The sequence below is a fragment of the Phlebotomus papatasi genome, chromosome 3, assembly GCF_024763615.1.
Source record: "Phlebotomus papatasi isolate M1 chromosome 3, Ppap_2.1, whole genome shotgun sequence".
NCBI classification, from domain to species: domain Eukaryota; kingdom Metazoa; phylum Arthropoda; class Insecta; order Diptera; family Psychodidae; genus Phlebotomus; species Phlebotomus papatasi.
In genome coordinates this window covers 45,140,087-45,253,189 of record NC_077224.1, presented here as the reverse complement: position 1 = coordinate 45,253,189, position 113,103 = coordinate 45,140,087, and the positions used below count along the sequence as shown (strand labels likewise).

At 33.8% G+C, this 113,103-nt stretch overlaps 5 protein-coding genes across 8 annotated transcripts in view; 3 read left to right on the top strand and 2 right to left on the bottom strand.

Moving 5' to 3' along the window:
• Nucleotides 1-1,673: 1,673 nt before the first annotated feature.
• LOC129807944 (exosome RNA helicase MTR4) lies at nucleotides 1,674-22,244 on the bottom strand. Its single transcript, XM_055857560.1, has 5 exons — nucleotides 22,038-22,244; nucleotides 21,398-21,959; nucleotides 17,188-17,784; nucleotides 5,634-7,089; nucleotides 1,674-2,133 (listed from the first exon to the last, which is right to left on the bottom strand). The coding sequence occupies exons 1-5, from the start codon at nucleotides 22,145-22,147 to the stop codon at nucleotides 1,793-1,795; spliced, it is 3,066 nt and encodes a 1,021-aa protein (XP_055713535.1). The 5' UTR covers nucleotides 22,148-22,244; the 3' UTR covers nucleotides 1,674-1,792.
• Nucleotides 22,245-22,258: 14 nt separating this feature from the next.
• On the top strand, nucleotides 22,259-27,465 carry LOC129807951 (uncharacterized). The gene is made up of 3 exons (XM_055857571.1): nucleotides 22,259-22,624; nucleotides 22,692-22,793; nucleotides 27,253-27,465. The coding sequence occupies exons 1-3, from the start codon at nucleotides 22,364-22,366 to the stop codon at nucleotides 27,391-27,393; spliced, it is 504 nt and encodes a 167-aa protein (XP_055713546.1). The 5' UTR covers nucleotides 22,259-22,363; the 3' UTR covers nucleotides 27,394-27,465.
• A 154-nt stretch (nucleotides 27,466-27,619) lies between these two features.
• Nucleotides 27,620-51,742, top strand: LOC129807948 (G1/S-specific cyclin-E). 3 transcript variants are annotated; one of them, XM_055857568.1, is made up of 7 exons: nucleotides 27,620-28,261; nucleotides 29,590-29,786; nucleotides 34,418-34,487; nucleotides 38,679-39,344; nucleotides 41,561-42,027; nucleotides 45,583-45,808; nucleotides 50,697-51,742. In XM_055857568.1, exons 2-7 carry the CDS (start codon nucleotides 29,773-29,775, stop codon nucleotides 50,904-50,906), a joined length of 1,653 nt encoding a protein of 550 aa, XP_055713543.1. In that variant the 5' UTR covers nucleotides 27,620-28,261; nucleotides 29,590-29,772; the 3' UTR covers nucleotides 50,907-51,742. The 3 variants fall into 3 exon arrangements, with proteins under 3 accessions (XP_055713543.1, XP_055713542.1, XP_055713544.1); XM_055857569.1 differs by having other exon boundaries at nucleotides 28,080-28,261; nucleotides 34,421-34,487; XM_055857567.1 differs by having other exon boundaries at nucleotides 27,620-29,786.
• A 5,135-nt stretch (nucleotides 51,743-56,877) lies between these two features.
• On the bottom strand, nucleotides 56,878-75,711 carry LOC129807945 (cholinesterase). Of its 2 annotated transcripts, none has more exons than XM_055857563.1 (7): nucleotides 75,567-75,711; nucleotides 74,281-74,764; nucleotides 67,002-67,143; nucleotides 65,573-66,743; nucleotides 61,591-61,778; nucleotides 60,919-61,523; nucleotides 56,878-60,411 (listed from the first exon to the last, which is right to left on the bottom strand). In XM_055857563.1, exons 2-7 carry the CDS (start codon nucleotides 74,508-74,510, stop codon nucleotides 59,916-59,918), a joined length of 2,832 nt encoding a protein of 943 aa, XP_055713538.1. In that variant the 5' UTR covers nucleotides 74,511-74,764; nucleotides 75,567-75,711; the 3' UTR covers nucleotides 56,878-59,915. The 2 variants fall into 2 exon arrangements, with proteins under 2 accessions (XP_055713538.1, XP_055713537.1); XM_055857562.1 differs by having other exon boundaries at nucleotides 75,245-75,696.
• A 26,028-nt stretch (nucleotides 75,712-101,739) lies between these two features.
• Nucleotides 101,740-113,103, top strand: part of LOC129807947 (neurogenic protein big brain) — a 54,111-nt gene continuing 42,747 nt past the window's right edge. Inside the window, exons 1-2 of the mRNA XM_055857566.1 lie at nucleotides 101,740-102,780; nucleotides 105,215-105,381. Of these exons, the coding sequence (XP_055713541.1) occupies nucleotides 102,602-102,780; nucleotides 105,215-105,381 (346 nt within the window). The 5' untranslated portion in view covers nucleotides 101,740-102,601. The remainder of the gene's footprint in view (nucleotides 102,781-105,214; nucleotides 105,382-113,103) is intronic.

Here is a 113,103-nt window from a genome sequence, read left to right as displayed (position 1 = left end):
GTCCGTCCGGATGTCGTCATCTCTAGACATCAAACGGTTAGAGATAGCGACTTGGGACCTAAGGGGTACCCCCCATAAGTCGACGCAAGGTTCGTTAACATGTCCCTTATTTTCCCTCCACCTTTCCCCTTCCCATCTAAAACCATATTTTTTTGGATAGCTTCAAAACGCGTCATGAGATTTTCTTCATCTTTGGATAGGTTTTAGAGATTACCCAGGCAGACATTTTTCTTAATACAAAAATACAGTTGAATCATTCCTAATGCACAATCGGATCTTTTTCAATCGGGCGCAAAATTTTGTTGACAATTTTCACGTTTGAAATTTGTTCAAATTCGCTGTAGTTCCCCTTGTTTTATCGTGATTCTCTATAAATCGTGATTCTCTCTCTTTTTGTGGAATTTACAATGACTTTGATGCCCGAATCTCGATAATTTGGATGAAATTTTGCTCCATATGCCCGACTTAAATGAGAGTCTGCTGTAATGGTTTTCAAGATTAAAAATTAAAAAGGCTCTAGAAGAGAGCAAGTAGTAATGGGGTCATGTTTGGGCTCGTTGGAAAGGTCTTCGAATTTCCCACAAAACTGAACCGATTCATAACCGATAACTAATTTTTATCTGAAATTCAATTGTATTACTCCTGCCCTGGGGTGTATTTTGTGAAAATGGTTTGAGGCTCAATTAGTTCAAATCGGTTATGAACCGGTAATAAACCGGTTATGAACCGATAAATAAATTTTGTGGGCAAATCAATTCTATTACTTTTTAAACTATTTATGGAGTCTTTTGAGTGATTTATGAATCGGATGAAAAACGGTATAGGGTAAGTGTGCCAAATTTCAGCATAGTTGTATGCAAGCGTCAAAGTCTCAAGTTTGAAATGTAATATTTTTAATACAAATTGATTTTTTTTTATTCTTTCTTTTGTAAGAGTGTTGCTTGGAACCTTGTAAAGAGTTTACCGTCTTTATTTACTCTAAAATCATTTTTAATACATTTTAAAATGAATAAATATATAGACATAGCTTTGGTGCCCTATTTCGGCCACTTTCATTCTCATAGTTCCTTGCCCATCGGGAATTCTTCCAATATCTTTTTTACGTCATCTCGTTTGTCGAAGCCACATTTTTTGTTATTCTTTTGCATTGTATAATCTCTAGAGTACGTAAAATGTAAAAGTTCATGGAAATTCGAGGAATAAAAAAGGTGGCCGAAATTGCAAGCTGGCCGGAATTTGGCACACTTACCCTATGATGACTTTCGCGAAAGTACTTTTGAAGTATAGCATCTAAGTCACGAGTTCGAGCACTTCGCAAAACCTGGGAAGCTTTGTCACTCCTTTTCTTGGTACTAAATGATTAAAGTTGTAAATTATATTGTTTAATATTTTCTATTAAATCATATTATCTTCTTACCTGTCAGTAGAAACAAAGAAATTGTGATCACACCTGCGACTTTTCCCAGGATGATCATTATGATCTTAGCACGTCGCTACGTGCCTATATTCAAAACTAAGAATGTTCTCATGGGAACTTATAGAATAAGCCAACTCAACTCTTGTATATTATAATGTCACTTTTATTTGGAAGCTCAGTAATAAATCGATCATCAAAGAAGAAGTATCTTCTTATTATTGCTCCACCACCTTAATTAAAGGAATAAAAAACTAAATTTGGGAAAAACCACAAAATCATTTATTTAATTCCTAAAACTTATATAATTTCATTAAAAATCAATTAAAAATCTTCAAGGATGTTTTCATCGAAGATTTTTTTCTATGCCAAAATAAATTAGAGATAGAGTGATGCGGCAAATACAATATCTCTCTTAAGAAGTCTGATTCCTTCGGAAAATTTGTTCTCTAATCCAGTGTCTCCAATTGTTTTCGATGCTTGGCACATTTGCCTAAGCAATTCCTCCAGACGCCTCATGCACCGAATAATTGAGCCTTCGAAGAGATCAGTTGTCCTGCAAATATCCAAAAATGACGATCCTTTGCACCAAGCCAGAATGACATCCATCATCGATGTCTTAAAACGCTCCAGATATTGATCTTCGTCCAGATCTAATTTGCACTCTACTGAAACTTTAGCTATCCTCTTAGCTAAATCCTGCATTTGCCGTAAAGGACCTGAAAATTAAAGGATTAAAGGGCTTTAAAAAATCTTACGTTATTATTCTGATTTTCCAATTCCAGTTACTGACGTTGTAATAACGTAAGATTAGCGTTAGTAGTTACCTGCGTTGACAGTTATTTTAACAACGCAAGAATTACGTCTTTCCAACGTTAAGTTTCCAATTCAGTAGAAAGAATTTAGTAATTGTTCCAGGGATGTAAAGGAATATTTGTTTTAACATTTCCAACTTGCTAAATTTGCACAAAGCAATTTGAAATTTTGGAAACCTTCGCCAAATAGAATTAAATTTCAAAGCATCTCTTATTTTTTGGTTTTAAAAATTACCTTGCAATCTTTTTCACTCTTCATACAGGTGCAAATGTCTTGAAATTTTGGAAGAGTTCCAAGAGTTTTATAATATCTTTCACGAAATGTTGCTAATGCACTAACAAACATCGTCTATCTAAACTAGTTTCTTCGGAAAATTTCTCAAAAATAGTTGAGGAAATTTTGAATATTGTTGGAAAAATTTGAACAATTCAATGAAATTTTATAATACTTCTGAAAAATATCTTCTTAACATCCTTTTTATTTGTTATACCGATGCTCAATAAGTCTTAAAATTTTAATAAGAGAATGTGTCCACTTCGTACGATCCCAAATGAAATGTGACTCATCGCACCCATATTATAAAAACTAGGGCAAAGTGCCTAGTTTTTAAAATATATTGCAGAATTACATTTATTAAGAAACAGGAAAAAATAGTCATTATGAAGCCTGGGATCATACTAAGCATGGGCACTTTTCCCCTAACTTTCTAAGGATTCTTTTAAACATCAGTTACGTAATTTTGCAAATACACTTCAATTAAATTTCTTTCTTCTCCGAAATACTTAAGAATTTTGCCTATTGAAATTTTGAATGAAATTGTAAAAATTTTCAAATATTTCGTGAAATATTGAAAAATTCTTGGATTTTATTTTGAAATTTCGAAAAATTTTAGAATATTTCGAGAAATTTTGGAATTTTTGCCAATATTTTATAATAAAAAATGTATATTTTTCTCAGTTATTTTATAAAATTTTTGATATTTTTCCTTTATTTCACGAAACATTGAATATATTTCTTAGTAACTGTATGTTGAGAAATATAACTTTTTCGATAGGTTTTTAAAAATTTGGATACTTTTGATATTTTGAAAATTTTTTACGGATAATTATCACCATACATATTCCATGAAATTTTGGAAAAGTTTTCGATAATTTCATGAATTATTGGAAACATTTCCTTTATTTCACGAAATGCGGAAAAAAATTCTGAATATGGTTAGAAATATGAAACTTTTTCGATTATTTCTTAAAATTTTGTATAATTTTTTAGTTATTTCCTAAAATATTGGTAATTTTCACCATATTTCACGAAATTGTGGAAAAATACGATTAATTCATAAAACACTGGATATTACTCCCTTATTCCACGAAATACTGAAAAAATTTTCTTAGGATATTCAAAAATATAAAACTCCTTCGATTATTTCTTAAAATTTAGCATATTTTTCGATTATTTTATGAAACAGGTAATTCTCACCATTATTTCATGAAATTTTTGAAGAGAAATCCGATATTTCATGAAATTTTGGAAATATTTCCTTTATTTCATAAAATATTGAAAAGTTTTTCTAGGGTAATGCCCAACACACAATAACTTTTATTTTGTAAGCATGTTTTTGATATTTCAATGAGAGAGAATGAAATGTAGATCTAGTTAACTCTTATGAGAAGTTTCGAAATCATGTTTACCAAACAAAAATCATTGTGTTCTGGGCATAAGAAATCGACGTAACAATTTACCAAAAGCAATAATACGGTGATCGTCGGATGGGAAAGTTCCGTCCGGAATAAAAAAAAGAACTTTTCTTCCCAGAGCTTTCAGTGCCATATGTGTCTGTAAAATTATTCGCGAAGCATGTGATTTAGAATTCGTGTGTTCAATGAAGACATCCCTTTGCCCCCAAGAAAAGTCATAGATCCAGACATTTGACATTTTCGAGTGAGTGAAAAAGACAAGATGAAGATGATTACAAGTAAATTGTAAATTAATTTTTGGAAATAAAATTATTCCTGTAGCCACTGAAGAAAGTGTGTAGGGCACCGAAAGTTCTTAGAAAAAAGGTTTTTTATTCTGTGCTGAACTTTTCCATCCGACGATCACCGGATTAATGTTTTTAGAAAGTTTTCCGATTATTACTTAAAATTTATGAAATTTTTCCATTATTTCGTGAAATACTGATAATTTTTACAATATTTCATGAAATTTTGAAAATATTTTGTTATTTTAATGAAATTTTGGAAATTTTCCCATTGCTTCATGAAATTTCTTCCTCATTTCACGAAATATTGAAAAATTGTCTTAGCATATCTTGAAATCTTGGAAACTTCTTCTATTATTTCTTAAAATTTAGAATATTTCTCAATTATTTCATGAAACACTGAAAATCTTCAACGCATTTCATGAAACTTAGGAAATTAATCCACTTTTACGAAGAAATATTGGATAATTTTTCTATTATTTCCTGAAATTTTATGGAGTTTTCTTTTATTTCACCTTTAAAAAATAGTGTCTGAGTATGTCCTGAGATATTAGAATTTTTTCGCGATTTTCAAGAAATTTATTATACAGTAAACTCTCTCTCAATCGGAAATATTGGGCAAAATGTCATCCAAATTATCGAAAGATTTGGGTATCAAAATTATTGTAAAATAAAATTTAAAAAAAATAAATAAATTTCACAAAAAGGCGCTCAATAAAACAATAATAAAACAAGAGGAATTACTGCGAATTTGAACAAATTTGCTTCAAAATCAAGCGTGAAAATCGACAACAAAATTTTGTGCCCGATTGAAAAAGAGCCGACTGAGCGAGAGTCCACTGTAATATTTTTCCATTATTTCATGAAATACAGGAAATTTTCATTATATATCATGAAATTTTGGAAATTTTTCCGATATTTCATGAAATTTTGGATTTTTTTCATTAAATTCTGGAAAATTTTCCGATGTTTCATGAAATTTTGGAAATTTTTCCGATATTTCATGAAATTTTGAATTTTTTTCAAGAAATTTTGAAAAATTTTTCGGTTTGTCATGAAATTTTGGATTTTTGTCAAAAATTTTGGAAAATTTTCCGGTACGTCATGAAATTTTGGATTTCTTTCAAGAAATTTTGGAAAATTTCCCGGTATTTCATGAAATTTTGGATTTTTGTCAAGAAATTTTGGAAAATTTTCGCTATGTCATGAAATTTTGGAATTTTTTCCGATATTTCATGAAATTTTAGATTTTTTCAAGAAATTCTGGAAAATTTCCCGATGTTTCATGAAATTCTGGAAAACTTTCCAATGTTTCATGAAATTTTGGAAATTTTTCCCAATTTTTCATGAAATTTTGGAAATTTTCCCATTATTTCATTAAATTAGATAATTTTCTTATGGAAAATGTCAAATGAGCAGTCTTACCTGACAATTCTTCTGCGGCTTTAGGTTGCTCTGAAGTCTTTTCGTCGCATACGAAGCAGCTCAGCAACGCTACGCACTGTGGCGTAGTCAAGGAGTTGAAAATACCATTGAAAATTAACTCAGTGATTAGCAGTTCATCTGCCGAACTGAGTTCACATGCCACTCTGCCCTTGAACTCAATCACATCGGCCGGAGTGCAGTAGCCAAAACGTCTGAGTACTCTTTTTCTGTTCTTCAACTCGTCCATCTGCAAGAGACTCTTGGCCTCCTTGAAAGCGCTCTTGGCCGCCTTGAGATCCGCCTCAATTTGAACCTTCTGCGTAAATTGCGTATAGAGATTATCGAGTTCCGGAGACTCGTGCAGAGGATGGGAAAATAGTCTCTTCTCATACTGATCAATTTGTTCGACAATCCCAATGAATTCCTTCTCTTTGATGTTCATATCATTGACGGGATTGAGTAGGGGAGGTCCTTGGGGGAATCTCTTTTTTACCTCTTGAATTGTCTTAAGGACACTCCGTCGATTGTCCGCTGGTCGCAGATCCGTTGGATAGTAGACTCTGAGGGAGCTAATTTTGGCAATAAGCGTATGAAGAACCGGAACAACTTCCACGGAACCCTTTTTGTTAGCCGGACACGGTTTCGGGAGGGAATCTTTTGAGTAATCATCATCAACATAGAGCAAAACATCCACAATGACAATGGTTTTACTCGTAAGAGGATTCACTTTTGATTCCTGCTTCTTGAAATTCACAATAATTCCCCAATCAAATTCATGATCTTCCGTTTGTACCTTCACCATTCGTCCAGGTTGCAAAAATGGCACCAGATACTCAGGTTTTGTTATGAAATTCCTAAATTTCTCCCCAAGCGTATTCAAGTGCATCCGAATATTGTGATATGAAGATACAACATGTTCATCCTTAACCTTAATCCCCTCCAATTCTTTCTGCTTCAACTGAACCTTCCGATACAATTCCGGAATGGACGATTGATTCTGAAACTGGAAGAAAGATCTCTCCAGCATATATTCCGGATTTATTTCTTCCACTCTCAGCAAATTCAGCACCATATTGTACGTCAAGTGAAAGGCTGAATTAATCGGATCTGGTTTTCCCTGAACTATTTGCCTCCCAACAGCCGGTGACACCTTTTCGTCTATCATCAAAATGACAATTCCCTTGTCATCGAGCCCCCGTCTTCCTGCTCTCCCTGACATCTGAATGTACTCCCCAGAAGTTAACCATCGGAATTCCTTTCCATCGAACTTTGTTGGAGCACTAAATAAAACCGTTCTGGCGGGCATATTGAGACCCATGGCAAAAGTTTCGGTAGCAAATAGAGCCTTCAGGAGGCCTTCTCCAAACAGAATCTCAATTGTCTCCTTCAGAATTGGCAAGAGTCCACCATGATGAATGCCAATTCCTCGTCTCAACAGCGGAAGAACATTTTCCACCTACAAACGTTTAATTTTAGCTGAATTTTGCTCAGGAAGAATTTAAGGCCACACCCCCTAGGGAGCTGCTTGTACTTCCATTTCTTTTTCTTTTTAATCAGGATTTTTTTTTATTATAAATTTGTAATTTTATTAATTTTATCTTATAGAAAGTACCTCTTCTATTTAAATTTAGAGATTATACCATTACTGCGCACATGAAAAATAGGCCACGCCCCTTACGAAACATTTTCTTAAAATAAATCAAAATTAGGTAATTTCACATGCAATTTTAAGTGAAATTCTTAATAATTTCATTAAAAATAATAATGCACACAAAATTTTATTTTGTATCCTCTGATCGGGCTGAAACTATGCCAAAGTCTTTAAGACATTATGCCCTAGACACACTTACTATTTAAACCGAGATATGGATAAAAGTAATTATAGTCAAATAAATGATCACGTTACATTACCATCAGTTTTTGGCTACTCCATTCCTCGGCTTGAGCCGAGAAACCGCTTAGTTAGTGGGAAACCGATGGGAATCTAGTCAAATCCGTATTTTGATTATACAGTGGGACCTCGATAGAGTCAATCTTCAATAGAGTCAACAGCTATTTTTTTTACACTACGGACTCCGATAGAGTCAACTTTTCAACAACAAGTGAGGGTTAGGTTATACCATTTCTCAACAGTTCAATTTTGAAAATTTTCCAAAAACTTTCCGGTGATATTATCTGCCAAGGCGTACTCTATCAGATAGACGAAAATCTGAATTTACAAAATTTTATAGTTCAAAAATAAAAAAATGCACAAACATATTTTTTTTTTATGTCAAACTCACTTATACCCTTAAGCCATCTCTCGGCTTAAGTCGTAACTGTGTCTAGGACATTAGGCCGGTCTTCCGGTCAGAATTTTGAGCCTTATAATTTTGACACTTAACTCTTTCGCGTCATTAGGGTCATATATGACCCGGGGAAAAAAACAATTTTTTTGACTATTTACGTTAATTGAAATCTATCGGTTTGTACACGACATCATAATATTAGGATGTAAGATTCTTGGCTAATTTTCTCAAGACTTCAGATATTCAGGTAAAGAAAATATTTGAGATCAAAAATCACTAATTTTGAACTTTGTGAAATGACTTTTCTTTTTCAAAATTTTTTATATTCATTTATTTTTTTCAGCAAAAAGTTCTTTAGAAATACAAAAGGGACAGATAATCCTAACCGGCTTATGTAGGTGAGATTCTTAACGTGAGCTAACTCGGAGTGCATGCAAATTCGATTTGATGCTGAAGTAGGGAGACGCCATTCAGTTATCTTGAACCAAATTCGTGAAATTATACAAGTTTTGTATTTGAACCAAAATGTCAAGGATTTGGATGAACTGACAGAAAAGTGTTATATGGGTGAAATGTAGACCATAATGTTCTCTATAATTTTGCCGTAGAACTTGAACTCATCGATTACTCAGAAGCCAAGATAAGCGAGGTTTTTTGTTTCTTAACTTGTTTTTTCATCCAGAGTGACCCAAGTAGTCATTTGTTGAACTTCAACTATATCAAAGAATTGTTGTATTTTGCGGGACTTTCCATTTAAAACTCTATTTTAAGTGTCTTGGTGGAGTAGAGGCAGTCAAATTGGCATCTGAGTGATTTCAAAGCGTTATTATGGGAAAAATCAATTTTTTCACACTTAAACGGCAAAATCGGAGTGATAGCGTAGTCTGAGTGGAAAATGATGTATGGACGAAATGTAGAGACAAATGTGCTCTACAATTATGTTGAAGTAATCATCAAAATCGGTTCAGCGACAGTCGAGATAATTGAGGTTATGTGATATTAAAATTGGTTTTTCGACTGTGGCGCCCCTGGTGTTGGTCCCACGAAGTTCAAACATTCTAGAAAGTTGTAGCATTTGGTGAGATCTTTCGTTTAAGCCCTCATTCATCAAAATCGGTCACATAGAACCGGAGATATGATTTTTTGAATTTCGTGAACTTTGACCCCTCATATCTCCGGTTCTATTGAAACCACAGCGCGCATACGCACCATTTTGGAAACGTCCTAGACTGGACTACAACATACTAAAATTTCATTAACTTGCACAATGCCGTTTTTGAGAAAAGTGACTTTGAATTTCGATGAATTTTGACGCTATCACAGCGCCACCTGTGGTGACTTTTTGAACTTCCATCTGAAAGTGCTCATCGAGACGAAACCAAAAAGGTAAAATTTAGGTCGCTATGTTAATTAGAACCGGAGATAGAGGCCGGTCAATGTTCGAACTTTGACCCCTTATAGCTCGGGTCAGGGGTTATGGATCGACTTAAGGTTTTTTTTGTTTGATAGGTATAATCAACGGCTACAACATACTAAATTTTCAGCCCGATGCACAATGGAATTTTTGAGTTATTTAACTTTTCAGATTTCAAAATTTTCTTTTTAAAAAAAGCGCCCCTAGCGGTGGTTTTATGAACTTGCGATGTTAGAAGGGGAAGTGGCATTTCACGAGAGCTTTCCAAAAAGCCCTCACTTTTTAAATTCTGACAATTAGAACCGGAGTTATGGCCATTTTAAGAAATTTTTTTTGGACCCTTATAGCTCGGGTCAGGGGGGTCGGGGGACCTTAAGTTTGGTATTGATGGAAAGCTCTAAGGCCCAGCTATAACATACTAAAATTTGAGTCCGCTGAATGCCATAGGGGCGGAGCTATTGAGAAAACAAAAAAAGGGGGGTCTTCAAAATGGCGGAAGGAGGGGTGGGGGGTGGGGGGTCTATGCACCAAGTTGCAATTTTCACCCGATATATAACCTTTGCCGAAAACCGCAAGTCGATATCTTTTTTAGTTTAGGAGCTATTAAGCTCCAAAGAGCGGCCGGCCGGCCGGCCGGGAACGTAAATTAGCCACATATATATTCGTGATCAGGAAGTGCTGAAACACATTTTGGCCAAATTTGAGGTCGATCGGACGACATGAAATTTTGTTAGGATTATAGTAGGTGAGATTGTTAAGAATCTCACCTAATAGAATATCCAAAGATTGTATATTGCATATTTTGATATAATAAATTACTCTCAATTTTCCAGAAAAGCGTGTAGAATTTTCCGGGTCATATATGACCCTATAGTCCCCAAGGGTAACAGTGTTTTCGTCCCAAACCTGCAGCGAAATGTAGTTGGGACATTGTTTTTCTTTGTGAAATGCAGGTGTGACATCTTGCTCCTGGACATTTCATCTTATATCTGATGAATTATAACATATTTTGCAATATTTTAGAGTATTCTGCAAGCGTCTCATGTTGTGCAATTGTATTGTGTGTGAATAAATATGTGGATAAGTTTATTTTTGCCAAATACCACTCAAAATATTGTGACAGTGACTGTTCAAGGGATTACCAGGAAGATTCCTTGAACACCAGGAGTACAGTGTTCATCAAGACAATCCAGTTGCCATGGTTTTGGCCAAATTAATAACTTAAAGCAAAAAAACTCTTAAAAAGCCCGTGATATAGATTTTGAAAATAGTATGTACACTTCCCTTGAGGGCAATAGGGTCATATATGACCCGGGGTTTTTCCGAGTTTTCACGCAATGGAAATTTTTTTTCCTCTGAACTATTATATTTGATCATAAAGCATTAGGGAAAACTCAATCTTACATGAATTCATCGGCTGAATAAAAGTGTGACGCGAAAGAGTTAAGAGAGATATCGACTTGAGCTTTTTGTCCAAAAAAATCTTTTTGCACCCCATGGCAAAAAAGGAGCTTAAATTTAATTATTTTACAGTTGATCCTTAGACCTTTTTATAAAAAAAAGAGATCGCAAAGCGTCGCAGATTTGCGAATTACTCGAACTCACGATATAGAGCTCTCCGTGAATTATTTTTGGAGTGGATTTTTTTATTCATAAAAGTTTATTTCCGTTTTCCTTGTCAATTATTTTCCAAATTGAAGCAAATCGGTTGTAAAGTAGTTTAACTCTGAACTTCGAAAATTCGATGTCAATTTTTTTTCGAAATCGAATATTTCGACAAAATATTCATTCACATGGACGACCTCCAAAGCATATCCGAAAATACAGTAGACTCTCTCAAATTCGGGCATTTAGGACTGAAATGTCACCCGTATTTGACAGAAATTCATACCGCTAGAGACGCTAAAATCAAATAAAATATTCTCAAAATTTCGATATTGAATATTTCTCATGGCTTCGGCACGCCTTTTAGGTCAGGAAAATTTTATGAAGTCAAAATTCAGATCCCTGTCTTTCTTAGAAGTTATGCATATGTCCATCCGATCACGCCAAATTAAATTTAGTTCAATCCAATTTTGTGTCCGAAAAAGTCGGATAGACTTATGCAAATCTTTTGGGAAGGAAAGTGAAAAAAGGTGTGCCGGGTGTGCCGGAAACATAAACTTCTAATTTTAATTTCGTTTAAACTCAGAGAACGCAATGAAATTATTTAAATATTGAAAGGAGTGCGACTTGACCAGAAAAATAGGCCACGCCTCTTACGAAACATTATTTAAAAATGAAAATTACGTTTAAGATTTCCTAGCTAGAGTTGGTAAATTTCAAGAAATTTCATGAATTTCCGCCTAAAGTGGTGGCTACTGCTGTGAAATTTCTAAAAATTTAACCATCTCTATTCCTAGTATTTTTATTTTCTTGGTTAGCTAGAAAAAGTTCATAGATGACGTTTAAAAATTGAGGCTGAAAAAGCTGAAAATAAAACATTTTTAAGGGGGCGTGGCTTCGAAATAAGCGTGATTGTGTCAAAAATTTATTTTTTCTTTTTTTTTCGCCAATGTTAATTCCTTTGCCAATCATTTTCAACAATCGTAATCTGCTTCCATATTTTACATAAAATTTATTTAAAGGGTGTGACCTACTTTTCATAAGTGGGCGTGGTCTGCCCGAACAATAACTCCACCTCTTGACTTGACCACTGATTTTTTTCACTTTAAATCCGATATAATATTTTTTACTTTTCACTTTGAAATTTTTAGCAATCAAGAAATAATGAGAATTGTAGTATAAATATTAACGATTCATTTTTAAATTGAATTAGTGATTTGTAAGTTTGGCGCCAGAGGCGCTAGTTGATTTATTCTTGTCAGAGTGCCCCGAGTGTGAACACGTTTTTGTAAAAGTTGAGAAATAAAATTATACTAAAACTCAGGTGTGGGGTGCCAAAATGACTCCAACTGTGGAAGATATTAAGAAGGAGTTGACCAGGATGGGGGTGTACTTCCCGGATGACGCAGACGAAGCGAAAATCCGTGAAATATTTGCTCATGCCATCGGACTCCCAGTTGAGGTTAGGAGCTGTGAGAGAAGTTTCCGGGGTTTTCCCGAGGCAGACGGCGCGAGGGGGCACTCATGGAACTCCACAGACGGTGGAGAGAACGCATACGGCGGAAAGGATGCAGATGGCGTCAATGTACTTGCGGAAAATGTGAATCTTGGCCTTTCAACGATGAAAATTGCTGAAACACGTGGAGCTATTCCAAAAGATTCCAATGCAGACGGCGCAGCTTTTGGAGAAAGAAGCGACCCAGCACGTAATGAGACAAATGCGGATATTCAGTGTCCACCTCTTTTGGCCACAATTGATATTCGAAGACTTTTGGAGCTGTCGGGCTCACGTGCACGAGCAACTGATGACTTGCCACCGATGAATTCCATGTCCTTGAGATTTTCTGACGTCGAGGGTGCTCTTGAATCCTTCAGTGGTGATGATGATTATCCGGTGCGCAAATGGATAGAATCGTTTGAAGATGTTTGCACTGCTTTTGGAATCAGAGGGCCGGCTGAGATGGTGTTCGCAAGACGTATGCTGAAAGGGACAGCTAGAATGGTACTGAGGGCACACAATTCAACCACTTGGGGACAATTGAAAGATGCGCTTTTGTCAGAATTTGGTAGAAAGCTGTCAATTCGAGAGGTTCTCCAGAAGATGGACAAACGTATGCGCCTCAAAGATGAATCTCTTCATCGTTATGTTGTGGCAATGGAAGAGATTGCTGCTATGGCTGAAGGAATCACCGAAGAGGACATTATCAGTGCTGTTCTCAAAGGCTTGAGAGATGGAACATCAAATGTTGCTGTGCTTGCTGGAGCCAAAACGATGAAAGAATTGAAGGATTTAATACCAAGATATGAACGACAACCACTGAAGCCCATGAGCGACGGACGGGAAGTTAAGAATTCATCATCCAGTCGACCGATAAGCCAGAGGAAGTGTTTTAACTGTTTCCAAATGGGGCATTTGTCTGCAAATTGCCCTAAACCAAAGAGAACACCAGGAAGTTGCTTCGCTTGTGGACAACTAGGACATTCGGTGAAGGATTGCACTAATGGAGCTACCGTAGCTGCTGCTGTAGAGTCAGTTGAGTCAGAGATTCCAATTACTGTACAGGTGAGTGTTGCTATTCATTGTAAGGAAGGTGTCGCGGTTAAAACAATTGTTGCCCTTCTGGATACAGGAAGCCCAGTGAGTCTGGTAAGAGCATCAGTAATTCCAAAAGATCTTTTGAATACCCAACATGAAATAAATTCACGATTCAGAGGTTTTGGCGGAACACCAATCACTTTCCTTGATGAATTGAACTGTACTTTAATACTGTTAGGAAAAGAAATTGAAATAAAGATTTTGGTGGTTCCAGATTCTTGTATGCCTATGAATTTGTTGTTGGGAAGAGATGCTCTCAAGAAATTAGGTATACATTTACATTTTACCAATAAAGTAAAAGAACATCAAGAAATGGGCTTGGTAGAGAATCGCGAGGCTTTCCTTTACACAATCACAGAGTCTGGCTCAAACGCGGTAGATGTACAGGGATTGAGAGTGGATCGTAACTATGATGAGGCAAAAAGTCCAGTCAATGTTGAGCGCGAAATAAAAAGTCAGCCGGATATAGATATGAGTGAACTTCCGGTTATTTGTTGCGGGTTCGAGGATTGTGTTGAAAATGATCAAGATGTTGAGTCTGATTTTGAAGATTTGGATAAAGTTGCTTTCAATGATCGTTCCATCCAATTGATGATTGGAAATATCGAAATATTGGAGGAAAGTGGTTTCTGCCCTTTGGAGAATGCCATTTTGGCAGTTAGCAATGATGAGCTTGATATCTGTACTTCGTTGTCAGAAGAACAGTCAACTGAATTGCGTTATTTAATTGAGAAGGAATATTTTGAGAAGTTCTCTTCGAATGGTGCACATGGCTCTAAATGTGAGATGGAGATTCGTTTGACTAATGATACGCCTTTCTATAGTCCACCAAGGCGGCTTTCTTATGCAGAAAGGGGACAAGTACGTGAGATTGTCAATGATCTTTGTAGTAAGGGTGTGATTCGTCCTAGTAATTCTCCATACGCTTCACCAATTGTATTGGTGCAAAAGAAAAATGGTAGCACAAGAATGTGCATCGATTATCGCGCTTTAAATCACTTGACGGTCCGCGATAATTATCCTTTGCCACTGATTGACGATTGCTTAGAACAGTTGCGAAATAAGAAGATATTTTCTTTGCTGGACCTTAAGAGTGGATTTCATCAGGTTAAAGTATCAGAGCAGTCGATCAAGTATACAGCGTTTGTCACGCCTGATGGGCAATACGAGTATACAATGATGCCTTTCGGTCTCAAAAATGCACCTTCTGTATTTCAAAGGTTCATTTCACAAATATTGAGAGAATTTATTGAAGAAGGCTCAATCATTGTCTATATGGACGATATAATGGTTGCGAGTGAAAGTTTCGAAGAGCATAAGGTTTTGCTTAAACGCGTTTTGAATTGCTTGGCAAAGAACGGACTTGATATCCAAGTGTCTAAGTGTAAGTTCGGATACTCCTCATTGGAATACTTGGGCTATGTCGTGTCAGAGAAGGGAGTAAAGCCAAGTGATATACATCTTCGTGCGATTAAGAATTATCCAATTCCCACCTCAGTAAGAGCAGTTCGGGCATTTTTGGGGCTGTGTGCCTACCTGCGTAGATTTGTAGAGGGATTTTCAAAAATTGCGAGACCTCTTTTTGATCTGCTTAAGAAAGACGCCACGTTTGATTTCAATCAAGCATGCCAAGATGCTTTCATTAAGTTGAAAAGTCGATTGATTAGCTCCCCAGTCTTGGCATATTATGATCCTAAGCGGGAAACAGAACTCCATACGGACGCCAGTTCTATGGGATTTGGAGCAATGCTCTTACAGAGGCAGGATGACAAGAAGCTTCATCCAGTTGCATACTACTCGAAATGTACGACTGAATCCGAGGCTAAATATTCAAGTTTCATGCTAGAAACTCTTGCGGTTATTTATGCTCTCAGAAGATTTCGTGTGTACTTGGAAGGGATTAACTTTTTCATAGTAACGGATTGTATTGCTTTTGAACAAACAACCAAGAAAGCGCCCATGAATAGGCAGGTTGCTCGTTGGGTTATAGAATTGCAGGGATATTCATATACGATTGTTCACCGACGTGGTGAACTCATGCAGCATGTTGATGCATTGAGTCGTTGCTATTATGCAGGAGAAGTTGATTTGGACTTCCAATTGCGAGCTACACAAAGCAGAGACCCATTGATTTTGGAGATCAAAAAGAAGTTAGAGACTAAGGAAGATAAGCTTTACGTTTTGCGGGATGGATTGGTGTACAGGCGCGATCGTAGAAACCATGCATATTTTTATGTCCCTTGCGAAATGGAACAAGCTTTAATTCAAAAGATTCACGAGAAGGTTGGGCACCTCGGTATGAATAAGACCTATGATAAACTAAAGACACTTTATTGGTTCCCAAGTATGAACAAGAAGGTGGAAACATTTATACAAAACTGCGTAAAGTGTATGCTTTATTCTGCTCCGCCTAAAGATAATCGTCAAGATTTGCATAGTATTCCGAAGAAAGCTGTACCATTCCATACGCTTCACGTTGATCATGTGGGTCCTTTGCCTTCACTACAATCAAAAAGGAAACATGTACTAGTAGTCGTAGATGCATTCACAAAGTACACTCGCTTGTACCCGGTTGCTTCCACGAGCACTAAGGAGGTCTGTTGTGCGCTGGCAAAGTATTTTGATTATTACAGTAGACCGGTGAGGATTGTTTCAGACAGAGGTAGTTGCTTTACCTCGCATGAGTTCAAGAGTTTTTTGGATGAGAAAAACGTAGAGCATGTAAAAGTCGCAGTTGCATCTCCTCAGGCCAATGGTCAAGTGGAAAGGGTTAATCGTGTCTTGTTGCCAATATTAGCGAAATTAAGCGAACCTGCACAGCACGCTGACTGGGTGAAGCAGATCTCACGTGCTGAATTTGCGCTGAATAACACTATTCATCGGTCAATTGGTTGTACTCCCAGTCAATTGTTGTTTGGGGTAGATCAGAAGGGGCCTGACGTGGATGAACTCGCAGAATACTTAGAAGATAAGGCGGATCCGGTTGAACGAAATCTCAAAGACCTAAGAGACAGGGCTTCTCAGAATATTGAAAAAGTTCAAGCGTACAATGAAAAGCAATTTTCTCGTTTTCACCACAGTCCACGAACCTATGAAGTAGGCGATTTCATTCTCATTAAGAATGTTGACACGACGCCCGGCATTAATAAGAAATTAATGCCAAAATACAAGGGGCCTTATGTTGTTGAACGTGTGTTGCCTCATGATCGGTACGTTATCCGTGATATTGATGAATGCCAGGTAACTCAAATCCCCTATGAAGGTATTGTTGAAGCGAAAAACATGCGATTGTGGCGTGTCAATGATTGTGAGCCAGATTCCGACACAGAGCAACATTCATCTCCTGAATTAGGGATAGATTTGCTTTTTGAAGAAAAATAAGTTTACACTCTGGGGTAGGTTAAATTTAATTTGTTTTTGTTTTTTTTTAATTTTTAATTTAAATAAGATTTAAATTATGGGTCAGAATTGGCCGAGCTGTAGTATAAATATTAACGATTCATTTTTAAATTGAATTAGTGATTTGTAAGTTTGGCGCCAGAGGCGCTAGTTGATTTATTCTTGTCAGAGTGCCCCGAGTGTGAACACGTTTTTGTAAAAGTTGAGAAATAAAATTATACTAAAGAATAGAATTAAAAAAAAAAGACTAACCTGAGGCAATTTCCGATCCTCATCCGACAGCACATCCATGGCATTGTTGAACACCTCATCCACAAGCCTCTTCTCCTCTGCTGTATTCAGATCCAACTTGGCCATTTGCAGAGCATAAACTTCGCAATCCTTTTTGCTGAAGGAAAAAATAATAACTGGAGCAAAATTTCTCTCCATGATCATCTTTACAATTTTGAAGATATTGGTCCCTCCTGCACTATTGGCCTTAACTCCACCCTTTCTGCCCTTTTGATCCCCTTTGGCGGCATCTCCTGCATTCTGCAGCACTGTCATGGCCACATTGAAATTCTCCTCCTTGAACTGTCCCTTCTCATCGACCACCAAATGTATCCCATCTCCTCCTGCCGGGAACAGATAATGCTGCAGGGGCGTCGGTCTGAATTCTGTGTAGACCACATGACAAGGCTGTTTGTGAATGTGACAGACCCACTCGGCGAATTGTCGAGCATTGGGAATTGTGGCTGAGAGGAAGACGTAGTGAACATTGTCCGGAAGGAGAATCAGAGTCTCTTCCCACACAACACCACGCTCCTTGTCTCTCATGTAGTGGATCTCGTCAAAGATCACCCATCCCACCTGGAAAGTTCATTGTTTCAGCTTAACTATTTCATTTGAAAATTTAATGAAATTTTGGAAATATTCGTGAAATTTTACGAAATTTTGATTTTTTTTAATTTAAGAAAATCGACAGGATATCGAAATTCGAATCAGATATTTTATAATAATTGCAGTTTAACAATTTATTAACAATGACCGAAAATAAAATTATCAATCGTTGCGTGAAATCAGAACAGGGGAATGAACACTTTGAGGGAGAAACTGACAGTTTAATCGGACAGGTTCATTTTTAATCCAAATTTCTATTGCGAACTTAAAAAAATAAAGTAAGTGAAGAGTAAGGAGTGTGAGTGAAAAGAAGAATAACTTAAAAAAAGGTTGAAACGGTTGGAACAATTTATAAGATTCCTTTTTTATAAAATTTTACCCAATTGAATTGAATTTTATTGGAATTTTTTTTTATTTTTCAATTTTTTTTGGTGAAAATATTTCGGACAAAATTTAAAAAAAAAAATTAAGTCTTCGGATAGTCGCAATAAAATTAAAAGTTTTGGAAAGCTTATATGTATTATAAAATTTAGATCTTAAAATATGTCATGAAATATTTAATGTGAAATGAAAATTATTTGAAATTTTAAATAACAAATATTCTTTTTTGAGAAAATTTCAAGTTCATAACATAAAATTTTGAATTATTTTTTTTTTTATATAATTGAAGTTGCTACACGCAAAATTCGAAAAATAATAAACGAAAACTTGGTAAAATTACAAGATATCATAAGTCATTTTATTATATTTCGATTTTCTTTACAAAATTCTAACAACTTTCGCATTTCAAGCTTCTAAGTTACAGAAAAAATTGCGGAGAAACGAAATTTTCAATGCATGTTGAACATATTTTTCACTTTTCAAATGACATAGACGATTTTAGAAAATTTCATGAAACATTTCTAAAATTTTCATGAGAGCTCTTTTGAAAGTCAAAGTCTATTTTAGGATTTATTTAGGTTTTAGATTAGATTAGTAAAAGCATAGAATTCGAAATTTCTTGAAAATTCCTTGAAATTCATCTCTGTGACACAGACATCTCATGGCGGAAGCAGGATCTGTTCAGTCCCGAAGGAATGTGAAGGAAAAATCCGTAAAATCCAGGAGAGAAAAATCTGTGGGATAGTCATCTTTTCGGGCTTTTCAGGATTTTGGCTTTTCGAGATTTCGGCTTTCGGGATTTTGGCTTTTTCGGTTTTGGTTTTCATGATTCTGGCTTTCGAGATTTTGGCTTTTGGGACTTTGGCTTTTCGGGATTTTAGGTTTTTGGCTTTTTCGATTTTGTCTTTTGAGATTTTGGCGTTCGGGATTTTAGCTTTCGAGATTTGGGCTGGGATTTTGGTTTTTCGATTTTGGCTTTCGAGGCATTGGCTTTTCGAAATTTTGGCTTTTCGGGATTTTAGCCTTCGAGATTTTAGCTAGGATTCTGGTTTTTCGATTTTGGCTTTCGGGACTTTGGCTTTTCGGGATTTTGGCTTTCGAGATTTTGGCCTTTCGGGATTTTGGCTTTCGATACTTTGGTGTTGGGGACTTTGGGCAGCACCGATATATAAATAGTTTAAACAAAATGACGATGGTAAAGCTTGTTGAAGTTTTGCATAACTTTTTTGGCCGTATACCTACTGTTCGTAATTTTCAACTTAGAATTATAAACTTGAAAGAACTACTCAAAATCTAGTGAAGGCCTTGGCGGATTTAGGATAAATCCATTTTTTAAGAAACAGAAACAGTTTTATTGAAAAAGTCTGTTTTTTGTTTGAAAAATTAGTGTATATGTAATCATAATAATGGTAAATTTTATTTGATGAAAAATCCGGCGTGACGTTCACCAGAAAATGTGTCTAAGGAGCTCCAGTGAAAATTTAGTGCAAATCGGTTACAAATTGTACACGTTAGGAATACGATCAGATCCAGTAAAATGATTTCGAGGAAAACGCGTTTACAAAGATTTAGAAAAATGAAATTCGCGTAGTGATATTATCACTCTATATTGTAGAAAACATCTTTTTTCTAGCATTTAAAAGATTTTATGTTTTTATAATCATTTGAAAAACAATTTAACAATTAATTTCGAAGACTGAACCAAAAAAAAATTCTGTATAATAATATTTTTCTATTTCCCTTAAAGTTAAAACTGCGTAGAAAAAAAGTATTTTCCTGATCAATGAACTTAAAGAAAAATCTAACAAATTTTATTTATAAAAATTTGAATATATTTCAAACAAAGAATAAACGAATATTTAATTTTGGAAATTTTTTATAAAACTTACATCTAAAAACAAAAAAAAACTTTTATTTCAAGAATTTTGAAAATTGTTTTTTATGGTAAGATATCTTAAATATATTTTCATTTAATATATATTTTAAAATTTGAAATTTTGAATATTTTCATAAATCTTTTCAGAATTTTGAAGAAAACTTGAAACCTAAAAATAATAACAAAATAATTTTTCATCAAATGAAATAGTTTTATCTTCAAATTTTGACAAATACTCTTTAATATAAGTGCAAAATCATAGACAGTATAAAAAAAATGAAATTTTTAAATGATTTACTTTTTAGGTGATAAAAATTAACACGCGTAATAAAAGAAAAATGTTCTTAAAAGAAAAACAAAAATATATCAAAAGTATAAAAAAAAATATGCCACGATGACATTATGTATTTTCAAAAAATCAATTTCTCAATTTCTGTTTTTGACTTTCTTTTACTAATTCTGAAAAATATACGAACATAAAATTTCTTTATCTGCTTCTTGTTTTAAAAAAATCTAAAACTTATAATTTAACACAAAAAATTACGAACTGAAATTTTCATAAAATTTCAGAATAGGGTGTGTTATTTTAATTAAGTTAAATTATTTTAAATTAAGTGTGCCAAATCCCGTCCAGCTTGCAATTTCGGCCACCTTTTTTGTTCCTCGAATTTTCATGAACTTTTAGATTTTACGTACTCTAGAGATTATACAATGCAAAAGAATAACAAAAAATGTAGCTTCTGAAAACGAGATGACGTGAAAAAGATATTAGAAGAATTCCCGAAGGGCAAGGAACTACGAGAATGAAGGTGGCCGAAATAGGGCACCAAAGCTATGTCTACAATTTTATTCATTTTAACATGTAAAGAATGATTTTAGAGTAAATAAAGCCGATTTATCTACAAGGTTCCACGCAACACGCTTTAAAAAAAGGAATAAAAAATCAATTTGTATTAAAAATATTACATGTCAAACTTGAGACTTTGCCACTTGCATGCAACTATGCCGAAATTTGGCACACTTATCCTATTTCAGATAGCCGCAACGAAACTTAAAGCCTCTTTAAGAGAAACCTTTTCCTTGATTTCACATTTTAAATTAAACTTTTAAAATAATTATAATCAATTGTATTTTCTACTTAAAAAAAGTTCATAAATATTTTCTATGACGATGTTTTAAATATTTATTTGTTTTATTTAATCTTCTGCCCAAAAAAATGGAAATTACTTATCAAAATTTCTAAAATTCCATGAAATTTTTGTTTTCTAAATCTTTTTTTCGTTTTTAATCGTTAAAAAAAAATGTGAAAAGTTAAAATAAACTTACCTCTCGCATGATTTCTGAGCCTCTGTAGAGCATATTCCTCAAAATCTCTGTAGTCATGATCAAGCAGGAAGCGGAGGGATTTATCGTAACGTCTCCAGTTACGATTCCCACATCTTTAAACTCTTCCTGAAACTCCCTGTACTTCTGATTGGAGAGAGCTTTGATGGGAGTGGTGTAGATAACTCTCTGCTTGGCAGATAGAGATTTAGCAATGGCATACTCAGCCACAACGGTCTTTCCGGCTGAAGTATGAGCAGACACGAGAACGCTCTGATTGTTTTCTATGCACAAGATCGCTTCCTTCTGAAAGGCATCTAGCACAAAAGAGTATTCCTTGGCTGGAGGACCCGTAAGAGGCTCCAGAGGGATGTATTCCTGGCCAGGGTACACAGCTACCTCGTGTGTACAGGCTTCCGGAGAGTCTATCACGTGAATTGTTATCCGGGATTCCAATACGTCCAAACTGACGTCGTCCAGAACAGATTCTGTATGTGCCTTCTTTTTCGTTCGTTCACTATTATTTTCCTCATAATCAGCCGGACGTTTTGTGCCAGAAGACTCCCTGGAAAAGTGATAAAATCACAGAAATCCAGCATGTCCTTCAGAAGTGAGGTTATGTGCCTGTGCGGGAATGACTTACTCGGTAGATTCCTTAGTTTCAGCCTCATCGCTGATCACCATAGGTACCTGGGGTTCACTCTGCACTTGGCTGTCTTCAAAACACTCAAATAACTCATCAATTTCTGCCATTTTTCCCACAAAATGCAAAAATAAACACAATGCACTGGAAAAACTCGGCCAACTGAAAACTTCACCAAAGCGATCACACTGCCCTCTCGGTGGGTCAACACTGAAACTATTCCAGAGCTTTTTCGCTTCATGCATATTTGACATAACTTCCCCTCTCGGATCTGTTTTTCTCTGTGAATTTGTGTGAAAAAAGTGATTTCCGGGACTTTTTGCAGCATGGCCAGCTCAGGGATGTCCTCGGAGACGGGGGGCGTTAAGCCCATGGCCATCGGAGGGCGTTTGGTGCGCGAGAGGGAACGTCTTTTTGGGATGTCCGATGCTGAGAGAGCCTGGAGAAAACAGTTCCTCAAGGATCAAATTCTCGCTCCTCATGAACCTGTCCATGTGCCCCAATACTATCGGGAGATTACCAATCCCATCAGACGCTTCTACCAGTGGCCACTGAACAAATTATGGGAGATATTGACCCCATCTCTGGTACTTGCATTACATAATTCTCATAACCTCTTCCGGAGACGGATTTTGACCTTTTTGGGATTTTCAGGGCGGTCAGAGAGCTTATGCTGTTCGATTCTGGATCGGGAAGGGATTAATGATCACGGGTGGCATATATGCTGCTTTCTATTACTTCAAATACAACACCAATGTGAGTTTTTGAAAAATTCTATGTTGTTGCTCGTTCTCTTACATTTGTTTTGGCGAGGGTTCTATAATTGAGTTAATTATATTTGGTAGTATTCCGTCGTTTGAATAAGCAATTGTGGTAACTGACTATTTTACACGAATCCTGACTACAAATTTTTCAATTTTATAATTCTGAATAAAAATAAAAAAAAAATGATTAAATTACAACATTCAGTTTGTCGTTTTCTCAGTTCCAAACTCTAAAATCGATTTTCGAAATATTTTATTTAGAAAAATTTGCATACTTTATAGAACAGGAAGAAGAAAAAAATAAGTAGTTGAGGAAAACTCAGGCTTCGCATATATTCTGGTCTCGAAAAAACTTCATATTTTTGTCATATTTCTTTTATGAATCTGACACATCATTTTCTAAAAAATGGTCAGATTAATTAAAGAAATATGGGAAAAATATGAAGTGTTCGAAGCCAGAGTGTATGCAAAGCCTGAAAGTGGCTTGGTAGTGAAGTCAGTCGGCAGTCGCAACTAAGCATAAATGAGGAGAAATATACAGTAGAGAGTAGACTGTCACTAAATCGGGTATATGGGGCAAAATCTCATCCAAATTATCGAGAGAATTTGGGTATCAAAATCATTGTAAATTCTACAAAAAGCGCTTAAATATAAAGAATCACGATAAAACAAGAATAACTACAGCGAATTTGATCAAATTTGCTTTAAAATCGAACGTAAAAATTGTCAACAAAATTTTGCGCCGGATTTAAAAAGAGCCGATTGAGCGAGAGTCTACTATAATGAAATTGAATTGAATTGAATTGAATTGAAATTGAAAGCACTCCCCTACTACAAAAAATTTCTACTACAAAAATATCCGGAATTTTCCGTGGTAAAACTGATTTTTTAAGTATTTAGAAATTTAGATTTTAATTTGAATAGCATTAAAATTTTATTAAACTTCTGAGCTTTTCAAAAGTATACGGCACATATCCAGAAATAATATTGAACAATTATTGGATAAACTCATGAATTTTTTCTGAACAAGCTTAAACAATTTGCTTCAATTTTCATATTATTGACGAAGAACCTCTTAGTGTTGACGTAGTAGATATAAGAAACGCGGAAACGGTTCTAACGCATCCAAGAAATACGACAACGTTTCTGTTATTAAATAGATTTAGAATGGATGGATTTTAGCCGCGTAGAATGCAGCCTGATGGGTTCACTTTTCATCACTAATTGTTTCAAAGCCATAAAAAATGTGTAACCTGCGAAAGAATCGCGTCGAGCCAATTTTATCCATTTCGACCGACAAAAACAGTTTACTTGACGCGATTCTTTACCCCCAAAATTCAACTCACAATCGAACTTTCAGACATTCCGAGTTGCAAGCACTCCGAGTTGTACGCATTTCGAGGTCACCTGTAAAGAATCTATGCTACCATAAGCTTATCTGGGCTTTTTAAGTTATATTATTAAATATATTGGATAAATAAATCAAAAGATTCAAGTTATCATCAATTATAGGCTTTAGATTTGCCTTTAGTTTTCGTTTTGTTGAAGAATTTTTGAGTTTTACAGAAGAAATTAAATTTTGCAAGAGATTTGAATTTATTTTATTTTCAGACCAATCATTAATTTTCGTTAAATTATTTCGTATCATTTGTGGGAAATTATTTTGAAAATTCATTAGATTTTATAATGAGCCTAATGTGCTGGACAGACTCAAGTCCAGAGACAACGAAGGACTGACCTCGTTTATAGCCAAGTCAGTACCTGGCTCACTACAAATGGGGCTTTGCATTCACTGTGACACAAAACATAAACCAGTGATAAGCCCAGATAAGCTTATGGTACCTGAAATTCTCCGAGAACAGTATGCTCGACGAGAATATTAAAATATTTCGAGTTGCAAGGACCCCGAGTTGCACGTATTTCGAGGTCGCATGTAAAGAATCCCAGCTACCATAAGCTTATCTTGGCTTATCACTGGTTTTAGATTATGACCTAATAGTGGAAGGAAGGGCTTATGTAGGGAACATGAATTATCCAAGTTCAGTGCAACAAGTCATTTCCTCCTTAAAAAACTTCTATAAAACATGTACGATTCGTATTTCAGAATTTAAGAAATACTCCGAAAACACTTTAAGACTATAATTTCTTACTTTATATTTGTGGGATTATAATTTAGTACATTTAAAATTTAAGGAACTTCGGATTTCTTGTCGTGGCTAAATTGTTTAAATGTTTCTTGGATCAGCAAATCGTTATATACTCATCAGCTAAATCAATAATTCTTGTAAAAAAGATATATTTCCTCACTTTACGAGTTACGATAATTATCGATTGAAGAGTGACGTTACGATAATTGCTGATCTAAACTACAAAATATTTCTACATACGACTATTCAACTGTAGAAGTTAAGCTGAGCGTAAACCTGAAACTTTTAAAAGTATATTATAAAAATATTCACCTAACTAAATTATGAGACCCTTAAAGATAAAATAAATTGCTATTAAAATATATTTTAAAAAAATCTAACCTTTCTTTTAGTCCTTCGTAAAGGAATTTAGCTCTTTTTTTTGAAAACTATAACTGAATCTCTTTGGCTTGGATCAGTCTCAAATATTAGTATGTTGTATATAGGCCTAAGAGTTTTCGATTAAAAAATAACTCCATCCGATCTCCCTAATGTAAGGTGGAATAGTCAAAAATTTAATGTTCAAACGGCTATATCTCTGATCTCTCCGATTTTAATTGTTAGAATTTAAATAAAAAAAAACGATGATTTGAAAAGTTCTCGTTAAATGTTACAACCTTTTAAACACCCCAATTTCATCCGCTTTATCAAAGGCGATAATTCGAGAAATTCAATTCAAAAAATCAATTTTCGAATATTTCGAAAGCTAGACTGCTTTTTCTTTAAATTTTCGTATATGTGTCTGAGATAGAGACTTTTCTGTACCTTAGCTATTTAGAATAGAAAATGACCAGTGTTGTTAAGCTCAGATAAGCATATATTAGCTGAGATTTTTCACCTCGGAGTGCTTACAAACGCAACTCGAAATGCGTGGAAATAAGATTTGAATTGAATTTTAGAGGTAATGGCTCCGGCACACCTTTTAGATCAGGAAAATTTCATGAAGTCGAAATTGGAATCCCTTTTTTCTCATACGTTTTGCATATGTTTATCTCACTTTCTCGTACTCTTCTTACGAATTTAGATTGTAAAAGAATGAGATAAGACATATACGCAAAGCATGTGAGAAAGAAAGGAATGTGAATTTTGATTTCATGAAATTTTTCTGATCTAAATGGTGCGCCGGAGCCATAAAGAATTGCGACGATGAAACTGTTTTCGGCGGTCGATACGGATAAAATTGTCTCGACACGATTCTTTATGGCTCCGGCACATCTTTTAGATCAGAAAAATTTCATGAAGTCGAAATTCGAACGTCTTTCTTTCTCAAAAGATTTGTCTGTTCCACTCTTTAGGTCTAAAAATTGGACTAAACTAAATTAAATTTGGTGTGATGTCCAAAAGAAGAAGAAGAATGCGAAAGAATAAGATGGACTTATGTAAACAATTAAACATTTAATTTTCCTACCGTCTTTTCTAATTCTATCCTTTTAAAACAGCCGTAGATAATACGTACTCCTCTTAGGAGTCCTTGCTGCGACTCACCTTTTCTCATCTGCAAAGCATTTCACTGATTCTTTTTGTACTGTATGATATATTATTGTTTTTTTTCTTAAATTAATGATTCGGGATTTTTTCTTAATGATTCGGGATTTTCTGCCGTCTTGCCCGATGAAGTCGGTTATGAAGTCGGCGGCAGCCGTAGATGATAAAAGAGAAATAAATTTATTATTATTAATTTGAGATGGAAAAGGATGTGAATTTCGATTTCATGAAATATTCCTAATCTAAAAGGTGTGGCGGAGCCATTACCAATAAAATTCAACTCAAAATCGAATTTTCAAGCATTCCGAGTAGTACTGTATAATAGAAATTTTCGGATTTTTTTATTACTTGACATAAAACTTCTAGCAGGAAGTGGGGCGCCTTGAAAATTGGGCTTTCATCTCCCATTTTTACAGAGTTGTTTTACAGAGCTAAATTAATCAAGATTCGTCAAGATTACTGTGCAGTTTTATTTAAAAATAGGAGAAAAAAGCCCAATTTCAAAGCTGCCCCAATTCAAAAGTGCCCCATTCCCTCTAACTGACCGGATTTTATTTAAAAATTTCATTTTTTTTTAAGTTAGAAAACTCTTTAGAACTTTGCTTCCTACATTTATTTATTGCTAATGAAGATCAGAAAGCGAAAGCAAAGGAATAAAGAAAGAAAAGAAGAAACTCAACAAAATTCCGCGCGAAAGGTCGTTGAATTTATGCGAATGACGAGCATACTCAGAAATGCGCAACTTCTGAATGTGTTTTCCTTTAATTTTTTTTCTTGCAGGATTGGACCAGAAAGGGCGGTTGGAGAGTCATTAAATCCCGAAGGGCTGTTGTTCCTGGAGAAGTCAACTATCCTGCTGTTTCTGATCGATCCAAGCCTTCGGACTATGCTGCTCGTGGCTTCAACGAGTCACCAATATAGATAAATAAATTGCCAGGAAGTTTGTCCTGGGTGCCTCTGGATGAATCAGTTAATAGACTACTTGTACATTGACCAACATGGCTTTTCACTCTCTCTGGGGGGAAAACATTGACCAGGAAATTTGGGGTCGGCGACCGTAACAATTAAAAATGCGACAAGAGTGCAAGGTCAGCGGAATTGACCAGTCAAATGAGTTATTCCTTCAATTCTGGGCATTTTTTAGTTTTCTTCTGGCCAGCAGAGCAATCGGAAGCTTTTTTTTTGGGTTTTATTTGCGTGTGAAAAATTTTCCTGGGAAAATCTCCAGGGGATTCTGTGTTAAATGGGAAGAGGGATGCAAACAAAGGAGATTTATTGAACTCTCCCTTGAGAATTAAAGATCCCTCAACGGACTTTTAAATAGCATCTGTTGTTGCATCTTTGGGATTGTGTTAGAAGAGGAGGAAAAAAAGGAGCAGAGAGAAGCAAGAAATTCCTCAGCTCCTATTGTTTTCTCTGGCGGGATTTTACCTCCCTTGAGGAGGGATGGAAATAGAGATGGAAGATTGGGGTAGGTGTGAGTATGAGTGAGATGGGGAGTGAAATTGAAAAAAAAACGATCAAAATCAGCTGACACCAACGACAGCTGCAAAGTTTACAAATGGCCGCCAAAGAAAGCCGAAGTTGCACGAAGATGTGGCGCTTCGGGGGGAGCTTTTCCAGTTGTCAATGGCGTTTGTTTGGAAGTCTCACGGGAACTTTCGCTCCGTTTTTAATGAAATGCACATCGGAATTAGCCCAAAAAGTGACCCCAAATAGGTGGTGATAGTGTTTTTAGTGAGTGCAAATGGTGGTTTGGGGTGTGGTGATACTGAATTTGTGGTGAAAGGTAAAAAAATTTCTCAGTAAAGCCCCTAAATGTCAATGGCAAAATGCTAACCTTCAAATGCTTCTCCTCGTGCAGCTATTTTATGTTTATCGTGGCAATTAACACATTTTCTTCGATATATCTCTCTTATGGTGCTCTTGTGGATCGTGGGCATTGGTATCCGGGTCAATTGGAGCGGGGTGTTTAGGGAAAAGTGCTCTAAATGGGAAGGAAATGGCTAGACGCTGTATGCTGATATGGCTGCAATAGTGACAGCTTGGGGTTTAAATGGGAGAAAATGCTGGGAAAATGCACCCTATTGCTGGGAAATTGGATAGATTTTGAGGCGGGAAAAGTGTCATTGAGTAGCCCCATGGCGCTCCATTGGAGCTTTTTTGGCGGAAAATCGCATGAGGAAATGACTTGGCTGTCAAATGGGAATTTTTTTTGATGCTTTCGACGTGTCAAGCTTTTGGGGGTGACTTTTGGCGCAAAAAGCCTCATTTTACAGTCAATTTTCTCCTGTATTTGATGTTTTTCCGCCAGAAAATCTGTGTGGGGGTGTTGTAGGATTCCCTGTGGTGATTTTTAGTTAATTTTCAGGGCTATTTAGGTGGTAAATGGTGTTATATTTTACCCGCCAAAAGCCCAATCTTCGCCTCATTCTCAGTCGGCTTTTAGATTTCCTCTTCCAATGGCGACATAGGAACGTGCAAGATCAAGTGACATTTCGCCGGTTTTCAAAGTGATTTTCACAGTGAAATACTTTTGGGATTTTCCTCAAAATACCTCCAAAGTGTGCAGGAAGATTCAGGGCATCTGGGGAAAGTGAAATTTTGTGGGTAGTGTTTCTAGTATACCCGTGAGAGGTGCTTGAAAATTCAGTGATTTTCTCTCTGAAAGTTTTTTAATGTGGCAGCCATTTCCGGAGCTCTCCCATTTCTCGAAAGTTATATTGAACTAAAAGGGCAAAATTGAATTCTGAGAAAAATATCCTCTTGCCATCGGGGTGTTCTGCACGGCAATTTAGTGGTGGAATTTTTACCCTCCTAGTAGGACACGCATACATCCAACGGAATCCCATATAAGGGAGAGAGGGCAATTTGGTTTTGTTCAGGCAGGCAGAAAAAAAGGGACGCCCGAATTCCCTCGCTTGCAATCCCTCTTTGTGTTGCCGGCAATTTTAGTGCTGTGAGAAAATCCGGGGACACCACAAGGGATAGAGAGAAACAATTTCCTTTTAATTTTTGCACCAAAAAAGGAGAATTATTTGTTGTCCCATCTGCATGAGCCCTTTGAGAGGTTTTTCCGCGAGTTTGCAATTTTCTGTGCTTGGTGTTTTTTTCCAGTTGCAATCTCTATTCTGTGTCAAGTGTTCTTAGTTCTAAAAAAAAATAAATACAACAAGCCTTAAAATAATTAGACTATCCCACACTGAAACCCTCTCATCTGTGGAATAAGTCAGAGAGTGAGTGTGCGGAGCCCTAAAGCGCCCCTTATTTGCGCGGTAGCAGCTGGCATCCACCCCAGAAATGGAGAGTCAAAGGTAAGTGACTGAGAAAATTATTGCTCCAGCCAATTTAAACAGGGGGAAAGACACGAATATTACTTACAGGCATAGTCAAATTTTGAGATATTATTTTTGGAAAATTTCTTAAATTCTTATTTCAAGAAAATTACAAGATTTTCCCTTGATCAAAGATCTTGTAATATTCTTCAGAACAAAGCTAAGGACCTTGACAGACCTGAGGATTAGTCGAGAGACGGCTTAGTGTAATTATATTCGAAATAATGGTTAGATTGCATTTCCATCATTTTCCGCTAAGTCGTCTCTCGGCTTAAGTTGTAAGTGTGTCTAGGGCATAAAAGCAAGACTGAAAAATTTTCAAAATTTAGGACTAAGTTAATTGCAGTGATTTTCAAAATCTCAGATCAATAGCCCTTTTAAATCCTGAGGAAAGACTTTCTTTCTTCAGACTAATACTCTAGACACACTTACGACTTAAGCCGAGAGACGACTTAGTGGAAAATGATGGAAATGAGTTTGACCATTATTTCAAGTATAATCACGGTAAGCCGTCTCGGCTAATCCTCATGTCTTTCAAGGCCCTAAGGGTTGTTTAGGATTAGATAGATAGATTAATTTATTCATCAAGCATGCTTTCGAAGTATAGTTTCGTTTTCATGAGGTGCCGTTTAGGTTTTAACGTCCACCGCCGTCTTAGCGTTGGTGACCAACCGCCAGAGTAAAACGGTGGAAAAGTTCTTTCTCAGGTTGAAAACAGAAGATTCTGTACTGTTATGGAACTATTGGAACCAATAGTCCTTAATTTCAAAACTGGAATCAGATCCTTTGATTCCGAACTTATTACTGAGCCTAAGAACCTGTAAATGTAATTGCCCTTATATTGGATCTCAAGATACATCTTCTGACCTCATCTCTCGATGTATCTAGTCTCTACAGAAAGAGCGAATACAGGCAATTTTAAGGGCTAGAGGAAACTGAGGCGCCACCGAACACGCTGTAGCGTCGATTACTGCAATTTTATTAGAAAATAGACTTCAGAGGTCGAAATGCTATAGTAATACTTGTCCACTGAAGAAATGGTCGTCATAGTCCAAGTAGTTTGGAAATAAAAATCGGTGTTCGGTGCTACCCCATGTTCATGTTCTCACATTATGGAGCACAAGATTTCATAGACGAACTAGGTCTTCTCAGAACGCATAGTTTTATCAGTCTCAAGCCCTGGGAAATTAGAAGCAGTACAGTTAAAGTGAAAAGTTCATTGAAATTGATTTGAACACCTTTATGGATATTCAGAAAAAACAATTTTTTTTTTTGAAAATTTAGAATCGATAATGTAGAATCGATGCCAAAGCCTAAGATATTTCTTGCAGGAGCACAAAATAATTCCTGAGCTAAAATATTTGTACAACTCGAATTCAAAGAGATATTCTGAAGAGGATATTCTAAAAAAAAACAAATTTTTTTCGGAAAAATTCAGAATCGATAAGATCGATAAATTTAGAATCGATGCCCAAATCTAGAATATTGTTTGCAGGAGCACGAATAATTCCTGAGCTAAAATATTTTACTATACTATACTCGAATTCAAAGAGATATGCTGGAGAGGATATTCTGAAAAAAAAAAGTTTTTCGGAAAATTCAGATTCGATAATTTAGAATCGATGCCAAAATCTACGATATTTTTTGCAGGAGTGCGAATATTAAAAAAGCATTATCTTCAAACTTTATTTCTTTTTTTCCGCAACACCTTTCCATCGTTCTCAAACCTATGTTTTTTTGTTGTTGTTGGTTTTTCAAAATTGATCCAAGCTGTTTCAATGATTTTGGGATAAAATGCTCCATTTTAAATTATTTAAGGTCCAAGTTCAACCACTCTGGAAGGCTCACTTTTTAACCGATTTGCTTAATTTTGGATTTCTTGGAAAGATCTTGAAATTTAAGACCCAGATGTATCGATTTAATCCAGTTAAGTACCGATAAAATTGATTCTGTTTTTCGTAAATATTTTTTTACTCGATCTTAAGTTTGTTGTTTTGTATCGTGAAATTAGTTCATGATACGGAAATTTTACGGTCCGGAAAGTGTTAATACCAGAGAAATCCCTAGTGGTCTAAATGGGGAGTGATCTCGTGATACTTCCATCACAGACCAGGGGCTCTACCATTGAGTACCCTATAACTATACTTGTTCTGTTATCTAATTCTTCAAAAAATTCCATTGCCTTAATTTGAATAGGACATTGACGGATGCAGAAGCTAAAAAAGTAAAACAGGGGATTTAAATTCTAATAAAGAAATTACCTCAATAGCGCGATTTCTAATCGGGCAATACAAGAAAATCTGACATCTTAATGGCCTCTACACACTAGAGAAATTTATGTCCATATTGAAGAGTTTTTCTTACAAAAGCGTAGGGAATTTGCTGCAACCCTACGCTTTTGTAAGAAAAACTTCAATATGGACATAAATTTCTCTAGTGTGTAGAGGCCATAATGGGGGTTTGAATTTCATACACTTGATTTGTAGATTGAGAACCCTAATGACGACTCAATACTGTCTCTCAAAATTGTTATTGGGGATCTCGTGGTGCAGTAGGTAAAAACAATGACCAGTTAAGTCTTTGGTGGTCAGATCCTTGACTCGACTCTTGTAGTATTAGGTTTGACTCTCGTCCAAATAAAGTACTGAACATCTGAAAGGCGACGTTTACACATTTAATCCTTCGTAAAATGTACTGTCTTGCCTTTACCAAAAAAAAAATCGAAAGCATCTAAGGCGTATCCCTACAGGGGGGGGGGGCGTTCCTGATTGATCTACGATGGACTTACTATACATTCTTCCAACATGAAGAATGTTTGTTCACTTTTTCTCATTACTCTCCTTTTGAAAAAATAAGTTAATCCATATTGAATTACTCAGAATGGTTCCTCCTAATAGAGGAATGATCTTTCCGTGCTTCAAACTTTTGGGATCACTGGCCATCCTTATTCCATCTACTGAAGTATAACTTATCGTAAAAAATCGTTCTTGTATATTGTAGGAGCTACCTAGGTTTCACTCATTCTTATCCCATTCTGCATCCTTGAAATTCAGGGGTAACCGATATAAAAGGGGTGAGACTTTACTGTTCCTAAGTGTCACCAATGGCTTCCACTATAGGTTATTAAGTCCCTTCTATAAGTTCTTGAACATTATCCATGGGTTTCTTGAGTTCCCTGATCAAATTAGTTAGTCTTTCTCACAATAAGATTTTCCTGTTACTAAAAAGCGACTTTAAGCTTATTTTTTTTTGAGAACTATGTTTTAACTTATACTGGGCTTGATTTCGGACCCAACATTTTTCTCAATTTCCTCAATTGCTGTAATTTTATAAACGAACAAAAGAAATGGGAAAATTGTCATCTAGGATTGTATATTAAAAATAAATTATCTATATTTTCTAAAAATTAATTTATTTGCTTGTTATTTAATTTTATTTTATTATTAGTGTTATTTTATTTTTAATAATTTATTTGAAACCTTCGGGAATTGGGCTAAGTCTCTAATTCGACGATTTTTTCCATTGTATCACATCGGTGGTTGTCAATTATTTTTTCGACAGAAGTATATCACTTATGGCGTCTATACACACTAGAAAAATTTATGTCCATATTGAAGCAAATTCTCTACGTTTGTGTAGGAAAAACTTCAATCTGGACATAAATTTCTCTAGGGGGTATAGACCATTAATCGTAAACTTTAAGTTGTTCACTGTACGGATTTGAGTTCAAGATAGAAAAATCTGGGAGTTTATTAGTCTTAAAGTCAAGGCCTCTAAATTGAATTATAGAGCTGCACACATAAGTCCCATTAAGAAACTTACTCAACTTTTTAATTTTATAAAAATAATAAATGAAATAAAAAATAAAAAGCGAGGTAAATAAATATTTAAAATGAAACTATTGTGCAGTTTTTAGTTAATCAAAATTCTTATAAATACGGCTCTGGGCGACTTTTTTGCCAATTATCGATTTTACAACATAAAGTTTTTGTTATTAAATACTTTAAAATATATCCATAAGAAAAGGAATTTCAAATACGGAAAATATTAAAAACCAAGAAACTCTGGCAGATTGATATGAAATTTCCTGAAACTTTAAGTTTTTAGTTTTGTTCCCAGGATTTCATTTTAGAAATTTACTTAAAAAAGTAAATATTGAATTCTGCAATAACCAAAACAAAAAGGTTTTATTATGGTTTCATGTTAAATTTCATAAGATACCAGGAAAATGCATATCAATTTCTGCTTTATAAAAATAATATCTCAAAAGCTGAATATGCCTGTTTATAGTGCCTTAACTATAAGAATGTTAAATATCTTATCGCCCTGGTTATATTTTATTGTGTTTGCATGAAAGTGTACAATTTTTCATTCATTCTCGTCTTCGCACACATTCTCTGTGACCCCTCAAAGAGAGATCTTCGTATTCTGCTGCTTCGAAAAAAAACCCAAAAAGTGTCTTGTGTGTATGTAGGGCTTCTGCAACCCCAAAAACCAAAAAGACCCTTCGTTTCACATCAATAACTCAGGCTGACAGTGAAAAAAAAACTATTTGTGTTTTAACTGTGACATTTCTCTTTTTCTCCCCCTTTTCTCATTCGCATTTTTAGCAGTCCTGAAGATGTGGCTCGAAAGGTGGTGGCTGCAAAGAGAAAACGAAGAAGTACAACAGAAGGCAAAGTAAGTAACGTAAGCATTATTATACCGTTTCCCCTCCTTGTAATATGGAAATGCCTTGAAGAGACCCTCGAGAAAAACGCAAAGAATGTGTTAAAAATTAATGCAAGGAAATTGGGGTTTAGTTTATCTTACGATCATTTACAAAGTGTGCTCCATAAGATCATTACCCCCTGCTGTAATAATTATATTCAGGAAGTTAGACATTGAACCTATATATAATTGACGCCGGATTCTGATTGGTCAGCCACCTACCCTAGCGACCAATCAAATCGCGGAAAATTGTACACAATGTCGCGAAAAGTCGCGATGTTTGTCGAATACATGTTCGGCGGGGTTTGGCGCCAAAACTGTCAGCGTGAAGCTTAAGCTTTATCGACCTTATCCCATGATATCGGTATTAACAAGCTGTGAAAATTTCAAAATAATTTTTTTTTAATTTAATCCAGGTTTTTGTGATATGAGAAAGAGAAGAGTATGGCCTTTAAATCAAGTTTAGGTATTTAAACGGCTGCAAGGGTTGTTTTTTTTTACCTGCTTTTCAAGGTGATCGGTTTCTCTTTTCTCTATTGTCTTTTGAGTTCAACAATAATGTTTTGCAAGATCCGTTTGCTTCTCAGGTATTTCTTCTTTAAATTAGGGGCAATTTAAATAGGGGCTCTTAGTATTCTTCGGCAGAGAGTTATTTAATTTTTCACAAGACGAACTACTTTAAAAACATTTTTACGTGTATTTGAGGTTTGTAACACAAGTTTTATTATGCTAAAACTTCCCGTAGGGGCAGAGGGTTATACATTTTTACTGTCACTTGTTTTTAATTTCAAAGCTGATGTCTAGGATAAAAAAGTAAAGCTTTTAAAAGCTAAAAATTATAAAAATTTAAATTGATAAAAATTTAGGACGTAATTTAAACTATTTTGAGTTGTTTTGATGAATAACAATAAAAGCATTTTAATTGGAAAGTTTATTGTCTTCTAGAACTATTCTAAGTACATTTATTAAGTCATAGTATTACTTTAAAAAAATGTGAAGAACTATTACTGCGAGTTGAATTGAAGCTGATTTATTAAGCCAAGTTATTCATCTTTTAAGGAAGATTTTACTTTCAGTCAATAGAGTTCATTACCGTACTAACGACATAAAAACCGATTAGATATTTTAATGGGACACTATACATATAATTTTTTTATTAGTGCGCAATTGTGAATAATTCAAAGAAACAGAAATAATTTCAAGGCGGGTTTCAGACTGGATGTTTAGCAAAATTCCTTAATGGATTATCTACCCTTAATAGTAAATCTTTATTAAAAAAAATCCAGAAAATCTTACCTGATAACAAATTAGAGAAGTTAAATCGTAAAGCTAAGCCTTAAACCTGAAGTTGGTAATAGGAATATCACTTACATGGTATCATGATTTTTCTTGAAAATAATATCTTTCTATTTCAAAATATATTCTTTAACATTTAAATCTTGAAATCAAGCATTTACAGCTGATCTGTATTTTCTCATAAAGATCTTTAATTTAAAAGCATCGATTTGCTTTTAGTTTTGATCATAAAATTTAAAACAAAAACTGATCAACGGTGTTTTTTTTTAATAGTAAATACTTAAGTTTTTTAACATAATATTAAGCATCATTATCAATTAATATTGAATAGGAAATCATCAATTTTAAAAATAAATATTTAAGTATTCCCTAAATATTTTTCGGGGGAAACCTCCCAGTTGCTACACAGGAGAAAAAATAATTTCGTTTTGTTCATGAATGTTTGAGTATTCCCATTATTGGGGATTTATGAAATTCTTGTAAATCTTATAACCCACAAACAAGTTCGTAAATGTTTGTAATTTTGTTACAAACATTGTCCATAACATGATCACTTAACGAGAATTTTTTCTTCATTTGTTCGTAAATGTTCATAAATACACAAAAAATATTCGTAACATTTTGTCATTTGTTCGTAAAGTTTAATTAGACAAATAAAAATGTACGAACAGATGCTTGTAAAAGATCAAAAAAATGCAAACTTTTATGAGCTTTTTAGTGGTTTATACGATTTATGGGCACTTTGTAAGTCCCCAGGAGAATTCACAAACATCTACGAAACTTTTACAAAATGTTTTTCTCTGTAGGGTAAGTGTGCCAAATTTCGGCATAGTTGCATGCAAGCGTCAAAGTCTCAAGTTTGAAATGTAATATTTTAAATACAAATTGATTTTTTTTATTCTTTCTTCTGAAAGAGTGTTGCTTGGAACCTTGTAAAAAGTTTATCGTCTTTATTTACTCTAAAATCATTCTTAATACATTTTAAAATGAATAAAAATGTAGACATAGCTTGGTGCCCTATTTCGACCACCTTCATTCTCATAGTTCCTTGCCCTTCGGGAATTCTTCCAATCAATGTCTTTTTCACGTCATCTCTTTTGTCGAAGTTACATTTTTTGTTATTCTTTTGCATTGTATAATCTCTAAAGTACGTAAAATCTTAAAAGTTCATGGAAATTCGAGGAACAAAAAAGGTGGCCGAAATTGCAAGCTGGCCGGAATTTGGCACACTTACCCTATGTGTATGCAGATGAATAAAAATTCGTTGCATTTCAAAAATTTTGTCGCCCGAATTTCTCTCTAATTCGGGTGACATTTCGGTTCCAAATGACCGAATTTGAGAGAGTCTACTGTAATTAAAGTTTGATTTCTGAAATCAATCAATTTTTGCATTCAAATGCAAATTTTTGCAAATTATTTTTCTCAGAGTACACAAGCGTTGGCAATTTGCTTCAATATGGACATAAATTTCTCTAGTGGATAGAGGCCTTACTTTAAGTAAACTTTAAGTAAATTTAAGAAAAATAATCCATTGATATACTTTCCCCAACTGATTTTTAAATGACGTATTTCGATTATGTATTTAAGATAATTCTTGAAAATAAATATATATACATATTTTTTTATAAAAAGCGAAAATAATTATTTTTCAATTTCTCTTAAGTTAAGAGATAATGGTACGATAATGGCGATTTTTCAATTTTTTGAGTTCTATTCTCAATTTCTTGACACTAAAGTTTTTTTTTTTATAAAATCGTGTAGTTGTTTTGGGGCAAAAGCGTATTTAGCAAAAACTCAAGAAAATTTAAGAATCGTTGTTCAAATAACTTTTTAAGGATTCATTGTCGAGGATAATTTTGCTGTCTATGTGTTCGCTAAGCGCTAAAAATTTTTTGTCATTAAAATTGCAGTTTAAATAACAATAAGAGGTAATTAATTTAATCACAATATAAATAAATAAATAACGAAACGGGCAATAAATAACGAAAAAATGATTAAATATCGTTTTAAACAATATTTAATTTACCCAAACGAATTAATTATTTTCTCATGGATAAAGATGATAAAGATATTTCTTCGTTATTAGAAAATGTGAATTTAATTTTCTATTTACAAATCGTCGGCTCCGAAGAAGACTATTGTAAGTCTAAAATGTAAATTTTATAGTAGAGAGCTTTAAAGTTTGACAGCTAAAATTTTTTTTTTCACTGTATAATATAGTTTCAGCTTTTGAAACTTTTGTAGCATACTTACGCATTGAATATCTTCTGGTTAACGCTCTTTTAAGTTATTTACAGTAAAATTGTGGGCAAAAAACTTGATAATTGGGCACGCTGATTTTCAGTTTTTTTTCTTGTAACTTTTTAAGGAATATCTTAATTAACATAAAATTTTGTGGGGATGTAGATCTAAGGTTTCTGCAACCAATGATACCATCTTTTTATACTACTGTAAGTAGACTTACAATAGTCTTTTTTGGAGCCGACGAAATTTTGACTTTTACTGATTAAATTTACTAAAATATGTTCTGCTCGAAATAAAGCAGTTTTTGGGGGAAATACTTCTGAATTTATTAATTATGATTAATTGAAAGACTTATTCTATTCATCTCAAAGCATTATTAAATGTTAATGAAAACTTTCAGACGTCTGTGTAGATCTTCTTCTTGTGTTAGTTTACATATGGTTTAACTTATGAAACTGCCATTTAAAATCTCTTTAAAACATTTGCCCTCATTAAACAAAAAAAAATGAGGGATTCAAGGCACTTTTCCATCTACCTCCAGGAAAAAAGAATTTGTGATGAAAACCATTAGTAGACCTTTGGGATTTTTGCCTTTTTGCCCAAAAATGTAAAACCTTCTAGAATGTCGAATACTATCGACCAGCAAAGCAGAGGAGGGGACCATTGTCACCCTTTGAGTCAGTCGATGGTTGGAATTGCTCGGATACAACATCAACCACATCCCCAGCAATGTCTGACTGTGGAGTTCCGAGTGTGGAGTGTAGTCTCTCTAGTCCGGCCTCGGTGGCCAACACCCTCAGTCCCGTGGGCAGTGAGGATGTGGAGAATGCCGGGGAAGTGTCAGTGGATAGTGCAAGTGGTAGTGGGGGGTGGCCAACACGTGGGGAACAGACTCCGCATTCGCGGAAGAAGTTGAAGACACAGAGAATTGAGGAGAATGTCTCACAGGGTAACAGTTATACGTTGCCCAGTGAGATGCGTAAGTGTCCCCTGCCAGAATTCTCATGGGCCAGTTCGACAGCTCTCTGGAGAAATATGATCAATAAGGATGAGCACGATTGGCTCGAGAGGGAGCCAAATATGCTATCGAAGCATCCGGGACTGATGCCTCGAATGCGTGCCATTCTCCTCGATTGGCTGATTGAGGTGTGCGATGTGCACAAACTCAAGAGGGAAACCTATTCCCTGGCCATGGATTACATCGATAGGTATCTGTCTCGCAATACAGCTGTTTCCAAGACGAGACTTCAGCTGGTTGGGGTCACATGCCTTTTCGTGGCTGCAAAGGTTAGTTTACTATTTTTTTTTTAACTTTGCACTTTGCATTTGATAAAAGTGATTTTCAAATGCAAAGTATAATGACTCTAAATTTTAGTGATAAAATGTTTAAGTCGTCAGTTAAATCAGCATTTGTCGTAACTTCCTTTTGACAACTTTTCAGGAGACGAAATTTTCAGTTCAGCATTATTTTTCTTAAAAATGAGCCCCGAATGCGATACTTTTGAGTCAAAATAATAAAAGTGGCACTAATAAACTGTAAGTTAACTTGAGAAAGTCTATAAAATAATATAAAAGCTGAGATATTGAGATATATGTTAGAAAAAACACAGTAATATTTTATCGTAACTTCCATCGTTTATAAAGCCGTAACTTCTAATGTATGGAAATCTTGGAAGTTATGACAATTTTCAAATACACATTATATCAATTTTAATTACTCTAGTGATAATGAGTGCCTTTATTTCACTAAATTAGTCAATTAAACTGTGGTCCTTGTCACTAAAAGCTTTTATTTCATAAATTTTATTTAATAAATTTTGTGCGCCGCATCGCTTGTTTTGTTTTGAAATAATGACAGACGGGCAGGGATTTTTCCTCACTTTTTTCTCACAAATATCGAATTAAAATGATTTAATGTTGCAATATTCGCACTGTCTTTGGATATTTGGAAGAATTTGTGAACGTTCTATTGAGAAATATTTCATTTTTGCTGCAAATTGCAAGCCACGCAAGCGAGCTAAAAAAAGTTACGGCAAATGCTGATTAGAGCAAATTTTGTATGAAAATTTGTCGTAACTTCCCCAAAAATGGAAGTTACGACAAATTCTGATAAATTTTTATTAATTAAGGGCACTTACGATAATTTTTGTTTAAAATAATTTTTAATGGGCCTATAAATGTTTCTTTTTCTCAAGTGAGTTTAATAAACAAAATTACGCCGATTCTAAATATGTATATATCCAAAAATCGCAAAAATGAAGTTACGACAAATGCTGATTTAAATGACGAAGTGTTTTTTACTCTTCCAATGTGAATTGCAATGGAATTCACTGATTCTGTTAGCCCCTTTTCTTCAGAGACACTAGCGCCAACAGCGCAGCGGGGAAAAAATCCCGGTAGTGGCGTTGCGATCTGTTCTCAATTTTCAGTTATCAAGCTTTTAGCCGAAAAGTTCGGATAGATCGAACTGTTTTACTTTTTTTTAAAAAATATTTTTAAATATTCAAAAAAGAAATCATTCTTTTCAATTATTTTCTAAAATTTTAAAGTTAGGAAAATTTATTAGGGTTATATTTTACTGCGCGAACTCTACTGAGAGAGCAGTTATAATTCCTCGATTTTTGAACAGATCTTGGAACTTTTGACAAGCCTGAACCGATTCCAATCAGTTATATGAACCGGTTCATAACCGATGACTGATTTTTATCCGAAATTGAATTATATTACTCCTAAGGCATTTTGGACAATGTTTTGAGTGATTTATAAATCGGTTTAAATCTGTTGTGAACCGGTAATGAACCGGTTATGAGTCTACATATAATTAATTTTTGTTCGAAAATCAATTCTATTACTCTTTAAACTTTTTTGTAGAATCTTTTGAGTGACTTATAAATCGGTTTAAATCTGTTGTTAACAGGTAATGAACAGGTTATGAGTCTATAAGTAATTTTTGTCCGAAAATCAATTCTATTACTCTTCAAACATTTTTTAATAGAATCTTTTGAGTGATTTATAAATCGGTTGTGAACCGGTAATGAACCGGTTATGAGTCTATAAGTAATTTTTGTCCGAAAATCAATTCTATTACTCTTCAAACTTTTTTGTAGAATCTTTTGAGTGATTTATAAATCGGTTTAAATCGATTGTGTACCGGTAAACGGTAAAGGATGCGAAAATACTTTTGATGTATAGAATCAAAGTCACAAGTTTGAGTACTTTGCAAAACCTTGGCCGCTTTGCCAACCTTATTTTATTTAGCTTTGTATCCTATTGCAAATTTTATAATAATTACAATGTACCTAGAAATTTTTATGTTTACTTTACATAGTAAGGGTTTATACTTTACATTTTGCACTTTGCACTTTTCACTTTGCACTTTAAAGTTTGCAAATCTTAATTTAAACTTGCGAAACTTTTTTTACATTCAAATTTTTAAGTAAAAAAATTTAAAAAAGAAGAAAAAGGTTGAAAAGACTGCAAAAACAATAAATTGAAATTTTCAGGTTGAGGAAATCTACCCGCCCAAAATCGGAGAATTCGCCTATGTGACAGACGGAGCGTGCACAGAGAGTGACATTCTCCAGCAGGAATTGCTCCTGCTACAGTCTCTGGACTGGAATATGAGCACAGTAACTGTGATGGGATGGCTTACAATTTATATGCAAATTCACGTGACAGATCCCACAAAATTGTGGAAAAAACCAGTCATTCGACCTTGCACTGCTCCATCTTCCATGCCACAGGTGAATCCGGATGCTGTGGCATTTCTCCTTACCCCAGATAAGAATACACCCACCAAAGAGGTGGCTGAAGTGCAGAAAATCGACGATTCCTTCGTGTATCCGCAATTTTCTGGACTTGAGTACGCACACACATGTCAGCTACTGGATCTCTGTTCTCTGGACATGGGTATCCTCAATTTTCCCTACTCTGTTGTTGCTGCAGCTGCTATTAGTCATGTTTACAACAAGTAAGTGACTTTATTTATTTCTTTTTTTAAAATATATTACAGCTTTTTAATATTTTTCTTGATGCTTTCACAAACGGAATGATCATGGGAAGTTTTGGGATACTTAAAGGAGATATAATGGTAAAAATAGTTTACAAAATTAAAGGTTTTTAAAACCTAAAAATTAAAATTCACAATCTTTTACAAAATTCATTATTTATTTATTTTATTTTTTTTGTAAAATGCTTAATAAAAAAGATATAAATTTTTTTTAATAATACTCCAAATATTTATTTAACCACTTCACGTTTTATTTTTTAATCTTTATTTTGCACTATTGGATTTATATTATTTATATTTTGAAAAACAATTTAAACAAATCATTTATATAAATACTTTGCAAAATATTTGTAAAAATTCTATATAATACATTTCAAGTTTTTCAAAAGTTCGAAAAGTTATCTCACATCGATGATTGTTTTTTTTAACAAGAATTACTTAAAACAAAACACAGGAAAAAATTGAGTGATTTTTACAAAATTGGAGAAAATTCCAAAAATTCTATTTATCATTTAAAAAAAAAGCTTTCATAAAGTTCAATTTTGAACCAAAATATAATATCCCGTTGATACTTAATAAATTTTTATTTTTCCCTGCGTTATCATGCCCTATATTAATTTTTTTTTATTTTTGATTTTTTTAGTATTCCCACTCAAAAAAAAAAATATTTGTCCAACTTCGTTTTCTCATAAAAAAATATTTTGGTACTATACAAATGAGCAGTAAATATTAATTTGGTCAGCAAAAACCAAAATTTGATCAGTGCTCATTTTAGACCTTTAAAGGCTGTGAAATTTTATCATGCAAATTTTCGCAAAAGGAAAAAGTTAAGCCTTTTCTTTTACTAGAAATCATCTTAGATGTAAATTATATGAATTAGACCAATTTTTATAAATATCCAGAATTATTACTGACCAAAATTTATTTTTGGTGACCAAATTTGATTTTGCGTTAGCATGTTTACTAATGATTTACCAATACTGTCAACCTTTCTTTTTCAAAGACTCTAGCGCCAAATATTAATTTTGTAAAGTCAAATTTGCCAAGTGTAAAGTTTAATGTTTTTAAGTTTTTCTTTTATTATGTAGGGGAACCTTTGCAGCTTCGTACAGAAAATTATGTCCAAGTTTCAATTTTTTTTACCAAATGCCGCACAAGTCCAATGAATTATACCAGCATGTTAAAAAATATCTTCTGATTTTTAGGTTCGTAATCCCACCTCACAAAATTGTGGAAATTCAATTCAATTTATTTAGTTTGCTCAGCTTCGTACAAAATTTGTCCACATATGTACGCATCATTTTCTCCAAGAATATTACACCGGACACAAAAATTTTCACATTACAGTGTTTAGATGGAATTGCCATCTACTTTCTTTAACCGTTTCTTAGAGTTCTCATGCGTTTTAGAAAAAAATTCATGCAATTTTTGTAAAAGACGTTTTGTGACACTTGGAAACATTGACATTGACACTTTTTTCATTGCATTCTGACAGTCAATTAGGTGTAATTGTCTAATAATCACACCTATTGTAATCCTTGCATTTTCTCTAGCATCTGCATTCTGTCTTACAGAACATGTTTTGAACATCACTGATTCTGAAAATTACCAGTGACTAAATTAAAGTGACACGTGGAAAATTCCGCTGGAAAACAAGGCAAATTGGATGACAAATGCTTAAAATGCACCGTATGGGCAATGAAAAATCACATCTGCTATAAACAGTTTCAGACTTAACGTTAGATTTGACAGAAGCAAAACAAAAACATCTGCTAAAGTCTCACTTCACTGTGGAAGTTCAGGTTTTCCTTCGAGTTTTTCGTGAAAAATGTTTAATATTTTACTAAATATCGTGAAGTATTCTAATGCCCAAAGCACAATAACTCTTGTTTAGTAAACATGTTTTTAATTAACATTTCAATGAGAGTGAGTGAGATCTAGATCTAGTCATCTCGCTCTATCTCAGGAAATTTTGAAAACATGTTTACAATCAAAAGTTATTTTGCGCTGGGCATAAGGAATCCATCCATGACCCAAAACAGTGTAATATCCTCATAGCTGGTGGTCAATAGCTTTGACTGTTTTTTTCCAAAGCTGCAAATGTTCGATTTTATATTTGTATTGTTATATTTGTGAATTTTCCACAAAAGCACGAGAATAGTCCCCTTTCGACCAAAAGATTTTTACATAAATATCAAGCATGAAAAAACCCTCTATAACTTGTAAAAGTTGTTTTTTCCGAAGATATACTTAAAATATGAAAAAGTACATAAAATATTAGGGGAAATTGCAAATGCTTCGTACCATCCCAAGCTTCGTAATGACTAAATTTTTTCTATGTTTCTGAATAAATGTGACTGCAATATTTTTTAAACTAGGCACTTTCCCTTGGTTTTTAAAATATAAGTGTGACGAGCACATTTATTGAGAAACAGAGAAAAAAATAGTTATTACAAACTTGGAATCGTACAAAACATGGGCACTTTCTCCTTCATATCAAAATTATAGTTTTCGGCCCATTTTTTTTTTACTTTCACTTCTTGAATCTAGGGAAAAAGGCCTAGACTCCCATTTCTTTCAAGAAATGTGAAATGTTGGACTGACTATTAGAATATATGACCATGAGTTATATTCACTTGGTAAAATAGAAAAAAATCGACTATTATGAAGCTGCAACTGTGCGAAGTACGAAGCTGCAAAAATTTCCCCAAAAATCCTGCTCTTTCGCTTTTTTTTTTGAATTTTTTGTGCAAATAAATATTGTAAAATCTATCTATATCTGTTTGCAAGGCATTTTCTTTTTCAAAGTAAAAATAACATTTTTATATTACTTTAAAAAAAAGATAAAGAATGATGTTAAGGTAACATTAAAGTTCAATTTGCTTTTGTAAAAGAATTTTTTGGTTCAAATTTGAAATTTTTTAATTGAAATATACCTTTCAAATTTATTTAAATTTTTATTGAAAAAGCTTTGAAAAAGGCAAAGTTCACAATCTTTGCAAAGTGCGAAACTTTACAAAATTAAGATATTCCTTTGAGTTAGGCTTTATTAAAAAAAAATCTTTGGACTTTAAATATTTTTGGTTCACAAATGTAGAATTTTTGCATTGCATTTTCCATTAATGCAAAGAAGATCAAAAAATATCTGACTTCTTGGCAGAGCATAAAGAGACATACAGAAGAAAAGCTCATTTACACGCTTTTCAGCGTTTGCTCTGCGTGATTATCTCTTGGAGGCGAGGTTGAGACAGTTTTTTAACTGCTAATCGTGATCATGATTATCTTTTTTTTATCACTCACAGAGAAAATTTCTGTGACTGTAAGAAATTATGAGAATTTTTTTTGTGATCTTTACACATTTTCTCAAATTCCTCTGTCATACATTTTTTTTTTAATTTACCATTCATAGGGGCGTTTTTTTCTTGATCTCTCTGTCATCTTAAAAGCATTATAAGAAATTCTAATGGCAATTTTAATTCAATTCTTCAATGATGACAAAAAAAATAATCGAAACAGGAAAGTCGCCACGCGAGTGTCTGGCTTGGAGTGGGTTAATATTGAGCCATGTGCCATGTGGATGGAACCTTTCTTCAAAGTGATCAGCGAAGATCCCAGCACGATTTTCCATCTGGAGCAGAGTGAGACACTTCCAGTTTCATTTGGCGTTGGACATTTTTGCCCAAATGCCAACACAGATGAATCCTACAAAATTCAGACTCATACAATTTCGTTGGAGATGTTTGTAAGTATCTTGATCTTTTATTATTTTTTTTCGCTGCTGCCTCTATCAAAGTTCATTCACACTTTTTTGATAAATTACTCAATCGATAAGAAAAAAAAAACATGTTTCTTTTTTTTTTTGTCAGCGATATGGGTTAGAAAATATTGGTTTTTACATTGTTCTTGCATAAATTTATTTTAAACTTGTTTTTTTTTGAAGTTGCGAAACTCTCAAGGACAAAATTAAATGTTGGCAGGCTTTTAAGAGAATAATTTGAAAATAATAATAATTCAGTTTATTATCAATGAAAGCATATTTTGGCTTGAGTTTATTTTTTACAAAGTGAAGTTTTATGATTTTACTGAATTTTTGCAAATATTACAGGAAGATCATGATTCTCTTAATTTAAGAGATTGGTGTATTGACTAACATTGAATTCGAATTTAATGACATCATACAGTTCCTAAAATTCTTTTCAATACAATTTAACAAATTAAAAAGAAATTTAATTTAAAGAAAGCATAAAGATGAATTAAAATTGAATAATGGCAAAATTTAATCAATTAAAAATATACATTTTAAAATATCTTTATAATGCACAAGAATACCGCTTAATTTTCCAAGATTGCTCAAAAATTCGGCATGAATGAGCGCGTCATCATAAATAGCTACGAGAACATTCCAAATTCCATACCTGACCAGTTTCTACAGAGGTTCATTAACCTCTTTTTTCGCGTCCAAATTGGAGTGTAACATTTTTTTTTGTTTGTGCTTCACACATTCCCGTGAATTGGTTCAGAAATCAAGAGATCGCTACAATTTTTGCTCAATCTCAAATTTAAGCGTTTAGCTCCATTTAGATAAAATTTGATGTGTTTTTTATATGGAAATAATGTTTATCTGTGCTAATTTAAAATTTGTGATCTCTCTGATTATTTTTTATTGGTGAAATGATCTTTGAAAAGAACAGTTTTATACCGTTTGAAACAAAACTAAAAAAAAAACATTAAGACACTTCAAATTTATTTTATTTTTTCTCTTGATTGGAATAATATTTTATTTAAATTACTTATCAGAATTTTCTGAATACAATTTTTTAGTCTATATTTTGTTTTTTTTTCGTATAGCACTCCCTGGAAATAAATATTATATACCTGTATTTTTTTTAAATATCCGTAAGGAAAGAAATTTCGAAAAAAATATAGGGGAAAACTTTTAGGTTTCGCACACACTCTGGCTTCGAACACTTCATACGAAGGCAGTCCCAGCAGAAGTCCCTGGCCTCAGACGGAAAACAAAAAACATATTTTGAGCTTTATTTTTTTATTTCTCAACATAGTCTCCTTGATACACTTTTCCCAGCGATGCTAAATAGCCTCTACACCTACCTTATAGTAGGTTCCGTCCAGGGTATGAATTCTGAGATGCTGTGAGAATTTTATTTGACAGTTTCTGTGAAAGCTTCACGAAAGTTTAACAGAAAGCGATTCTAAGGGTCTGTGAATTTCTCACGTGAAGAACTCACTAGTCAATATTTTTCACCGAGAAAAGTTTGAGTGAAAAGGTTTTCACCGATAGATTTTGGCTATTTTATGCCAAAAATTTAATGGGAATGCTTCTTAGAGGTCCTCTTAGGTCAATTCACGTTAATACATTTTAAGAAATAAGCCGGAAAATGGGTAAAAACCTGTTTTGACAAATCTTCAAAATTTTCGGTGTCACTTCTGTGACAAATTTTCATGCTAAATTCTTGAGTGGAATAACACTAAAGGCCAGTGAGGATGTCGAGGATGTCATAGCATTGTAAAGGAGCTCTGTGAAAGTCTCAGAAACTGATATGAGTCAGATTTTTGATTAGTTCTCTCGAATTTAACACATAAAAAAAATTAAATTTGTCATATGATATTGTTATACTTTTACAGAATTCCCTACGAGTGGCCTTATCTTCCACTTTGTGAGCGAAGATTTTACGCGAGCTTCTCTCCGTGACATTTTAGCCTATTTTCCCACCTGCTTTCTCTCCGTATCAACGAATATAGGAGAGAATCAGGTGAGATTTTCGTGTGGAACTCCTTGTGAGAATCGTTTTTTGACATTCCGCGCGCTGTTTTTGGTCGCAAAAAACTGAATACTGAAGTAATTATAAATTCAATGAATGAATAAACAATTAAATAACATTGTTATAAGCTTTGATTTATTCATCGCGACTCTTAACACTTAAATGACTGTAGGCTTCACTTTTTAATGTTCAGTAATAAACATAAAAAAACCCTTTGCATTTGTACCAATTCAATTATAAATACGTATAAGTATAAAGATTTTCTCATTTTCTTGTGGTTTTGTATAAATTATCTGAAAATTGTGAAATAATGCTAAAATTAATTTTCAGTGATTTTTGTAACAAAAAAACAATTTCCATTGAATTTTCCTTTTTTTTTTAGCAATTTGTCAAGGTTTGTTTATTGGATTCATATCAATATTATATTTTCCTGTAAAATTTAAAAAAATCTCATTTATAATTTTCGCTTTATTTTAAATAATAAATAAAATTTCAACAGGAATTCGGAAGAGAAAAAAGGCGGAAAGTTAATTTTTACCTTATTTTTCTTTGCAATATTATTCGGCAATAATTCTTATTATTTATTTTTTTCCATATTTTCACATTTTCTTGTATTTTTTGTGATTTTTCAAACCAATTTTCAAGAGATGAGGCATATTAAATGATAAGAGGTTACGAATTTTCGCCAAGTTTTCTTAGTCGCTAATTTGGTCTTGTTTTCGGATTTACGAGTATTTTTGTAACATTTTTGCAATACTTGAGAACCTCGACAAATATTCATGATATTTTCGCAATGTTTGTTAAACAATTCGGACTTCCGCTATTTTAATGGCAGTTTGAGGATTTTTTGATTTTTCGATTATTACAGAATTAGATATAAGAATTTTATAACCCTTTCAGAATTCGGTTTTATCTCTAAAGAGCATATAAGAATTTAAGAAAATTTAAGAAGAACTTAAGAAAATTTAAGAATTTAAGGCAATTTAAGAAAAATACAAAGATCGTTGAAAATTTTAAATTTAGAAGATACTGATATATGTACATACAAAAATTCTAGACACTATCCGTTTTCTTTTCTATTTTACGAAGAGTATTTGAAGAAATTTTCTCAAATAAAGACTTTATTAACCTAAAGAAACGCGTTTCAAGCATTGTAAATAGTTTTTCAATAGAGAAGTTACAATTTTTTTAGATTGTATGTCGAATAAAAAATGTTAATATAGATGCGAATATCAAGAATCTCACTCAATATATTTTTTCTAATTTAAGGAAGAACACGTAAATAAACTACACGATTTTTAGTAATATTTGTTCAATTATTATCCATTTATTAATTTTATAGTAACTGGTATTATTTTGCTGCTTAAAATAAATTGTTTTGTTACTTCTTGAGATTTAACAATTTCAACTTACTAAAAAAGAACCTTTTTCCAATAAATTCCCTATAAATTATGCGATCTTTTTTCCCGGTTTTAGTTAAAACAAAAATTAAGATTTTTAAAGAATTCACGGTCAAGTAAACTGCTAAAAATCTGTTCAATTTCATATTTATTAAGAATATAAATAGGTTAATCAAGGATCAAATCATTAAATGGCCACAACCGTTTTCTTATTTACGAGAGCTGAAACAAAATAATATTAAAATAATGAATGGAAAGTGAATGGTATCAAAATCAAATAAGAAAAAAGTTGGAAATTCCTATTTTCGGAAATTGTATTTATTAAGTGAAATAATCATTTAAAAACAAGTTTAAAAATCATTTAAAACTTATAAAAACACGATATTTTAATTTATTTTCTTATTTTCTATGTAAATTAATCAAACTCTCACCGGGAATACCAATCGAGAATTCTCCCGGGTTTTTGATGAGAAAATTTCCAATCGAAAATTTCGTGGATACCAAATAGGCGAGTTCCACACGGAGAGTTGGCTTTTCCCACAAAATAAAACTCTAACATCTATATATAATATTGGGTGTCTTAAGACCTTTCAAAAAAAGGTATACTGCATCACGTAACGATGGTCCATTTCTTCCATGTTCAAAATTTTTTTTCTGAGCATCCACTTTCAACAGTTGTCAATAAAAAACTAAACAGGGCATTGTCGCCAAACATAAAACTAATCTTTTTAACCTATGATTTTATTTGTTAAAAGAAAGAATTTTTAATTCAAATAAAACTTAAAAATGAAGGGAAAACAAGTATTTAAATGATTTTAAGCGATATATTTATGATGCATTCCAAAACACTCCAGATTAGGTCCCAAAATGCACCATTTTCCAAAATGTACCACATTACCCTATTGGTTTAGGTAGAGTAACTATCCAAGAAAACAAATTGGCAATCAGATTTCAAATCAGGGAAGAAGATGATGGCCAATTTTCACAAATTCGACGGGATGTCGAATTTTCCGTCCGCCATTTTGAGCAAAAATTTTGCATATGACTTCACGTAAAGCGAGAAAAGAACAAAAAAATGTACTCCTATCTCTGTCGGACTATTTTTTCTAAGTAAGTGAAGGACTAAAATATTAAAAAAAATCCATTCCCGACAGCAATTCGAATAATCGATTGCCCAGAAATAAATCATCTAAAATCACTAAATTTGCGTATGATGTATAATACCATGGTAAGGAATGGGTTAATGTTGATACTTTGGAAAAGTCACTGATCCCCTAAACTACAAGCGCCATCTATACCCGAGGCCAGGAACTTCTGGAACTGCCCTCGAAAGCTTATCACTACAATGTTTTTTTTTCTTTAGCATTTCAAAATCGATTTCAAGATCAATTTCAACTTTGATCTTATGGGATTTTTTTTTAGTTTGCTAAGAAGTAATTAAATTTTGCAGGACAAGGTGATTCAGAGGCGAGAAGAGGAAGCTCAACTGCTGGAGCAGCAACAATTGGTGAGTGAAAGACACATCACAGTCATTCAGGAAGCCTCACCGGCCTTTCAATCTGATCCCTGTCCTGTTGGACTCTTGACTCCCCCAGCGTCCAATAGGAAGTCTCTGGATGTCCAACCAGAGTCAGATAGCAAAGACACAATTAAGACTTAACACTTTCTCTTGGAGATAGAGCACGTTCTTTCATGTCCTGGGACAGAATTATACTCAAAAAGAAAAAAAAAGATAATGAATAATTTTGTACAAAGATGAGTCTGAAAGGAATAAGACAATAGGTCTTATTCATCCTAATTCTACCAATTCTAACTACCAACAAAAAAAAAGCATCTTTAAGTTTTAGTTAGTTATACCTGTGCCATTTTCTGACTCTCTCATAAATAATTTTCCTAATGAAACAAAAAGTGGGAAAAAATCAGGATAAATTGTTGTTCAGTTATCGTTATATTGTTCCCCTATTCTTATTCACATTTAAGATATATTTTTATAATAATATATTTTTCTAATATGTTTTTTTCTCTTTTCCTTTTTCTCTGTGAAAGTGGCAAAATTAGCTTTTTGAAATATTTTGAAAAAAACAATAAATGAAAAAACGGCATGAAAAGTGTGTGAAATGAGAAAGTTCTGTTTAAAATAAAATAAGCATTTTTTAATATGTTCTTTGAAAAAATATATTTAAAAATTGGTTTGAGTGTATATAGGATATATTAAAAAAAAATATGAAAAAATGAAAACGCTTGTAATTTTTAAGTTATTTAGTAATATTAGTTGATATTCTTTTAAAGTAATAATTGATAATACTTTATATATATATTTTGTTTAGTATAAATTTGGTAAAAAAAAGATAAACTAGAGTGAAATATATTCGGTTTATGTTTAATTTCAGAAAACCTCTAATTTTAGGATGATTTAATTTTTTAGGTTAGCAAAAGGAAAGAGATGTAATAAAAATGTTAATGATTCCTGTTCATATGAAAAGAGAATTAAAATAGCGTTTTTCTTATATTATTCAGAAAAACCAATAAACCTCTGACAAAATTCCCAATAAATTGGATCTTAGAGAAAAAGAATTCAAATTAATACGTATTTGGCGAATGCAATGTGATATTGTATTGTTAATAAATTAAATAAATAAAAATCGCGAAAAAAAATCATATTTTTACATTTTTTTTTTGAAATATGGCTTTACTAATGATACATTTCAAATAGTCAAGTCAATTGAAAGTGTTCCACAGTGCATACAAAAGAATGAAGACGACATTTTCGGCGAAGCAGAACTTTGACAGTTTATTCATCATTAAAAAAAATATTCATATAATTGGTCGTTTTTTTATTATTCGATTCTGTTTCATAAATTATTGTTTTTCGTCATTATTATTATTTCAGTTATAATAAAAATATAAATTTCAGTAAAGTCAAAAAAAGTTTATTTTTTTAATTTAAAATTTTTTTTTATTAATAAAAAATCCGGAGGTTTTTCATTCAATATTTTTTTTTATTCAATTGGCTAAAGAAGTGCAAGAAGAAAATTTGTCGAATTATTAAAAATTCTTCGAACAAAAAATCAAAATTCGGGTTTATCCCAAATTCACGACCTTTATACATACACTGAGAAAAAAAGAGGCTGCGATTAACTTTTTTTCGTCATAACTTTAACACTTTGGGTGTAAAAATATATCAACATTTTTTAATGTTAATTTTACACCATTTAAGGGTAAAATCAACATGAAAGAAGGGTAACTTTAACCCATAATACACCTAAAAAGGGTTATATTTACACCGTTTTCGGATCAATACTGCAGGGTAAAATTAACATTTCCGGAAAGTTATTTTAACTTTTTCGGATTTCTCTCAGTGTAGGAACGATTGGAACCTACAAATAAATATCCAATCATTCTCGAATCTGGATCATCACTTAACTGAAATGTTAATTAAAATAAAATGGGTAATTTGCATAAATGATTTGAAATAAAAAAAATTATCGTATATTCCAAAACTTCAACTATAAGTCGAGACACAAACCATAATATTGCATTTGGTGTGCTGTACTGATTATTTTATTTATACTTAAATTTACCAGGCTTTTCTTCACAGAATGTGGAAAATTCTAGAAATTATTTCAAAGAAAATTGGTTTTAAATCGAGAAATGTGGTATGTGTCTCGGCTGACTGGTAACAAATTTTATCAGTCAAGCTGTTTGATTTCCCAACAAATAAAACAGGTTATGTGAAATTCTCCAAGGGCCTCAATTCTGAAACCAAGATCAAAATCAAGGTCAAGAAAATTTTAAGTTTGGTTCTGAAATGAAATGTCAAATTTGTGAAATACCTTGGAATTTTGGAATCCAAGACACAAACCGTGTGGATTTCAAAATTTCCAATTCTGGAACCAAGATTTCAAGACGTCAAATTACTTGTTTTCTTCAATGATTTTAAAAGCTCCCGGAGGTGCTTTGAAAATTATCAAGAAGCACCTATTCTTTCCGTACAGAAGTAGATCTTGAAAAATTCGAAAATCTATTTGAACATCCAAAAAAGAGACTTTCTTACTTCTTAATGCTTTCGCAAGGTGGCGGAAGTTACATCCTGTTCGAATTTCGAAGTGCTCAAGTATCAAAATGTGACGGTCTTCACATTGTTGTGAGGAAAAAAAACTGAACAACGACGTTTACTGTTCTTGCCCCGGTATTTAATCATATCACTGAGTAACTCTTTTGCCAGCTTTTTAGTGTGATATTTGATAAATTTTCCCCAACTTGTTCGAAAATTTAGTATGAAAATTCGAAATTGAATTTGAATTCTTCGAACATCAACGACTTTTTGTGCAAATAGAGTTCCATTTACCTTTCATCCAAGACACTATTGGAGAATCAAAATCTACTTGTGATCGGGCTCATTGGGGACCAAGTACCCTGGATTTTTAGAGCCTTGACAACTAGTTTATCATCTTTGTTTTCTTTAAATCACTTGCTAAAATATTGAGAAATTAATAAAAATATGGACATTGCTTTGGGTAGTATTCCGGCCACTTTGAGTGAAATACCGGCCACCTTTTTTCTGACCACCTTTTGTGACGCAATGGATGGAAAATTTCAAAACGTCAAACGGAACGAGTTTAATATTTAGTTTAATACGTTTATATGACCCACAGAAGCCCTGAGATCTTCCGTGTAATTTGTCCTGAAGACCTGAAGAGTAGCATCTCAAATTTACACGCAGATTTCCGTAGCAATTTGCTCTTCTTGAACTCTTCCAAGACCTTTTCCACATCATCTTTTTCATAGGAGCGATGTTTTTTTTTTCTCTGGGCATTGTAGAACTCAGAAATTGAAAAAAAAAACATAAAATGAATAGAAAATTGAGGAAAGCAAAAGATGTTGCCGGAATAGGCAACACTACCTCACCGGAAAGACGCTCACAAAGTATATACTTTTTTACGCGAAATACAGGATCCAGCTGGGAAATTTTACGCGAAATTTAAAGATTGACTCACTATTAACATAAACAGAAACAATTTTAATAAAAACTAAACAATTTTCACGAAAAACACCGAAAGAAAACTTTCTGCACTTCACCACAAATCACAAGACTGCTAGAAACACAATCGATCTGTCACATTTTTTGTAAGACTCCACACTGAGTTTTTACAACGTAATTTAAATTCAAATTATACTTAAAATTTAACGGTCTTCGTGTTAATACATCCTAAAATGAATAAATATCCAAGAGCAAAATGAATTCATTGATTATTCGAAGATTACATACATAATTTTAATTAATTTATTTGAATGGCCGAAATTACATTCAAAGTGGCCGAAATTAGAAGCTGGTCGAAATTTGGCACACTTCCCCTAATTCTGGAACCAACGTTTCGAGAGAAAATCATTATCTAGTATAATAATCATTTCAAGGTTTATCACTGGTCATCAGTCTTTATTTGCAGTCTATTGGTGATTTCATCTCATACGTATTTAATACGATCTATATAATTAATTTTCCTAATTAATCCTAATATTTTCCTAATTAATTAATTAATCCTAATTAATTTTCCTAATGTTTTGATGTTAAGTCAAAAGTTCGTTAAGTGTGAAAAATTTTGAAATCTATTCTTAGCTAGAACATTGTAAGTTCCACAAATGCATCGCATCCGAATGTAAAATCTTGATCTTGGAAATATTTTACAGTTTGAAATTTTGATCTTGATTTTAGATTTGTGGCTAGGATCCCCTAATATTTTGACTGAAGGCTTGAGAACGATATATTGAGAACAGTTGATAGCGCAACCAGTGGGAATTTTCTTCCGATAGTGGTACTCTTTCAAGACGGAGCATATCAATGATTGATAGTTACATTAAGGTTATTCATTCTTCTATTGGACCAAGTCAGCGAAATATTCAAAATTAGCACAAAAAGTGATATTTTTCGAAGGTTTTAGAAATACAGATATTTTTATTAAATCCCTTTTTCACTGTTTCCATTTTAAGATGTTTTTCATTTAGAAAATCACTGAGAATTCTAATATTTTTTTTCTCCGCGCGGGAACACAGTTTTCTCTCGCTAGCAGCGCTGGCAACTGTTCCCAATTTTAAGTTTTCTCAGGCTCTTATTCCAAATATTCAGTCAATTAAATAAAATTGCAGTTAAAAAAGATTAAAGACAGCTTAAAGAAAAAAAACATAGAAAACAGAGATTGTAACACAAATTTGAAATATAAAAATTATTTAAAAAAAAAGCTCCAAAATTCTTATAAAATTATTAAAATTGTCTGAAATGGATTGTAGTCAAATTTCTGCTTCAAAAACGTGATTTATTCAAGATTCTCCTAACTGATTTCATACATAATCGAAGATGCAATAATTTTTTAAAGTAGTTCTTAGGAGGAATGTTTAATTGGATGTAAAGAATTCATGTAGTAAGGTAAGGTACTCTCTAGTCGGCCGTTTAACAAGTCGGCCACTATGTGTTCTTCAAGTCGGCCGGTGGAATTATTTATTCATATTATATAATTTTGCAATAATATTCCAGGAGTTTTATAACATCATAAGGTCAATAATTGTATAAATAACACAAATGACCGAGAATACAAATGAAATTAGACACAAAACATTAAAAAAATTATTAAAAGTCAGAGGATTCAAATTTACCTTAAGCAATATTGGTCATTTTTCAGCATATTTTGATGTTCTTTATAATATTCACGACATTTTTTCACAAAGAGTTATTCGATTTATTACCTGTACAGATTACTTTAGCAGTCGAATTTTGAGTCAAACCGCAAGTTGAGAAGTTTAACTAACTCACTGTGCAATAAATTTATTTTCATTATTGATAAAAATATTAATTTTCTGTCTTAAATGTGAAGATGTGAAATTTTAAAGCCATGTTCCTCAATTCGGCCGGCTAAATAAAAGAATAAAAAGAATTTTTCTCTTACAATTTTTTGTTTTTTTTAAATTACTATTCTTTAAAGGTTTTCTTTCTTTCTTTCTCAATATCCTTTTCTAGTCCGTAAAAACGTTACGGGCTTTTAAAATTTGAAAAATGGGTGGCCGACTAGAGGAACCCCAGGTGGCCGAGTAGAGAAACGCTTATATTGAAGTGGCCGAATTGAGGAACACTCTACATTTTTAAAACATTTTAATTTTTTAATAAAATAAAATTATTTTATCTCCAAATAAAGTGTACAATCAGATGGACAAAGATCTATACTACAACTTAGGGTGAAAATTTGATCAAAACAGGCAAATTAAATGTCCTTTTACATAAGTTTTTCATAAAACCCATCCTTAAGTGGCCGACATACAGCCCCTTACCTTAATTTAAAAAAAATGAAATACTTTCATTTAATTTATTTTATAAAAAAAAGATAAAAGAAAAGTATAATTATTGAGAAGAATATAATAAACATAATAAAACTTACCTTGAAAAATTGCAATTAACGGAAGAAGACAACGTATGTCGGTGGAAGAAGAAAAAATGCATTTAACGTTGATCTATCAGTAAAAGTGATGTAAATATAGGGAGATGAGGAATGTAGCAGTGAATTATGTAGAGTGTTTGTAGAGGAATATTTAGCAAAATAAAAGAAAATACATTAAACGGTGTATCGTAATTGAATGAACATGAGTAGTGTACATACGTTTATTGCGACACAGTGTAATTTTTTTTACAACATTTAATAGAGATATGAAGAAGCAAAATTAGCACATGGACGCTCACAAATACAAACTACAAACGTAAAACATTCATACACAAAACATTAATACATTGAGTTTGAAATGTAGATAAAAATAATACATTTAAGCTCATTAACAGTCATACATTGCAACAACATTTAAAAAAAAACTTATATGCATAAGTGAAGAGAAAAATAAAGATCTTATTAAATACGCTTAATAATTAAAGTTCCTTCCTCAATCACGAGATCATCGACGTTGATCAATCCAATGTGTTGGGCTGTGTCAGCTCGATGATGGATTGAGCGAAGAGAATTGGACGGATTTCTGATATCGAAAATGTCGGGAATAAAAAATTTACAAAAAAAAAAATTCCCTCAACTATATTTACTCATAATTAGTCTTAAATCCTATAATTTATTATAAAATCTTGTTTTTGTACTAAAAAAAATAATACAAAATCTACGCTAGAAATGCAGCACTTTGTGCAACTATTTTAAGTGTGGTCAGCAAAATAAATTTGTATAAAAATACAAGAAGTTAAAAATTATTAAGGTGTTTTTATTTATAGTTATAGAAAAGTTAGAAAATTCCTATGATGCCCTCAACCCTCAATTGGATTTTGGTTAGTTTTTTGCTTCGAAACACATGGTTTCGGAGAGATCTTATAAAAGGTTATGTCTTTTTTTATCAGTTAATCAGATACTTAGGAATCTGCGTTTTATGACTTTTCAAAATTATCCAAAATTTGATGGAAGAAAAAATATTTTTATCGTTTTTAAAATTGATTTTTAATGATTATTTTTGCACAAAGATCGTGAGATCTCAGAGTTTCTCGAACAAAGATAGGCAGATCGAGCTATTTCTGCACAGAGAACTTCAGATCGCTCAATTTTCTGCACAAAGATCGTCAGATTGCTTGATTTTCGTACAAGAATCGTCAGATCGTGCGATTTATTACAGAAAGGGAGTTATATTGCTCAGTTCCTTGTACAAAGATCGTTCGATCGCTCGGTTTTTGCACAAAAATCGTCAGATCTCTCAATTTTTGAACAAGGAATATTTGATAACTCGGCTCCTTGTATAAAGTTTATCAGAATGCTCGATTTTGCAATAGGGACGTCAGATCGCTTAGTATCTTGGATAAAGATCGTTAGATATTTCGGTTTTTGCATAAAGAACGTTGGATCGTTTAGTTCCTTGCACAAAGTTTATCAGCAAGCACGATTTTTTTTAACGTCAGATCGCTTAGTTTCTTGCACAAAAATCGCCAGAGCGCCTGGAATTTACCATGCGAACGTTAGATCGTGCAATTTATTGCACAAAGATCGTCTGATCTCTCGATTTTTGCACAAAGAACGTTGGATCCTTCTGTTCTTTGCTTAAAGTTTATCAGAACACTCGATTCTTACACGAGGAACGTCGAATCGCTTAGTTCTTTGAACAAAGATCGTCAGATTTCTCGATTTTTGCACAGTGAACGTTAAATCGTTCGGTTCCCTGTGTAAAGTTTATCATAACACTCGATTTTTGCACGGGGGACGTCAGCTCGTGCAATTTACTGCACAAAGATCGTCTGATCTCTCGATTTTTGCACAAAGAACGTTAGATCCTTATCTGTTCATTGTATAAAGTTTATCAGAACACTCGATTCTTACACGAGGAACGTCAGATCGCTTGGTTCTTTGAACAAAGATCGTCAGATCTTTCGATTTTTGTACAATGAACGTTGGATCGTTAGGTTCCTTGCATAAAGTTAATCAAAAAACTCGATTTTTGCATGGGGAGCGTTAGATCCTGCAATTTGTTGCACAATGATCGTCTGATCTCTCGATTTTTGCACAAAGAACGTTAGATCGGTAGATTCCTTGTATAAAGTTTGTCAGGACGCTCGATTTTTACACGAGGAACGTCAGATCGCTTGGTTCTTTGAACAAAGATGATCAGATCTTTTGATTTTTGCACAACGAACGTTGGATGGTTAGGTTCCTTGCATAAATTTGATCGAAAAGTTCGATTTTTGTACGGAGAACGTTAGATCCTGCAATTGGTTGCACAATGATCGTCTGATCTCTCGATTTTTGCACAAAGAACGTTGGATCGTTAGGTTCCTTGCATAAAGTTAATCAAAAAGCTCGATTTTTGCACGGGGAACGTCAGATCGTGCAATTTATTGCACAAAGATCGTCTGATCTCTCGATTTTTGCACAAAGAAAGTTGGATCCTTCAGTTCTTTGCATAAAGTTTATCTGAACACTCGATTATTACACGAGGAACGTCAGATCGCTTAGTTCTTTGAACGAAGATCGTCAGATCTTTCGATTTTTGCACAATGAACTTTGGATCGCTAGGTTCCTTGCATAAAGTTAATCAACAAGCTCGATTTTTGCACGGGGAACGTCAGATCGTGCAATTTATTGCACAAAGATCGTCTGATCTCTCGATTTTTGCACAAAGAACGTTAAATCAGAACAAGGATTGTCACATCTTGATAATTTTGCACAAAAAAACTCAGTGAATCGTGAGTGGCACCCTTAATTACTCCTTTAGTAGTTGTTTAATACTGTGCGACTATTTAGATCAGGTGAAGTTCGACTAATAACCGCTAATGGCCTTTTCGTGGCTTTATTTGGAAACTCTAAATAATCACAAATTTGATCGCCTTTTTCAAAGTTAATAAAACATCTTCTCATAACAGACGATATTTGAGTAGATAACGGATATTTTGTAAATCGTCGCTTCGAGCTCCCCTAGCGGTTTTCGAATGAATCTCCCATGTTTAAAAACCTCGAGAACACTTTTCTCTACGTCTAAGTTATCATGAAATCATTTTAAAAACACTAAAGATAAAATTAGTTCAATTTTAGATTAATTTCTGTCCAATAAAACGCAGATTCTTAATTTTTTTCTAATGCCAATTGAGGGTTGCGGAATAAATAATGCACGATTTTGTGTCTGACTTGGTGATCTCTCTGATGGATAGAAAGAATTAGACTTCAGTCTGTGGCACTCCCTCAACAAGTTGCGTCTTGCTGGTCTTCACTACTTTTCTGGTGGCAGGAATTGGGGTACCTGCTGTCTTGACCCCATCCACTGGACTACTCGTCATGGCTTCGCGGGATTTCTCAAAATCTGCCAGTAAATTTCTGCTATCGCTCCCCTTGCCCTTGTTGTTTAGATTCCTGTCGTAGGTGGAATCTTTGCCATTCTGGGCACCCTCTTTGAGGGACATGGCACTCTTCAAGGAGCTCTGACTACCCGTTTTGGCCGAGATTTGCGTTGTGGCCAGAGAGCTGGGTGATCGTATTGAAGAGATGTCCGTTGGAGGACCAGATTTCTTAGTTGGAGAGTCACGGTACTCGTAAATATTTTCCCGCGATCTCAGAGGATGAGTCTGGGAAATGTTCTCGATTCCTCCTCCATCCCCGTCTGCTCCTGTGTTGTCCACCATGAAGACATCACCATCGTAGAATCGATCGGATTGTCTGAGATAAAGGAAGGTTTTCGTATGAACTACAAATTCTCAATCAAGAGATTAAAATTTAAAATTCCAATTTACTATCTTCAGTTTCTTCCGGTGTTCGTCAGAGGATTCTCAATACCAAAAAGACTCAATTTTCTCCAAAGCTTTCGACCCCCGGTATGGGTCTCTGGGAATTTTTCCTTATCTGCTGCTTTCTCTTCAGTGGTTTTGTTCCACACCGAAGGTCGAAAGCTTTGGAGAAAATTGAGTCTTTTTGGTTTTGAGAAGAAGACAATCCTCTGACGAACACAGGAAGAAGCCGAAGATAATATACAACTACGTCAGATACAGTATTCGAAGATTCAAATTTAGTTTCCAAGACCTTTCTAAAAAAAACCCAAATTCACTCCAATCGAATGAAAAATATGCTTTTTAGAGTTTTTAGCGTTTGACCTTGAAAATCCGTTGTTAAGAATGATTCAAGGGCATTCTATTTTATTACCTAAGGAAATTATTATTTGTAACTTACCTCTTAGCATTTCGCCAGAGAATACAGCAAATAACCACAAGGATCACTAAGAATAGACAAACAGCCGAAATGCTCCAGAAAGCAATCTGTAGGGGCTGCTGTGGCTCCCACCAAAACTCCGTTGATGGAGGATACGTTGGCAGCAAAACACCAACAACTGTTGGTATATATTGCGTCCAGAAGGCGCACTGTTTCTGCCTGTAGTTCATCCTGATGGTTGAATTGAAAGTAGTGTTGAGGTTTAAGTACCTCAACTCCCCGTTGATAGCTTTATCAAAGTGCAATCCGAGCACTTGCTGAGGCGTAGGGTTCCCAAAACGGGCGAAGTCTGAGAAAGTCTTCATGAAGAAATGACTCATGTTACGATCATTGTCCGTCCACATATTTCTATCCAAACGGTCGCGTTTCGGGAAGAACTCTACGTCCATAAACGGTGCTCCCGTTAGGAAGTAGTGTTCAGCGTTATGAGGCACTGCTCGCCAGTCTTGAAGTCTCAGTCCCTCAACAGTTGTATTTAGGACGTACATATACACCGGAACATTTTGTTCAACCAGAAGTTTGGTCATTTGATCGCTTGGTGCTCGGTAAATGAAGTCAGAAAGCATCTGGAATTAAATACATGGCTTAACAACTTGTTTTCGAAGTTTTGTCGAAAAATAAGCCTCAACTTACGTTGATATATTCCTCTCGAATAAAGGTTTTGTTCTTAGGATCCGGCCAGTGAGTGTACATGTACCTAATGGCTTCATAGGTTCCATTGAGGTTGAGGGTATAATTGTATCTGAGGGTAAGTTCTCGAACCTTCTGATCAAAGAATTCCTCATCAATCTCAAAATACGGCGCTAAACTTTCATTTTGATCTGAAAATTAGGAAAATAATAATTGATGGGATTACATTCCACATAGGAACAAGTTCTTCTCGTAAGTGGGATTTCTAGACATGCATTTTTATTTTTATTATGCAGGGATAAGGATGTCAGTCCCGTAACCCATGGAATTAACTTAAATGAAGCTGGGTGCAATTCTAATACATTTAATGCTAGAAAATTTCCGGGTAAACTAAAGGAAGTTCGAAGCTCGAACACGGGATACTTGTTTCTTATGCCCTAGACACACTTACGACTTAAGCCGAGAGACGACTTAGTGGAAAATGATGGAAATGAAGTTTTACCATTATGCCGAGTATAATTACACTAAGCCGTCTCACGGCTAACCCTCAGGTCTGTCAAGGCCCTGAGGGCCTCGACAGACCTGAGGATTAGCCGAGAGACGGCTTAGCGTAATTTGATTAGAAAAAATCGTCAAACTATATTTCTATCATTTTCCACTAAGTCGTCTCTCGGCTTAAGTCGTAAGTGTGTCTAGGGCATTAGAGTGCGTGCTTTAGGTCTTGACTCACTCAGTGCCTTCTTTTGGAAAACGATTACTAATTAATGGTTATAGGTCGGCAATATTTGGCAACAAAATTAACAGTAAAAAGTTAAATTAAGTGTCCTAGGAATATTGTAAAACTAAATTTTAGAAGCAGACGGAATAGAGTACAGGATAAATCCATTAAAAACAACAAGAAAAATCCATTAACAAAAGAAATTCTTCGTAATTGAATTTCTTGTTTCCTTTTCAGGAGTGTTCTCTGAAACCTTTGAAAAGTAGTTCATCATTTGTTTTCTCTAAAGTCATTCATAACACATTCAAAGTTGAATAAAAATATACGTATTGTTTTGTGTGCTATATTGGACATGAAATTTCTGGACATCCCTTGCCCTTTCGAAAGTCTTTCAGTGGTCTTTCTACAGCATTTCGTTTGTAGGGGTGAAACTTTTTTGTTTGTACATTGGATTCTGCATTGTATAAACTTGAAAAAAAAATTGTAAAGGACAATGGGCAGAAATGTATGGGAGCTGGTCCAACCCTTCGCCGGAGATGGGACTAGGCCCATTTTGTAGGTATTGGTGTATGACTTAAAAATTATCGAGACCCAAGTCAAAAAGGACTGCCAATCCTTGGGAAATTAACGATATCCTTCTGAAAAATCGCAACTTTGACAATTTATTACTCGAAAACGGCTTAACCGATCTTAAGGAAATTCGAAAATTTAATGATTTAAATGATTCTTAATGATTTAATTTAATTCTTAATGAAATTTGATTGCTCCATCTGGTAGCTCCCATACAAACTAGCCATGTTTTAAAACCGTCGCACATTACAGGGCAACAAAACGAAAACTTATTTTGTTTAATGGCAAATCACAGGTATTTTCGGAATCCTTGGTGTATCTTGAACATATCACCCGAAGAAACTTATAGTCCATCATATCAACTTTTTCTGATATCTTAAAGTAAGGGTTCTTAAGAAATGGGTAGTACTATTTTTTATGAAACTTGCTTTTTTTAAATAATGGCGTATCGTAAGTTGTTAGCGCCAAAGAATGTTTTCTAAAAGAAAACTGAACTCAAGGAACATTTTCCTAAAAGAAACCGTATCCCTATCCCTCCATTTTTCTTGTATCCAGATTTTCCTCAACTATCCTCGAATATTCTTTAATTCCGTTAAAGGTATTGCCTCGATTGCATCCTTTTGTCGTTTTTAGAGAAATATTCTCCTTCAAAAAGGAGCTAGGATTGCTGAAGTTCATAGGGTTGTAAAGGCACCGCGTTACTACAGAATTTTAACAAAAGGTTCTGAATATAATTAATTAAAACATTTTTTATCTGAATTTATTACTCAAAGTAATTAAATAACGGTATCTTTTAGGACCCAGCGATCTTTACAGATTTCAACTCTTTTTTCAAGCAGAAAATCACTGCATAAGAGACATTTCTCTAGATACAATCTTTTTTTTGTGAATTTGAAACATGGTAAAGGATTTATATTTATAAGCAAGATCTGGAAAATTGCAGGAAAAAGGAAGAGATAAAGTTTGTACCAGGAAAATTTTCTTTGAGTCCTTATTTACAGATTATTCTTAAATAGGACTAATATACGATTAACCGTTATTGTATAAAAGGAGTTTTGCAGAAAAAATCATTACAATTCTTATGTTTTATGCTTTAGTGCTTTTTCTACACACTTTTGGGGTTGGTTCCGGAACAAAAGTTGTTACCTTTGCCAATACCTATTCGATGGTATAGGTCTCATTCGTGGCGTGGCAAAAGGTTCTACCGTTTTACCCATTGTCTTTTATGGAATAGAAAACAAATGTCCGATATTGCAAGCTGTCCAAAATTTGACACAATGCCTCTATATCGCTAGAGCTTTAGCTTCAGAAGTTTTTTGCCGTAAAGGTTTTTCCTTCTTCTATGTTTATTTTGATTTTTATTGGCTAAGCTTCTATTTCTTTGAATTAGTTATTTTCTAGCACCCTATGTCTTTATCTTTATCTATTTATGATATTTGCTGTTTTTTGAATCTATAGCTGTAAGGCATTAAGTATTCTATCTCTAGCTATATTTCTCCTTAAGACATGTATCAAACTGAATTTTGGAAATAAACATAAAATCTATGTCTTCATCTCGAAGCTGTACAATAAATCGAATATATTGAAAGAAGTTAAATAGATAGATTTTTTAGGAAGAATAGTACGATCTTTAGGCTGCGGACACCTAGGCTCTATTTAAGCCCCTTACGTCTAACCAACAAACCTTACTCCAATTTTTTTAAAACCTGGCTGAACTGCAGAATGTCCTGAGCTGCCGCTCTTTTGACATTTTATAATGTCAGCACTTCTTTCTTAAAGATCTTAATTCTGTGGCTTGAGAATTTAGAACAGTATAACATAAAATATGATTCTACAGCTTCCAAGCTGAGTTAACTTCCAAACCCAATTATTGCAAGATGTGAATTTAGCCAGTGTGCTGTGCACATTCCTATAACTACCCTCAAGTTGTTAAGATTTAAGAGGATTGAGATCAATTTAAATGATTTAAATAAAATTATCTATTATGGATTTAGCGAAACTACAATCTTTCACTATATTTTCACCCTATTTTGTGCCATTTTTGGGATATGAAATTTGAACATCTATCCTTAGGAAGAAGTAGATTAATGAAAACACGTCTTATTACTTGCATTTTATTAAATACAATAATTAAATCTTAATATTTTCATGAAATCGTCAATATATGTTCCCTGCCGAACAGTTGTTCTATTAATATCTGATTCTTTTCGCTCCAGATAAATCGGAAATCCGGCCATATTAATAAGTTTTAAATGAAAAGTTCCTATTCTTAAAATTGTAAAATAACAAAATAATATAGTATAAAATAGTAAAAAAGAAAAATTAAAAAAAAAATCTTTTTTGACTAATATAGTGTTTTGACTACAAAGGAAATTTTCTAAAATATTGTTCGTCATGCAAAGTTTTCTAGAACCTTGTATGACTCAGCATCAATTAGTTCTTAACTCCAAATGCATGCGACAACATCATTGGAATCACATGAATAACATTAAAAACTCTCTGATTCCTAGAAAATGATATCAATGATTCTGAATCACAGAGATATACCTCAACAAGAAGATATAAGCACGCTTTAAATTCCAAATTATCTTTTTGCGAAACTACCCAGTGCCTAATCAAACTTCTAGAGCTTATCGGTAAACAAGAAAAAAAAGAAGGGCTTGATAAGATAACTGAAAAACATGCTGAGGAACTTACATATTGCGTATGCTGCTTCTTGAGTCGTTACACCTGTCATGTAGTGGAGACCTTTATTGAACATGCCCTTCTTGATCAATTGCTCAGGAGTTTCCTTCAGGAACTGCCAATCCTTCTCACGCCATCCTTCGTACCAATTGTCTCCTGGGTAGGTGAAGTTCATGTCTAGAACTGGTCCCCAGGGGAAGAATCCCACATCCGGGGCAAATTCAGCATTTGCAATTTCGTAGAAACTCCTGCCGAGCCGTAGACACTCGACCAATCGATAGGATGACTCGATGTAGCACCCTAAGAGCTTTCCGTAAACTATACTTGTGTTCTGAGCTCGGTACTTATCAACGATGAGAGCCCAATCGGCTGTAGCTGAGCCAGATTGAGCGATAACCCTCGTTACGATATTGCGGGTTTGAGGAGCTACCATTAGAAGTCCGGCAGAAGCGGCTCCTGCTCCTGGGCCGAACAACGTGATCGAATGTCGATCACCGTTGAAGGCTTCGATGTTGTCGTAGACCCAACGAATGGCCATGGCTTGATCGAGAATACCGTAATTTCCGGGGGAATTCTCATCACCTGTTGATAGGAAGCCTAAGGCACCTAGACGATAGTTTATAGACACAACTACGACGTCGTAGAATGACGCTAGGACGTGGGCTGGGAACAGATTGGAAGCTCCCTTCATGAACTCTCCGCCATGGATGTAAACCATAACGGGGTATTTTTGTGGGACTCCTGAACCAGTTTTCGGGGAGAAGACATTGAGATAGAGACAGTCTTCATCCATATCCCGGATTCCTTTGGTTGCCCCTGTGTACCGAACGGGTTGTGGACAGGCCGGTCCATAATCTACGGCCTGCATCAGTTGCCATCCTCTATGGGGACGCGGTGGTTTGAATCTACCCTCGAGAGTAGGGGGTAGCGCATATGGAATGCCTAGAAAGACTGAACACTGCCCCATTATCCTGTCCACTGTACTATGCCAGGGTCTGTAGAATGACAGTGGATCGGGATTGTCATAGAGATATACTTTAAAACCCTGCACTTGTCCGTAGTTTGTCGTTACGAACACATCACGATCCAGCTGCAGGGAATCCCTCCTTAATTTCCCCTGAAGATCTTCTCGCCAACCGCCAAGAACACCTGGGAAAGGTGTCTGGAATGTGTTGGGATCACTCTGAAAGTAGAGACAAACATACAAGAATCATGAGAAAAATGCAATCCCACTGACCCATCTCCATGGGAAAAACATTCACTCCATTCATTGAGCAATTCTCATTCCAAAGTGGAACATGTTACACTCGCTTACATCGCAAATATTTTTCATCTTTCCTTTAATGATTCCATACCATCTTCAACTCAATGCTCCCCATTGTTCTCATTAAGATCAAATGCATTTCCCAGGGAAGATGATCACACGACATCACCCACTTACCGGATCAAATTTGAAGCGATCATCTCCAAGAGGGGTGTCATGTGGATTTGGATACTGTCCAGGTAACTTTTGGCCAGGATATAAGTGCCCATAGCCTGCGGGCTGGTAGTAACCATATCGTCTATCGTTGTATGTGTACGTCCTGGGGAAAAATCAACAAGATATATTTCAGTGACTAATGTTGCTTGACAAAGGTGACAATAATTAAGGAAATGGCTAATGGATAATTGCTCCATCATCGTGGAATTTTGAGATTATGATTTTTTATTTATTAACCTGTATGGATTTACTCCGTGGCGCTTTCTTTGCAAGCATGAAAGAGAAATTTTTCACGTTTGAGAGGAATTTAATATGCTCCAAATTAATTTTATTTGGTTTGTGAAAAGTTTCACCTAATCTGTTCGTTTTTGTTGAGGAATACGATTTGATGGATAACTGCACTATTTCAATGAGCTACAAATGGTGTTATGGCCTCTTTAAATTAAAGATTTAACCGCATTTGCGGATGAATATCAAAGAGGTGGTACAATAATCCTAAAAAATAATTTTTCACAGCGAAGATATACCAGAGCTCTGAGGAAATTGTTATGTGCGTAAATGTTTAAATGCAGCATTATGGGAATGTATCGGTGAATTTGGTCAACAGACAAGATTTAACTGAAATTTTCAATTTAGAATTCCAAAAAATAAGTATTCAGAAAATTGGTAATTATGGGATTTTGAATCATATAGCAGTCTTAATAAGTTTAACTTAGTTCCAGAAAGGATAGGTCTATAATTTCCAAAAAGGACTTAAAATGATTCTAAATAGCATATTAAGAGCCCTTAAAATGCTGTTCTGAACATTATAAAATAGAATTTTCCAAAAATATTTTTTTTTAATAAATTGTGTTAATTATGGTGATATTTCAGGGGAAAAATGAAAATGGAAAGTTTTTCTCCTGAACATTTTTTACTCTTTTCAAGTGCTCTGCATTATAGACTGTTTTTTGTCTTGGTTCCTGTCTCGACTGTGTTCCCCAGTCATAGCTGTATTCTAAAACCGCCAAATAGTTATGACAGGAACCAATACAAAGAAACGTCGATCATGCAGAACCACTTGAGAACAGGAGAGTGCTAATAAAATGTTCATTTTCCATTGGAAAAGTACCATTACCCCATAAAAATAAAATCGAACCAGAGGTTTAGCCCAGTTTCCGACACTTGGTAAGAGAAATCCGAAAAAGTTAAAATAGCATTCCGGAAATGTTAATTTTACACTTCAGTTTTTATCCAAAATCAGTGTAAATATTACCCTTTTTAGGTGTATTAGGGATTAAAGGCACCCTTTTTCATGTTAATTTTACCCTTAAAAAGGTGTAAAATTAACATTAAAAAATGTTGATATAATTTTTACACCTAAAAAGGGTTAAAGTTATAAGGAAAAAAAGTTAATCGCATCCTCTTTTTTTCTCAGTGGAAGCTTTCAAATGCTTTCAAATTTATGTACATCAAAGCTATTACAGAGTTTCTTTTTCAAAAATTTGATAGATTATTACATTTAACAAAAACAATAATCCGGTAATCTTGTGATCGTGACTTGAGAGCGCTTTACCTTACCCAATGAAGATATCCATTTGGACCCCAAGAAAGACAATGCCCCAGAAATCTGATGTTTTCGAGAAGGTAGGGGAAAGTACTCTCCTTTCGAACGTTCATGCCTTCGAATAATGTGAATTTTCTTTCAGTTTTCCTTAGAGACTTATACATTTCTATTAAATATTAGTTGGCTTATTATCAATTGTTGATAATTCCATAATAATTTAGTGTAAATCTCTTACGAAAAACAAAAGAAATTAACATTATTCGAAGGTATGAACTTTCGAAGGGAGAGCACTTTCCCCTACATAGGGCACCGAAAGCTCTTAGAAGAAATTTTTTTAATTCTACGCTGAACTTTCCCATCCAAGGATCATCGAATAATTGGTTTTGGTAAATTGTCAAGTCGATCCCTTACGCTATTAATATTTTTATTAATATTTAATATTTTAAAATAAAAAAGAGAATCCTAAAAATTTTGTCCATTATTCAGATTTCAGATCTGAAGTTTCGTTTTATAGCTTAACTTCTTTAATATCCTATAATGCGAAGTTTTGGGAAAACTTTGTCTTAGATTTAGATATTAATGGTAAATGGTCCATTATGTTTTGAAAAAAAATACTGATATTGCGTGCTAGTTAGGATTTATAGACCTTCGGGAAATGGGCTATCCTTGTATGAAATTAAAATTCGTGTTAGGAATTTATAAAAGTTGAGCCATATATAAACTTTAGGTCTGAAAGCAGTCTTAATATTTAAGGGAATTAATTCACAATTTTGAATTTTGGAATTTTCGGAATTTTTGACCAATTCGAGATTTTGGCTTTCAGGATTTTGGCTGGAACCGATTTAAAGAAATTTTGGACTGATTTTGAATTTTATATTTGAAAATTATATTAGTTTTCTTCTGGAAAGTATGATTTTCTACTGACCGAAAAATCGTTATCTTACTGACTGAATCGATTTACTGAGGAAAACTGTTTATACTCAAAAATTTAATGTAATCTTAAACTACGGCATAGTGACAGAAATATAAATTTAATGCTCAAGTATTTAGTGAAATTATAAATTTATTTCTTTGAAATACACAATGTGATGTGAAACCATAAAATATTATGGCATAAACGATCTTACAGAGGTTTTAGACTATAGATTTATTCTCACTCTAAAACGTCTTTAATTTTTAAAAAGAAGCAATGCTATTAAATTTTGAGAATCTAAAAACATCTCATAGCTCTTATTTTGTCATTCTATATGCAAATTTCTTCAAAATACTCGCTTATTATGAAATCGTACGAAATGCCAAACCTTACTTCTGAGGATTTTACTTTATTCAAGTTTAACTTCTCGCAATTTTTTCAAGAAAAGTATTTATTATCACATTATATTAGTTGTCTCAATTAAAACCTAAAATTAACAACTTTGCTTTGTTATAGGTTTAGCCCAGTTCCCGAAGACCCGAAGATCTCAAAATCTTCAATAGCGAGCAATTTTATTACTTTTTGAAAACTTAATAGATCATTTATCTTTATCACTCCAATCCTAAATTAATTTTTCTTAATTTATAATTATTCTTTTATGTGTTTTTGTTTAATATATGAAGTTATGATAACATAGAATTCTCTAATTATGTCTTTTTAATCTTTTTTAAAAGTTTTATTTTATTTCTACAAAAAAATCGTGTATTATATTTTCGAGACGTTGAACAAATTCAAAAAATCCATCCGGATTACGAAGCGGACATCTGTCATATTGTCTCCCAATCATCCGGATTACAAAGCGGGCACTGTGTCATCAATTTAGAATTTTTTTTCAAAATCAATTTATTTAAACAAAAATTAATAGAACTGTAAGTCTAAATGGAAACCTAGTTATTTGAGTTTTTTTTTTAATTTAAATTTTCGGTTTGAAGAATATTTTTTGTATTTTATTATTTATTTATTATTATTGAATTAGGTTTGTCTAATGACCTCTCTACACATTGGAAGCAATTTTCGTCAAAAATTCCTTTTTGAAGTAAATAGTCTGCAATGCTGTATAAGTAAAAACATCAAAATTCTGCCAAAAATTGAATTTTTGACAAAAATTATTCCCAAAATGTGTAGAGGCCTGTGAGCTGAATAGGCAAAATAAAAAAAATCATAATTATTTCAGTTGTATTATAATAAAGTTTCATTTATATGCTCATACATTTTTATAATTTCTCTAACAATTTTCTTCACAAAAAGAATTTTATAGTAAAAAAAAATTATGTAATATTTGCACTATGAAAATTATGGTTCATTTTTGATGAATTTTTGGTCTGATGAGATGTAGCAGATAGTGGACGGAAAATTAGACCTTTCTTGATTTTTCCTCTTTAATTCTTCACAAAGAATTAAAGAGTAAAAATCATGAAAGGTCTAATTTTCCGTCCACTATCTGTTCATTTTTAATTTACAAAATTTGTTGTACAATTCATTTGCAAACTCGTACTAAGAACTTAATGATAATGCCTTGACTTATGACAATTTATTATGTTTATCTTATTTTAAAAAATATTTGCGAAAAGATAAGTAGATATTTATCTCTCTGAATTCTTAGTACTTTCTTTTGCAAACAACTTTATTAATCTAAATTTTCAGAATTTCCCAAATGTGTAAAAATAATGACTATAGACAGTCTCTTTCAAAATTATACAGATAAAAGAGAATTAATAACAATATATTAGAATTAATAACAATGATACCACACATGCAACGAATTTACCACAAAGTCATGTTTCTTAAACTAATATTGTTTACTTAAGTATCACGTTTTTCTAAATTTATCACGCTTTCAAGATTAAATGATCCAAAGAGCCAAATTAATTTTGTAGTGTATTCTTATTCGTATTTTGACCTCAAAAAATTAATTAACAGTTACAATAAGAATTCTTACACATTATAAACGATAATTCACTAAAGCAATTAAGTTTTGATCTTTATTACGTGCGTGAGCTTTAAAGGTCTGGGGATGAATCACATGGTTTAAGCTCTCTCACTAATTACGTATGGGAAAATTTACGGTAAAATTTGGTGAAGAACTCTAGAATAATTCACTTTTTCGAATACAACAATGAGAGATGGATAAAACTGGAATCATCATCTTTATGTTTCCTGAGTTCAATATAATTTTAAGATTCAATTTTAGAAAATCATGAGACTGCTTTTATTACATTGTATGATATATTCTTTTAGACGTTCTGGACTGATATGGTTCTATATACAGATACACGTATAATTGAATTCAGTGATAACTTGGAATCACATTTTATAAGCTTTTAAAATTGACTCTATTTCATTTTATTTCATTTTAGTATTAATTCTATCCTACTGTAGAATGGATTTTATTCTATTTTGAAGTTGATTCTATCCCTACATAGGAGTTACTTTATCGTTTTTATTATTTAATTCTCTTGTAAATTTTAGGATAGATTGGATTCCTTTGTAAGGTAATCTTATTCTATTTTGAAATTGAATTATGGTGCTATTCCAAGAAAAATGAACATGTTTTTTTATCATTTCACTGTTCTTAAGCACTTCTACGTAATCGACATTTCTTTGCGTTGGTTGCTGTCACAATTATTTTCTATACGTGGAACACGAAAAGGAAACCACATCAGAGCGACAAAGAAGAAATAAAGAATAGTGTTTAACCAAAGAAATTGTTTATTGTAGAAATTGTAGAAAGTTTTTGTTAATTGCTTTAAGGTTATCTAAAAGTGTGTAAACTCAGTTATCTATGTACTCAGGAAAGATATCATCCTTGTCCCCAATCGAGGCGAAGTCCCAGAAAAAGCCTTACATTTTTTTTTTGTAAAGGAAAATTATTTAATGTTGAATAAATACACGTCTTCAACCACTGAAGAAGGTGTGTAAAGCACCGAAAGCTCTGGGAAGAAAAGAATTTTTACTCTGGGCTGAACCTCCTCCCATACGACGGTCATCGGGTTTGTTCTTTGAGTTAATATCAACGTCGGTTCCCTACATTCTACTCTGCTTAGAACACGGCAAAAACCGGGAGAAAATAATAGAGACAGGAACCAACACAAAGAAATGTCGATAATGCAGAAGCACTTGAGAACAGTATGATGCAAAAAACATGTTCAATTTGCATTGAAGTAGCACCATAATGTTCTTTTTTTGATTCATAATTTGTTGGGAATAAAATTTGTAATTAATTTTACTCTATGTTTTATAAATTCTCCTCATTTTTGGAAAACCTTGCTCGATTATTTTATTCAAATTTTATTTTGATTTTGATTATATTAACGATTTTGGAGATTTATTCTAATTAATTTTATCCTATTTTAGAATTTATTCTATTGTTATTTGCAATTAAATTTAACCCATTTATACCAATTTATTTTAGGATTGATTCTGTAGTTGATCTGTAGTTGCTTTTATCTCACATCGGGATTGATTTTAGTGCATAGTGTTTAAATGCATTATTTTATTGCAATTTCAGATTGATTCTGTTGCAATTGACGATTAAACTAATCTATTTCTTTGGTTGATTTTAACCTTTATTAGGTTTGATTCTGGCTTCATTTGCGATTAATTTTATCTCATTTTAGGTTTGATTCTAATTAATATAATCTAATTTTGAGAATTTATTTTAGTTATTTTTATTCTAATTTAAGAATAGATTCTACTGTTAATTGCGATTAAGTTTCTTTCTGCGATTGAATTTTAGGATTTGTTCTGTCCGCTGCAATTTTTGATTTAATTTGTCCAATTCTATGAATGATTTAATTCCATTTTGGGATTGATTCTAACGTAATTTGTGCTATTTTTATTTCATTTTAGGATTATTTCTGCCGCAATTTGCAATTAACTCTATTTCTACGATTAATTTTATTGCATTTTACGATTGATTCTGCTGCAATTGGCGGTTTAATTAATCCATTTCTTTGGTTCATTTTAACCCTTATTAGGTTTGAATCTACTTTATTTGTTATTAAATTTATCCAATTTTTGGTTTGGTTGGCCTCTACACACTAGTAGAAATTTCTTTAAAAATGCATTTTTAAAGAAAATTTCCCCTATCTTTGTAGGTAGATACGTTAGAATTTTTTTTTAAAAAATGCATTTTTTTACGAAAATTGCTTCTAGTGTGTAGATATCATAATTGACATAATTTTATTTTGAGGATTGTCTAGTTATTTTATTCCATTTTAGAATTGATTCTATTATTATTTGTAATTAAATTAGCTCTCTTTTTACGATTGAACTTTGGGATTAATTCTACTGAAATTTTTGTTTAAGTTATCCAATTCTGTGGTTGATTTTATCCTTTGTTTGGATTGATTGTACTGTTATTTGGCATAAAATTTAACCCATTTCGGCGACTGACATTATAGCATTTTGGGATTGATTCCGCTGTATTCGAGGATAAATTATTTCAAGTTTGTAGGTGATTTTATCTCTTATAGGGATAAAATCAACCCTACCCGGGTTAATTGGTCTCTAATTTGTTATTAAATTGAACCATTTTTCGTAATTGTTTCCTATTTATAATCAATTTTTTCTCTCAATTACCTATTATTGCATTTTCATTAAAGATTTTGGGATTAGTTTATCCTGCTTTTGGGTTGATTCTTTCTTATTTTAAGTTGCAATTTCAGTACATTTTTCTATTTGTTTTGTCGCACTTTTAGTACATCTTTGTTTCTTATTACCTGTATTCAGGATCCCCTGGATTCGGTGGATTGTAGTTGTAGACGCCATCGCGAGAGTAAAATCTCGGATCCCTCGTCGTATACTGATCCCATTGAGCCCTAATCCCCATGGGCAGAACACAAATCACTCCCACTAGCACTAATAAGCCTCGCCATCGTTCACTCTTCAGCACTTGGGGCTTTGGCAAAGAATTTTGGACACTTTGTCTGAGATCTCTCACAATCGCCATCTTCTGTGGCAGCTCCGGTCAAACTTTTTTTTTGGGGAGCTTCACTCTTCAAACCAGTTCAATCGCGACAAACTCGTTTCCATAGCACCTCTTCTGCGTCTCTTCGCGAAATGTTTTGGGCGTTTTTTTTTTGTTTGGTTGGCTCCACTAAAAATGGCGTCAAAACACTTTTAGAGCATAACTTCTTGGACACTTTTCACTGGTTTTTTCTTGAGGAGATTTAAATGCAGTTGGATGCTGCTGATCTGCATTTGCTGCAAAATGAGAGGAAAATCGGTTTCACTTTTAGAAGTGGAACTTGGGGCAATTTTCTTCACCAAATGATACAGTCGGGTGGTCAGTGATCTTGAGGCACTTAATGTACCGAGGTGTTTGTTGAAAATACGTATCGAATTGCATAGCAATAATCACACTAAAAGATGGAAAGAGCTGTGCACAAAGGAATTGACGCGCTTAGAATGAATGGGATTGTGCAACGGAGGCAAGAAGGCATGTATAGAAAATGTGAATTGAGGGAAAATTGAGACTAGAAGATTGAGCGAACAGGTTCTTGACGTCACCGACGTTACCAACTTATGGCTCAGGTATAAAAGATGAGAAAAAAAACTATCAGTCCAGGTATGAAGTGATTCACGATTGTTGAGACATTGGTATCCAAGATGGAGGCGAACAATGTAACCGAAATTATGCACTTTTGGGGCTGTTTTCAGGTGTTTTCAGCACTAAAAAATTACCTGTGACTTATTAAAAGGTAATTAGAATTGAGATTGATTACTAATGCAAACTTTTAGTTACACAATTGACTGAAAAATGCACAATTTACTTGATTTTTTTGTATATCAAAAGAGGCACTGTTACTTCGAGGTTTAGACACTTTTCACCTGCCTGGGAATATGTTTTTTTTTCTGAGTGGTGAATAGAACACAAAAGGCAAAGAAGCGAAGGAGAAGAGATAGAAAAAAAAACAGGTGAAGATAAGATAAGGAATCCGAATCATCATCAGTGTGGAAATTGTGTGACACAAGGTAATCAATGTTGTAGCAGAAAGCGCGTTACCTGGGAGAGACTCTGTACAATGTTTTGGCCACGTTACCAGCACAAAATCCGCCAACGCCCAACCGACTCTGGCATGGTCGGCAACGCGAGACACTTTCGTGGGGTCCGCAACACGTCCGCAGGTTGAAAATTCATCTGACCAACTGGCGCTTGACTCACGGTGTGGAAACGTTCACTTTTGTGCTGCCTCGAAGAACAACAAATGCATCCATCTCACTCTCCATGACGACTACAGTGACGTCTTGTCCCCACCCAAAGCGCCCAAGAACAACCCAAAGAGCCCCAAGAATACTGCCTCTTTGATCTTACAGAGAACTTGGGGTTTTTTTTTGCCAAGCATCATCTCTTCGGGTGTCCACTAATTGAAGCCAATTAGTGCAGTTGAGCATTTCGGAAGCACTTCTTTGACCTTTTTGTGTTGCTCTGACTTGAAATTCAGCCAGAGTTCAATTAATTGATCCCATGTGAATCACTTGGGCCAGAATGCCACTCTGGCAAACACACCCTGCAAACAGAAAGACAAGCATTGACCAAAAGAGGAGGGAAAAAATTGATCCACGTGAGAGGTTCTTGGCCTTTCCCGCGCACACTATCCATTGAAAATTGAACTGTGAGAGCACAGATGGCGCTAGTACCAATAAGATATAAGAATTCCCGCTAAAAATATACAGAAGCTTGCAAAAGAATAAAGACATCTTTTATTTTATTTACTTTTATTTTATTTTCACCATTTCCACATAGAAAACGAAAGTGAAAAGGACAGATAATCCTAACCGGCTTATGTAGGTGAGATTCTTAATGTGAGCTAACTCGAAATGCATGCAAATTCGATTTAGAGCTGAAGTTGAGGTACGCCATTCAGTTATCTTGAATCAAATTCGTGAAATTATACAAATTTTGTATTAAAACCAAAATATCAAGGATTTGGATGGACTGACAGAAAAGTGATATATGGGTGAAATGTAGATCATAATGTTCTCTATAATTTTACTGTAGAACATGATCTCATCGATTGATCAGAAGCCGAGATAAGCGCGGTTTTTTTGTTTTTGAACTCGTTTTTTCGACCAGATCGCCCCAAGTGTTCATTTGATGAACTTCAACTATATCAAAGAATTGTTGTATTTTGTGAGACTTTCCATTTAAAACCCTATTTTAAGTGTCTTGGTCGAGAAGAAGTAGTCGAATAGGCATATTGAGTGATTTCAAAGCGTTATTATGGGAAAAATCAATTTTTTCACACTTAAACAACAAAATCGGACAGATCGCATTATCTGATCGAAAAATGATGTATGGACGAAATATAGAGACAAATGTTCTCTACAATTATGTCGAAGTAATCATCAAAATCGATTCAGCGACAGTCGATATAATTGAGGTTATGTGATATTGAAATTGGTTTTTCGACTGTGGCGCCCCTGGTGTTGGTCCCACGAAGTTCAAGTGTTCTAGAAAGTTGTAGCATTTGGTGAGATCTTTCGTTTAAGCCCTCACTCATCAACATCGGTCAAACAGAATCGGAGATATGATTTTTTGAATTTCGTGAACTTTGACCCCTCATATCTCCGGTTCTATTATAACCACAGCGCACATTTGCATCATTTTGGAAACGTCCTAGACTGGACTATAACATACTAAAATTTGATTAACTTGCACAATGCCGTTTTTGAGAAAAATGAGTTTGAATTTCGATGAATTTTGACGCTATCGCAGCGCCACCTGTGGTGAATTTTTGAACTTCCATCTGAAAGTGCTTATCGAGACGAAACCAAAAAGGTAAAATTTATGTCGCTATGTTAATTAGAACCGGAGATAGAGGCCAGTCAATGTTCGAACTTTGACCCCTTATAGCTGGGGTCAGGAGTTATGGATCGACTCAAGTATTTTTTTGTTTGATAGTTATAATCAAGGGCTACAACATACTAAAATTTCAGCCCGATGCACAATGGAATTTTTGAGTTATGTAATTTATAAAATTGAAAAATCTTCTTTTTAAAAATAGCGCCCCTACCGGTGGTTTTATGAACTTGTAATGTTAGAAGGAGAAGTGGCATTTCATGAGAGCTTTCCAAAAAGCCCTCACTTTTTAAAATCTGACAATTAGAACCGGAGTTATGGCCATTTTAAGAAATTTTTTTGGACCCTTATAGCTAGGGTCAGGGGGGTTGGGGGACCTTAAGTTTGGTATTGATGGAAAGCCCTAAGGCCCAGCTATAACATACTAAAATTTGAGCCCGATTGATGCCATAGGGGTTGAGCTATTGAGAAAACAAAAAAAGGGGGGTATTCAAAATGGCGGAAGGAGGGGTGGGGGGTGGGGGGTCAATGCACCAAGTTGCAATTTTCACCCGATATATAACCTTTGCCGAAAACCGCAAGTCGATATCTTTTTTAGTTTAGGAGCTATTAAGCTCCAAAGAGCGGCCGGCTGGGAACGTAAAATAGCCACATATATATTCGTGATCAGGAAGTGGCGAAACACATTTTGGCCAAGTTTGAGGTCGATCGGACGACATGAAATTTTGTTAGGATTATAGTAGGTGAGATTATTAAGAATCTCACCTAATATTTGGGAAATTGGGCTGTGTTATGGACAGCTTAAAATAGGGGAGGATAGGGCTGTTTTGGCCGTGAATTTCAAATTGTATTAGGTGCAAGCGCCTGGCAAGTGGGCCTTTTTATATGGAGCTATTTGTAGCCAATTCCTAAATTGATCTCGGACTCAGCTCACAGTGCTCCAAGGAAAAAATTTATTTAAACATAAATTTAGTATAGTTATCCCTCCATACGGAAAGGTATCTTATAATACGGAAAAACTTCTCCCTTTTTAAATATTAGGTGAGATTCTTAACAATCTCACCTACTATTTAGCATAACGATCACGAGTGCAGAAAAATTCCCATACGCATTTGTATGTGAAAGTAAGAAATTGGCTTCAACTTTGAAGACCACTCGCCGGGGACTAGATTAGGTGAGATTCTTAACAATCTCACCTACTATAATCCTAACAAAATCTCATGTCCTCCGATTGGCCCCAAACTTTGCCAGAATGTGTTTTGACACTTCCTGATCACGAATATATGGATGGCTAAAAACCGTTCCAGTCCGTCCGTCCGTCCGTCCGGCCGCTCTTTGGAGCTTAATAGCTCCTAAACTAAAAGAGATATCGACTTGCGGTTTTCGGCAAAGGTTATATATCGGGTGAAAATTGCAACTTGGTGCATTGACCCCCCACCCCCCACCCCTCCTTCCGCCATTTTGAAGACCCCCCTTTTTTTTTGTTTTCTCAATAGCTCCGCCCCTATGGCATCGATCGGGCTCAAATTTTAGAATGTTATAGCTGGGCCTTAGGGCTTTCCATCAATACCAAACTTAAGGTCCCCCGACCCCCCTGACCCGAGCTATAAGGGTCCAAAAAAAAATTCTTAAAATGGCCATAACTCCGGTTCTAATTGTCAGAATTTAAAAAGTGAGGGCTTTTTGGAAAGCTCTCGTGAAATGCCACTTCCACTTCTAACATCGCAAGTTCGTAAAACTACCGCTAGGGGCGCTATTATTAAAAAGAAGATTTTTCAATTTTATAAATTACATAACTCAAAAATTCCATTGTGCATCGGGCTGAAATTTTAGTATGTTGTAGCCGTTGATTATACCTATCAAACAAAAAAATACTTGAGTCGATCCATAACCCCTGACCCGAGCTATAAGGGGTCAAAGTTCGAATATTGACCGGTCTCTATCTCCGGTTCTAATTAACATAGCGACCTAAATTTTACCTTTTTGGTTTCGTCTCGATGAGCACTTTCAGATGGAAGTTCAAAAAGTCCCCATAGGTGGCGCTACGATAGCGTCAAAATTCATCGAAATTCAAAATCATTTTTCTCAAAAATTCCTTTGTGCAAGTTAATGAAATTTTAGTATGTTGTAGTCCAGTCTAGGACGTTTCCAAAATGGTGCGTATGGGCGCTGTGGTTTCAATAGAACCGGAGATATGAGGGGTCAAAGTTCACGAAATTCAAAAAATCATATCTCCGATTCTGTTTGACCGATTTTGATGAATGAGGGCTTAAACGAAAGATCTCACCAAATTCTACAACTTTCTAGAATATTTGAACTTCGTGGGACCAACACCAGCGGCGCCACAGTCGAAAAACCAATTTCAATATCGCATAACCTCAATTATCTCGACTGTCGCTGAACCGATTTTGATGATTACTTCGACATAATTGTAGAGGACATTTGTCTCTACATTTCGTCCATACATCATTTTCCGCTCAGGCTACGCTATCACTCCGATTTTGCCGTTTAAGTGTGAAAAAATTGATTTTTCCCATAATAACGCTTTGAAATCACTCAGATGCCAATTTGACTGCCTCTACTCCACAAAGACACTTAAAATATCGACCACTCAGAATATAATGCGACTAACTCGATTTTTTGCAAAATTCGTTTTTTTTCGCTTTTCGGGTACTCCGTGACACCCTCTACCTTCCCTGTGAATATTATACCGAAAAGTTAATTATTCCCAAAGTTATATCAGTTCCGATACTTAAAAATCCTATGATCAGCATGTAAAATCTCAGCTTTAAATCACTCTCCTGTAAAGTTGGCCATTCGCGAGTTAGTCGTATTATATTCTGAGTGGTCGATATGGTTTTAAATGGAAAGTCCCACAAAATACAACAATTCTTTGATATAGTTGAAGTTCAACAAATCAATACTTGGGGCACTCTGGATGAAAAAACAAGTTAAGAAACAAAAAACCTCGCTTATCTTGACTTCTGAGTAATCGATGAGATCATGTTCTATAGGAAAATTATAGAGAACATTCTGGTCTACATTTCACCCATATATCACTTTTGTGCCAGTTCATCCAAATCCTTGATATTTTGATTTAAATACAAAATTTGTATAATTTCACGAATTTTATTCAAGATAACTGAATGGCGTCTCCCAACTTCAGCTCCAAATCGAATTTGAATGCACTCCGAGTTAGCTAACGTTGAGAATCTTACCTACATAAGCCGGTTAGGATTATCTGTCCCTTTTGTAATTGTTTTATAAATAAAACTGCTCTTTCTTGGAGTTCGAGCAGTTAAAAAGATTATATGAAGAGAAAAAAAGCCTAGTAGGAGAAAGTGATCTGCCTTTGAATACGGCAGCCTTTGAACACTAATTTTTTTCTCTTATTTCCCAAAGTAAAAATTCTGTTTTTTTAATCAAAGTTAATAGAAAATAGTTAGTGGTTTTAGAGAATAGGGTTTTTGCTTTGGAAAATAAGAGAAAAATTGAAATATTCGAAGGCTTCCGCAATGAAAGGCAGGCCACTTTCCCCTATATATTCCGTATATCCTACTAATTACAGATAGGATTAGCTTTAATAAAAATAGGAATAATTATCCTTTAATATTATTTGTTAATTGCACGTAAAAATCACCTGATTGGAAGGGTTAGTGAAAGTCCCTCAAAACTTGGGTATTTCATGAAAAAAATGGGCCACTTTATTAAAAAAATAAAAATTCACATTTATTTAAAACTTGGGATATCAGAAGGGATTGAAAAACTACCTATTTTAAGATTTTCTAGACTTGTAAACATAAAAATATAACCAAGCAGGGATTATACATTACAGAATGTGAATGCAAGGTCTTTTGCAGTGCTAAACTACTTTTTAATATTAAAAGATCATTAAAACACTTTAAAACTTTTTTAGTATATTATTTTTTAGTATAATAGCCATCTTATTAATATTTTAAAATTTATACATATTCAAATGTAATATCAAAAGCGTAGGCTATTTTGCAAAATCTTTTTCTAAAAACAGATGGCAAAGCATCCTCAGGTTTTGCAAAGTTCTCGAACTGCTGGATTTATTGCTTATTGGTTTTCAATCGATTTGAACCGATTCATAAATCACTCAAAACATCCTGAAAAATAGTTTTAAGAGTAATAGATTTGATATTCGGATAGAAATTACTTATTGGTTCATAACCGATTTAGATCCGATTTGAACAGATTCGTAAATCACTTAAAATTTTGCCCAATTTTGGGAGTGTTCTAAATGAATTTCGGATAAAAATTAGTTATCCAATTGAAATCGGTTCAGGCTTGTCCACAATTCCAAGACCTTTCCAACGAGTCCAATCATGATACCATTCGGTTAAAAATTGCGCTCTCTAGAGCCTTTTAAACCTTTGATCTTGAAAAACCGTGATTAGGAATGATTCAACGGTATTTTCGTATAAGGATGAATATCCGCATCTCTAAAGCATATCTTAAAATGAAAAACGTTTTCGAGTAATCCCAAAAAACATGGTTTTGGATTTGGGGTGCATGTTAATCATTACATGGACGACTTATGGGGGATTACCCGAAGGTTCTAAGTCTCTATATCCAACCGTTTGGGGTCTAGGTGTGGTAGTAGCCGGACAGACGGATGAATAGCGTGACATAATTTCTCAGAAATCATCTGAAATGCGAAGATAAGTTGAGAAAAATGGTCCCCGGTGAAATGAAAAAGCGTTCCAGCTTTGCGAAATGCTCGATCACACGAGAAAGAAAGGTTCTTCGTGAATTATCCTTTCGCGGTTTTTAGGTACATTCCGGTTTCCTAACCATTAAATTGATTCATAAAAAGAAAACAATTCCTAAATAAAAAATTCTTATAAGAGCAAATTTTAAAATATTTTGGTATGAGTAACAAGTCTAAGTAAATTCGTATAAGGAAAATCATTTGCCGGTATTTTACTGATTCATTATCGATGAAACCCATTGAAATTTCAAGTCGGGTTAGAGTTGGAAATTTTCAGACCTTACAAAAAACTCCAAATTTAAGCAATTCCGATGAAAATTAAGCCCTCAAAAGTTGTTGACCTTATACCTTCGAATATTCAAAAAGTAGAATAAATATGTAGTACGAAAGCTTAATCTGGAATAGCTGCACAACATTATGAATGAAATCGCTAGGGCCTATTTTGAGATAAACTTAAAAACCTGGTTTTTTTGGTGGAGGACTGTGAGAATACAAGAATTTCTGGATATTGTCAATTGAAGGGAGGTCATGGAAGAATATGAATTCAATATTTCTCACCGTTTGGCCTTTATGTAAAGAAAACCAATTCATTACCGTTTGAGACCGATGTAGTCGATTTTCGAATATCCATGCCTTTTAAAAAAAATCCAAATTTAAGCAATTCCATTGAAAATTGAGCCTCTAGAAGTGGTTGACCTTTGACCTGAAAAATCAAAATGGCGAATTTTCAGGTCATAGATGTCCATTTATATATACCATATCCGAAAATTAATTAAACTGGAGAGGATGGGAGATGGTTTCAGAAAAATTACGCGTTAGAGGATATTTTTTTTTAAGTAACTAGGAGTCATTAAAGACTGGAAATCAATATCTTCTACCGTTTAACCTCTAGAAGGGTGACAAGTTGAAAAAAATTATCCTATAGGGGAAGCTGGGACTACTCTGAGAGTCGTGTGGCTATATTGATATACGTTTTTCACATATTTTTAAAGGAGCTGGACTTTATTGTAATGTAATTTAGATATATAAAACAATTGTGGATCTAAATAAAATAATGAAAATAATTGTAAGGACCGAATTCATTTAGAAATATACGAAAAGATCTTCTAATAATGTAGCCCCTCAACTCAAAGTAGCCCCGCCTCCCTCTAATATTTAGAAAGTTAAACCTTGGATATAAAAGTTTTACCATCTTAATTTTGACTTCAAAGAATAGCCTGATTGGAAAAAAGATTTAACCTTGTATCTTTAACTTCCTTAAAAGAAATGGTGATATGATAAAAATTTCGTAATGAAAATATTTTTAATGTTAGCAAAAATATTTCTTATTTTTTTTAGTATACATGACACTGTTCTCATGTGCTTCTGCGTTATCGACTTTACTCTGGGTTCCGAGTCCCGAGGGCTCAATGGATCAGTTGATAGAATAGTACTAGATTAAGCGAATCAACGCAATTCATTCTTGCAATAGCGAATTTTTAAAAACTCATTTTATTTTGGGGTAACAATGCGGGGGTGACATGGCAGTCCAAGAAAAACCGGTGATTTCTGATAACTTTTTGTATATCCTTGCGACCTTGGACTCCTTTAATCCATTCAGTCAATGTACCAGAAATACTTGATGCAATGAAGAAATACTTGAGATAGAATGTTCATATTTTGGGATAAGTTTCTTACATATTAATAGATGAATTTTTTGAAAAGAAAATTTTTTTATCTATTATGGGGGCGCGGGGAGCCGCTGTCAAACACACGCCTTAACGGTCACTGAATTTAAATTCTTTACAGTAATTCATTACAAACTCTATTGATTTAGATAGAGTAACTATCCAAGAACATAAATTTGCAATCAGAATTCAAATCAGAAAAGAGCATGAAGGAAAATTTTAACAAATTCGACGGGATGTAGAATTTTCCGTCCGCCATTTTGAGCAAAAATTTTGCATGACCTTCCGCGAAGCAAGAAAACAATAACAAAATGTATTTTCATCTCTGTCGGACTATTTTTCCCAAGTAATTGAAGAACTATAGTTATTAAAAATCCATTCCCGATAGCAATTCGGATAAAAATTGCCCTGGAATAAATCATCTAAAATCACTCAATTTGCGTATGATGTATAATACCATGGTAAGGAATGGGTTAAGCTGATGCAATAATCTGTGATGTGCATCTGTACGTAACGTTACTTGGACGCTATTTATAAATTCTTTATAACATTTTTTTATAAAGTTGTACTATGCAATTGTACACAATATTTTTTGAAAAAATACATTCTTTGATGTTACCTTCATATTGCAATGTATCAAATGAAGACACATGTTTCTTGTTATGCATTTTGCACGGACCGATAATTAAAGGGTAAAAGCCGTAAAAGCATTTTGTGTTGACGCCTACAGAGAAACAACGAACGAATATTTCATCAATTGGACTTCGTCCTTCAGTCTTTCGGAGATCCTTCACAAAGTTTCAGTGTATCAAAAATGCCTGTGCCACGAAAACTGGAAATATTTAACAAACTCAAGTCTAAGCTAGAGTTTGGAATCTCGATTGCGACTTTTGACGTTACAACTGAACAAATTAGGCAACGCATATTCATTAAAATTATCTTCTTCTCAAGCTTGTTATGTTTTCTGTCTTCAGCATTGCATATTATTAATACATTTCATGGACAATTTACTGGGAACCTAGCAGTGTCAGTTCTGTTTTGCATTGCATGTATCCAAATCCTTTGTAAAATTGTTTTATTGCGGTACCATCGAAAGAATGTGCTAGAACTACTGGAAAAAGCACAATCACTTCACAACAATTTCGAGAATAAGGACATAAATTGTATTGCAGAGAAAACTCTAATAAAATTCAGTAATATTTGGGAAACTTGCTTTAAGTGAGTAGGATTCAGGTTTATTTGTGATTTTTCTCTTGAATTTTCAAAATTGAGCATATTTTTGTTTTCAGGTTAGGAAGAGCATTAGTATATGTAACCGGATATAGCTTTTCAATTGCTAACACTATCAACGGAAAATCTGGAATGATAGTTGAAATTCCGTTAATTCCGAGTGACTTTCCTTATTATACTCAAATTATGCTATTCGTACAAGTTCTTTATGCTCCATTTGCTTGTGCATATGTATTCTATTCAGAAATAAGTGTAGCTTTCTTCGGGTTTGAAATTATGGCAGCTGCAGACATTCTCTACGATTACATTTCGGCAAACAGAGATCGGATTCAGGAAGATCCAGATTTACTCAAAATCATCACGATAAGATATTGTGAGGTTATGGATAATATCAAACGATTTAACAACATCATCTCCCTTCCATGCCTTATTCAATTTACAACAAGTGCTTTTCTGAGCTTTTCCATCTTCTCTTTTGTTCGTTTATACCCAAGAAATCCAGTTGGACACATCGTGGCATTAACTATCCTTTTTCAATTGTTTATACCTTGCGTATTTGGAGAATTCATCAAAATCAAAATGGATAGACTAACGACAACTTTGTATTTAACCAATTGGTATGATTTGAGTTTGAAGGATCAGAAGTCCTTCCTATTTGTATTGAGAATGACTCAAAGACAATATGGATTGAAAGCTGCAGGAATGTACGATGTTAATATCTACACATTCATAAAGGTATTACCTCTTAAATTGTATCGCGATTAATAAAATGAATAGAAAACTAAAAGTTTCTTGTATCGTTGTAGATCATTAAGATGGGTGCATCATGGTGTGCATTTATCTTTACGCTAGAAACCGCTCTTGAAAAGGCAGCTTAAACTGTTTGACATTTACTGTACAGCCTGTCCCGGGATTGAAGACATCGGGATTAGTGACTATGATGAAGTAGAAAAAAAATGTTTCTTTACTGCTAATTCAGACCACGCAAAAGTTTCCTACGTCCCAAATGTCATGGCACAACACTAGTTTAGTGTGATTCTAACATCGATCACTCAGAATATAAGTGGAGCAACTCGATTTTTTACAAAAATCATTTTATTCGCTTTTTGGATACTTCTTTATACCCTCTACCTTCCCTGTCAGTATTATACTTTGAAGTTAATTATTTTCTAAGTTATAGAGATTTTAAATATCAAAAATTCTGTACTCTGCATGTAAAATCTCAGCATCAAATCGATTGTTCGTTTCTTATTCTGAGCGGTCGACATAATCACAATAATGTAATCGCCACTTTTGTCGACTTCTCCAATCGATCTAATATTAACAAGGCCAATATTTGTAGCATCCCTGATACCAAAAATGAGCGGCTTAGAAAAATGTTTGAAAACATAGTTTCTCAAAGATAATCTCGAAATCCTACTTTGCTTTTTCGATCATTTTTAGATATTTCTGTAGAGCTTTTTGAAAAGATGAATAAAAACACGTTTCTATCAATTGAAACTTGAAATTTGTTTATGCAATTTCGATCATTTAGGGAGCATCTAAACGGGGGGATTTTATTTCGAAACCGCCATTTTGAAACAAAATTCCCCCACTCAGCTTTAGACCGATGCATTTTTGCCTATCTTTTGGCGCTTAAAATCTCCCTCTTCGAAAGCTCCATTCGTTTATGTTCGAATATTTTGACATTTTCAATCGATTTTAAATAATTTTTTTTTTGTTTTTCAAGAGATGTTTTTCTCGTGAACTATTTTCAAAGATATCAAGAGTCGAAAAGCTGGTGAAATAGGAACACGGTATTGATCACTCTTCTGAATGTAACGTTTAATCTACATTAGAATATTGTCGAATTGTTAAATAGACATTCTTAAAAAGAAATAAAGAAACAGTTAAATAGAATAAAGAAATAGTTAAATGGAACAAAGTTGATTTATAGAAAAATAAAAACTTAAGATATTTTCTTACTTTAGGAACAACAGGACGGTTTTGATATGGAGGATGGGGATGGATGCCCCATCTCCTCTTCCTTAATGTGTTCGTTACCAGGCATAAATATTAACTTTACCACTCTTTAACAAATTCTTTGATTGTAAAATTATGTGTGATTGACGTTTGAAACGTTTCGAAATAGAACAGAAAGTCTTCCAGACTATCTATTTTAGTCAGAGGTCAGAGCACACTTGGAGAATTTATAACAGAGGATGGAGAAAATTTATCTCAGGCATGAACCACTAGGGTAGATTTCCCGAGACTCACCGGTGCATAGGACAGTGGGGTGCATTTCGAAATCTCCCCGTATAGAAGACGCCTTAAAGTTCATATATTAGAGATAATTTAGTATTTCAATAAAAAAAAACTTGAAAAATATGCTATAGGAGAGACCGGGGTACATTTAGCCAGTAAATAAAGCTTTTTCTTCGCGCATTATTTGTGAAAAAAATATAAGGTTTCTCTAATGTTTTTATGGCCTCAATTCTGAGACCAACATCAATATTTAAAAAAATATTAAAATTTAAAAAATATTTAAAATTTAAAATAAAAATTTTAAATTTTAAATTTTTTTTTAAATTTTAAATTTAAAATATTTAAAATTTAATACTTCGCATGAGAATACGAAATTTTGATCTTGAAAATATTTGACAGCTTGAAATTTCGATCTTGATTTTTGGTCTCAGAATTGAGGCCAATGTTTCATAGGTAGCATTAGGATATTGGTTGTATGAAACAGTGTAGTTCAAAGCTCTAAAATTCCTGATTTTTTTCTAGAGATGATAGTGAAAAAAGGGTGACGCATTTTGTGGTCCAAGCGTGATGAGTCGGCCTAAATGATCACCAAGCCCAGATTAACGGTGATAAAGTCATGTAAAATTGTCATCAAAATTGACGAAAGTTATCAAACAAAATTTCGCATATTTTATTTAATTCAGATTGTTCATGTTAACTTCTAATGCCCAACGCACAATAACTTTTGTTTAGTAAACATATTTTTGACATTTCAATGAGAGTGAGTGAGATCTAGATCTAGTTATCTCGCTCATTCTCATGCGAAATTTTGAAAACATGTTTACAAACAAAAGTTATTGTGCGCTGGTCATAAAGCTTAAAAAAGCTTAGAGCTTTTTACAGTAGACTCTCGCTCAATCGGCTCGAAAAACCGGTGATTTCTGGTATCCTTTTCCCTCCTTTACCCCCTTTACCCCTCCCTATACATTCCTTAATTGGATGTCCTTGCGACCTTGGACTCCTTCAAGCTGATGCAATAATCTGTGATGTGCATCTGTACGTAACGTTACTTGGACGCTATTTATGAATTCTTTATTACATTCTTGTATAAAGTTGTACTATGCAATTGTACACAATATTTTTTGAAAAAATACATTCTTTGATGTTACCTTCATATTGCAATGTATCAAATGAAGACACATGTTTCTTGTTATGCATTTTGCACGGACCGATAATTAAAGGGTAAAAGCCGTAAAAGCATTTTGTGTTGACGCCTACAGAGAAACAACGAACGAATATTTCATCAATTGGACTTCGTTCTTCAGTCTTTCGGAGATCCTTCACAAAGTTTCAGTGTATCAAAAATGCCTGCGCCACGAAAATTGGATATATTTAACAAACTCAAGCCTAAGCTTGAGTTAGGAATCTCGATTGCGACTTTTTACGTTACAACTGAACCAATTTGGCAACGCATATTGATAAGGATTACCATCTTCGCAAATATGTTATGTTTTCTTTCTTCAGCATTGCATATTGCTAATACATTTCATGGACAATTTACGGGAAATCTAGCAATGTCACTTATGATTTGCACGGCAAGTATACAAATCCTTTGTAAGACTGTTATGTTGCGGTACCATCGAAATAATTTACTGGAACTACTGGATAAGGTTCAGTCACTCCACAACGATTTCGAGAATCAAGAAATAAATGCTATTGCGGAGAAAAATCTAACAAAGTTCAGTAACATTTGGATAACTTGCTTCAAGTGAGTAGCATTAAATAACGTATTTGTGAAATTTTCCTTCAGATTTTATACCTTTAAGGACGATTGGGTTACCATTTAATCGAAAAATTCCCACAGTCATCTCCCAAAAAGTCCCAATAAAAATTACTTTTTCTTACCCCAGATTTTGTAACCTTAGCCCCCTAGCACTCAATGGATCAAGTGGTTGAGTAAAGGTAAATCGTGTCCAAGATAAGATTGTTCCAAATGATTTGATATTTTTATGGCTCACTAGCTTTTTTTGGTTATGTAAACATTATAACATGTGTTTTTGCCTTTCTTTTGGTGAAACTCTCATCAAATTCTGTTCATTTTCCACTGAGATACGAAATAATAATAGAAAAGGGAAGGAAACTGATCCTGTACTTATCTAAAAAATCCTAGAATCAATTACGCGGACCTTGGAAAACTCACAAATACCTCACGCCAGATCGTCCGGAGGGTGATTCTTCGATTCCTCGACAGTAAAAGCACTGCCCAGAAACCTGGATGGAAAAAAATTTCCATTGCGTGAAAACTCGGAAAAACCCCGGGTCATATGACCCTGTTGTCCTCAAGGGAAGTGTACATACCATTTTCAAAATCTATATCACGGGCTTTTTAAGCATTTATTTTTGCTTGAAGTTACTAATTTGGCCAAAACCATGGCAAACTGGATTGTCTTGATGAACACTGTACTCCTGGTGTTCAAGGAATCTTCCTGGTAATCCCTTGAACAGTCACTGTCACAATATTTTGAGTGGTATTTGGCAAAAATAAACTTATCCACATATTTATTCACATACAATACAATTGCACAATATGAGACGCTTGCAGAATACTCTAAAATATTGCAAAACATGTTATAATTCATCAGATATAAGATGAAATGTTCAGGAGCAAGATGTCCCACCTGCATATCAGAAAGAAAAACAATGTCCCAACTACATTTCACTATAGATTTGGACCGAAAACACTGTTACCCTTGCCGACAATAGGGTCATATATGACCCGGAAAATTCTACACGCTTTTCTAGAAAATTGAGAGTAGTTTATTGCATCAAAATATGCAATATACAATCTTTGGATATTCTATTTTGTGTTTCTAAAGAACTTTTTGCTGAAAAAAAATAAATTAATATAAAAAATTTTGAAGAAGAAAAGTCATTTCACAAAGTTCAAAATTCGTGATTTTTTATCTCAAATATTTTCTTTTCCTGAATATCTGGAGTCTTGAGAAAATTAGCCAAGAATCTTACATACTTCTATTATGATTTCGTGCACAAACCGATAGGTTTCAATTAATGTAAATAGTCAAAAAAAAATTGTTTTTTCCCCGGGTCATATATGACCTTAATGACGCGAAAGAGTTAAGGCCCAAACAGACCATCATCGCACGGATGCACAAAGTCAGTCAGCTAAAACACGAGCTCGAAGGCTGCACGATAAGATCATCTCTGGCTTTAGTGGGTGCATCTTGATGGATGATAAAACATACAGTAGACTCTCGCAAATTCGGCTCTTTTAAGATCGGGCTACCTTTAAATTCGGGCAGCGGTTACATTTGAAAAAAGTTTGTTGTCATTTTTCAAGTTTGATTATGATAATCAAATGAATCAAATATGCTCAAATTTGGCATGGTTTGCCTTAGTTTTGATGTGATTTTGCATTATTGAGGAATTTTCAAGCAATTTACGTTATATATAATAATAATAATAATAATAATAATAATAATAATAATAATAATAAGTTTATTGGTTCATGCCCAGGATACAGAAAGTAACATGTAGGACTATACAATATAAAATATGTAGATAGAGATAGTTCGAAATAATTACAAAGGTGTGTAGCACAAAAAAAAATGACTCATCATATGAGTATGTAAACTCAATATCTATATGCACATGAATAAAAAATCGTTGCATTTCAAAAACTTTGTCGCCCGAATTTCCGTCTAATTCGGCTGACGTTTCGGTCCCATATGCCCGAATTTGAGAGAGTCTACTGTACGTAAAAGGAGACTTCAAACAGTACCAGTAGGGGAATTCTGTAATTTTCGTGGCATTATCACGCGTGAGTTCGAAACCTGACAATGCCATTCGAGCTTTTTTGTCATATTATATGAGTTTAAAAATGCAATTCATTGAATTATTAATGGAATCCCTTTACTTGATGATTTTATGAAAATACAGTACGTCTTGGCTGATTTGTTTAACAAAATTCATTGTCATTTGAATTGCCAGAAATCTCAAATACGTGACTTCTGACAATGCCACGTGAGCTCAAATGGCAATGTCACGACTACAGAATCGCATTTTCGAAAAAAAAACTCCTAAGATTTCTCGCATATGATATAAGAAAAGGTAATACATGGTACATACAAAAATACATGGTTTGGATGGCGATTTGCTCATGTGGACGTCAGAGTAAGGCGTTTTTCATGCAGGGCAACATGAACTTGTCAATTTATATCACGGTTGCCTCAGAAAAAGGCCTGTTGCCTCTGTACAGATGCCTTGACATACCCCCGATCTTCTGGCCAGATTTGGCGTCGTGCCATTACTCAAAAGCAACCAAAGAATGGTACGGGGAGAACTACGTTCGTTATGTACCCAAGGAGATGAATCCGCCAAACACTCCAAATCTCCGTCCAGTTGAAATATATTGGGCTATTATCAAATACGATCTGAAGATGGCTAAACGCGTCGAAAACATCGAGGACTTCAAAAAAAATGGAATGAAACCACCAAGAACCGCGGTGATGATCTTGTACAGATCTTGATGGGAGGATTCAAGAAGAAGATACGAGATTTCGCCAATCAAACACTTGAATAAAAAAAATAATATATCTAAAACCTACAATGAATTAATTTCAAAAAAAATATATCTTATTTTTTAATATTATGTAGACTTCATTTTTAAAGCATTATTCTTGGGAACAATGTTGTCGTGGACACGCTTTACTAGCTCTATGCTTGCAAGTGTCTCGGGTTCTAATCTCCTTAAGTTCCCAAGGAATTTTTATGGCGTTAAAGGTGTTGGAATTGCATTCAGTGAGCCTCATGAGATTCCATGGAACACCGAACTACAATCCAAGGGGGAGATATTAGGGTCGGAAGTGGTGTACAGGTGAAAATGAAGTGCTTGGAAGTCTTTGGAAGTGAGAGTGCCCAAATATAGCTTTTTTGTCTAATTACGTATTTTTCAGACTACGTTACTTTTAGTTGAGATTTTTAATTCGGGCGGAAAACTGAAAAGGTTTGTTGAAATTGTTAAGTTCGATTATGACAATGAATGGAGCAAATACACACAAATTTATTATAGCTTAATTGTGTTGTAATTTTTCCGAAGAAATACTCAGCTTAAATAATAATTTTCCGTAATTTTTACGGGAATTTTAAATTCCTGTAATGGCTCGCAATTAATGACATTTATATAGCTATTGCAGTTGACTTTGAATAAATTTGATATATTTTTTTTCTGAGTTATCGTAAATGTATAAGGATGATCGCATAAATTCATGGAACTTTTTCGCCAATGTCTTTAAGGGGTGTCCCATAGGTCATCTCCATAATTTTTGTTCACCTTTTTGCATATATTGGAAAGGTTTTATTAGTGTATTACATCTCTTTATGTCAAAAGAATTCTTCAAAAAAGTCGATTTATGCTGTTAAGACTTTTACCAAATGAAGGACGAAAAGATGCGTTTGTAATATTTTATATTAGACTACTTTTAAAAAGGTCTAATAACAATTGTATAATTTGGTAAAATGTTGGGAAACAATAATTATATCTTATTACGCTATTTAGAAAAGCTTGAATGTGTTTAAAAGCTCGTTACATGCGTGCCACATTCTTTTGCTTCGCGGTATAAGGGGACCTTCACAAATGTGGGCATTTTTCTCCTGATTTCTGGTACCAGCGATCGTCAGTGTTTCTCGGATCGAAAGGCTAGCCCGCGTATCGGAATTCCGAAACAAAATGTATTTTTGAAAATTATTCTGCATTTTAGCAAAGATTTTTAACTAAATCATTTAACTAAACCAACTTAATCATTTAACAAAAATGTATTATGTTGCATCCTGCATTATGTATGCACTGAGATCCTCTGGGGATCTTAGTGGTGCAATCAAGACAGTTGGTCTTGGGCGGACGAGATCTCTTACTCGACTCACAAAGTTGTGAGTTCGAGTCCCGTCCGGTGCAATCAACTGAATGTCGAGAAAGACATTTTTCACTGTGATAAAACGTAATAAAATGTACTGCCTTTACCCACAAACCTTCAGGAGCACGGAAGAAGCATTCACTATACGGGGAAGGCGTTCATGGACGATGTACGATCAGCAGATTCTTCCAACATGAGGCACCTTGTAATGATTACATTGTAATATCGAATAAAGTGTTTCGATACGATTAATAATATTTAATCTGCAGAACTAATTTTCTCTTTCAGTTTCTAAGAAAATTCTTATTAATTAATACGCCAATCATCAAAAACCGTCCCTTTTAATTTTAAAGAATTTTGAAACCAGAGTGAGAATCACGCTTTACAAAAAGTGAAGATACGTATGAAGTATTGAATTAGTTGTTGCACTCGTACTTTTAGACTCTTGCAGATTTTTCAGCACAGTTTCAATAAACAACGAAAAGGAAATTCAAAGGAAATTACGTTTTTTTTTTAGATACTCTATTTTCCAAAAGTAGCTTCACTAGTCTATTAGAAAAATTCAAAATATGTTGATACCCCTACATCTGGCGCTAGAAAATCAAAATAAAAGAATAATTTTAAAAATATGTGTAAAAATTACTTTCTTGAGATTCTTTAAAAGTTTTCCTAATTAGATTATTCATCAGATTAAATAAATTACTGATTTCTAAGTCTGAGAAGTGCTTGAAGTGCAAGAAGTGCTAGAGGTATTGTATTATTTTCGAGAGTGTTGCGAAGTTTTGGAAGTGCGAAGGCCTGTTCCATACAAATTGTAGAAGTGCCTGGAAGTGGTGTACACATTTTCACCCAAATATCTCCCCTTTGCTACAATCCCATCGGACAATACTGCGGATGTCCCGAAAATCTCGGTTTTGAGAAGGTGTAGTTTCTCTATGGAACGTTGTGCCACCATTATTAATATTATGACCCTTATCTTTTATCCTTTGCTCTTATCATCCTTAAAGGGTTAAACATATTATTTCATCTAATAAATAGAATCGGTCATTTTTGCTTTCAGGTGGGGGAAAGTATTTATAATAGTAGTGGCGATCTGCTTTTCAACTTGTAACGCTATCAAAGGAAAATCTGGAGTGATAATACAAATTCCATTAATACCGAATGACTTTCCCTATTATACCCTAATTATAGTATTCATGCAATTTGTGTTTAGTACATTCGCTACTGTATATGTCTTTAGTTCAGATGTAAGTGTAGCTTTTTTCGGCTTTAAAATTATGGCAGCTGCAGACATTCTCTATGATTATATTTCCGCAAACAGAGATCGAATTCAAGAAGATGCAGAATTTCTCAAAATTATTACAAAAAGATATTGTGAGGTAGTTGATAACATCAAGCTATATAACAAGGTCATCTCCGTTACGAACCTAGTTCAGTTTGTAACTAGTGCTTTTCTGAGTTTTGCCACTTTCTCTTTTATTCGTTTATACATAATAAATCCAATTGGATACATTTTGATTTGGACTATCCTTTTTCAATTGTTTATACCTTGTGTATTTGGAGAATTCATCAAATTCAAAATGGAAAGACTATCGATAACTTTGTATTTAACCAATTGGTATGATTTGAGTTTGAAGGATCAGAAATCCTTCTTACTCATCCTGGGAATGATTCAAAGAGAATATGGATTGAAGGCTGCAGGGATGTACGATGTTAATATCTACACATTCATTAAGGTATTACCTCTTAAAGTGTATCACGATTAGTAAAATGAATAGAACACCAAGTTTCTTTTATCATTGCAGATCGTGAAGATGGCTGCTTCATGGTGTACATTAATCTTTACGCTAGAAACCGCCTTTGAAAAGGCAGCTTAAACCGTTTCACATTTACTGTACAGCTTGTCCCGGGATTAAGGACATTGGGATTAGTAGAACCACAGTTAGATATTTTTGTCTCTTCTTATTGGGAGTTAACTTTAGAAATAAATTTTAAAGCACGCTTAAATGCAATTTTAGATGCAGTAAATTAAAAAAAAATAGAAAGGTGTAGAATAGGAAGGATAGGTGGATCACCAGGTCAAGAAAAGCTGTAATTAGTTGAGAGTTAAATCCCAAAACATTACTTAGTTTTTGTGTATGCTAACCCTTTGACTATTTCTGTGCATTTGACTTTTTAATATTTGCAAAAATTAATAAAAAAAAAATTATATTGATATGCAATTAGCTGAGTCTTTTAGCTGGTCGTTTTGGGGGGAGGGATTATATTAAATTTCTCAATCCTCAAATATGAACAATATTTTCAAAAATACTATGGAATTCATGTGAAAAGCACTTAGGGTAAGTGTGCCAAATTTCGGCATATTTGCATGCAAGAGTCAAAAACTCAAGTTTGAAATGTAATATTTTAAATACAAATTGATTTTTTTTTATTCTTTCTTCTGAAACAGTGTTGCTGGGAACCTTCTAAAGAGTTTGCCGTCTTTATTTACTCTAAAATCATTCTTAATGCATTTTAAAATGAATAAAAATGTAGACATAGCTTTGGTGCCCTATTTCGGCCACCTTCGTTCTCATAGTTCCTTGCCCCTCGGGAATTCTTCCAATGTCTTTTTCACGTCATCTTGTTTGTCGAAGCTACATTTTTTGTTATTCTTTTGCATTGTATAATCTCTAGAGTACGTAAAATATAAAAGTTCATGGAAATTCGAGGAACAAAAAAGGTGGCCGAAATTGCAAGCTGGCCGGAATTTGGCACATTTACCCTACTCTAAATAAAGGAAAATTAATTTAGAGATATTGTCATTGTATTTTGTTGTTAAATTAATGGAATTTGTCAAAAAAAAGTTAATAAAATATGATAATACTGAGAAAACACCACAGAAAAAATGTTAATAATTCAGACCATGCAAAACTTTTTACACGTCCCAAAGAGCAAGTCATGGCATAACTCTAATTTGGATATACAAACGAGGACCACAAAAAGACCCATATATGACTAATTAACTTATTAACACTTACCTGACAGATTTATTTTATAACTTAAAATCAAAGTTATAATTACCTGGAGTTTTTTTTAGGGTAGAAAAATTGTTATCAAGGTAGGATAAAACCGGGATCTAAATGGGGAGGGGGGGAGGGGGTATGCAATACAAAGCATCTTCTTCTAAAAACCTATGTTCACCTCGATGATAGGAGTCGGAAACCATATGCATAGCGACTGGAACGTGGCCACAATTGTCCCAGTATATACAAGAAAGGAGACAGACTGGACTGCAACAACTACAGGGGATTGCTCTTCTGGATTCAGAAGAGCAATCCCCCATTCCCTCCATTCCCGCCAAAACCATGTCTTTTTGGTTTTTCTCGAAAACGGCTCCTACGATTTTTTCATTTTTGGATATATTTTGGAGGTGATCCAGGCGAACATTTCGTCAAAACATACCTTTCCTCTTTAATTCTTAAATATCTTTTAAATCCAAGGGCATGTTTCTTGTACAGAAATACTCTCCTTGAAAAAAATATCTAAGATATCTGAGCGTTATTTTAGAAATAAGAACCTCCTCAAGTTTGCCCACAAACCGAATTTTAAATGACAGAATTACACAATGATAAGCTGATCTAGGCTTATAATTGGCTTTTCCACTCTATAATTTTTCGGCCCCTATTTTGTGAGCGCCATACTTTTAATATGTCCTTACACTTTTAGAGCGCCCTCATATTTTAACGCTTTAAGATTAACAGTTTAACCCCTCAATTCTGAGATAAAGAAGCCTAAAGATTTAAGTTAAAGCTTTAACTTTGACACTAGTTTATTTAAATCATCTCAAAACTTTTCGATTATAGATTTTCAAGCATTTTACTTGTTTTGATAAAATTTTCGCACTTACAAAAAAAGTAAATGTATCAACTTTTAAATTGGAATGGAATGCAATAGCCACTCTTCTAAGTGTTAATAAAACAAGAATGTTTCGATTTCCTTTGATGATAAAATGTTTCACAATCATCAACATTCTACTCAACAGTGTTTTATTGGATAAAGCTCCCCTTCTTGAGTTCTTTAATTGTTCCATCGCAGGCCCTTTAACACTGGTCAAGCGATTTCTAGCGAAACTCTAAACTATTTCGCTAAACAATTTAATTACCCCAATTAAAATTTAATTAGATGTCGCTCAGCTGACCTTAGTAATTGTGTGAATTTTCACAATGTTTCAGTTTTATTAATTCCAGATCCTCTTCCTCTAAAAATTCATATTTTGTTTTTAGGAGGGATGTTTCCCTATCAAATAAAATACAAAATAAAGTAAGTATAAATTATGTAAAATTGAAAGTGTTTTATCTGACGAAATTATTTGTAATACTCTTCAAGGAATTTCGTTGTGGGTATGCAAATAATTTTGGAGTATCTCATGAGAAGGCGATAGAGCGATAAAAGTCTTCATCTTTGACGGGTTTTCAATAAAACAATGTGAGGCAATTTTAAAATGTGGTGTACATCTATATTTTTTAGGAAAGAAAAGCTAATTATTTAAATACTAATTTAATTTATTGTAATTTCTTTACATACTTTATACCTACTCACTTTAGACTGGAATAATAGGTATTTTTTTCTCTTTTAATTTTAATAATGAATAATCAATATACAGTAGACTCTCGCAAATTCGGTTCTTTTAAGATCGGGCTACTTTTTAATTCGGGCAGCGCAGCGGTTACATTTGAAAAAAGTTTGTTGTCATTTTTCAAGTTTGATTATGATTATCAAATGAATCAAATATGCTCAAATTTGGCATGGTTTGTCTTAGTTTTGATTGAGGGATTTTCATGCAATTTACTTTATATATGAGTGTGTAAACTCAATATCTATATGCACATGAATAAAAAATCGTTGCATTTCAAAAACTTTGTCGCCCGAATTTCTGTCTAATTCGGCTGACATTTCGGTCCCATATGCCCGAATTTGAGAGAGTCTACTGTAAATTTAAATATATAACTTTATTTTTAACTGCTCGAACTCCAAGAGAGAGCAGTTTTCACAATCGACTTTTTTTATCTGATAATTTATCTGATATTTCTTATATAGATAATTTATTTTTGTCTGAAATCCAATTGCAATACAGTATGGTAGTTTTGACCAAAATCCAATTGTGAACGTTGAGATTTGTTTACTGTTTCAAGTTCAAGTGAACTAAAGAAAGAGACTACAAAAAAAAGTATTCTTGAGCGTAATGCCTTAATCGCTGAAGCCGAGACCTCAGTGGGAAATTGACTACACTCCCAACCATTTCCCACTGAGGTCTCGGCTTAAGCCGTAAAAGTCTATCTAGGGCATTACGATTAACAATACTTCTTTGTAGTCTCATAATTTTGATTAAAATTACATGAAGCCGTCTCTTGACTTAAGCCGTACCCAAGTAGCAATTTGAAGTAAGATTAGCGTTGGATGTATGTATTATGCATTCCAAAATCGGGTCTTATGACGGTCGTCAGACGGAAAGTGGGGAATAATATGATGGTAATTACGGCAGTAATTTGGCGTCATAATAACTCTGAGATTACTCGCTCACGACTAAAATATGACGCCGACTTCCAGTGTCCCTATAAATAATCTTCCCCTCACTGGGTATATGCGAGGGGAAATTTTACTTGTCAAATGGCAAATAGAACTATAAAGTGCTGTGAATTCGCGAAGTAGTTGATATTTGAGCGTATTTTCTGACCAATATTATAGTGTGCATTGGGAGGAAAAGCTCCCCAGTAGAAATGTGTGTTGTGATTCGAAAAAGTACAGTGCCGACAGGAATTAAGTGAAAATTAGGCAATTTTTTGCATGATAGACACACAAACATTTTTTTTTTGTAAAATGAAATTTTGTGGTTCAGGAGTTTGCACCAGTTTCTGTAATGTCCTGTGATTAAAATTCTGTGTCGGAAAGACCTATTTAGTGAAAATTTTAAAAGATTTTTTTGTGTTATTGCCATCCAGTGGGGAAATTTTCGACATGTCGGATGGCTCATTCAGCAATAGTCGAATTAGGGAAAAATTAGAGAAATTTACATAGAACGTAGGAGAAAACGATAGAAAATGTGAAGAATTATTGAGAAAGTAGTGTCTACGATGGTGATGCAATACGAAGTTGTGAAGTGTTCTTAACGTCTTCATTCAAAATGCGTTCGCCGATTTCGTATCTATGCGGTAGAGAAGGACGCCAAATGCATTGTTTTTGGCGCGTCATTTTTTGTACGGAAAAAGACCATCGTTTGGAGTCGCTTTTGTTACTGCATGGCAGAGTAAACTTTAGAACCGTAAAATAACGATAATATTACTAATTCAATAATGAGTAATGCTGTGACCAAAATACGACGCGAATACGACTAATTTTTAAGATTCTAATTAAGATTAATCTTTTTGACCATTCCTTCTACACCAAAAACCAGTCATTTTTGAGTCAGAGTAATTTTTTGCAGATTGGGGTAGGTCTCTCTAGCAAATAATGGCCCAAAAAGACTCAGCGTGATCCTCAAGAATATTTAGCCATTTAGCCTGTAAAATGTGGTAATAAAGAATTGAGTAAATACCTGTAAAGAACCTCTCTCTATCCAATGATCCTAACCCCTCAGAGTATAACAGTTTGAAATAAATCCTTACTTAGTTTGCACAATTTGAACGTTTCCACAATTTAAGCCAAACATATCTGTTGCAATTATCCAAATGGAAAGAAACGATGTGACTTAGAAAAAAATTTCTACGTCACTGGAGTGAATTTGCGGGTGTTTTTTGGTTCAAAAAATGTCACTCAAAACGAACTCCATGCAGTCCAAACTTATTCCATTGTGCCCTACAATCCCTACTTGTATATGACTTCTGAAATACGTTTATATATCGGTTAAAAATTTTTAACATCGGTTATGAAGAGGAGCACGTATAGATAAATGGCGCAATAGAAAAAAAAGAAACCTTGCAATTTTCTCGAATTTGCACACAGGATGTTTATTTTTAGGCAAAATACGTCCATCTAATACATGCATTAGGGGAAGTGCTTATAATTTTGGACAGTCTGCTTATAAGCATCGAAGTTCCAAGTTTGAAGTGCAATATTTTCTATACTAATTGACATTTCTTGTTACTCTCTTTTCAGAAGGGTTGTTTAGAAACTTAGCAAGCTATTTATCGTCTTATTTTTATTAAAATTAGTTTTAATACGTTTAAAAATGAATTGATAAGTAGAGGTGACCTTGGCTCTTATTTTGGACAACTTGTTTATTAATTTGTCCAACTTTACTGTAAATTTGGACAGCTAATCCGCCTCAATAGGATGCCCATTGTTCTTCATTTGATGAACCAATCTTACCAAGTCCTCTTCCTGTTCATGTAAGGGAAACGTAGAATGTCACAAGAAGCCCGGAAACTTTCCATATCATTCATTAAAGTGAGTTGACTTCGGTGCTCCAAGTACGTGCGGATTCGCTCATTCCCTGACCTTTCCGGGAGCCTTTCAAGGCATTTCTCGCTACATCTCTTTCGTAAAGATGATGCTCCTTTGTTTCTCCAGGCATTTGTCCAACCTAGTCATCACAAAAGCTAAAACTTCACGAAATTTCGTGAGAAAAACACCTGTCCAAAATAAGAACCATCACCTCACTGGTGAATGTCTTAAAAAATTTCCCATTTTTCACACGAAAAATCTAATTCACAAGGCAAGTCTCACTACAGGTCAAATGTACAAATCATCAGTAACGTGAATCAACACAATATTCAATGAATATTCAATAATAGCACTCAAAAACAGCGAACAAACTTTGTTAGTACTTCACCAAAACTAAATAAGACTGAAGTAAGCCACGAAGTTCTGTCATATTTCTCGTAAGCAATTGCTCACACTGAATTTTCAACAAAGCAATTTCAACTCAAATCATATTCAAATTTTAACGTATTTAGTGTTAAAATCTTCCAAAAAGAACAAATATTTAGATAGAATTCATTATTCATCAAATATTGGAATAAAAATCCATCATTTTAATCAATTTATTTTTAGTGTCCAATGTTATCCTCAAAGTGTCCAAAATAAGAAACTGGACAAAATTATGAGCATTTCCCCTATCCGATTAAAATAGTCCACTTTTGCCTTGAGGGACACAATTATTCTACAAATTAATTTTATGAATCTTGTCAACTGATAAGAAACAGTTGTAGGATAGAATCTAAAAGACATGAGCTCGAGCATTTTGCAATCTTAAGCATAATGGTGTACATCATTTCGCAACAATTTTCCCACTTTGGGAATTTGGCTGTCTTGAGAAGGCGTGTAAGCAAAATAGGCAAATATTTAAAATTGATACTCTTCCTGATAATTTGATTTTTTTTTCTTACAGCCTGGGAAATATACAAGGATCCTGCTCTATTTATTCAAAAATCAATAGCATCGTTTGATAAGATATTTCCGAGAAAATTTGCCTAAGAAAATGATTACAAAAGAGTTCCTTGAAAGGAGACAATCTCAGAAATCAATTGAATCATTGAAGAAGTTTATTATTATGTAAGAAATGTCTTTAGCACTGTTTTAGACAGATTTTTCGTACTGCTCTGGACTCTCTGAGTTGCACTTAATTGTTTGATTAATGGTTCAATCGAAATGTACACATCTGCCGGGAGAGGCGAATGCACCATGTGTTAGTGTGATAAGGGAGAGCGAGAGAGAATGCCTTTCACACTCTCACCCCTCTGGTTCAAAAATTAAGGCAGAGAGAGAATTGAGAGCAGAAGAAGTGGAAGATGCTTCAGCCAGCAGATCCATGCCCACTCTCTCATTCACTTGTGACATTCTGAACAGAACTGACGTGCATCCTTCCCACCAGCTTGTCCAATCGCCTGGTCGTTCGTCTGGCGCCAATTCGTGATTTTCGCTTAGTCGGTTTTTTTTTTCAAAAATCCAGAAAGTGTTGCAAGTGAAACTTTTTTGTCAGCAATTGTAGAGTGTTCAGTTTTTTTTAATTCATAAAATAAAATCAATTGAATAATTGGCACAATTTGCCTGATGTGAATAGTTAATTCATTTTATATTTTTTGATCTTGCTCTTTCACTGTGTCCATAGAGAGGAAGAAATCTCAATTGTCTGGCTGTTGTGCAGCTCGAATTTCAATGGACTCATCATTCTCTTCTCAGACCAATAATTAAGGTCTTTTTTATGTAGTGCTTTTTTTTCGAAGTTGCCAGTGTTATTTGGCAGGAAAACCACAAAATATTTCCACAGCGATGACTTTTATGTGATTCTTCAGTGTCTCATTTTCTGTGAGACAAACACGGGATATTGGTCTTCTTTGAAATTCTGTGTTCTCCTCGTAATTGGATATTTCTGCCCATAATACCGGAGCAAAAAAAACGTGCCAGTGTTTGTGCCAATTTTGCCAAATTGAGGCTTCACTTCAATCTCCAAGCCAGCAAAAGTAAATCAAGAAGATGGCAGAAGAAAGTCTTCAGCTTCCTCCAGAGCACAACCTTGACTACCACATCGTATCTCTGTTCGAACGCCTGGAAAATCTCAGGAAGGAACAGAATCAGGGAGCAGTGGTTGTTGTTGGAGGACGTGTCTCTCGGCCCAGCATGCAAGCTGAGATCCGAACTTTGGAGTTCTGGAGGTAAGTCCCAAAATCCTTTAAAGTGTCCATGGGAATTGTGGTCACTTAGAATCACTACAAGTTTCACATTGTGCTGAAAAGGAGGGCTTAAAGAAATGATAATGTTACTGCGGAAGTTGAGAGTATTTTGTTGCAAACAATGAACATTTTCTTCAAATGGGGATTATCTCAACGAAAAATAATTTTGGCACAAGAATAATGCTTCAGAGAGCAAGAAATGTTTAAATTTAAGTGTGAAAATTCAGTCCAATTCCAATATGATAAAGGCGAGATTATGCTTAAAGGTGAACGTATTAAGTTCTCCAGTTTAAAGAATAAATAATGAAAACGGTTATTTTCGGTTTTTATTCTTCTCATATTATTTTTGTATTTAATTAAAACATAATTAAAGGCATTTTTTTTAATTTGAAGGAGAACAAGCTCGGACAATTATATTGAAATCCTGCCGTTTAAATTTTAAAATGATCCAATTACAATTTTTTAAAAATAGTTTTAAATAATTTTTTTTTTAGATTTAACTTGAAATTGTTATTCACGTTGAATTCAAATAAGGCAATCATAGTCCACAATTAGAAATGTTCAGTTTTGATTTAAAAGGGGTGGCAAAGCGTAAAATACTTTGCGAAATGCTCGAACTCGTAAATTAGGTACTCTCAACTTTCACATCATTTACCGTTTATCGGTTCTTAACCGGTGTGAAACAAGTCATAAATATAGATTAAAATAGCTTAAGGGTAATGAAATTGATTTTTGGACGAAAACGTTTATTGGTTTATAACCGAATTATTACCGGTTCATAACCTATTGGAACCGATTCACACAACGGTTCAGACTTATCAGAAATTGCAAGACACATAACGAGTCGAAAAATAATAACATTCGGTAATAACATCCTGTAGAGCATTTTCTAGACAAAATATCCGAAGAGGTAACCTCTAAAACGTATCCAAAAATGAAAAAATCATGTTATCGAGCCACGAAAATTAAATTGAGTGAGAAAAAGAATCTGATTTTATCAGTACCTACTCTGTACATGAAATTAAACATGTAAAATCATAGTGAAATTTTTAGTAAATGGAAAATAAAGAGTTTTTAATTTAACTTACAGCATTGTTAGGTAACCCAATTTTATAAATTAAACTAATTTTTTCTAAAGATTTTCTATTATTTTGCTAACTAATTATAATTTATTATTGTCCATATTATATTTTCAAAGCTCTTTAAAATTCAAAAATAACAATTTTCCTAAGAGGTAAAAGTCACATTAGTTTCAAAGAAAAAAAAAATAGAAGTTCAACTCTGTTATATTAAAAAAAAAAGAAACCCTAAATAACCAATTGCAATAACTTTTTAAAAGTTTATTAGATCAATTTTCCTTATTTCTTTAATAAAGAATCCCATGTCAAAGATTTTTCAAAAATCCCTCCTGAGAGGAAATCAGGAAACTTAAACAATCTGAATAAAATTGGGTCTAAAGATCGTTTAGCTTTTAAATATACTCTTTCAAAGATCTAACTCTAAGGGCCTTCACAGACCTGAAGATTAGCCGAGAGACGGCTTAGCGCAATTATATTAGAAATAATAGTTTAACTAGATTTCCATCACTTTCCACTAAGTCGTCTCTCGGCTTAAGTCATAACTGTGTCTTGGACATAACACTAGAGGTTTTTTTTAAAAATAATTTTTAAATAACCAATTTCTTTTAAACCTGGGATTGACATTAAATAATAAAAACTGACTTTTCGATTTTTAAAATTTATAGCTGTAATATTACGAAAAATATTTCAAAAATTTTCTTGATTAGCTTCTTAATGATTTATTTTTTTTTCTATGATATTTTTGTATTTATAATACGAATTTGAAAATTTGACCACAAAAATATTTAAGTCGAAAATATTTTTTTAACTCATTTTCGATGAACAAAGTTATTGTGTCTCAACCTGTTTAACTACCTCCTTTCAAGCTACTAAACTTCTCGCTTAAAGCTTTTTGATTTTAAGTTGGTTTCGAATAAGCTACAAAAACGTATAATTGTCGGTTTGCTTTATTTATTTTTTTACTTTTTCAAAAAAGATTTGGTTAAGCTTAACATTTGGCTCTCTTATTGGATTTACCAAGAGTATGAATAAATCATGGTATACTCTCACGGTATATAATATTAAACGGAAATTTCTGGTTTTGAGGGTTTTGATAATTGATTCCTTATTCAAAATATTTAGCTTTAAAAGGTATAAAATGGCTGGAATAATTTATTTTAAACGAATTTAGTTACCTTGTTTTTTTTAAGTAAAATTTGTTGTAGCGGTTATAGCCACAAAAGAATAAAGTAAAGTAGAGTATTCCGCGCTCAACCGTAACGTGTGCCCCATATTAGCGTGTCCCTTCGAATTTGCTTTAGAGTTCCTTCTAAGTTTCGCCTTTTTCTCCGCAACAGGTCCATTATCTCTGAGTGTATCGCCTCATTTTTCTACGTGTTCATTGTATGTGGAGCAGCAGCGGGAGCTGGGGTTGGGGCTAGTGTCTCCAGTGTCCTCTTGGCAACGGCTCTAGCATCCGGATTTGCCGTTGCAACACTCACTCAGTGCTTTTCCCACATATCAGGTAAGTCACCCCAAAATCACCCTGTTTTCCCTGCCCTGTCCTGTGTATCATTCACCAAGACGAATTATTGCTCCCCAAAATGGACGGTTAAAATGCAATTAAAGACTGCAATTATTCTCCTGGAAATTGCAGGGTCTTCTTCCCCTTTTCTAGGGCTTTGAGCAGAAGAGATGTATAACGTGCCAAAAAGTAGGACAGATTGTGCAATTGATTTTCTATTTCATGGTCTGCAATAATATGGTTTAAGAAATGTTGAGAAAATTAATCCTATTTGAAAGTTCATTCACCATGATGTGATTCTCAGATGATAGTCGTGAGAATCGAGGCACAAGAGAGTATAAAAGAGAACGGAGGACTTTTTTTTTGGCAACTGGTCAGAAGAATTTCTTCTTTTCTGGGGGGAATTTCCTCTCGGAATGCGAAAGTTCTCCATGAAACTTTTTCCTTTGGACTCTTTTTTTTTACAATCCAAGAACTATACTTCTTGTGCTTTTCTTCGCCACGTTTTCCAATCTTGCATCCCTCGGGGTGGCATGGTCAGAATTGAGCCCGAAGAGTGCTCAAGTATATTGACTGCATCGCAGCAAAAAGGATTGCTCCGGAGGGAGAAAGGGGATCGTTTATTCTTGTCGGTCGTAAATTAACCAAAATTGTCCGATTTACAGATCTCATTGCAACATTCATAAAATTCCAGTAAATCATTCAAACATGAGATATCGCAAGAATTTCTCTCCAATTACTTTGTTTTATACTTTTGCATATGGCTTTTTTTTATGTTAACATCTTGGCACAAGATTTTCGTGGTAAAATCATTAAATAATTAATGGGGTATTTTCAGTATATACTAAAGCTAATTCTTAAGCTCATTTTCCACTCCCTTTGACTTTATGGAAAATGGGCGGTATTGGTAATGAGAGTTGGCAAGGTTCGAGACAAATGGATTTCATTTAGGTTCCAAGAAAATATTAATTGAGAACTGAGCTTAAACATTGATAACAAAGACATTGATTATGAAATATATTTGTTTACGACTATTAACTTATGAAGTTTGTTTATTTATTATAATCCTGAAGTTAAAAATATGAAATTTAATGTGTTTTCTTTAAAATTTAAAGCCCTTGGAGTAATGTTAGTTTAACTTTATTGGGATAGGAACGACGATGAACCTCAACTGTTTAAGGACGTTTCGGTCATTGGACGATTCATTTTTTTCCTACGCCTGTCTAAAGTTAAGTTTTGCTTTAAAAAGTCAAAAAAATGATATTTTCTGACCCCCAAGACAAAAAATCATAAGTTTCTCTATTTTTTTCATTATAAAAAATATTTAATTCAAGATCTTAGGTATATAAAAGTACAACATTTAACCCTCCCCAGCGATTAGAAATGGCTCAGAGAAGAAATTTAATCGTTCTTGAGTTTAACCCTTTAAGAACGATTGGAACACCGGTGTCCCATAAAGAAAATATTTTTTCCTGACTACCTAAAGTTATTTTTGCCTTATGTTTGTAGTACATTTTTGCAAAGTAGAAGGTTGAAGGAATCTAGGATATTTTTTGCAAGGCTTCAGCTATTTGTTATATAGTAAATTTTTAAGTTTAAAAAATGACGAATTTTTAAATTCTCATATTGAAAATTAATTTTAATTATTTTTTATACTTCCAATTTTCTTAAGCAAAACCGCAAAAGGAAAAAAAGAAACTATAATATTCAAACATAATATATTTCATTAGAGTGAAAATTTTCATTCACTGGTATTGTCAGAAAAATACTTAAATTTTTGGGCTATTTTTGGCCCTATCGCTCATAGAGGAAAAAAATACACCGAATCAGACTCTGTTGGATTTTCTAAGCTTAGATCTAAGACCTTTCACTGATTTTGTTTATCAGTCTCGTCGTCAAAGGGTTAAACTAAATTACTTTGTCTGAAATTTTTATTTAATATTTTTAAAAAATTTTAAATTTAACTCTGGGACTTGATTTTTGAAAAGAAAACATATTTTTCGGTGCACAAGATTGTTAATCTGAAACCAAGAACAAAATATTTCCTGTTAGCTGACTAAATAAACTAGTCCTTGAACGGAGGATTTTTGAAAAAAAATGAAATTTTTTTTTGTGAGAGTTTCACACAAAAAATATAATTTTTGACGTTTTTGACACTATATTTCGTCTTGTAAAATAAATTGTGATCAAGTAAACATAAGGAAATATTTGGTTTTTGGATTGCAGATGAACCTATTCCGAGAAATCTTGTCCACCGAGAAGTATGATTTTACAAAAAAAATCTCCGAAAATTAGATTCAAATGGCTTAATTTTTGAAAATTTGAAATGAATATTTCAGAAAATACAGTTTAAATGTTGTAAGTAGTAAGGGGACAGCAGAGTACTGTTTTGTGGGCGTGGCTTTCCGTGGAGCACGAGACTGTTTTGTGACGCCACATCGATAACTCTGGTGGGTGGGCTACCTACAGGTCGGTTTTCCCCGCTCCCCGCCCTCCTCTCCCCGTCCTCCTCTCCCCGCCCTCCTCTCTCCCCGCCCTTTCCGGCTACTATTTTGCGTTTTGGTTAACTATTTTAACTGAATATGGAGCACAATACTTATTTGTGGGCGTGGCTTGTCTGTGGAGTACGATACTGTTGAGTGGGAAGCGATTTCATTGGCTGTGGAGCACGATACTGTTGAGTGGGAAGCGATTTCATTGGCTGTGGAGCACGATACTGTTGAGGGACGCATTTTCATTGGCTATGGAGCACGATACTGCTGAAAGAAGCGTTTTCATTGGCTATGGAGTACGATACTGCTGTTTGAAATGTGATCCGTTTCAGACGCCATATTGATCTTAGCTGTAAGTTTTAGGCGACCATCTTGAACTTTTTGGAACTTTACACTTTTTGAGATTGCGCTTTTTGATAGTCATTTTGAATATTTGAATTAACGGAAATTACTTTGGTGGACTCTTCCTCATGTAATTTTTTTCTCCCTATATAATTTATATGAGAAAAGATCTGCCATCCATGGGAATTGATCACCAGACCTCTCGGTTGCGAGTCCAGCACCTTATCCATTGTGCCATTGTGGCATGATAGAAGGTTTGTCAGAAGTCTTTCCTATGCAGTAAGCGGGATTCTCTATACTCTCTGGCCTATATGCACTGTCCAAGTGTGGAAAGATGCAAATGCAATATGAGACCTTTTCGCGCGCTCGAGACCATATGGGAGAGACTATTTATATGAGTCTTTGCGCGACAATTTGATTCCTTCAGATGAATGAAGCAACATGGAAAAAAATGTCTTGCAGTGTGCAAGATAATTGTCAAATTGAGTGGAATTTCGCAATATTCACTAATTTTTTCTGGCGATAAGAACTATCAATAATTTTCATTGGTTATTGAACAGCATGATGTTGATGCCGTCATGCAATTTAAACCATTTTCATTGGATATTGATCAATAGATATTGAAACGTCATTGAGTTGAGATTTGCATGTAAACAGCTTTTTTTAAAAACATGCAACTTTTGAGCTTGCGTATTTCAATATTGTTTGCAATATTTGTCTTTTTTATTTAAATTGTAACATAAATTACCGAAAAATATCATACTTTTTCCACTTACATGATTGTATCTCACATTATTCACATCTCTTGATGATATGATCAAACGATCTTTGTGCAATTTGTCTAAAAAAATATTTTTTCGTTCAGTGATTTCAGATAAGAAGTGATAAATTTCGTGAAATGTATTGAATTTCTGCTTATTGCAGATGGTGACTGCCATGAAATTTCAAGAATCTGAGTTTCAGATCCCCAATTTTCAAATAAACAAACTGATGATCAAAGATGTTGCAATGCATTTCTATACAATTGCGGGATTATTCGAAATATGATCTCTTGTAGCATGCATAAAATAAAAGAATTAAAAAATGAATGAAAAAAATGTCAATGAGGGCAAAATTTCTTGTCTTGTGTGTGAATCATTTAACTCTCTTGATCGCAAGTGGGAAAGTATGGAAAAAGTGTTAGATTTCTCATAACTTTGTATTACAATGTTCTTTTTCTCTGACATTAGAGAATTTTTACAACATTACAGAACAAAATTATTCAAAGTGCATTATTGATTTGTGTTTTCTCTTATTATAATTTAACAAAATGAAAAAATCTTTAAATATATGTACAATATTTAACTAAGAATTTGATTATGTGGAGAAATGGCAGCAGAGTGAAATAAAATAGGAACCGACTTTTCATATAAAATTGATTTTTATGAATGAAATGTTGTATACACTTCTATAATTCGGTACCTGGGATGCTGAATTAACTTATGCATTTTTCATTGATGACTCATTATCAAATTTATGTCTATTTCTGTGGGACATATCTCAAGATAGAAGATGAAATCCTCTTTCTTTAGTAGAAGATCAATTTTTTTAAGATGACTCTCAGTAGAATAGGCATAAAAAATAAAATTCAAGCGATACTCACTAAAATAAAGTCAAACATTTGCGTTCTTACACTGATAAAAGAAATTTAGCCTTGCACTCACTAGCACTTCATCACTGAATACTATTAATTTTAGTTCTTGACCGTAAAGCTTCATCCTCCCCTGAATAAATGTTAACAAAATTTTATTTATTATATTGAAAAACAATTTAAAAAAAAGTAACTTCACTTGTTATTTAGAAAAATGTTCTATTTGCCCCTCGCATCCTACCTCTAGACTTTATTCTGAGATATGAACATGACATGTCCAAACATGTTTCATCGTGTATGAAACAAACATTTTGCATACGTTTGCATAATTTTCTCGGGAAATTTCGTCAGTACGATCAAAAGATCCTAAAATATTTTATAGGAATTTGAACATTGGAAAAAAAGTCTCATTTGTATCCCTGATTTATTGATGAGTGGAAGGCATTTTCTTAGTGAAAAGTGATAAATCACAAAATAACTTATCTGAAAATATGGAGACAAAAGAAAGATCACATCAAGTTCCAAATGTAATAAAGGCAAAGCAGCACTTCAACAAATATAATCATGATCCTGCTGAGGAACTTCGAAAGGATGAGGAACAATATGCAAGAAATCGACAACAAAATACAACTCCTGAACTACTGAATGCATACACCTACTTTCTAAATCAAACATGCACAATGTTTACCAACGATCGGGTTTACTCCAGAGAATTTTTCACCAGTTGCTAATATATATGCCGTAAACTACTGGGATGGAATTGATGCTGTAGAATTCACCCAAAATACATGGACAACGTTCTGTGCCAGCAAGCAAACTTTAAGAAAAATTGTTGGGAGAGGATGCTGAAAAGGATGATGCTAATATGGAACTTGAGCTGCTGAATATTCAACTTGAAAACTGCATGAACATTAGTAGTTACTATGCCGTGGAAAATTCCGAACTACTTATTCTCAGTCAAAATGATGGAAATGATCGTCTATCCCTAAATATTTCAGAATTTGACAAATTAATGTTACTTTCTGAATTTATAAATGCAACTTTGATTTACAATACTTCTGTACAGTGGTATGTACAAGAATATTTTGAGAGATACAGCAATGCTCGTAAATCTTTAGGTGTGCAAAGATTGGAAAATTCTAATTTTTCAAACAGCAATACTTTTGATCCACCAGTCAATTATTTTCGCCTGTTTCATGAAATTCCTTTTGTAGCAAGTAAATCAAATATTTCTTAAAATGTAACATGTGTATAAAAATCAAATGATGTCAAATATAAAGATGAGAAAACGTAAATGTAAATTGTTTTAATCTTGTATATTTGCAATCTGAATCCTCTTAAGATAAGAAGAATGAAGAAAAAAATGAAACTTCAATTGCACAGGGTTATGCATTATGCCAATATTTATCTATACCAACATTCCCTTTTCATCTCAACATATTTGCTATGTGAGCAAGATTAAAGTCAATGAAATAAAATTATTTGTGAGAATTTTGTCTTGTTGTGAAAAGAAATTGTTTTACAATCAATTATTTCAACATTAGACAATGTTTCATCTGTGCATCAAGAAAAACACAACATGTTTCATTGATGCATGATGAAAAAAATCAATATGAAAATGCAGTGAAAAATTTTACAAACATAAAAAATCTGCAGAGAGATATCATATTTTTAATCAACTTGCATTTTTTCTGCATCAGAATATTTTCTTCACGTGAAAAAAAAATCTTCAAAGTGGCGTCTGGCATTTTTTCTCAACGTAATCTGATTTTTTCTTTGCAGCATTAGCAGGATTATTTTAATTACATTTTATAGCACAATCAAAAATGATTGTATCGAACTTCTTTGACAAAATCTACTCGATTGCATGCAACTACTTTTAAACAATTCACATGATTCCTCATGTTGATGGCAACATAAAAACAAAAAAAAAATAATGATACTTTGATCAGATGCGAAAGAAAACTCATTTCATTGTTTTACAATCAATTTTATTTATAACTTAGTCGGTTGTAGTTTTTCATTACACAAAAAAAATCTTGACTTCATTTTTTGTTTTCTTCCCGAGAAATATATTCTTGTAGTCTCAACGTATGGCTCTCGGCATATAGAGCAATGTCTTGTTTTTGAAGCACATCCTTGACAAGCAGCAACGTGTCCACAAGGTAGGAAAGCGGTATCGTATTCATTGTTGTAGCATATTTTGCAGATTTTATGTGATTGCTGTACAATATCGTATTCTGCTTCTACATTATCACAATCCAAAATTTGATCGTCAAAGAATATCTCGAACAAATTATCAATTGTATTTTCATCATTAGTGTTAAAGAATTGTACCATCAATTGTTTTTTCTCCAAAATAGTCATGCATTTTCCATTTTTCATTTTTCTTGAAATTTTTTCCACTACACCGCGACGTAAAATCTCATTTTTGTTTTCATAAAGTAGGCCGATCATTTGCGCTATTGTCTTTTTATGTAAAATAAATTGCACCAAATCAGACTCTGATTTTTCTTTTGCCAAAGCTTCTGCTAATTGTCTCAAGCTGTGCGTACTCATTGCGATATAGATTTTTTCTGAGTGATTTTTTAAGATACACCATGTTAAATAATTGTGAAAAATGTTTGTAATGAACAATTTTCAACGAAAGAAAGAAAGGGGAGAGGGATTTTTGGGTTAAAAACGCTCTAAATTTATACTTTTAACTTTTTATTGCAAATGATATAGAAAATTATACATCACTACTAGAATTTTCAGATGAATATACATGATCTGAAGCAGGTTTCCTAGAATAATATAACGTTTGTTCCTCAAAATCAGATAAAAAATCTTCCGCAGGTACTTGATCTCCTTCTGAATCAGTCACATATTCTACAAGGTAAAGATTTTTCTCCTGTTTTTCAAAGTATTTTTCTGTGAGCTTATCTTTTCTTTTACACATGAGTTGATCTTCAACTTCTTTGTTAGATTCCTCTACCTCACTCCTTTGAATTTTGTGTAACTTCTCGGAAGCTATGTCCCGTTCCATTTTATTTAAAATTTCTTCTATCCAAGATGGCGGGTCATCGGAATGTGGTCTTTTTCGTGTAAATCTTTCCAAAATTTTCTCAGCTTCTTCTTTCGTAGGATTATGATTTATCAAAAACTGCAAAACAGTTTACGTCAAATACAATTTTTATGAATTTTTTTATTAAAAAATATGGAACTCACCATGTTATTGTGTATCCGAAATATGTATTCTCCATGAATTAGGTTGGA

What these genes read in the sequence shown, in the direction of transcription:
- LOC129807944 (XM_055857560.1), bottom strand. Translation starts at nt 22,147, where the DNA reads ATGGCAGAAATTGATGAGTTATTTGAGTGTTTTGAAGACAGCCAAGTG. An exon ending in GAAACTAAGGAATCTACCGA is followed by an intron (nt 21,960 to 22,037) that starts GTAAGTCATTCC and finishes TCACTTTTCCAG; the next exon opens with GGAGTCTTCTGGCACAAAAC. An exon ending in AGGATCGGAAATTGCCTCAG is followed by an intron (nt 7,090 to 17,187) that starts GTTAGTCTTTTT and finishes AAACGTTTGTAG; the next exon opens with GTGGAAAATGTTCTTCCGCT.
- LOC129807951 (XM_055857571.1), top strand. Translation starts at nt 22,364, where the DNA reads ATGGCCAGCTCAGGGATGTCCTCGGAGACGGGGGGCGTTAAGCCCATG. An exon ending in AGATATTGACCCCATCTCTG is followed by an intron (nt 22,625 to 22,691) that starts GTACTTGCATTA and finishes TGGGATTTTCAG; the next exon opens with GGCGGTCAGAGAGCTTATGC. An exon ending in ACTTCAAATACAACACCAAT is followed by an intron (nt 22,794 to 27,252) that starts GTGAGTTTTTGA and finishes TTTTTCTTGCAG; the next exon opens with GATTGGACCAGAAAGGGCGG.
- LOC129807948 (XM_055857568.1), top strand. An exon ending in GCCTTTTCGTGGCTGCAAAG is followed by an intron (nt 39,345 to 41,560) that starts GTTAGTTTACTA and finishes TGAAATTTTCAG; the next exon opens with GTTGAGGAAATCTACCCGCC. An exon ending in ATTAGTCATGTTTACAACAA is followed by an intron (nt 42,028 to 45,582) that starts GTAAGTGACTTT and finishes TAATCGAAACAG; the next exon opens with GAAAGTCGCCACGCGAGTGT.
- LOC129807945 (XM_055857563.1), bottom strand. Translation starts at nt 74,510, where the DNA reads ATGGCGATTGTGAGAGATCTCAGACAAAGTGTCCAAAATTCTTTGCCA. An exon ending in CCAGGGGATCCTGAATACAG is followed by an intron (nt 67,144 to 74,280) that starts GTAATAAGAAAC and finishes ATTTTTCCCCAG; the next exon opens with GACGTACACATACAACGATA. An exon ending in ATCGCTTCAAATTTGATCCG is followed by an intron (nt 66,744 to 67,001) that starts GTAAGTGGGTGA and finishes CTCTACTTTCAG; the next exon opens with AGTGATCCCAACACATTCCA.